At 45.7% G+C, this 144,179-nt stretch overlaps 1 long non-coding RNA gene across 1 annotated transcript; it reads left to right on the forward strand.

Annotated features, from left to right (window-relative positions):
* The first annotated feature begins 66,304 nt into the window (after positions 1-66,304).
* On the forward strand, positions 66,305-102,685 carry LOC137534169 (uncharacterized). The gene is made up of 3 exons (XR_011024322.1): positions 66,305-66,437; positions 74,314-74,396; positions 102,634-102,685. It is a non-coding gene; the product is annotated as an uncharacterized lncRNA (long non-coding RNA).
* Positions 102,686-144,179: the final 41,494 nt, after the last annotated feature.

The raw sequence follows: 144,179 nt of genomic DNA on the forward strand, positions 1-144,179 counted from the left end.
GCAGTGATGGCCTTTTTAGAGTCTCATTCCAAAGAATGAGAATGGCATTCTTACTGTCACCGAAATGTTGCACGCAGTGCACCTGTGCGACATATGCACACCGCAGGCACTGCAAGGATTTACCACAATGCTTTGCTGAATACCGGCTATCAGCAAAGAGCAGAAACGCTCCCCACCAAAAGCACACCAAGTGTAAACTGGTCCTGGAGAGAATTTGATTGGTGATTACAAATTGTTGCAACCTGCAGTGTAGAACTCAGGGGCATATTTAAAATGATTTAAATATACCTCCAAGTTCTACTTACGGCCTCCTCCTTCCCACAGCCATACCAATCCTCACCAAAAAGTTACAAAGCATAGAAGCACAAACAAAACAAAAAGGATGCAGGCCGACAATCGTAATTCTGGAAAATACCAATTGCACTACCAAAAACCAATCAATGCAATTTACATGTTCATCGTCATGCTGTTGCTATTGGCAAAATGGGCATGATACCATTTTTGAATCGTAACGTGCCTAATACAAAAGGGCTCTAATTAGTTGATCCCCCTGTCAGGTTGTTTATTATATTCTTTTTGGCAGAGTACTTTGGCTAATCCAATTGGCTAAAAGTAAATCACATTTTGGCCGATAGGATTGTAAGCAGGCCCACCATGGCAAGGTAGACTCTTAGGGCAGGCTGGGGGAAGGGAGTGAGTTAGGTATAGGGGATGGCAGTTTTGAAGAGGGATAAGGGGGATAGATGGTCATCATGGGTACCACTCTTACACCCTCAAGTGTAAAGTCTGGAAAAACTACCACCACCTGATAAATAATTGGGATCCAGTTGGTCCCCCTTAGGCCTGGTTCAACATTGGTATCGCAAAAGGCAAATCACAATTGCCTATGGAGTGCGATTGCATTTTTACCAAGCAATTGTGGCTCCATGTTGCAGTGATGGCGTTTTTAGAGTCTCATTCCAAAGAATGAGATTGGCATTCTAACTGCCACCAAAATGTTGCACGCAGTGCACCTCTGCGACATATGCACACCGCAGGCACTGCAAGGTTTTACCACAATGCTTTGCTGAATACCAGCTATCAGCAAAGAGCAGAAACGCTCACCACCAAAAGCACACAAAGTGTAAACTGGCCCTGGAGAGAATTTGATTGGTAATTACAAATTGTTGCAACCTGCAGTGTAAAACTCAGGGGCATATTTAAAATGATTTAAATATACTTCCAAGTTCTACTTATGGCCTCCTCCTTCCCACAGCCATACCAATCCTCACCAAAAAGTTACAAAGCATAGAAGCACAAACAAAACAAAAAGGATGCAGGCCGACAATCGCAATTCTGGAAAATACCAATTGCACTAGTAAAAACCAGTCAATGCAATTTACATGTTCATCGTCGTGCTGTTGCTATTGGCAAAATGGGCATGATACCATTTTTGAATCGTAACGTGCCTAATACAAAAGGTCTCTAATTAGTTGATCTCCCTCTCAAAGGTAGACTCTTAGGCCAGGTTGGGGGAAGGGAGTGAGTTAGGTATAGGGGATGGCAGTTTTGAAGAGGGATAAGGGGGATAGATGGTCATCATGGGTACCACTCTTACACCCTCAAGTGTAAAGTCTGGAAAAACTACCACCACCTGATAAATAATTGGGATCCAGTTGGTCCCCCTTAGGCCTGGTTCAACATTGGTATCGCAAAAGGCAAATCACAATCGCCTATGGAGTGTGATTGCATTTTTACCAAGCAATTGTGGCTCCATGTTGCAGTGATGGCCTTTTTAGAGTCTCATTCCAAAGAATGAGAATGGCATTCTTACTGTCACCGAAATGTTGCACGCAGTGCACCTGTGCGACATATGCACACCGCAGGCACTGCAAGGATTTACCACAATGCTTTGCTGAATACCGGCTATCAGCAAAGAGCAGAAACGCTCCCCACCAAAAGCACACCAAGTGTAAACTGGTCCTGGAGAGAATTTGATTGGTGATTACAAATTGTTGCAACCTGCAGTGTAGAACTCAGGGGCATATTTAAAATGATTTAAATATACCTCCAAGTTCTACTTATGGCCTCCTCCTTCCCACAGCCATACCAATCCTCACCAAAAAGTTACAAAGCATAGAAGCACAAACAAAACAAAAAGGATGCAGGCCGACAATCGTAATTCTGGAAAATACCAATTGCACTACCAAAAACCAATCAATGCAATTTACATGTTCATCGTCATGCTGTTGCTATTGGCAAAATGGGCACGATACCATTTTTGAATCGTAACGTGCCTAATACAAAAGGGCTCTAATTAGTTGATCCCCCTGTCAGGTTGTTTATTATATTCTTTTTGGCAGAGTACTTTGGCTAATCCAATTGGCTAAAAGTAAATCACATTTTGGCCGATAGGATTGTAAGCAGGCCCACCATGGCAAGGTAGACTCTTAGGGCAGGCTGGGGGAAGGGAGTGAGTTAGGTATAGGGGATGGCAGTTTTGAAGAGGGATAAGGGGGATAGATGGTCATCATGGGTACCACTCTTACACCCTCAAGTGTAAAGTCTGGAAAAACTACCACCACCTGATAAATAATTGGGATCCAGTTGGTCCCCCTTAGGCCTGGTTCAACATTGGGATCGCAAAAGGCAAATCACAATCGCCTATGGAGTGTGATTGCATTTTTACCAAGCAATTGTGGCTCCATGTTGCAGTGATTGCCTTTTTAGAGTCTCATTCCAAAGAATGAGAATGGCATTCTTACTGTCACCGAAATGTTGCACGCAGTGCACCTGTGCGACATATGCACACCGCAGGCACTGCAAGGATTTACCACAATGCTTTGCTGAATACCGGCTATCAGCAAAGAGCAGAAACGCTCACCACCAAAAGCACACCAAGTGTGAACTGGTCCTGGAGAGAATTTGATTGGTGCTTACAAATTGTTGCAACCTGCAGTGTAGAACTCAGGGGCATATTTAAAATGATTTAAATATACCTCCAAGTTCTACTTATGGCCTCCTCCTCCCCACAGCCATACCAATCCTCACCAAAAAGTTACAAAGCATAGAAGCACAAACAAAACAAAAAGGATGCAGGCCGACAATCGTAATTCTGGAAAATACCAATTGCACTAGCAAAAACCAGTGAATGCAATTTACATGTTCATCGTCGTACTGTTGCTATTGGCAAAATGGGCACGATACCATTTTTGAATCGTAACGTGCCTAATACAAAAGGGCTCTAATTAGTTGATCTCCCTCTCAGATGGTTTATTTTATTCTTCTTTGGCAGAGTACTTTGGCTAATCCAATTGGCTAAAAGTAAATCACATTTTGGCCAATAGGATTGTAAGCAGGCCCACCATGGCAAGGTAGACTCTTAGGCCAGGTTAGGGGAAGGGAGTGAGTGAGGTATAGGGGATGGCAGTTTTGAAGATGGATAAGGGGGATAGATGGTCATCATGGGTACCACTCTTACACCCTCAAGAGTAAAGTCTGGAAACACTACCACCACCTGATAAATAATTGGGATCCAGTTGGTCCCCTTTAGGACTGGTTCAAAATTGGGATCGCAAAAGGCAAATCACAATTGCCTATGGAGTGCATTTTTATGAAGCAAATGTGGCTCCATGTTGCAGTGATGGCGTTTTTCAAGTCTCATTCCAGAGAATGAGAATTGCATTCTAACTGCCACCGAAATGTTGCACGCAGTGCACCTGTGCGACATATGCACACCGCAGGCACTGCAAGGTTTTACCACAATGCTTTGCTGAATACCGGCTATCAGCAAAGAGCAGAAACGCTCCCCACCAAAAGCACACCAAGTGTAAACTGGCCCTGGAGAGAATTTGATCGGTGATTACAAATTGTTGCAACCTGCAGTGTAGAACTCAGGGGCATATTTAAAATGATTTAAATATACCTCCAAGTTCTACCTATGGCCTCCTCCTCCCCACAGCCATACCAATCCTCACCAAAAAGTTACAAAGCATAGAAGCACAAACAAAACAAAAAGGATGCAGGCCGACAATTGTAATTCTGGAAAATACCAATTGCAGTCGCAAAAACCAGGCAATGCAATTTACATGTTCATCGCCGTGCTGTTGCTATTGGCAAAATGGGCACGACACAATTTTTGAATCGTTAGGTGCCTAATACAAAAGGGCTCTAATTAGTTGATCTCCCTCTCAGGTGGTTTATTTTATTCTTTTTGGGCAGAGTACTTTGGCTAATCCTATTGGCTAAAAGTAAATCACATTTTGGCCAATAGGATTGTAAGCAGGCCCACCATGGCAAGGTAGACTCTTAGGCCAGGTTGGGGGAAGGGAGTGAGTTAGGTATAGGGGATGGCAGTTTTGAAGAGGGATAAGGGGGATAGATGGTCATCATGGGTACCACTCTTACACCCTCAAGTGTAAAGTCTGGAAAAACTACCACCACCTGATAAATAATTGGGATCCAGTTGGTCCCCCTTAGGCCTGGTTCAACATTGGTATCGCAAAAGGCAAATTACAATTGCCTATAGAGTGTGATTGCATTTTTACCAAGCAATTGTGGCTCCATGTTGCAGTGATTGCGTTTTTAGAGTCTCATTCCAAAGAATGAGAATGGCATTCTTACTGTCACCGAAATGTTGCACGCAGTGCACCTGTGCGACATATGCACACCGCAGGCACTGCAAGGATTTACCACAATGCTTTGCTGAATACCGTCTATCAGCAAAGAGCAGAAACGCTCCCCACCAAAAGCACACAAAGTGTAAACTGGTCCTGGAGAGAATTTGATTGGTGATTACAAATTCTTACAACCAGCAGTGTAGAACTCAGGGGCATACTTAAAATGATTTAAATATACCTCCAAGTTCTACTTATGGCCTCCTCCTTCCCACAGCCATACCAATCCTCACCAAAAAGTTACAAAGCATAGAAGCACAAACAAAACAAAAAGGATGCAGGCCGACAATCGTAATTCTGGAAAATACCAATTGCACTAGCAAAAACCAGTCAATGCAATTTACATGTTCATCGTCGTGCTGTTGCTATTGGCAAAATGGGCACGATACCATTTTTGAATCGTAACATGCCTAATACAAAAGGGCTCTAATTAGTTGATCTCCCTCTCAGATGGTTTATTTTATTCTTCTTCTCTGGCAGAGTACTTTGGCTAATCCAATTGGCTAAAATTAAATCTCATTTTGGCCAATAGGATTGTAAGCAGGCCCACCATGGCAAGGTAGACTCTTAGGCCAGGTTAGGGGAAGGGAGTGAGTGAGGTATAGGGCATGGCAGTTTTGAAGATGGATAAGGGGGATAGATGGTCATCATGGGTACCACTCTTATACCCTCAAGAGTAAAGTCTGGAAACACTATCACCACCTGATAAATACCGTATTTTTCGCCGTATAAGACGCACTTTTTCTTCCCCAAAATGTTGGGGGAAAAGTGGGTGTGTGTTATGCGGCGAAGGTACGGATTTCGGGATGCAGAGGTGCGCAGGGAAGCACTATATACATTACCTGCAGCTGCCGCCGCGCTCCTGGCTCCAATCCTGGCTCCCCGATCCTCTTCTTCCATCTACCGCTGCCCGCTGCTGCCCCGCCGAACATCGCTGGCCGGTCTTAATTAGCCGCAGGGATACGCTATCAGCACACCACGTGCCGGGGTCACGCATGCCGCCAAACGCTGGCCGGTCCTAATTAGCCGCGCAGGGATACACTATCAGCACACCACGTGCCCCGGGGTCACGCATACGCATGTGTGACCCGGCGCACGCTGATAGCGTATCCCTGCACGGATAATTAGGACTGGCCAGCGTTGTTCGGCGGCATGCGTGACCCCGGCACGTGGTGTGCTGATAGCGTATCCATGCGGCTAAGACCGGCCAGCGATGTTCGGCGGGGGCAGCAGCGGGCAGCGGTAGATGGAAAAAGAGGATCGGGGAGCCAGGAGCGCGGCGGCAGGAGCAGGTAATGTATGTGTACTCACACTACCTGCACAGGGGGACACCGGCACTGGAGGACACACGGACAACGGGGCCACAGGCACAGGGGACGCTACCACAGGGGACACTGCTACAACAGGGGGACACTGCCACAACAGGGGGACACTGGCACAACAGGGGGACACTGCCACAACAGGGGGACACTGCCACAACAGGGGGACACTGCCACAGGGGACACTGGCACAATAGGGGACACTGCCACAGGGGACACTGGCACAATAGGGGACACTGCCACAACAGGGGGACACTGCCACAACAGGGGGACGGGGGACACTGGCACAGGGGGCTGCAGGCAGAACAGGGGGACACGGCAGGCAGAACAGGGGGACACAGCAGGCACAGGGGGACACAGCAGGCAGAACAGGGGGACACAGCAGGCACAGGGGGACACAGCAGGCACAGGGGGACACAGCACATAACACTGTCCCCATATGTGGTGTAATAGTATGTAATGTAACTGGAAAGGGGGAGGTAAAAAGTCCTTAAGACACCCCTGCATCATAGACACACCTAGGTTTAGTTTTTTCTTTTTTTCCTGATTTTTGCCCTCTAAATCTGGGTGCGTCTTATATGCCGGAGCGTCTTATAAGGCGAAAAATACGGTAATTGGGATCCAGTTGGTCCCCCTTAGGACTGGTTCAAAATTGGGATCGCAAAAGGCAAATCACAATCGCCTATGGAGTTCATTTTTATGAAGCAAATGTGGCTCCATGTTGCAGTGATGGCGTTTTTCAAGTCTCATTCCAGAGAATGAGAATTGCATTCTAACTGCCACCGAAATGTTGCACGCAGTGCACCTGTGCGACATATTCACACCGCAGGCACTGCAAGGTTTTACCACAATGCTTTGCTGAATACCGGCTATCAGCAAAGAGCAGAAACGCTCCCCACCAAAAGCACACCAAGTGTGAACTGGCCCTGGAGATAATTTGATCGGTGATTACAAAATGTTGCAACCTGCAGTGTAGAACTCAGGGGCATATTTAAAATGATTTAAATATCCCTCCAAGTTCTACTTATGGCCTCCTCCTCCCCACAGCCATACCAATCCTCACCAAAAAGTTACAAAGCATAGAAGCACAAACAAAACAAAAAGGATGCAGGCCGACAATCGCAATTCTGGAAAATACCAATTGCACTAGCAAAAACCAGTCAATGCAATTTACATGTTCATCGTCATGCTGTTGCTATTGGCAAAATGGGCACGATACCATTTTTGAATCATAACGTGCCTGATACAAAAGGTCTCTAATTAGTTGATCTCCCTCTCAGATGGTTTATTATATTCTTTTTTGGCAGAGTACTTTGGCTAATCCAATTGGCTAAAAGTAAATCACATTTTGGCCAATAGGATTGTAAGCAGGCCCACCATGGCAAGGTAGACTCTTAGGGCAGGTTGGGGGAAGGGAGTGAGTTAGGTATAGGGGATGGCAGTTTTGAAGAGGGATAAGGGGGATAGATGGTCATCATGGGTACCACTCTTACACCCTCAAGTGTAAAGTCTGGAAAAACTACCACCACCTGATAAATAATTGGGATCCAGTTGGTCCCCCTTAGGCCTGGTTCAACATTGGGATCGCAAAAGGCAAATCACAATCGCCTATGGAGTGTGATTGCATTTTTACCAAGCAATTGTGGCTCCATGTTGCAGTGATTGCGTTTTTAGAGTCTCATTCCAAAGATTGAGAATGGCATTCTTACTGTCACCGAAATGTTGCACGCAGTGCACCTGTGCGACATATGCACACCGCAGACACTGCAAGGATTTACCACAATGCTTTGCTGAATACCGGCTATCAGCAAAGAGCAGAAACGCTCGCCACCAAAAGCACACCAAGTGTGAACTGGTCCTGGAGAGAATTTGATTGGTGCTTACAAATTGTTGAAACCTGCAGTGTAGAACTCAGGGGCATATTTAAAATGATTTAAATATACCTCCAAGTTCTACTTATGGCCTCCTCCTCCCCACAGCCATACCAATCCTCACCAAAAAGTTACAAAGCATAGAAGCACAAACAAAACAAAAAGGATGCAGGCCGACAATCGTACTTCTGGAAAATACCAATTGCACTAGCAAAAACCAGTCAATGCAATTTACATGTTCATCGTCGTGCTGTTGCTATTGGCAAAATGGGCACATTACCATTTTTGAATCGTAACGTGCCTAATACAAAAGGGTTTTAATTAGTTGATCTCCCTCTCAGATGGTTTATTTTATTCTTCTTTGGCAGAGTACTTTGGCTAATCCAATTGGCTAAAAGTAAATCACATTTTGGCCAATAGGATTGTAAGCAGGCCCACCATGGCAAGGTAGACTCTTAGGCCAGGTTGGGGGAAGGGAGTGAGTGAGGTATAGGGGATGGCAGTTTTGAAGATGGATAAGGGGGATAGATGGTCATCATAGGTACCACTCTTACACCCTCAAGTGTAAAGTCTGGAAAAACTACCACCACCAGATAAATAATTGGGATCCAGTTGGTCCCCCTTAGGCCTGGTTCAACATTGGGATCGCAAAAGGCAAATCACAATCGCCTATGGAGTGTGATTGCATTTTTACCAAGCAATTGTGGCTCCATGTTGCAGTGATTGCGTTTTTCGAGTCTCATTCCAAAGAATGAGATTGGCATTCTAACTGCCACCGAAATGTTGCACGCAGTGCACCTGTGCGACATATGCACACCGCAGGCACTGCAAGGTTTTACCACAATGCTTTTCTGAATACAGACTATCAGGAAAGAGCAGAAACGCTCCCCACCAAAAGCACACCAAGTGTGAACTGGCCCTTGAGAGAATTTAAATGGTGATTACAAATTGTTGCAACCTGCAGTGTAGAACTCAGGGGCATATTTAAAATGATTTAAATATACCTCCAAGTTCTACTTATGGCCTCCTCCTCCCCACAGCCATACCAATCCTCACCAAAAAGTTACAAAGGATTAGAAGCGCAAACAAAACAAAAAGGATGCAGGCCGACAATCGTAATTCTGGAAAATACCAATTGCACTAGCAAAAACCAGTCAATGCACGTTACATGTTCATCGCCGTGCTGTTCCTATTGGCAAAATGGGCATGATACAATTTTTGAATCGTAACATGCGTAATACAAAAGGGCTCTAATTAGTTGATCTCCCTCTCAGATGGTTTATTATATTCTTCTTTGGCAGAGTACTTTGGCTAATCCAATTGGCTAAAAGTAAATCACATTTTGGCCAATAGGATTGTAAGCAGGCCCACCATGGCAAGGTAGACTCTTAGGGCAGGTTGGGGGAAGGGAGTGAGTGAGGTATAGGGGATGGCAGTTTTGAAAAGGGATAAAGGGGATAGATGGTCATCATGGGTACCACTCTTACACCCTCAAGTGTAAAGTCTGGAAACACTACCACCACCTGATAAATAATTGGGATCCAGTTGGTCCCCCTTAGGCCTGGTTCAACATTGGAATCGCAAAAGGCAAATCACAATCGCCTATGGAGTGTGATTGCATTTTTACCAAGCAATTGTGGCTCCATGTTGCAGTGGTTGCGTTTTTCGAGTCTCATTCCAAAGAATGAGATTGGCATTCTAACTGCCACCAAAATGTTGCACGCAGTGCACCTCTGCGACATATGCACACCGCAGGCACTGCAAGGTTTTACCACAATGCTTTGCTGAATACCAGCTATCAGCAAAGAGCAGAAACGCTCACCACCAAAAGCACACAAAGTGTAAACTGGCCCTGGAGAGAATTTGATTGGTAATTACAAATTGTTGCAACCTGCAGTGTAAAACTCAGGGGCATATTTAAAATGATTTAAATATACTTCCAAGTTCTACTTATGGCCTCCTCCTTCCCACAGCCATACCAATCCTCACCAAAAAGTTACAAAGCATAGAAGCACAAAGTAAAAACAAAAAGGATGCAGGCCGACAATCGCAATTCTGGAAAATACCAATTGCACTAGTAAAAACCAGTCAATGCAATTTACATGTTCATCGTCGTGCTGTTGCTATTGGCAAAATGGGCATGATACCATTTTTGAATCGTAACGTGCCTAATACAAAAGGTCTCTAATTAGTTGATCTCCCTCTCAGATGGTTTATTATATTCTTTTTTGGCAGAGTACTTTGGCTAATCCAATTGGCTAAAAGTAAATCACATTTTGGCCAATTGGATTGTAAGCAGGCCCACCATGGCAAGGTAGACTCTTAGGCCAGGTTGGGGGAAGGGAGTGAGTTAGGTATAGGGGATGGCAGTTTTGAAGAGGGATAAGGGGGATAGATGGTCATCATGGGTACCACTCTTACACCCTCAAGAGAAAAGTCTGGAAAAACTACCACCACCTGATAAATAATTGGGATCCAGTTGGTCCCCCTTAGGCCTGGTTCAACATTGGGATCGCAAAAGGCAAATCACAATCGCCTATGGAGTGTGATTGCATTTTTACCAAGCAACTGTGGCTCCATGTTGCAGTGATTGCGTTTTTAGAGTCTAATTCCAAAGAATGAGAATGGCATTCTTACTGCCACCGAAATGTTGTACGCAGTGCACCTGTGCGACATATGCACACCGCAGGCACTGCAAGGATTTACCACAATGCTTTGCTGAATACCGGCTATCAGCAAAAGAGCAGAAACGCTCCCCACCAAAAGCACACCAAGTGTGAACTGGTCCTGGAGAGAATTTGATTGGTGATTACAAATTGTTGCAACCTGCAGTGCAGAACTCAGGGGCATATTTAAAATGATTTAAATATACCTCCAAGTTCTACTTATGGCCTCCTCCTCCCCACAGCCATACCAATCCTCACCAAAAAGTTACAAAGCATAGAAGCACAAACAAAACAAAAAGGATGCAGGCCGACAATCGTAATTCTGGAAAATACAAATTGCACTAGCAAAAACCAGTCAATGCAATTTACATGTTCATCGCCGTGCTGTTGCTATTGGCAAAATGGGCACGACACAATTTTTGAATCGTAACGTGCCTAATACAAAAGGGCTCTAATTAGTTGATCTCCCTCTCAGGTGGTTTATTTTATTCTTTTTTGGCAGAGTACTTTGGCTAATCCTATTGGCTAAAAGTAAATCACATTTTGGCCAATAGGATTGTAAGAAGGCCCACCATGGCAAGGTAGACTCTTAGGCCAGGTTGGGGGAAGGGAGTGAGTTAGGTATAGGGGATGGCAGTTTTGAAGAGGGATAAGGGGGATAGATGGTCATCATGGGTACCACTCTTACACCCTCAAGTGTAAAGTCTGGAAAAACTACCACCACCTGATAAATAATTGGGATCCAGTTGGTCCCCCTTAGGCCTGGTTCAACATTGGGATCGCAAAAGGCAAATCACAATCGCCTATGGAGTGTGATTGCATTTTTACCAAGCAATTGTGGCTACATGTTGCAGTGATTGCGTTTTTAGAGTCTCATTCCAAAGAATGAGAATGGCATTCTTACTGTCACCGAAATGTTGCACGCAGTGCACCTGTGCGACATATGCACACCGCAGGCACTGCAAGGATTTACCACAATGCTTTGCTGAATACCGGCTATCAGCAAAGAGCAGAAACGCTCACCACCAAAAGCACACCAAGTGTGAACTGGTCCTGGAGAGAATTTGATTGGTGCTTACAAATTGTTGAAACCTGCAGTGTAGAACTCAGGGGCATATTTAAAATGATTTAAATATACCTCCAAGTTCTACTTATGGCCTCCTCCTCCCCACAGCCATACCAATCCTCACCAAAAAGTTACAAAGCATAGAAGCACAAACAAAACAAAAAGGATGCAGGCCGACAATCGTAATTCTGGAAAATACCAATTGCACTAGCAAAAACCAGTCAATGCAATTTACATGTTCATCGTCGTGCTGTTGCTATTGGCAAAATGGGCACATTACCATTTTTGAATCGTAACGTGCCTAATACAAAAGGGTTTTAATTAGTTGATCTCCCTCTCAGATGGTTTATTTTATTCTTCTTTGGCAGAGTACTTTGGCTAATCCAATTGGCTAAAAGTAAATCACATTTTGGCCAATAGGATTGTAAGCAGGCCCACCATGGCAAGGTAGACTCTTAGGCCAGGTTGGGGGAAGGGAGTGAGTGAGGTATAGGGGATGGCAGTTTTAAAGATGGATAAGGGGGATAGATGGTCATCATAGGTACCACTCTTACACCCTCAAGTGTAAAGTCTGGAAAAACTACCACCACCAGATAAATAATTGGGATCCAGTTGGTCCCCCTTAGGCCTGGTTCAACATTGGGATCGCAAAAGGCAAATCACAATCGCCTATGGAGTGTGATTGCATTTTTACCAAGCAATTGTGGCTCCATGTTGCAGTGATTGCGTTTTTCGAGTCTCATTCCAAAGAATGAGATTGGCATTCTAACTGCCACCAAAATGTTGCACGCAGTGCACCTGTGCGACATATGCACACCGCAGGCACTGCAAGGTTTTACCACAATGCTTTTCTGAATACAGACTATCAGGAAAGAGCAGAAACGCTCCCCACCAAAAGCACACCAAGTGTGAACTGGCCCTTGAGAGAATTTGATTGGTGATTACAAATTGTTGCAACCTGCAGTGTAGAACTCAGGGGCATATTTAAAATGATTTAAATATACCTCCAAGTTCTACTTATGGCCTCCTCCTCCCCACAGCCATACCAATCCTCACCAAAAAGTTACAAAGGATTAGAAGCGCAAACAAAACAAAAAGGATGCAGGCCGACAATCGTAATTCTGGAAAATACCAATTGCACTAGCAAAAACCAGTCAATGCACGTTACATGTTCATCGCCGTGCTGTTCCTATTGGCAAAATGGGCATGATACAATTTTTGAATCGTAACATGCGTAATACAAAAGTTCTCTAATTAGTTGATCTCCCTCTCAGATGGTTTATTATATTCTTCTTTGGCAGAGTACTTTGGCTAATCCAATTGGCTAAAAGTAAATCACATTTTGGCCAATAAGATTGTAAGCAGGCCCACCATGGCAAGGTAGACTCTTAGGGCAGGTTGGGGGAAGGGAGTGAGTGAGGTATAGGGGATGGCAGTTTTGAAGAGGGATAAAGGGGATAGATGGTCATCATGGGTACCACTCTTACACCCTCAAGTGTAAAGTCTGGAAACACTACCACCACCTGATAAATAATTTGGATCCAGTTGGTCCCCCTTAGGCCTGGTTCAACATTGGAATCGCAAAAGGCAAATCACAATCGCCTATGGAGTGTGATTGCATTTTTACCAAGCAATTGTGGCTCCATGTTGCAGTGGTTGCGTTTTTCGAGTCTCATTCCAAAGAATGAGATTGGCATTCTAACTGCCACCAAAATGTTGCACGCAGTGCACCTCTGCGACATATGCACACCGCAGGCACTGCAAGGTTTTACCACAATGCTTTGCTGAATACCAGCTATCAGCAAAGAGCAGAAACGCTCACCACCAAAAGCACACAAAGTGTAAACTGGCCCTGGAGAGAATTTGATTGGTAATTACAAATTGTTGCAACCTGCAGTGTAAAACTCAGGGGCATATTTAAAATGATTTAAATATACTTCCAAGTTCTACTTATGGCCTCCTCCTTCCCACAGCCATACCAATCCTCACCAAAAAGTTACAAAGCATAGAAGCACAAACAAAACAAAAAGGATGCAGGCCGACAATCGCAATTCTGGAAAATACCAATTGCACTAGTAAAAACCAGTCAATGCAATTTACATGTTCATCGTCGTGCTGTTGCTATTGGCAAAATGGGCATGATACCATTTTTGAATCGTAACGTGCCTAATACAAAAGGTCTCTAATTAGTTGATCTCCCTCTCAGATGGTTTATTATATTCTTTTTTGGCAGAGTACTTTGGCTAATCCAATTGGCTAAAAGTAAATCACATTTTGGCCAATTGGATTGTAAGCAGGCCCACCATGGCAAGGTAGACTCTTAGGCCAGGTTGGGGGAAGGGAGTGAGTTAGGTATAGGGGATGGCAGTTTTGAAGAGGGATAAGGGGGATAGATGGTCATCATGGGTACCACTCTTACACCCTCAAGAGAAAAGTCTGGAAAAACTACCACCACCTGATAAATAATTGGGATCCAGTTGGTCCCCCTTAGGCCTGGTTCAACATTGGGATCGCAAAAGGCAAATCACAATCGCCTATGGAGTGTGATTGCATTTTTACCAAGCAACTGTGGCTCCATGTTGCAGTGATTGCGTTTTTAGAGTCTAATTCCAAAGAATGAGAATGGCATTCTTACTGCCACCGAAATGTTGTACGCAGTGCACCTGTGCGACATATGCACACCGCAGGCACTGCAAGGATTTACCACAATGCTTTGCTGAATACCGGCTATCAGCAAAAGAGCAGAAACGCTCCCCACCAAAAGCACACCAAGTGTGAACTGGTCCTGGAGAGAATTTGATTGGTGATTACAAATTGTTGCAACCTGCAGTGCAGAACTCAGGGGCATATTTAAAATGATTTAAATATACCTCCAAGTTCTACTTATGGCCTCCTCCTCCCCACAGCCATACCAATCCTCACCAAAAAGTTACAAAGCATAGAAGCACAAACAAAACAAAAAGGATCCAGGCCGACAATCGTAATTCTGGAAAATACGAATTGCACTAGCAAAAACCAGTCAATGCAATTTACATGTTCATCGCCGTGCTGTTGCTATTGGCAAAATGGGCACGACAATTTTTGAATCGTAACGTGCCTAATACAAAAGGGCTCTAATTAGTTGATCTCCCTCTCAGGTGGTTTATTTTATTCTTTTTTGGCAGAGTACTTTGGCTAATCCTATTGGCTAAAAGTAAATCACATTTTGGCCAATAGGATTGTAAGCAGGCCCACCATGGCAAGGTAAACTCTTAGGCCAGGTTGGGGGAAGGGAGTGAGTTAGGTATAGGGGATTGCAGTTTTGAAGAGGGATAAGGGGGATAGATGGTCATCATGGGTACCACTCTTACTCCCTCAAGTGTAAAGTCTGGAAAAACTACCAACACCTAATAAATAATTGGGATCCAGTTGGTCCCCCTTAGGCCTGGTTCAACATTGGGATCGCAAAAGGCAAATCACAATCGCCTATGGAGTGCATTTTTACGAAGCAAATGTGGCTCCATGTTGCACTGATTGCGTTTTTCGAGTCTCATTCCAAAGAATGAGATTGGCATTCTAACTGCCACCTGTGCGACATATGCACACCGCAGGCACTGCAAGGTTTTACCACAATGCTTTGCTGAATACCAGCTATCAGCAAAGAGCAGAAACGCTCACCACCAAAAGCACACAAAGTGTAAACTGGCCCTGGAGAGAATTTGATTTGTAATTACAAATTGTTGCAACCTGCAGTGTAAAACTCAGGGGCATATTTAAAATGATTTAAATATACTTCCAAGTTCTACTTATGGCCTCCTCCTTCCCACAGCCATACCAATCCTCACCAAAAAGTTACAAAGCATAGAAGCACAAACAAAACAAAAAGGATGCAGGCCGACAATTGTAATTCTGGAAAATACCAATTGCACTAGCAAAAACCAGTCAATGCAATTTACATGTTCATCGTCATGCTGTTGCTATTGGCAAAATGGGCACGATACCATTTTTGAATCGTAACGTGCCTAATACAAAAGGGCTCTAATTAGTTGATCTCCCTCTCAGATGGTTTATTTTATTCTTCTTTGGCACAGTACTTTGGCTAATCCAATTGGCTAAAAGTAAATCACATTTTGGCCAATAGGATTGTAAGCAGGCCCACCATGGCAAGGTAGACTCTTAGGCCAGGTTGGGGGAAGGGAGTGAGTGAGGTATAGGGGATGGCAGTTTTGAAGATGGATAAGGGGGATAGATGGTCATCATGGGTACCACTCTTACACCCTCAAGTGTAAAGTCTGGAAACACTACCACCACCTGATAAATAATTGGGATCCAGTTGGTCCCCCTTAGGCCTGGTTCAACATTGGGATCGCAAAAGGCAAATCACAATCGCCTATGGAGTGTGATTGCATTTTTACCAAGCAATTGTGGCTCCATGTTGCAGTGATTGCGTTTTTAGAGTCTCATTCCAAAGAATGAGAATGGCATTCTAACTGCCACCAAAATGTTGCACGCAGTGCACCTGTGCGACATATGCACACCGCAGGCACTGCAAGGTTTTACCACAATGCTTTGCTGAATACCGGCTATCAGCAAAGAGCAGAAACGCTCACCACCAAAAGCACACCAAGTGTGAACTGGCCCTGGAGAGAATTTGATTGGTGATTACAAATTGTTGCAACCTGCAGTGTAGAACTCAGGGGCATATTTAAAATGATTTAAATATACCTCCAAGTTCTACTTATGGCCTCCTCCTCCCCAAAGCCATACCAATCTTCACCAAAAAGTTACAAAGCATAGAAGCACAAACAAAACAAAAAGGATGCTGGCCGACAATTGTAATTCTGGAAAATACCAATTGCACTCGCAAAAACCAGGCAATGCAATTTACATGTTCATCGCCGTGCTGTTGCTATTGGCAAAATGAGCACGACACAATTTTTGAATCGTAACGTGCCTAATACAAAAGTGGTCTAATTAGTTGATCTCCCTCTCAGGTGGTTTATTTTATTCTTTTTTGGCAGAGTACTTTGGCTAATCCTATTGGCTAAAAGTAAATCACATTTTGGCCAATAGGATTGTAAGAAGGCCCACCATGGCAAGGTAGACTCTTAGGCCAGGTTGGAGGAAGGGAGTGAGTTAGGTATAGGGGATGGCAGTTTTGAAGAGGGATAAGGGGGATAGATGGTCATCATGGGTACCACTCTTACACCATCAAGAGAAAAGTCTGGAAACACTACCACCACCTGATAAATAATTGGGATCCAGTTGGTCCCCCTTAGGCCTGGTTCAACATTGGGATCGCAAAAGGCAAATCACAATCGCCTATGGAGTGTGATTGCATTTTTACCAAGCAATTGTGGCTCCATGTTGCAGTGATTGCATTTTTAGAGTCACATTCCAAAGAATGAGAATGGCATTCTAACTGCCACCAAAATGTTGCACGCAGTGCACCTGTGCTACATATACACACCGCAGGCACTGCAAGGTTTTACCACAATGCTTTGCTGAATACCGGCTATCAGCAAAGAGCAGAAACGCTCACCACCAAAAGCACACCAAGCGTGAACTGGCCCTTGAGAGAATTTGATTGGCGATTACAAATTATTACAACCAGCAGTGTAGAACTCAGGGGCATACTTAAAATGATTTAAATATACCTCCAAGTTCTACTTATGGCCTCCTCCTCCCCAAAGCCATACCAATCCTCACCAAAAAGTTACAAAGCATAGAAGCACAAACAAAACAAAAAGGATGCAGGCCGACAATCGTAATTCTGGAAAATACCAATTGCACTAGCAAAAACCAGTCAATGCACGTTACATGTTCATCGCCGTGCTGTTCCTATTGGCAAAATGGGCATGATACAATTTTTGAATCGTAACATGCGTAATACAAAAGTTCTCTAATTAGTTGATCTCCCTCTCAGATGGTTTATTATATTCTTCTTTGGCAGAGTACTTTGGCTAATCCAATTGGCTAAAAGTAAATCACATTTTGGCCAATAAGATTGTAAGCAGGCCCACCATGGCAAGGTAGACTCTTAGGGCAGGTTGGGGGAAGGGAGTGAGTGAGGTATAGGGGATGGCAGTTTTGAAGAGGGATAAAGGGGATAGATGGTCATCATGGGTACCACTCTTACACCCTCAAGTGTAAAGTCTGGAAACACTACCACCACCTGATAAATAATTTGGATCCAGTTGGTCCCCCTTAGGCCTGGTTCAACATTGGAATCGCAAAAGGCAAATCACAATCGCCTATGGAGTGTGATTGCATTTTTACCAAGCAATTGTGGCTCCATGTTGCAGTGGTTGCGTTTTTCGAGTCTCATTCCAAAGAATGAGATTGGCATTCTAACTGCCACCAAAATGTTGCACGCAGTGCACCTCTGCGACATATGCACACCGCAGGCACTGCAAGGTTTTACCACAATGCTTTGCTGAATACCAGCTATCAGCAAAGAGCAGAAACGCTCACCACCAAAAGCACACAAAGTGTAAACTGGCCCTGGAGAGAATTTGATTGGTAATTACAAATTGTTGCAACCTGCAGTGTAAAACTCAGGGGCATATTTAAAATGATTTAAATATACTTCCAAGTTCTACTTATGGCCTCCTCCTTCCCACAGCCATACCAATCCTCACCAAAAAGTTACAAAGCATAGAAGCACAAACAAAACAAAAAGGATGCAGGCCGACAATCGCAATTCTGGAAAATACCAATTGCACTAGTAAAAACCAGTCAATGCAATTTACATGTTCATCGTCGTGCTGTTGCTATTGGCAAAATGGGCATGATACCATTTTTGAATCGTAACGTGCCTAATACAAAAGGTCTCTAATTAGTTGATCTCCCTCTCAGATGGTTTATTATATTCTTTTTTGGCAGAGTACTTTGGCTAATCCAATTGGCTAAAAGTAAATCACATTTTGGCCAATTGGATTGTAAGCAGGCCCACCATGGCAAGGTAGACTCTTAGGCCAGGTTGGGGGAAGGGAGTGAGTTAGGTATAGGGGATGGCAGTTTTGAAGAGGGATAAGGGGGATAGATGGTCATCATGGGTACCACTCTTACACCCTCAAGAGAAAAGTCTGGAAAAACTACCACCACCTGATAAATAATTGGGATCCAGTTGGTCCCCCTTAGGCCTGGTTCTACATTGGGATCGCAAAAGGCAAATCACAATCGCCTATGGAGTGTGATTGCATTTTTACCAAGCAACTGTGGCTCCATGTTGCAGTGATTGCGTTTTTAGAGTCTAATTCCAAAGAATGAGAATGGCATTCTTACTGCCACCGAAATGTTGTACGCAGTGCACCTGTGCGACATATGCACACCGCAGGCACTGCAAGGATTTACCACAATGCTTTGCTGAATACCGGCTATCAGCAAAAGAGCAGAAACGCTCCCCACCAAAAGCACACCAAGTGTGAACTGGTCCTGGAGAGAATTTGATTGGTGATTACAAATTGTTGCAACCTGCAGTGCAGAACTCAGGGGCATATTTAAAATGATTTAAATATACCTCCAAGTTCTACTTATGGCCTCCTCCTCCCCACAGCCATACCAATCCTCACCAAAAAGTTACAAAGCATAGAAGCACAAACAAAACAAAAAGGATCCAGGCCGACAATCGTAATTCTGGAAAATACGAATTGCACTAGCAAAAACCAGTCAATGCAATTTACATGTTCATCGCCGTGCTGTTGCTATTGGCAAAATGGGCACGACAATTTTTGAATCGTAACGTGCCTAATACAAAAGGGCTCTAATTAGTTGATCTCCCTCTCAGGTGGTTTATTTTATTCTTTTTTGGCAGAGTACTTTGGCTAATCCTATTGGCTAAAAGTAAATCACATTTTGGCCAATAGGATTGTAAGCAGGCCCACCATGGCAAGGTAAACTCTTAGGCCAGGTTGGGGGAAGGGAGTGAGTTAGGTATAGGGGATTGCAGTTTTGAAGAGGGATAAGGGGGATAGATGGTCATCATGGGTACCACTCTTACTCCCTCAAGTGTAAAGTCTGGAAAAACTACCAACACCTAATAAATAATTGGGATCCAGTTGGTCCCCCTTAGGCCTGGTTCAACATTGGGATCGCAAAAGGCAAATCACAATCGCCTATGGAGTGCATTTTTACGAAGCAAATGTGGCTCCATGTTGCACTGATTGCGTTTTTCGAGTCTCATTCCAAAGAATGAGATTGGCATTCTAACTGCCACCTGTGCGACATATGCACACCGCAGGCACTGCAAGGTTTTACCACAATGCTTTGCTGAATACCAGCTATCAGCAAAGAGCAGAAACGCTCACCACCAAAAGCACACAAAGTGTAAACTGGCCCTGGAGAGAATTTGATTTGTAATTACAAATTGTTGCAACCTGCAGTGTAAAACTCAGGGGCATATTTAAAATGATTTAAATATACTTCCAAGTTCTACTTATGGCCTCCTCCTTCCCACAGCCATACCAATCCTCACCAAAAAGTTACAAAGCATAGAAGCACAAACAAAACAAAAAGGATGCAGGCCGACAATTGTAATTCTGGAAAATACCAATTGCACTAGCAAAAACCAGTCAATGCAATTTACATGTTCATCGTCATGCTGTTGCTATTGGCAAAATGGGCACGATACCATTTTTGAATCGTAACGTGCCTAATACAAAAGGGCTCTAATTAGTTGATCTCCCTCTCAGATGGTTTATTTTATTCTTCTTTGGCACAGTACTTTGGCTAATCCAATTGGCTAAAAGTAAATCACATTTTGGCCAATAGGATTGTAAGCAGGCCCACCATGGCAAGGTAGACTCTTAGGCCAGGTTGGGGGAAGGGAGTGAGTGAGGTATAGGGGATGGCAGTTTTGAAGATGGATAAGGGGGATAGATGGTCATCATGGGTACCACTCTTACACCCTCAAGTGTAAAGTCTGGAAACACTACCACCACCTGATAAATAATTGGGATCCAGTTGGTCCCCCTTAGGCCTGGTTCAACATTGGGATCGCAAAAGGCAAATCACAATCGCCTATGGAGTGTGATTGCATTTTTACCAAGCAATTGTGGCTCCATGTTGCAGTGATTGCGTTTTTAGAGTCTCATTCCAAAGAATGAGAATGGCATTCTAACTGCCACCAAAATGTTGCACGCAGTGCACCTGTGCGACATATGCACACCGCAGGCACTGCAAGGTTTTACCACAATGCTTTGCTGAATACCGGCTATCAGCAAAGAGCAGAAACGCTCACCACCAAAAGCACACCAAGTGTGAACTGGCCCTGGAGAGAATTTGATTGGTGATTACAAATTGTTGCAACCTGCAGTGTAGAACTCAGGGGCATATTTAAAATGATTTAAATATACCTCCAAGTTCTACTTATGGCCTCCTCCTCCCCAAAGCCATACCAATCTTCACCAAAAAGTTACAAAGCATAGAAGCACAAACAAAACAAAAAGGATGCTGGCCGACAATTGTAATTCTGGAAAATACCAATTGCACTCGCAAAAACCAGGCAATGCAATTTACATGTTCATCGCCGTGCTGTTGCTATTGGCAAAATGAGCACGACACAATTTTTGAATCGTAACGTGCCTAATACAAAAGTGGTCTAATTAGTTGATCTCCCTCTCAGGTGGTTTATTTTATTCTTTTTTGGCAGAGTACTTTGGCTAATCCTATTGGCTAAAAGTAAATCACATTTTGGCCAATAGGATTGTAAGAAGGCCCACCATGGCAAGGTAGACTCTTAGGCCAGGTTGGAGGAAGGGAGTGAGTTAGGTATAGGGGATGGCAGTTTTGAAGAGGGATAAGGGGGATAGATGGTCATCATGGGTACCACTCTTACACCATCAAGAGAAAAGTCTGGAAACACTACCACCACCTGATAAATAATTGGGATCCAGTTGGTCCCCCTTAGGCCTGGTTCAACATTGGGATCGCAAAAGGCAAATCACAATCGCCTATGGAGTGTGATTGCATTTTTACCAAGCAATTGTGGCTCCATGTTGCAGTGATTGCATTTTTAGAGTCACATTCCAAAGAATGAGAATGGCATTCTAACTGCCACCAAAATGTTGCACGCAGTGCACCTGTGCTACATATACACACCGCAGGCACTGCAAGGTTTTACCACAATGCTTTGCTGAATACCGGCTATCAGCAAAGAGCAGAAACGCTCACCACCAAAAGCACACCAAGCGTGAACTGGCCCTTGAGAGAATTTGATTGGCGATTACAAATTATTACAACCAGCAGTGTAGAACTCAGGGGCATACTTAAAATGATTTAAATATACCTCCAAGTTCTACTTATGGCCTCCTCCTCCCCAAAGCCATACCAATCCTCACCAAAAAGTTACAAAGCATAGAAGCACAAACAAAACAAAAAGGATGCAGGCCGACAATTTTAATTCTGGAAAATACCAATTGCACTCGCAAAAACCAGTCAATGCAATTTACATGTTCATCGTCATGCTGTTGCTATTGGCAAAATGGACATGATACCATTTTTGAATCATAACGTGCCTAATACAAAAGGTCTCTAATTAGTTGATCTCCCTCTCAGATGGTTTATTATATTCTTTTTTGGCAGAGTACTTTGGCTAATCCAATTGGCTAAAAGTAAATCACATTTTGGCCAATAGGATTGTAAGCAGGCCCACCATGGCAAGGTAGACTCTTAGGGCAGGTTGGGGGAAGGGAGTGAGTTAGGTATAGGGGATGGCAGTTTTGAAGAGGGATAAGGGGATAGATGGTCATCATGGGTACCACTCTTACACCCTCAAGTGTAAATTCTGGAAACACTACCACCACCTGATAAATAATTGGGATCCAGTTGGTCCCCCTTAGGCCTGGTTCTACATTGGGATCGCAAAAGGCAAATCACAATCGCCTATGGAGTGTGATTGCATTTTTACCAAGCAATTGTGGCTCCATGTTGCAGTGATTGCGTTTTTAGAGTCTCATTCCAAAGAATGAGAATGGCATTCTTACTGCCACCGAAATGTTGCACGCAGTGCACCTGTGCGACATATGCACACCGCAGGCACTGCAAGGATTTACCACAGTGCTTTGCTGAATAACGGCTATCAGCAAAGAGCAGAAACGCCCCCCACCAAAAGCACACCAAGTGTGAACTGGTCCAGGAGAGAATTTGATTGGTGATTACAAATTGTTGCAACCTGCAGTGTAGAACTCAGGGGCATATTTAAAATGATTTAAATATACCTCCAAGTTCTACTTATGGCCTCCTCCTCCCCACAGCCATACCGATCCTCACCAAAAAGTTGCAAAGCATAGAAACACAAACAAAACAAAAAGGATGCAGGCTGACAATTGTAATTCTGGAAAATACCAATTGCAGTCGCAAAAACCAGGCAATGCAATTTACATGTTCATCGCCGTGCTGTTGCTATTGGCAAAATGGGCATGATACCATTTTTGAATCGTAACGTGCCTAATACAAAAGGGCTCTAATTAGTTGATCTCCCTCTCAGGTGGTTTATTTTATTCTTTTTTGGCAGAGTACTTTGGCTAATCCTATTGGCTAAAAGTAAATCACATTTTGGCCAATAGGATTGTAAGCAGGCCCACCATGGCAAGGTAAACTCTTAGGCCAGGTTGGGGGAAGGGAGTGAGTTAGGTGTAGGGGATTGCAGTTTTGAAGAGGGATAAGGGGGATAGATGGTCATCATGGGTACCACTCTTACTCCCTCAAGTGTAAAGTCTGGAAAAACTACCACCACCTAATAAATAATTGGGATCCAGTTGGTCCCCCTTAGGCCTGGTTCAACATTGGGATCGCAAAAGGCAAATCACAATCGCCTATGGAGTGCATTTTTACGAAGCAAATGTGGCTCCATGTTGCACTGATTGCGTTTTTCGAGTCTCATTCCAAAGAATGAGATTGGCATTCTAACTGCCACCGAAATGTTGCACGCAGTGCACCTGTGCGACATATGCACACCGCAGGCACTGCAAGGTTTTACCACAATGCTTTGCTGAATACCGGCTATCAGCAAAGAGCAGAAACGCTCCCCACCAAAAGCACACCAAGTGTGAACTGGCCCTGGAGAGAATTTAAATGGTGATTACAAATTGTTGCAACCTGCAGTGTAGAACTCAGGGGGATATTTAAAATGATTTAAATATACCTCCAAGTTCTACTTATGGCCTCCTCCTCCCCACAGCCATACCAATCCTCACCAAAAAGTTACAAAGCATAGAAGCACAAACAAAACAAAAAGGATGCAGGCCGACAATTGTAATTCTGGAAAATACCAATTGCACTAGCAAAAACCAGTCAATGCAATTAACATGTTCATCGTCATGCTGTTGCTATTGGCAAAATGGGCACGATACCATTTTTGAATCGTAACGTGCCTAATACAAAAGGGCTCTAATTAGTTGATCTCCCTCTCAGATGGTTTATTTTATTCTTCTTTGGCAGAGTACTTTGGCTAATCCAATTGGCTAAAAGTAAATCACATTTTGGCCAATAGGATTGTAAGCAGGCCCACCATGGCAAGGTAGACTCTTAGGGCAGGTTGGGGGAAGGGAGTGAGTTAGGTATAGGGGATGGCAGTTTTGTAGAGGGATAAGGGGGATAGATGGTCATCATGGGTACCACTCTTACACCATCACGAGAAAAGTCTGGAAACACTACCACCACCTGATAAATAATTGGGATCCAGTTGGTCCCCCTTAGGCCTGGTTCAACATTGGGATCGCAAAAGGCAAATCACAATCGCCTATGGAGTGTGATTGCATTTTTACCAAGCAATTGTGGCTCCATGTTGCAGTGATTGCATTTTTAGAGTCACATTCCAAAGAATGAGAATGGCATTCTAACTGCCACCAAAATGTTGCACGCAGTGCACCTGTGCTACATATACACACCGCAGGCACTGCAAGGTTTTACCACAATGCTTTGCTGAATACCGGCTATCAGCAAAGAGCAGAAACGCTCACCACCAAAAGCACACCAAGCGTGAACTGGCCCTTGAGAGAATTTGATTGGCGATTACAAATTATTACAACCAGCAGTGTAGAACTCAGGGGCATACTTAAAATGATTTAAATATACCTCCAAGTTCTACTCATGGCCTCCTCCTCCCCACAGCCATACCAATCCTCACCAAAAAGTTACAAAGCATAGAAGCACAAACAAAACAAAAAGGATGCAGGCCAACAATTGTAATTCTGGAAAATACCAATTGCACTAGCAAAAACCAGTCAATGCAATTTACATGTTCATCGTCGTGCTGTTGCTATTGGCAAAATGGGCACAATACCATTTTTGAATTGTAACGTGCCTAATACAAAAGGGCTCTAATTAGTTGATCTCCCTCTCAGATGGTTTATTTTATTCTTCTTTGGCAGAGTACTTTGGCTAATCCAATTGGCTAAAAGTAAATCACATTTTGGCCAATAGGATTGTAAGCAGGCCCACCATGGCAAGGTAGACTCTTAGGCCAGGTTGGGGGAAGGGAGTGAGTGAGGTATAGGGGATGGCAGTTTTGAAGATGGATAAGGGGGATAGATGGTCATCATGGGTACCACTCTTACACCCTCAAGTGTAAAGTCTGGAAACACTACCACCACCTGATAAAAAATTGGGATCCAGTTGGTCCCCCTTAGGCCTGGTTTAACATTGGGATCCCAAAAGGCAAATCACAATCGCCTATGGAGTGCATTTTTACGAAGCAAATGTGGCTCCATGTTGCAGTGATGGCATTTTTCGAGTCTCATCCCAAAGAATGAGATTGGCATTCCAACTGCCACCGAAATGTTGCACGCAGTGCACCTGTGCGACATATGCACACCGCAGGCACTGCAAGGTTTTACCACAATGCTTTGCTGAATACCGGCTATCAGCAAAGAGCAGAAACGCTCACCACCAAAAGCACACCAAGTGTGAACTGGCCCTGGAGAGAATTTGATTGGTGATTACAAATTGTTGCAACCTGCAGTGTAGAACTCAGGGGCATATTTAAAATGATTTAAATATACCTCCAAGTTCTACTTATGGCCTCCTCCTCCCCAAAGCCATACCAATCCTCACCAAAAAGTTACAAAGCATAGAAGCACAAACAAAACAAAAAGGATGCAGGCCGACAATTGTAATTCTGGAAAATACCAATTGCACTCGCAAAAACCAGTCAATGCAATTTACATGTTCATCGTCATGCTGTTGCTATTGGCAAAATGGACATGATACCATTTTTGAATCATAACGTGCCTAATACAAAAGGGCTCTAATTAGTTGATCTCCCTCTCAGATGGTTTATTTTATTCTTCTTTGGCACAGTACTTTGGCTAATCCAATTGGCTAAAAGTAAATCACATTTTGGCCAATAGGATTGTAAGCAGGCCCACCATGGCAAGGTAGACTCTTAGGCCAGGTTGGGGGAAGGGAGTGAGTGAGGTATAGGGGATGGCAGTTTTGAAGATGGATAAGGGGGATAGATGGTCATCATGGGTACCACTCTTACACCCTCAAGTGTAAATTCTGGAAACACTACCACCACCTGATAAATAATTGGGATCCAGTTGGTCCCCCTTAGGCCTGGTTTAACATTGGGATCGCAAAAGGCAAATCACAATCGCCTATGGAGTGTGATTGCATTTTTACCAAGTAATTGTGGCTCCATGTTGCAGTGATTGCGTTTTTAGAGTCTCATTCCAAAGAATGAGAATGGCATTCTAACTGCCACCAAAATGTTGCACGCAGTGCACCTGTGCTACATATACACACCGCAGGCACTGCAAGGTTTTACCACAATGCTTTGCTGAATACCGGCTATCAGCAAAGAGCAGAAACGCTCACCACCAAAAGCACACCAAGTGTGAACTGGCCCTTGAGAGAATTTGATTGGCGATTACAAATTATTACAACCAGCAGTGTAGAACTCAGGGGCATACTTAAAATAATTTAAATATACCTCCAAGTTCTACTCATGGCCTCTTCCTCCCCACAGCCATACCAATCCTCACCAAAAAGTTACAAAGCATAGAAGCACAAACAAAACAAAAAGGATGCAGGCCAACAATTGTAATTCTGGAAAATACCAATTGCACTAGCAAAAACCAGGCAATGCAATTTACATGTTCATCGTCGTGCTGTTGCTATTGGCAAAATGGGCACAATACCATTTTTGAATTGTAACGTGCCTAATACAAAAGGGCTCTAATTAGTTGATCCCCCTCTCAGATGGTTTATTTTATTCTTCTTTGGCAGAGTACTTTGGCTAATCCAATTGGCTAAAAGTAAATCACATTTTGGCCAATAGGATTGTAAGCAGGCCCACCATGGCAAGGTAGACTCTTAGGCCAGGTTGGGGGAAGGGAGTGAGTGAGGTATAGGGGTTTGCAGTTTTGAAGATGGATAAGGGGGATAGATGGTCATCATGGGTACCACTCTTACACCCTCAAGTGTAAAGTCTGGAAACACTACCACCACCTGATAAATAATTGGGATCCAGTTGGTCCCCCTTAAGCCTGGTTCAACATTGGGATCGCAAAAGGCAAATCACAATCGCCTATGGAGTGTGATTGCATTTTTACCAAGCAATTGTGGCTCCATGTTGCAGTGATTGCGTTTTTAGAGTCTCATTCCAAAGAATGAGAATGGCATTCTAACTGCCACCAAAATGTTGCACGCAGTGCACCTGTGCGACATATGCACACCGCAGGCACTGCAAGGTTTTACCACAATGCTTTGCTGAATACCGGCTATCAGCAAAGAGCAGAAACGCTCACCACCAAAAGCACACCAAGTGTGAACTGGCCCTGGAGAGAATTTGATTGGTGATTACAAATTGTTGCAACCTGCAGTGTAGAACTCAGGGGGATATTTAAAATGATTTAAATATACCTCCAAGTTCTACTTATGGCCTCCTCCTCCGAACAGCCATACCAATCCTCACCAAAAAGTTACAAAGCATAGAAGCACAAACAAAACCAAAAGGATGCAGGCCGACAATCGTAATTCTGGAAAATACCAATTGCACTAGCAAAAACCAGTCAATGCAATTTACATGTTCATCGTCGTGCTGTTGCTATTGGCAAAATGGGCACGATACCATTTTTGAATCGTAACGTGCCTAATACAAAAGGGCTCTAATTAGTTGATCTCCCTCTCAGATGGTTTATTTTATTCTTCTTTGGCAGAGTACTTTGGCTAATCCAAATGGCTAAAAGTAAATCACATTTTGGCCAATAGGATTGTAAGCAGGCCCACCATGGCAAGGTAGACTCTTAGGCCAGGTTGTGGGGAGGGAGTGAGTGAGGTATAGGGGATGGCAGTTTTGAAGATGGATAAGGGGGATAGATGGTCATCATGGGTACCACTCTTACACCCTCAAGTGTAAAGTCTGGAAACACTACCACCACCTGATAAATAATTGGGATCCAGTTGGTCCCCCTTAGGCCTGGTTCAACATTGGGATCGCAAAAGGCAAATCACAATCGCCTATGGAGTGTGATTGCATTTTTACCAAGCAATTGTGGCTCCATGTTGCAGTGATTGCGTTTTTCGAGTCTCATTCCAAAGAATGAGATTGGCATTCTAACTGCCACCGAAATGTTGCACGCAGTGCACCTGTGCGACATATGCACACCGCAGGCACTGCAAGGTTTTACCACAATGCTTTGCTGAATACCGGCTATCAGCAAAGAGCAGAAACGCTCCCCACCAAAAGCACACCAAGTGTGAACTGGCCCTGGAGAGAATTTGATTGGTGATTACAAATTGTTGCAACCTGCAGTGTAGAACTCAGGGGGATATTTAAAATGATTTAAATATACCTCCAAGTTCTACTTATGGCCTCCTCCTCCCCACAGCCATACCAATCCTCACCAAAAAGTTACAAAGCATAGAAGCACAAACAAAACCAAAAGGATGCAGGCCGACAATCGTAATTCTGGAAAATACCAATTGCACTAGCAAAAACCAGTCAATGCAATTTACATGTTCATCGTCGTGCTGTTGCTATTGGCAAAATGGGCACGATACCATTTTTGAATCGTAACGTGCCTAATACAAAAGGGCTCTAATTAGTTGATCTCCCTCTCAGATGGTTTATTTTATTCTTCTTTGGCAGAGTACTTTGGCTAATCCAATTGGCTAAAAGTAAATCACATTTTGGCCAATAGGATTGTAAGCAGGCCCACCATGGCAAGGTAGACTCTTAGGCCAGGTTGTGGGGAGGGAGTGAGTGAGGTATAGGGGATGGCAGTTTTGAAGATGGATAAGGGGGATAGATGGTCATCATGGGTACCACTCTTACACCCTCAAGTGTAAAGTCTGGAAACACTACCACCACCTGATAAATAATTGGGATCCAGTTGGTCCCCCTTAGGCCTGGTTCAACATTGGGATCGCAAAAGGCAAATTACAATCGCCTATGGAGTGTGATTGCATTTTTACCAAGCAATTGTGGCTCCATGTTGCAGTGATTGCGTTTTTCGAGTCTCATTCCAAAGAATGAGATTGGCATTCTAACTGCCACCGAAATGTTGCACGCAGTGCACCTGTGCGACATATGCACACCGCAGGCACTGCAAGGTTTTACCACAATGCTTTGCTGAATACCGGCTATCAGCAAAGAGCAGAAACGCTCCCCACCAAAAGCACACCAAGTGTGAACTGGCCCTGGAGAGAATTTGATTGGTGATTACAAATTGTTGCAACCTGCAGTGTAGAACTCAGGGGGATATTTAAAATGATTTAAATATACCTCCAAGTTCTACTTATGGCCTCCTCCTCCCCACAGCCATACCAATCCTCACCAAAAAGTTACAAAGCATAGAAGCACAAACAAAACCAAAAGGATGCAGGCCGACAATCGTAATGCTGGAAAATACCAATTGCACTAGCAAAAACCAGTCAATGCAATTTACATGTTCATCGTCGTGCTGTTGCTATTGGCAAAATGGGCACGATACCATTTTTGAATCGTAACGTGCCTAATACAAAAGGGCTCTAATTAGTTGATCTCCCTCTCAGATGGTTTATTTTATTCTTCTTTGGCAGAGTACTTTGGCTAATCCAATTGGCTAAAAGTAAATCACATTTTGGCCAATAGGATTGTAAGCAGGCCCACCATGGCAAGGTAGACTCTTAGGCCAGGTTGGGGGAAGGGAGTGAGTGAGGTATAGGGGATGGCAGTTTTGAAGATGGATAAGGGGGATAGATGGCCATCATGGGTACCACTCTTACACCCTCAAGTGTAAAGTCTGGAAACACTACCACCACCTGATAAATAATTGGGATCCAGTTGGTCCCCCTTAGGCTTGGTTCAACATTGGGATCGCAAAAGGCAAATCTCAATCGCCTATGGAGTGTGATTGCATTTTTACCAAGCAATTGTGGCTCCATGTTGCAGTGATTGCGTTTTTAGAGTCTCATTCCAAAGAATGAGAATGGCATTCTAACTGCCACCAAAATGTTGCACGCAGTGCACCTGTGCGACATATGCACACCGCAGGCACTGCAAGGTTTTACCACAATGCTTTGCTGAATACCGGCTATCAGCAAAGAGCAGAAACGCTCACCACCAAAAGCACACCAAGTGTGAACTGGCCCTAGAGATAATTTGATTGGTGATTACAAATTGTTGCAACCTGCAGTGTAGAACTCAGGGGCATTTTTAAAATGATTTAAATATACCTCCAAGTTCTACTTATGGCCTCCTCCTCCCCACAGCCATACCAATCCTCACCAAAAAGTTACAAAGCATAGAAGCACAAACAAAACAAAAAGGATGCAGGCCGTCAATCGTAGTTCTGGAAAATTCCAATTGCAGTCGCAAAAAACAGGCAATGCAATTTACATGTTCATCGCCGTGCTGTTGCTATTGGCAAAATGGGCACGACACAATTTTTGAATCGTAACGTGCCTAATACAAAAGGGCTCTAATTAGTTGTTCTCCCTCTCAGGTGGTTTATTTTATTCTTTTTTGGCAGAGTACTTTGAAGATGGATAAGGGGGATAGATGGTAATCATGGATACCACTCTTACACCCTCAAGTAATCCTATTGGCTAAAAGTAAATCACATTTTGGCCAATAGGATTGTAAGCAGGCCCACCATGGCAAGGTAGACTCTTAGGCCAGGTTGGGGGAAGGGGGTGAGTGAGGTATAGGGGATGGCAGTTTTGAAGAGGGATAAGGGGGATAGATGGTCATCATGGGTACCACTCTTACACCCTCAAGCGTAAATTCTGGAAACACTACCACCAACTGATAAATAATTGGGATCCAGTTGGTTCCCCTTAGGCCTGGTTTAACATTGGGATCGCAAAAGGCAAATCACAATCGCCTACGGAGTGTGATTGCATTTTTACCAAGCAATTGTGGCTCCATGTTGCAGTGATTGCGTTTTTAGAGTCTCATTCCAAAGAATGAGAATGGCATTCTTACTGCCACCGAAATGTTGCACGCAGTGCACCTGTGCAACATATGCACACCGCAGGCACTGCAAGGATTTACCACAATGCTTTGCTGAATACCGGCTATCAGCAAAGAGCAGAAACGCTCCCCACCAAAAGCACTCCAAGTGTGAACTGGTCCTGGAGAGAATTTGATTGGTGATTACAAATTGTTGCAACCTGCAGTGTAAAACTCAGGGGCATATTTAAAATGATTTAAATATACTTCCAAGTTCTACTTATGGCCTCCTCCTTCCCACAGCTATACCACTCCTCACCAAAAAGTTACAAAGCATAGAAGCACAAACAAAACCAAAAGGATGCAGGCCGACAATCGTAATTCTGGAAAATACCAAATGCACTAGCAAAAACCAGTCAATGCAATTTACATGTTCATCGTCGTGCTGTTGCTATTGGCAAAATGGGCACGATACCATTTTTGAATCGTAACGTGCCTAATACAAAAGGGCTCTAATTAGTTGATCTCCCTCTCAGATGGTTAATTTTATTCTTCTTTGGCAGAGTACTTTGGCTAATCCAATTGGCTAAAAGTAAATCACATTTTGGCCAATAGGATTGTAAGCAGGCCCACCATGGCAAGGTAGACTCTTAGGCCAGGTTGGGGGAAGGGAGTGAGTGAGGTATAGGGGATGGCAGTTTTGAAGATGGATAAGGGGGATAGATGGTCATCATGGGTACCACTCTTACACCCTCAAGTGTAAAGTCTGGAAACACTACCACCACCTGATAAATAATTGGGATCCAGTTGGTCCCCCTTAGGCCTGGTTCAACATTGGGATCGCAAAAGGCAAATCACAATCGCCTATGGAGTGTGATTGCATTTTTACCAAGCAATTGTGGCTCCATGTTGCAGTGATTGCGTTTTTAGAGTCTCATTCCAAAGAATGAGAATGGCATTCTAACTGCCACCAAAATGTTGCACGCAGTGCACCTGTGCGACATATGCACACCGCAGGCACTGCAAGGTTTTACCACAATGCTTTGCTGAATACCGGCTATCAGCAAAGAGCAGAAACGCTCACCACCAAAAGCACACCAAGTGTGAACTGGCCCTGGAGAGAATTTGATTGGTGATTACAAATTGTTGCAACCTGCAGTGTAGAACTCAGGGGCATATTTAAAATGATTTAAATATACCTCCAAGTTCTACTTATGGCCTCCTCCTCCCCAAAGCCATACCAATCTTCACCAAAAAGTTACAAAGCATAGAAGCACAAACAAAACAAAAAGGATGCTGGCCGACAATTGTAATTCTGGAAAATACCAATTGCACTCGCAAAAACCAGGCAATGCAATTTACATGTTCATCGCCGTGCTGTTGCTATTGGCAAAATGAGCACGACACAATTTTTGAATCGTAACGTGCCTAATACAAAAGTGGTCTAATTAGTTGATCTCCCTCTCAGGTGGTTTATTTTATTCTTTTTTGGCAGAGTACTTTGGCTAATCCTATTGGCTAAAAGTAAATCACATTTTGGCCAATAGGATTGTAAGAAGGCCCACCATGGCAAGGTAGACTCTTAGGCCAGGTTGGAGGAAGGGAGTGAGTTAGGTATAGGGGATGGCAGTTTTGAAGAGGGATAAGGGGGATAGATGGTCATCATGGGTACCACTCTTACACCATCAAGAGAAAAGTCTGGAAACACTACCACCACCTGATAAATAATTGGGATCCAGTTGGTCCCCCTTAGGCCTGGTTCAACATTGGGATCGCAAAAGGCAAATCACAATCGCCTATGGAGTGTGATTGCATTTTTACCAAGCAATTGTGGCTCCATGTTGCAGTGATTGCATTTTTAGAGTCACATTCCAAAGAATGAGAATGGCATTCTAACTGCCACCAAAATGTTGCACGCAGTGCACCTGTGCTACATATACACACCGCAGGCACTGCAAGGTTTTACCACAATGCTTTGCTGAATACCGGCTATCAGCAAAGAGCAGAAACGCTCACCACCAAAAGCACACCAAGCGTGAACTGGCCCTTGAGAGAATTTGATTGGCGATTACAAATTATTACAACCAGCAGTGTAGAACTCAGGGGCATACTTAAAATGATTTAAATATACCTCCAAGTTCTACTTATGGCCTCCTCCTCCCCAAAGCCATACCAATCCTCACCAAAAAGTTACAAAGCATAGAAGCACAAACAAAACAAAAAGGATGCAGGCCGACAATTTTAATTCTGGAAAATACCAATTGCACTCGCAAAAACCAGTCAATGCAATTTACATGTTCATCGTCATGCTGTTGCTATTGGCAAAATGGACATGATACCATTTTTGAATCATAACGTGCCTAATACAAAAGGTCTCTAATTAGTTGATCTCCCTCTCAGATGGTTTATTATATTCTTTTTTGGCAGAGTACTTTGGCTAATCCAATTGGCTAAAAGTAAATCACATTTTGGCCAATAGGATTGTAAGCAGGCCCACCATGGCAAGGTAGACTCTTAGGGCAGGTTGGGGGAAGGGAGTGAGTTAGGTATAGGGGATGGCAGTTTTGAAGAGGGATAAGGGGATAGATGGTCATCATGGGTACCACTCTTACACCCTCAAGTGTAAATTCTGGAAACACTACCACCACCTGATAAATAATTGGGATCCAGTTGGTCCCCCTTAGGCCTGGTTCTACATTGGGATCGCAAAAGGCAAATCACAATCGCCTATGGAGTGTGATTGCATTTTTACCAAGCAATTGTGGCTCCATGTTGCAGTGATTGCGTTTTTAGAGTCTCATTCCAAAGAATGAGAATGGCATTCTTACTGCCACCGAAATGTTGCACGCAGTGCACCTGTGCGACATATGCACACCGCAGGCACTGCAAGGATTTACCACAGTGCTTTGCTGAATAACGGCTATCAGCAAAGAGCAGAAACGCCCCCCACCAAAAGCACACCAAGTGTGAACTGGTCCAGGAGAGAATTTGATTGGTGATTACAAATTGTTGCAACCTGCAGTGTAGAACTCAGGGGCATATTTAAAATGATTTAAATATACCTCCAAGTTCTACTTATGGCCTCCTCCTCCCCACAGCCATACCGATCCTCACCAAAAAGTTGCAAAGCATAGAAACACAAACAAAACAAAAAGGATGCAGGCTGACAATTGTAATTCTGGAAAATACCAATTGCAGTCGCAAAAACCAGGCAATGCAATTTACATGTTCATCGCCGTGCTGTTGCTATTGGCAAAATGGGCATGATACCATTTTTGAATCGTAACGTGCCTAATACAAAAGGGCTCTAATTAGTTGATCTCCCTCTCAGGTGGTTTATTTTATTCTTTTTTGGCAGAGTACTTTGGCTAATCCTATTGGCTAAAAGTAAATCACATTTTGGCCAATAGGATTGTAAGCAGGCCCACCATGGCAAGGTAAACTCTTAGGCCAGGTTGGGGGAAGGGAGTGAGTTAGGTGTAGGGGATTGCAGTTTTGAAGAGGGATAAGGGGGATAGATGGTCATCATGGGTACCACTCTTACTCCCTCAAGTGTAAAGTCTGGAAAAACTACCACCACCTAATAAATAATTGGGATCCAGTTGGTCCCCCTTAGGCCTGGTTCAACATTGGGATCGCAAAAGGCAAATCACAATCGCCTATGGAGTGCATTTTTACGAAGCAAATGTGGCTCCATGTTGCACTGATTGCGTTTTTCGAGTCTCATTCCAAAGAATGAGATTGGCATTCTAACTGCCACCGAAATGTTGCACGCAGTGCACCTGTGCGACATATGCACACCGCAGGCACTGCAAGGTTTTACCACAATGCTTTGCTGAATACCGGCTATCAGCAAAGAGCAGAAACGCTCCCCACCAAAAGCACACCAAGTGTGAACTGGCCCTGGAGAGAATTTAAATGGTGATTACAAATTGTTGCAACCTGCAGTGTAGAACTCAGGGGGATATTTAAAATGATTTAAATATACCTCCAAGTTCTACTTATGGCCTCCTCCTCCCCACAGCCATACCAATCCTCACCAAAAAGTTACAAAGCATAGAAGCACAAACAAAACAAAAAGGATGCAGGCCGACAATTGTAATTCTGGAAAATACCAATTGCACTAGCAAAAACCAGTCAATGCAATTAACATGTTCATCGTCATGCTGTTGCTATTGGCAAAATGGGCACGATACCATTTTTGAATCGTAACGTGCCTAATACAAAAGGGCTCTAATTAGTTGATCTCCCTCTCAGATGGTTTATTTTATTCTTCTTTGGCAGAGTACTTTGGCTAATCCAATTGGCTAAAAGTAAATCACATTTTGGCCAATAGGATTGTAAGCAGGCCCACCATGGCAAGGTAGACTCTTAGGGCAGGTTGGGGGAAGGGAGTGAGTTAGGTATAGGGGATGGCAGTTTTGTAGAGGGATAAGGGGGATAGATGGTCATCATGGGTACCACTCTTACACCATCAAGAGAAAAGTCTGGAAACACTACCACCACCTGATAAATAATTGGGATCCAGTTGGTCCCCCTTAGGCCTGGTTCAACATTGGGATCGCAAAAGGCAAATCACAATCGCCTATGGAGTGTGATTGCATTTTTACCAAGCAATTGTGGCTCCATGTTGCAGTGATTGCATTTTTAGAGTCACATTCCAAAGAATGAGAATGGCATTCTAACTGCCACCAAAATGTTGCACGCAGTGCACCTGTGCTACATATACACACCGCAGGCACTGCAAGGTTTTACCACAATGCTTTGCTGAATACCGGCTATCAGCAAAGAGCAGAAACGCTCACCACCAAAAGCACACCAAGCGTGAACTGGCCCTTGAGAGAATTTGATTGGCGATTACAAATTATTACAACCAGCAGTGTAGAACTCAGGGGCATACTTAAAATGATTTAAATATACCTCCAAGTTCTACTCATGGCCTCCTCCTCCCCACAGCCATACCAATCCTCACCAAAAAGTTACAAAGCATAGAAGCACAAACAAAACAAAAAGGATGCAGGCCAACAATTGTAATTCTGGAAAATACCAATTGCACTAGCAAAAACCAGTCAATGCAATTTACATGTTCATCGTCGTGCTGTTGCTATTGGCAAAATGGGCACAATACCATTTTTGAATTGTAACGTGCCTAATACAAAAGGGCTCTAATTAGTTGATCTCCCTCTCAGATGGTTTATTTTATTCTTCTTTGGCAGAGTACTTTGGCTAATCCAATTGGCTAAAAGTAAATCACATTTTGGCCAATAGGATTGTAAGCAGGCCCACCATGGCAAGGTAGACTCTTAGGCCAGGTTGGGGGAAGGGAGTGAGTGAGGTATAGGGGATGGCAGTTTTGAAGATGGATAAGGGGGATAGATGGTCATCATGGGTACCACTCTTACACCCTCAAGTGTAAAGTCTGGAAACACTACCACCACCTGATAAAAAATTGGGATCCAGTTGGTCCCCCTTAGGCCTGGTTTAACATTGGGATCCCAAAAGGCAAATCACAATCGCCTATGGAGTGCATTTTTACGAAGCAAATGTGGCTCCATGTTGCAGTGATGGCATTTTTCGAGTCTCATCCCAAAGAATGAGATTGGCATTCCAACTGCCACCGAAATGTTGCACGCAGTGCACCTGTGCGACATATGCACACCGCAGGCACTGCAAGGTTTTACCACAATGCTTTGCTGAATACCGGCTATCAGCAAAGAGCAGAAACGCTCACCACCAAAAGCACACCAAGTGTGAACTGGCCCTGGAGAGAATTTGATTGGTGATTACAAATTGTTGCAACCTGCAGTGTAGAACTCAGGGGCATATTTAAAATGATTTAAATATACCTCCAAGTTCTACTTATGGCCTCCTCCTCCCCAAAGCCATACCAATCCTCACCAAAAAGTTACAAAGCATAGAAGCACAAACAAAACAAAAAGGATGCAGGCCGACAATTGTAATTCTGGAAAATACCAATTGCACTCGCAAAAACCAGTCAATGCAATTTACATGTTCATCGTCATGCTGTTGCTATTGGCAAAATGGACATGATACCATTTTTGAATCATAACGTGCCTAATACAAAAGGGCTCTAATTAGTTGATCTCCCTCTCAGATGGTTTATTTTATTCTTCTTTGGCACAGTACTTTGGCTAATCCAATTGGCTAAAAGTAAATCACATTTTGGCCAATAGGATTGTAAGCAGGCCCACCATGGCAAGGTAGACTCTTAGGCCAGGTTGGGGGAAGGGAGTGAGTGAGGTATAGGGGATGGCAGTTTTGAAGATGGATAAGGGGGATAGATGGTCATCATGGGTACCACTCTTACACCCTCAAGTGTAAATTCTGGAAACACTACCACCACCTGATAAATAATTGGGATCCAGTTGGTCCCCCTTAGGCCTGGTTTAACATTGGGATCGCAAAAGGCAAATCACAATCGCCTATGGAGTGTGATTGCATTTTTACCAAGTAATTGTGGCTCCATGTTGCAGTGATTGCGTTTTTAGAGTCTCATTCCAAAGAATGAGAATGGCATTCTAACTGCCACCAAAATGTTGCACGCAGTGCACCTGTGCTACATATACACACCGCAGGCACTGCAAGGTTTTACCACAATGCTTTGCTGAATACCGGCTATCAGCAAAGAGCAGAAACGCTCACCACCAAAAGCACACCAAGTGTGAACTGGCCCTTGAGAGAATTTGATTGGCGATTACAAATTATTACAACCAGCAGTGTAGAACTCAGGGGCATACTTAAAATAATTTAAATATACCTCCAAGTTCTACTCATGGCCTCTTCCTCCCCACAGCCATACCAATCCTCACCAAAAAGTTACAAAGCATAGAAGCACAAACAAAACAAAAAGGATGCAGGCCAACAATTGTAATTCTGGAAAATACCAATTGCACTAGCAAAAACCAGGCAATGCAATTTACATGTTCATCGTCGTGCTGTTGCTATTGGCAAAATGGGCACAATACCATTTTTGAATTGTAACGTGCCTAATACAAAAGGGCTCTAATTAGTTGATCCCCCTCTCAGATGGTTTATTTTATTCTTCTTTGGCAGAGTACTTTGGCTAATCCAATTGGCTAAAAGTAAATCACATTTTGGCCAATAGGATTGTAAGCAGGCCCACCATGGCAAGGTAGACTCTTAGGCCAGGTTGGGGGAAGGGAGTGAGTGAGGTATAGGGGATGGCAGTTTTGAAGATGGATAAGGGGGATAGATGGTCATCATGGGTACCACTCTTACACCCTCAAGTGTAAAGTCTGGAAACACTACCACCACCTGATAAATAATTGGGATCCAGTTGGTCCCCCTTAAGCCTGGTTCAACATTGGGATCGCAAAAGGCAAATCACAATCGCCTATGGAGTGTGATTGCATTTTTACCAAGCAATTGTGGCTCCATGTTGCAGTGATTGCGTTTTTAGAGTCTCATTCCAAAGAATGAGAATGGCATTCTAACTGCCACCAAAATGTTGCACGCAGTGCACCTGTGCGACATATGCACACCGCAGGCACTGCAAGGTTTTACCACAATGCTTTGCTGAATACCGGCTATCAGCAAAGAGCAGAAACGCTCACCACCAAAAGCACACCAAGTGTGAACTGGCCCTGGAGAGAATTTGATTGGTGATTACAAATTGTTGCAACCTGCAGTGTAGAACTCAGGGGGATATTTAAAATGATTTAAATATACCTCCAAGTTCTACTTATGGCCTCCTCCTCCGAACAGCCATACCAATCCTCACCAAAAAGTTACAAAGCATAGAAGCACAAACAAAACCAAAAGGATGCAGGCCGACAATCGTAATTCTGGAAAATACCAATTGCACTAGCAAAAACCAGTCAATGCAATTTACATGTTCATCGTCGTGCTGTTGCTATTGGCAAAATGGGCACGATACCATTTTTGAATCGTAACGTGCCTAATACAAAAGGGCTCTAATTAGTTGATCTCCCTCTCAGATGGTTTATTTTATTCTTCTTTGGCAGAGTACTTTGGCTAATCCAAATGGCTAAAAGTAAATCACATTTTGGCCAATAGGATTGTAAGCAGGCCCACCATGGCAAGGTAGACTCTTAGGCCAGGTTGTGGGGAGGGAGTGAGTGAGGTATAGGGGATGGCAGTTTTGAAGATGGATAAGGGGGATAGATGGTCATCATGGGTACCACTCTTACACCCTCAAGTGTAAAGTCTGGAAACACTACCACCACCTGATAAATAATTGGGATCCAGTTGGTCCCCCTTAGGCCTGGTTCAACATTGGGATCGCAAAAGGCAAATCACAATCGCCTATGGAGTGTGATTGCATTTTTACCAAGCAATTGTGGCTCCATGTTGCAGTGATTGCGTTTTTCGAGTCTCATTCCAAAGAATGAGATTGGCATTCTAACTGCCACCGAAATGTTGCACGCAGTGCACCTGTGCGACATATGCACACCGCAGGCACTGCAAGGTTTTACCACAATGCTTTGCTGAATACCGGCTATCAGCAAAGAGCAGAAACGCTCCCCACCAAAAGCACACCAAGTGTGAACTGGCCCTGGAGAGAATTTGATTGGTGATTACAAATTGTTGCAACCTGCAGTGTAGAACTCAGGGGGATATTTAAAATGATTTAAATATACCTCCAAGTTCTACTTATGGCCTCCTCCTCCCCACAGCCATACCAATCCTCACCAAAAAGTTACAAAGCATAGAAGCACAAACAAAACCAAAAGGATGCAGGCCGACAATCGTAATTCTGGAAAATACCAATTGCACTAGCAAAAACCAGTCAATGCAATTTACATGTTCATCGTCGTGCTGTTGCTATTGGCAAAATGGGCACGATACCATTTTTGAATCGTAACGTGCCTAATACAAAAGGGCTCTAATTAGTTGATCTCCCTCTCAGATGGTTTATTTTATTCTTCTTTGGCAGAGTACTTTGGCTAATCCAATTGGCTAAAAGTAAATCACATTTTGGCCAATAGGATTGTAAGCAGGCCCACCATGGCAAGGTAGACTCTTAGGCCAGGTTGTGGGGAGGGAGTGAGTGAGGTATAGGGGATGGCAGTTTTGAAGATGGATAAGGGGGATAGATGGTCATCATGGGTACCACTCTTACACCCTCAAGTGTAAAGTCTGGAAACACTACCACCACCTGATAAATAATTGGGATCCAGTTGGTCCCCCTTAGGCCTGGTTCAACATTGGGATCGCAAAAGGCAAATTACAATCGCCTATGGAGTGTGATTGCATTTTTACCAAGCAATTGTGGCTCCATGTTGCAGTGATTGCGTTTTTCGAGTCTCATTCCAAAGAATGAGATTGGCATTCTAACTGCCACCGAAATGTTGCACGCAGTGCACCTGTGCGACATATGCACACCGCAGGCACTGCAAGGTTTTACCACAATGCTTTGCTGAATACCGGCTATCAGCAAAGAGCAGAAACGCTCCCCACCAAAAGCACACCAAGTGTGAACTGGCCCTGGAGAGAATTTGATTGGTGATTACAAATTGTTGCAACCTGCAGTGTAGAACTCAGGGGGATATTTAAAATGATTTAAATATACCTCCAAGTTCTACTTATGGCCTCCTCCTCCCCACAGCCATACCAATCCTCACCAAAAAGTTACAAAGCATAGAAGCACAAACAAAACCAAAAGGATGCAGGCCGACAATCGTAATGCTGGAAAATACCAATTGCACTAGCAAAAACCAGTCAATGCAATTTACATGTTCATCGTCGTGCTGTTGCTATTGGCAAAATGGGCACGATACCATTTTTGAATCGTAACGTGCCTAATACAAAAGGGCTCTAATTAGTTGATCTCCCTCTCAGATGGTTTATTTTATTCTTCTTTGGCAGAGTACTTTGGCTAATCCAATTGGCTAAAAGTAAATCACATTTTGGCCAATAGGATTGTAAGCAGGCCCACCATGGCAAGGTAGACTCTTAGGCCAGGTTGGGGGAAGGGAGTGAGTGAGGTATAGGGGATGGCAGTTTTGAAGATGGATAAGGGGGATAGATGGCCATCATGGGTACCACTCTTACACCCTCAAGTGTAAAGTCTGGAAACACTACCACCACCTGATAAATAATTGGGATCCAGTTGGTCCCCCTTAGGCTTGGTTCAACATTGGGATCGCAAAAGGCAAATCTCAATCGCCTATGGAGTGTGATTGCATTTTTACCAAGCAATTGTGGCTCCATGTTGCAGTGATTGCGTTTTTAGAGTCTCATTCCAAAGAATGAGAATGGCATTCTAACTGCCACCAAAATGTTGCACGCAGTGCACCTGTGCGACATATGCACACCGCAGGCACTGCAAGGTTTTACCACAATGCTTTGCTGAATACCGGCTATCAGCAAAGAGCAGAAACGCTCACCACCAAAAGCACACCAAGTGTGAACTGGCCCTAGAGATAATTTGATTGGTGATTACAAATTGTTGCAACCTGCAGTGTAGAACTCAGGGGCATTTTTAAAATGATTTAAATATACCTCCAAGTTCTACTTATGGCCTCCTCCTCCCCACAGCCATACCAATCCTCACCAAAAAGTTACAAAGCATAGAAGCACAAACAAAACAAAAAGGATGCAGGCCGTCAATCGTAGTTCTGGAAAATTCCAATTGCAGTCGCAAAAAACAGGCAATGCAATTTACATGTTCATCGCCGTGCTGTTGCTATTGGCAAAATGGGCACGACACAATTTTTGAATCGTAACGTGCCTAATACAAAAGGGCTCTAATTAGTTGTTCTCCCTCTCAGGTGGTTTATTTTATTCTTTTTTGGCAGAGTACTTTGAAGATGGATAAGGGGGATAGATGGTAATCATGGATACCACTCTTACACCCTCAAGTAATCCTATTGGCTAAAAGTAAATCACATTTTGGCCAATAGGATTGTAAGCAGGCCCACCATGGCAAGGTAGACTCTTAGGCCAGGTTGGGGGAAGGGGGTGAGTGAGGTATAGGGGATGGCAGTTTTGAAGAGGGATAAGGGGGATAGATGGTCATCATGGGTACCACTCTTACACCCTCAAGCGTAAATTCTGGAAACACTACCACCAACTGATAAATAATTGGGATCCAGTTGGTTCCCCTTAGGCCTGGTTTAACATTGGGATCGCAAAAGGCAAATCACAATCGCCTACGGAGTGTGATTGCATTTTTACCAAGCAATTGTGGCTCCATGTTGCAGTGATTGCGTTTTTAGAGTCTCATTCCAAAGAATGAGAATGGCATTCTTACTGCCACCGAAATGTTGCACGCAGTGCACCTGTGCAACATATGCACACCGCAGGCACTGCAAGGATTTACCACAATGCTTTGCTGAATACCGGCTATCAGCAAAGAGCAGAAACGCTCCCCACCAAAAGCACTCCAAGTGTGAACTGGTCCTGGAGAGAATTTGATTGGTGATTACAAATTGTTGCAACCTGCAGTGTAAAACTCAGGGGCATATTTAAAATGATTTAAATATACTTCCAAGTTCTACTTATGGCCTCCTCCTTCCCACAGCTATACCACTCCTCACCAAAAAGTTACAAAGCATAGAAGCACAAACAAAACCAAAAGGATGCAGGCCGACAATCGTAATTCTGGAAAATACCAAATGCACTAGCAAAAACCAGTCAATGCAATTTACATGTTCATCGTCGTGCTGTTGCTATTGGCAAAATGGGCACGATACCATTTTTGAATCGTAACGTGCCTAATACAAAAGGGCTCTAATTAGTTGATCTCCCTCTCAGATGGTTAATTTTATTCTTCTTTGGCAGAGTACTTTGGCTAATCCAATTGGCTAAAAGTAAATCACATTTTGGCCAATAGGATTGTAAGCAGGCCCACCATGGCAAGGTAGACTCTTAGGCCAGGTTGGGGGAAGGGAGTGAGTGAGGTATAGGGGATGGCAGTTTTGAAGATGGATAAGGGGGATAGATGGTCATCATGGGTACCACTCTTACACCCTCAAGTGTAAAGTCTGGAAACACTACCACCACCTGATAAATAATTGGGATCCAGTTGGTCCCCCTTAGGCTTGGTTCAACATTGGGATCGCAAACGGCAAATCACAATCGCCTATGGAGTGTGATTGCATTTTTACCAAGCAATTGTGGCTCCATGTTGCAGTGATTGCGTTTTTAGAGTCTCATTCCAAAGAATGAGAATGGCAATCTTACTGCCACCAAAATGTTGCACGCAGTGCACCTGTGCGACATATGCACACCGCAGGCACTGCAAGGTTTTACCACAATGCTTTGCTGAATACCGGCTATCAGCAAAGAGCAGAAACGCTCACCACCAAAAGCACACCAAGTGTGAACTGGCCCTAGAGATAATTTGATTGGTGATTACAAATTGTTGCAACCTGCAGTGTAGAACTCAGGGGCATATTTAAAATGATTTAAATATACCTCCAAGTTCTACTTATGGCCTCCTCCTCCCCACAGCCATACCAATCCTCACCAAAAAGTTACAAAGCATAGCAGCACAAACAAAACAAAAAGGATGCAGGCCGACAATTGTAATTCTGGAAAATACCAATTGCAGTCGCAAAAAACAGGCAATGCAATTTACATGTTCATCGCCATGCTGTTGCTATTGGCAAAATGGGCACGACACAATTTTTGAATCGTAACGTGCCTAATACAAAAGGGCTCTAATTAGTTGATCTCCCTCTCAGGTGGTTTATTTTATTCTTTTTTGGCAGAGTACTTTGAAGATGGATAAGGGGGATAGATGGTCATCATGGATACCACTCTTACACCCTCAAGTAATCCTATTGGCTAAAAGTAAATCACATTTTGGCCAATAGGATTGTAAGCAGGCCCACCATGGCAAGGTAGACTCTTAGGCCAGGTTGGGGGAAGGGAGTGAGTGAGGTATAGGGGATGGCAGTTTTGAAGATGGATAAGGGGGATAGATGGTCATCATGGGTACCACTCTTACACCCTCAAGTGTTAAGTCTGGAAACACTACCACCACCTGATAAATAATTGGGATCCAGTTGGTCCCCCTTAGGCCTGGTTCAACATTGGGATCGCAAAAGGCAAATCACAATCGCCTATGGAGTGCATTTTTACGAAGCAAATGTGGCTCCATGTTGCAGTGATGGCATTTTTCGAGTCTCATCCCAAAGAATGAGATTGGCATTCCAACTGCCACCGAAATGTTGCACGCAGTGCACCTGTGCGACATATGCACACCGCAGGCACTGCAAGGTTTTACCACAATGCTTTGCTGAATACCGGCTATCAGCAAAGAGCAGAAACGCTCCCCACCAAAAGCACACCAAGTGTGAACTGGTCCAGGAGAGAATTTGATTGGTGATTACAAATTGTTGCAACCTGCAGTGTAGAACTCAGGGGCATATTTAAAATGATTTAAATATACCTCCATGTTCTACTTATGGCCTCCTCCTCCCCACAGCCATACCAATCCTCACCAAAAAGTTACAAAGCATAGAAGCACAAACAAAACAAAAAGGATGCAGGCCGACAATCGCAATTCTGGAAAATACCAATTGCACTAGCAAAAACCAGTCAATGCAATTTACATGTTTATCGTCGTGCTGTTGCTATTGGCAAAATGGGCATGATACCATTTTTGAATCATAACGTGCCTAATACAAAAGGTCTCTAATTAGTTGATCTCCCTCTCAGATGGTTTATTATATTCTTTTTTGGCAGAGTACTTTGGCTAATCCAATTGGCTAAAAGTAAATCACATTTTGGCCAATAGGATTGTAAGCAGGCCCACCATGGCAAGGTAGACTCTTAGGGCAGGTTGGGGGAAGGGAGTGAGTGAGGTATAGGGGATGGCAGTTTTGAAGAGGGATAAGGGGGATAGATGGTCATCATGGGTACCACTCTTACACCCTCAAGAGTAAAGTCTGGAAACACTACCACCACCTGATAAATAATTGGGATCCAGTTGGTCCCCCTTAGGCCTGGTTCAACATTGGGATCGCAAAAGCCAAATCACAATCGCCTATGGAGTGTGATTGCATTTTTACCAAGCAATTGTGGCTCCATGTTGCAGTGATTGCGTTTTTAGAGTCTTATTCCAAAGAATGAGAATGGCATTCTAACTGCCACCAAAATTTTGCACGCAGTGCACCTGTGCGACATATACACACCGCAGGCACTGCAAGGTTTTACCACAATGCTTTGCTGAATACCGGCTATCAGCAAAGAGCAGAAACGCTCCCCACCAAAAGCACACCAAGTGTGAATTGGCCCTGGAGAGAATTTGATTGGTGATTACAAATTGTTGCAACCTGCAGTGTAGAACTCAGGGGCATATTTAAAATGATTTAAATATACTTCCAAGTTCTACTTATGGCCTCCTCCTCCCCACAGCCATACCGATCCTCACCAAAAAGTTGCAAAGCATAGAAACACAAACAAAACAAAAAGGATGCAGGCCGACAATTGTAATTCTGGAAAATACCAATTGCAGTCGCAAAAACCAGGCAATGCAATTTACATGTTCATCGCCGTGCTGTTGCTATTGGCAAAATGGGCATGATACCATTTTTGAATCGTAACGTGCCTAATACAAAAGGGCTCTAATTAGTTGATCTCCCTCTCAGGTGGTTTATTTTATTCTTTTTTGGCAGAGTACTTTGGCTAATCCTATTGGCTAAAAGTAAATCACATTTTGGCCAATAGGATTGTAAGCAGGCCCACCATGGCAAGGTAAACTCTTAGGCCAGGTTGGGGGAAGGGAGTGAGTTAGGTATAGGGGATGGCAGTTTTGAAGAGGGATAAGGGGGATAGATGGTCATCATGGGTACCACTCTTACTCCCTCAAGTGTAAAATCTGGAAAAACTACCACCACCTAATAAATAATTGGGATCCAGTTGGTCCCCCTTAGGCCTGGTTCAACATTGGGATCGCAAAAGGCAAATCACAATCGCCTATGGAGTGCATTTTTACGAAGCAAATGTGGCTCCATGTTGCACTGATTGCGTTTTTCGAGTCTCATTCCAAAGAATGAGATTGGCATTCTAACTGCCACCGAAATGTTGCACGCAGTGCACCTGTGCGACATATGCACACCGCAGGCACTGCAAGGTTTTACCACAATGCTTTGCTGAATACCAGCTATCAGCAAAGAGCAGAAACGCTCACCACCAAAAGCACACAAAGTGTAAACTGGCCCTGGAGAGAATTTGATTTGTAATTACAAATTGTTGCAACCTGCAGTGTAAAACTCAGGGGCATATTTAAAATGATTTAAATATACTTCCAAGTTCTACTTATGGCCTCCTCCTTCCCACAGCCATACCAATCTTCACCAAAAAGTTACAAAGCATAGAAGCACAAACAAAACAAAAAGGATGCTGGCCGACAATTGTAATTCTGGAAAATACCAATTGCACTCGCAAAAACCAGGCAATGCAATTTACATGTTCATCGCCGTGCTGTTGCTATTGGCAAAATGGGCACGATACCATTTTTGAATCGTAACGTGCCTAATACAAAAGGGCTCTAATTAGTTGATCTCCCTCTCAGGTGGTTTATTTTATTCTTTTTTGGCAGAGTACTTTGGCTAATCCTATTGGCTAAAAGTAAATCACATTTTGGCCAATAGGATTGTAAGCAGGCCCACCATGGCAAGGTAGACTCTTAGGCCAGGTTGGGGGAAGGGGGTGAGTGAGGTATAGGGGATGGCAGTTTTGAAGAGGGATAAGGGGGATAGATGGTCATCATGGGTACCACTCTTACACCCTCAAGCGTAAATTCTGGAAACACTACCACCACCTGATAAATAATTGGGATCCAGTTGGTTCCCCTTAGGCCTGGTTTAACATTGGGATCGCAAAAGGCAAATCACAATCGCCTACGGAGTGTGATTGCATTTTTACCAAGCAATTGTGGCTCCATGTTGCAGTGATTGCGTTTTTAGAGTCTCATTCCAAAGAATGAGAATGGCATTCTTACTGCCACCGAAATGTTGCACGCAGTGCACCTGTGCAACATATGCACACCGCAGGCACTGCAAGGATTTACCACAGTGCTTTGCTGAATAACGGCTATCAGCAAAGAGCAGAAACGCTCACCACCAAAAGCACACCAAGTGTGAACTGGCCCTAGAGATAATTTGATTGGTGATTACAAATTGTTGCAACCTGCAGTGTAGAACTCAGGGGCATATTTAAAATGATTTAAATATACCTCCAAGTTCTACTTATGGCCTCCTCCTCCCCACAGCCATACCAATCCTCACCAAAAAGTTACAAAGCATAGCAGCACAAACAAAACAAAAAGGATGCAGGCCGACAATTGTAATTCTGGAAAATACCAATTGCAGTCGCAAAAAACAGGCAATGCAATTTACATGTTCATCGCCATGCTGTTGCTATTGGCAAAATGGGCACGACACAATTTTTGAATCGTAACGTGCCTAATACAAAAGGGCTCTAATTAGTTGATCTCCCTCTCAGGTGGTTTATTTTATTCTTTTTTGGCAGAGTACTTTGAAGATGGATAAGGGGGATAGATGGTCATAATGGATACCACTCTTACACCCTCAAGTAATCCTATTGGCTAAAAGTAAATCACATTTTGGCCAATAGGATTGTAAGCAGGCCCACCATGGCAAGGTAGACTCTTAGGCCAGGTTGGGGGAAGGGAGTGAGTGAGGTATAGGGGATGGCAGTTTTGAAGATGGATAAGGGGGATAGATGGTCATCATGGGTACCACTCTTACACCCTCAAGTGTTAAGTCTGGAAACACTACCACCACCTGATAAATAATTGGGATCCAGTTGGTCCCCCTTAGGCCTGGTTCAACATTGGGATCGCAAAAGGCAAATCACAATCGCCTATGGAGTGCATTTTTACGAAGCAAATGTGGCTCCATGTTGCAGTGATGGCATTTTTCGAGTCTCATCCCAAAGAATGAGATTGGCATTCCAACTGCCACCGAAATGTTGCACGCAGTGCACCTGTGCGACATATGCACACCGCAGGCACTGCAAGGTTTTACCACAATGCTTTGCTGAATACCGGCTATCAGCAAAGAGCAGAAACGCTCACCACCAAAAGCACACCAAGTGTGAACTGGCCCTGGAGAGAATTTGATTGGTGATTACAAATTGTTGCAACCTGCAGTGTAGAACTCAGGGGCATATTCAAAATGATTTAAATATACCTCCAAGTTCTACTTATGGCCTCCTCCTCCCCAAAGCCATACCAATCCTCACCAAAAAGTTACAAAGCATAGAAGCACAAACAAAACAAAAAGGATACAGGCCGACAATTGTAATTCTGGAAAATACCAATTGCACTCGCAAAAACCAGTCAATGCAATTTACATGTTCATCGTCATGCTGTTGCTATTGGCAAAATGGGCATGATACCATTTTTGAATCATAACGTGCCTAATACAAAAGGGCTCTAATTAGTTGATCTCCCTCTCAGATGGTTTATTATATTCTTTTTTGGCAGAGTACTTTGGCTAATCCAATTGGCTAAAAGTAAATCACATTTTGGCCAATAGGATTGTAAGCAGGCCCACCATGGCAAGGTAGACTCTTAGGCAGGTTGGGGGAAGGGAGTGAGTGAGGTATAGGGGATGGCAGTTTTGAAGATGGATAAGGGGGATAGATGGTCATCATGGGTACCACTCTTACACCCTCAAGTGTAAAGTCTGTAAAAACTACCAACACCTGATAAATAATTGGGATCCAGCTGGTCCCCCTTAGGCCTGGTTCAACATTGGGATCGCAAAAGGCAAATCACAATCGCCTATGGAGTGTGATTGCATTTTTACCAAGCAATTGTGGCTCCATGTTGCAGTGATTGCGTTTTTAGAGTCTCATTCCAAAGAATGAGAATGGCATTCTAACTGCCACCAAAATGTTGCACGCAGTGCACCTGTGCGACATATGCACACCGCAGGCACTGCAAGGTTTTACCACAATGCTTTGCTGAATACCGGCTATCAGCAAAGAGCAGAAACGCTCACCACCAAAAGCACACCAAGTGTGAACTGGCCCTGGAGAGAATTTGATTGGTGATTACAAATTGTTGCAACCTGCAGTGTAGAACTCAGGGGCATATTTAAAATGATTTAAATATACCTCCAAGTTCTACTTATGGCCTCCTCCTCCCCACAGCCATACCAATCCTCACCAAAAAGTTACAAAGCATAGAAGCACAAACAAAACAAAAAGGATGCAGGCCGTCAATCGTAGTTCTGGAAAATTCCAATTGCAGTCGCAAAAAACAGGCAATGCAATTTACATGTTCATCGCCGTGCTGTTGCTATTGGCAAAATGGGCACGACACAATTTTTGAATCGTAACGTGCCTAATACAAAAGGGCTCTAATTAGTTGATCTCCCTCTCAGGTGGTTTATTTTATTCTTTTTTGGCAGAGTACTTTGAAGATGGATAAGGGGGATAGATGGTCATTATGGATACCACTCTTACACCCTCAAGTAATCCTATTGGCTAAAAGTAAATCACATTTTGGCCAATAGGATTGTAAGCAGGCCCACCATGGCAAGGTAGACTCTTAGGCCAGGTTGGGGGAAGGGAGTGAGTTAGGTATAGGGGATGGCAGTTTTGAAGAGGGATAAGGGGGATAGATGGTCATCATGGGTACCACTCTTACACCCTCAAGTATAAAGTCTGGAAACACTACCACCACCTGATAAATAATTTGGATCCAGTTGGTCCCCCTTAGGCCTGGTTCAACATTGGGATCGCAAAAGGTAAATCACAATCGTCTATGGAGTGTGATTGCATTTTTACCAAGCAATTGTGGCTCCATGTTGCAGTGATTGCGTTTTTAGAGTCTTATTCCAAAGAATGAGAATGGCATTCTAACTGCCACCGAAATGTTGCACGCAGTGCACCTGTGCGAGATATGCACACCGCTGGCACTGCAAGGTTTTACCACAATGCTTTGCTGAATACCGGCTATCAGCAAAGAGCAGAAACGCTCCCCACCAAAAGCACACCAAGTGTGAACTGGCCCTGGAGAGAATTTGATTGGTGATTACAAATTTTTGCAACCTGCAGTGTAGAACTCAGGGGCATATTTAAAATGATTTAAATATACTTCCAAGTTCTACTTATGGCCTCCTCCTTCCCACAGCCATACCACTCCTCACCAAAAAGTTACAAAGCATAGAAGCACAAACAAAACAAAAAGGATGCAGGCCGACAATCGCAATTCTGGAAAATACCAATTGCACTAGCAAAAACCAGTCAATGCAATTTACATGTTCATCGTCATGCTGTTGCTATTGGCAAAATGGGCACAATACCATTTTTGAATCGTAACGTGCCTAATACAAAAGGGCTCTAATTAGTTGATCTCCCTCTCAGATGGTTTATTTTATTCTTCTTTGGCAGAGTACTTTGGCTAATCCAATTGGCTAAAAGTAAATCACATTTTGGCCAATAGGATTGTAAGCAGGCCCACCATGGCAAGGTAGACTCTTAGGCCAGGTTGGGGGAAGGGAGTAAGTGAGGTATAGGGGATGGCAGTTTTGAAGATGGATAAGGGGGATAGATGGTCATCATGGGTACCACTCTTACACCCTCAAGTGTAAAGTCTGGAAACACTACCACCACCTGATAAATAATTGGGATCCAGTTGGTGCCCCTTAGGCCTGGTTCAACATTGGGATCGCAAAAGGCAAATCACAATCGCCTATGGAGTGCATTTTTACGAAGCAAATGTGGCTCCATGTTGCAGTGATGGCATTTTTCGAGTCTCATCCCAAAGAATGAGATTGGCATTCCAACTGCCACCGAAATGTTGCACGCAGTGCACCTGTGCGACATATGCACACCGCAGGCACTGCAAGGATTTACCACAATGCTTTGCTGAATACCGGCTCTCAGCAAAGAGCAGAAACGCTCCCCACCAAAAGCACACCAAGTGTGAACTGGTCCTGGAGAGAATTTGATTGGTGATTACAAATTGTTGCAACCTGCAGTGTAGAACTCAGGGGCATATTTAAAATGATTTAAATATACCTCCAAGTTCTACTTATGGACTCCTCCTCCCCACAGCCATACCAATCCTCACCAAAAAGTTACAAAGCATAGAAGTGCAAACAAAACAAAAAAAATGCAGGCCGACAATCGTAATTCTGGGAAATACCAATTGCACTAGCAAAAACCCGGCAATGTAATTTACATGTTCATCGCCGTGCTGTTGCTATTGGCAAAATGGGCAGGATACAATTTTTGAATTGAAACGTGCCTAATACAAAAGGGCCCTAATTAGTTGATCTCCCTCTAAGATAGTTTATTATATTCTTTTTTGGCAGAGTACTTTGGCTAATCCAATTGGCTAAAAGTAAATGACATTTTGGCCAATAGGATTGTAAGCCGGCCCACCATGGCAAGGTAGACTCTTAGGCCAGGTTGGGGGGAAGAGAGTGAGTGAGGTATAGGGGATGGCAGTTTTGAAGAGGGATAAGGGGGATAGGTGGTCATCATGGGTACCACTCTTACACCCTCAAGTGTAAAGTCTGGAAACACGATGACCACCTGATAAATAATTGGGATCAAGTTGGTCCCCCTTAGGCCTGGTTCAACATTGGGATTGCAAAAGGCAAATCACAATCGCCTATGGAGTGTGATTGTATTTTTACCAAGCAAATGTGGCTCCATGTTGCAGTGATTGCGTTTGTTGAGCCTCATTCCAGAGAATAATAATGGCATTCTAACTGCCACTGAAATGTTGCATGCAGTGCACCTTTGCGACATATGCACACCGCAGGCACTGCAAGAATTTACCACAGTGCTTTGCTGAATACCGACTATCAGCAAACAGCAGAAACACTCCCCACCAAAAGCACTCCAAACACCAAAAAATTACTGTGCACGGTACAAAGTAAGTAACAATATGGGGTGTACTGTAATATAGAAAAATGTATATGTTACGGCCAGTACCCGAAGTTTGGCCTCTTCGCGGTCTGGCTGGCCACTTCAGGTTCTGGCCGGCCAATGTGCGAAGTGGCCGCTGCACTGCGGCCAGTGTTAGAAATGAAACGATTCCTGAAAGATGAATGTATTTTCTGGCCGTCTCGCTGCGGCCGAATGTATGAAAAGTTAATTAATTTAATGAAATTAAGCCGGCGGCATTATAGCAAATGAAGCCGCCGACTTCCGCTCTGCGTCTCTCTCCTCCCCCCTGCCTCTCTCTCTCTCTCCTACTGGCAGCCGGGGGGGACACGCGTGTCCCCGAGAGTCGTTCGTTGCGGCAGGTAATCCTGCCGTTCTTGCAGAGCGGGTGCTGGCAGAAGCAATGTCTGCAGTCTTCCCCGCTCTGCTCCCCTGGCGCGATGAACGACTCTCAGGGACACGCGTGTCCCCCCCGGCTGCCAGTAACATAGAGAGAGAGAGGCAGGGGGGAGGAGAGAGACGCAGAGCGGAGGTCGGAGGCTTCATTTGCTACAATGCCGCCGGCTTAATTTCATTAACATTAACTAACTTTTCATACATTCGCCCGCAGCGAGACGGCCAGAAAATACATTCCTCTTTCAGGAATCATTTCCTTTTTTAACACTGGCCGCAGCGCAGCGGCCACTTCGCACATTGGCCAGCCAGAACGCGAAGTGGCCAAACTTCGGGTTCTGGCCATAACATATATACTAAATATAAACACACTGGCTCAAAATTCAGACTTGGTAGACAAAGTAATTACAGTGACAAATGTTACATGATGAATAAAATGTATAACACATTTCAAGACACAACATGTTGAGAGAGCCTTGTCCTTGTGAGTTTACTATCTATGGGAATTCGGGGGATGGGGTAGTAAACAACATGTATACCAAGATGTGATGTGTTTTTAGGTTTGCTAGTGAGGAGCACAACTTGGCCAGAGGCTAATGTGGGAGTGGCGTAAGTTGGAGTGTGTATGCTTGTTGGAAAATCTATCTATCTATCAAGTGTGATGCTACTTCAGGACCATATACTAGCACAGAGTAATAATTCATAGCAGCAATTCATAGCTGTTGCATGAAATAACTGGAGAATTGTTGCCACCCTGTCATCCTATAAATTGTAACACCAGATTACTATCAAGTGTGACCATGTTTCAGGGCAGTATACAGTCACGCTCTGTCAGTCAGTTGTAAATGGTGGTGAGAAATGACTTTTGGGTACCTCTCCCATTTGTAGAGCTGCAGGACTGTCTTACAGGATGTATTCTCTGCAGAATCCGGCACCTGGCCTCCAGTACTGCAGAGTGACCAGGATCTGCTTTCCTTTCTATCCTCTTCCCCAATGTGCATCCATACTAGAACAGCAGTGAAAAGCACCACCTGAGAGGGCGTGTGCCAGAGGCTCCCAGCATCCTCTATCTATACCCAGCTGAGTATTGGGAGGTCATCAGGTAATCCTGACCAGGGCAGTTTTTAGGCAAAAATACACCCAGGACGAGGGTATGAAAAGTGCACCCCCCCTCCACGTGAAGCCAGGTATAGGGGCCCGCAGTATAGGTTAGCAAGGTCTAGTTGCACTCAGTATAGGTAGCCAACTATAAGTCTCCCCAGTATAGGTAGCCAGGCATAAGTGCCCCAGTATCGGTAGCCAGCTGTAGGTCCCCACAGTATAGGTTAGCCAGGTAGGTGCCTCCAGTATAGGTATGCAGTATAGTTGTCCCGGCATAGGTTAGATAGGCAGGTGTCGCCGCTATAGGTTAGATAGGTAGGTGCCACCAGTACAGGTTAGCTAGGTGGATGTCTCCAATATAGGTAGCCAGAATAGTTGCCCAGAGTATAGGCTAGCTAGGTAGGTGCCCCCAGTATAGGCTAGCTAGGTAGGTGCCCGCAGTATAGGCTAGATAGGTAGGTGCCCCATGTATAGGTTAGATAGGTAGATGCCCCCAATATAGGTTAGATAGGTAGCTGCCCCCAGTAAAGGCTAGATGGGTAGGTGCCCCCAGTACAGGTTAGATAGGTAGGTGCCCCCAGTATAGGCTAGATAGGTAGGTGCCTCCAGTATAGGCTAGATAGGTAGGTGCCTCCAGTATAGGTTAGATAGGTAGGAACCCCCAGTACAGGATAGATAGGTAGTTGCCCCCTGTATAGGTTATATAGGTAGATATGACAAAAAAGTTAGTCGGGAGCCTCATTTACAACATATCAAACTTTTTTTTTATTCGAAAAACATAGTGTGAATAACCCCCCCCCCCCCCCCATTTAAAACCATCAAAATGGTTGCAGTTCCCATAGAGGATGGTAGGCCTACCGCTAGATGAATTTGGAGTGCACTCCTATTATTCAAGCATAAGCAACAGTTACCAATAGCGTATTTCTTCGGGACCCCCTTTATGTAAACTCAGGATGCTATTAATCCTTGTGATGTTCTCTATAGGTATCCGGGTCATGTGCCATATGTCATGGAAAGCATATGATGAATAGACTTCAGCCTCTTACTTTAGCTTCCCTTTTTATATGCAGAACATACCCAGCAATTTTTCTAAGCAGACCGGCACTCGCATGGACTCACCTGTCCTTTTGTATAAGCGTATTACGCTATAATGGCGGGTACTTCCGGCATGAGCAACGTCCATATGCCAGGTTCCCTTGCGTGCCACTCATCTGCCACCGTCCGTTTATGTGCACCGGCTACTTCTGCTGTTCAGGCGTTTTGAAGCAGGAACCAGGATGCTGGGAGGAGAGAGCGAGGCCGTACACCGAGATCCGTCACATGACCGCAGCCTCACGTGACGCGTTTCACCCGGCGTCGGATTTCTTCAGAAAGGTAGGTACCTGCAATATAGGTTAGATAGGTAGCTGCCCCAGTATAGGTTAGATAGATAGGTACCAGCAATATAGGTTAGATAGGTAGCTGCCCCCAGTATGGGTAAGATAGGTAGGTACTCCCAGTATAGGTTAGATAGGTAGGTGCCCCCAGTATAGGTTAGATAGATAGGTGCCCCCCAGTATAGGTTAGATAGGTAGGTGCCCCCCAGTATAGGCTAGATAGGTATGTGCCCCCCAGTATAGGCTAGATAAGTAGGTGCCCCAGCATAGGTTAGATAGGTAGGTACCCCCAGTATAGGCTAGATAGGTAGGTGCCCCCAGTATAGGTTAGATAGGTAGGTATCCCCTGTATAGGTTAGATAGGTAGGTTCACCCTGTATAGGTTAGATAGGTAGGTGCCCCCAGTATAGGTTAGAGAGGTAGGTACCAGCAATATAGGTTACATAGGTAGCTGCCCACAGTATAGGTTAGATAGGTAGGTACCCCCTGTATAGGTTAGATAGGTAGGTACCCTGTATAGGTTAGATAGGAAGGTACCCCCTGTATTGGTTAGATAGGTAGATACCCCCTGTATTAGGTAGATAGGTAGGTTCACCCTGTATAGGTTAGATAGGTAGGTGCCCCCAGTATAGGTTAGATAGGTAGGTACCTGCAATATAGGTTAGATAGGTAGCTGCCCCCAGTATAGGTTAGATAGGTAGGTACCAGCAATATAGGTTACATAGGTAGCTGCCCACAGTATAGGTTAGATAGGTAGGTACCAGCAATATAGGTTACATAGGTAGCTGCCCACAGTATAGGTTAGATAGGTAGGTACTTACAGTATAGGTTAGATAGGCATCTGCCCGCAGTATAGGTTAGAGCAACTCACCTGCCTGCGTTCCAATCGCCGGTCACTAGCCGCTGGTCTCCTCCTCTGCATAGCCGCTTATACACACTATACTTCCTGCTAAACCGGTACCCCCAAACAGGAAGTATAGTGTGTATAAGCGGCTATGCAGAGGAGGAGACCAGCGGCTAGTGACCGGCGATTGAAACTCAGGCAGGTGAGTTGCTCTCTACATTTTCAATTTCACCGTGATGTTGCGCTCAGTCCTCAAGCTCCTGTGTGGCTGCTGACTATGCACAGAGACAAGTCCCAGTGAAACAAATCCAATCAATTAGTCGCGCCAATGGTCCACACATGCCCAATTCAGATTGTGTTTTTATTTTTAAGGTCTCACAGACAAGCGGGTCTCCTCATAGTGAGTATTTCCTCAATACAGTACACCCTAGTGCCAACACACACTGCGTGAGGGTAATAGCTATCACCAAAAGGCAGGGGATCACACACCCCCCTCTCAATCCCCGCTCACCGGATGGCTTCTTTCAATAATTACACATCAAACATTTCATTCCGGCTGCACATAAAATACTCTTGTATGTTTGCATATCACAATACCCGTCCGCCGACACCGGTCACCTCTCACATACCCAGGCCGCGTCTGGTTCAGTATTCAGTTTGCGTGCGTCCTCCAAGCTCTGCCCTACGCGTTTCGTCACGATTGTGACTCACTCAGACGCGGCCTGGGCATGTGAGAGGTGACCGGTGTCGGCGGACGGGTATAGTTTTCAGATCATCAAATCATTATATTTGTGATCCATTTATATAATTTTCTATTTGGCTACTAATTACCATAGTTTCTGTGTACTGATCACAAATATGATTTGATGATCTGAAAACTACTAACACCAAGCTGGTCAATCATGAATCCACAGTTATGGTTACTAATGCGCTTAAGGGGCCCATAAACTGGTCGATTTCAGCGATCGATTCTATAGAATCGATCGATCAGAAATTGATTCTAATGCTGGGTACACACGATGAGATTTCCCGTTCGATTCCCGGATCGATTCGATTAAATCAAACATGTTCGATTGGATTTCGATCGTTTTTTCCGTCGATTTTGCATACCTATCATGAAAAAATCGATCGAAATCCAATCGAACATGTTTGATTTAATCGAATCGATCCGCAAATCGAACGGGAAATCTCATCGTGTGTACCCAGCATAACAAATTCCCCATTCGATCGATTTGCGGCCGATTTCTGCAGCAGATCGACCTAAATTTTCTGTCCTGTCAGATAGATCAAATTGATCGAAATCGGCCACAAATCGATCGAATGGGGAATTTGATAGAATCGATTTCTGATCGATGGCCCATAGAGTTGCATTGGCTCTAATGGTCCAATAATGCATTTAAGGGGCCCATACACTGGTCGATTTCAGCCATCGATCGATCGATTCTATAGAATCGATTGATCAGAAATCAATTCTATCAAATTCATCATTCGATCGATTTGCAGCCGATTTTGATCGATTTGATCTATCTTACAGGATGGAAAATCTAGGTCGATCTGCTGCTGGCAGCAGATCGATGGCCCATAGAGTTGCATTGGATTTAATGGTCCAATAATGCATTTATATCGATTTTCAATAGATTCCATTCTGAAATCTATTGGAAATCTGTTCATATTGTGTGGCACACATCAGATAGATTCCATTCAGATTGGGCTTGACAGGCATCTGCCAGAAATCTATCTGATGGTCAAATCTGCTGCAAATCTTTAAGTGTATGGCCACCTTTAGATCGATTTCCAATAGATTTCATTTTGAATTGTATTGGAAATCTGTTCCTAGTGTGTGGCACATCATATAGATTCCTGTCAGATTGGACTTGACAGGCATCTGCCAAATAGCTATCTGACGGTCAAATCTGCTGCAAATCTATAAGTGTATGGCCACCTTTACACTCAGCTCATACTCAGTGCTTAAAACTGACTGAGGCTGGATGCACACATAACAGAGCGTGAAAGGTTGCGTTCTCTGTCATGTGTGGGGTTTTTGTGTGTGTGTGTTTTAGTACGTTTGCGTTTTTTCCTTGCAGATGCGTTTTTCAAGCATTTGTGTGCGTTTCTATGCATTTGTGTTTCGCATTTAAAAAACCCATATGCGTTTTGTATGCGCTTTTCAATTGCGTTTTATGCTAATCCCTAGGAAGACAACAGGAAGCGGAAATACATCAGAAAACAATTTTTAAAAAAATAAAAACGCAAATAAAAACGCAAACATAAAAACGCATACCATTGAGTTCCCATTGACTTTCATTATATGCGTTTTTGAATATTATGCAACAAAACCTTGCATAATATGCATGTTTTAAAATGCATATGCGTTTTATATGCATTTTTTCCTGCGGCACATTGACTTCCGTTCTGCAATGTTAGCGTTTCTGCTAAGTGTGCACCTAGCCTGTATGTTCTCTATTCCATATACTTATTCTTCCTATATGCATCCTCTATGTATAACCAGCTGAGTACTGTGAGGTCATCAGGTAATCCCAGCATTCTCTATATCCAGCTGAGTATTGTGAGGTTATCAGGTAATCCCAGCATCCTCTATACCCAGCTGAGTATTGTGAGGTCATCAGGTAATTCCAGCATCCTCTATATGCAGCTGAGTATTGTGAGGTCATCAGGTAATCGTAGCATCCTCTATACTCAGCTGAGTATTGTGAGGTCATCAGGTAATTAGAGTGGGGCCGAACCTCCGATTTTAGGTTCGCGAACCGGGTTCGCGAACTTCCGCGTAAGGTTCGGTTCGCGTAAAAGTTCGTGAACCGCAATGGACTTCAATGGGGATGCGAACTTTGAAAAAACAAAAAAATTATGCTGGCCACAAAAGTGATGGAAAAGATGTTTCAAGGGGTCTAACACCTGGACCCCCAGGTGGAGGAGTGGGATACATGCCAAAAGTCCCCGGAAAAAATCTGGATTTGACGCAAAGCAGCGTTTTAAGGGCAGAAAACACATTGAATGCTAAATGACAGGCCTAAAGTGCTTTAAAACATCTTGCATGTGTATACATCAAATCAGGTAGTGTAATTAAGGTACTGCTTCACACTGACACACCAAACTCACCGTGTAACGCACCGCAAACAGCTGTTTGTGTAGTGACGGCCGTGCTGGACTGGTGCGCACCATGGCGAGAGTGCAGTGGCGGGTTCACTGAACAGGAATACAGTGGCGGGTTCACTGAACAGAACAGGTATGCAGTGGCGGGTTCACTGAACAGAACAGGTATACAGTGGCGGGTTCACAGAACAGGTATGCAGTGGCAGGTTTACTGAACAGGTATACAGTGGCGGGTTCACTGAACAGGTATGCAGTGGTGGGTTCACTGAACAGGTATGCAGTGGTGGGTTCACAGAACAGGTATGCAGTGGCAGGTTCACTGAACAGAACAGGTATACAGTGGCGGGTTTACTGAACACAACAGGTATGCAGTGGCGGGTTCACTGAACAGGTATACAGTGGCGGGTTCACTGAACAGAACAGGTATGCAGTGGCGGGTTCACTGAACAAAACAGGTATACAGTGGCGGGTTCACAGAACAGGTATGCAGTGGTGGGTTCACTGAACAGGTATACAGTGGCGGGTTCACTGAACACAACAGGTATGCAGTGGTGGGTTCACAGAACAGGTATGCAGTGGCAGGTTCACTGAACAGGTATGCAATGGTGGGTTCACTGAACAGGTATGCAGTGGTGGGTTCACTGAACAGGTATGCAGTGGTGGGTTCACAGTACAGGTATGCAGTGGTGGGTTCACAGTACAGGTATGCAGTGGCAGGTTCACTGAACAGGTATGCAGTGGTGGGTTCACTGAACAGGTATGCAGTGGTGGGTTCACAGTACAGGTATGCAGTGGTGGGTTTACAGAACAGGTATGCAGTGGCAGGTTCACTGAACAGGTATGCAGGTATCCGGTGGGCTCACTGAACAGAACAGGTATGGTGGGCTCACTGAACAGAACAGGTATGGTGGGCTCACTGAACAGAACAGGTATGCAGCCAGGAACAAGCTAAGCCTAACTAATCTTTCCCTATGAGAGACAGTCTGCAGCAGCTCGCCCTACTCTCACTAACGCAGGCACACGAGTGAGCGTAATGGCCACCGCTGCCTGCCTTTTATTAGGGGGGGGGTGGGGTGGCTCCAGGGGCTAGTGTAGCCTAATTGGATACACTGGGCCTGCTGACTGTGATGTAGAGGGTCAAAGTTGACCCTCATGGTGCATTATGGGGCGAACCGAACTTCCGCAAAAGTTCGCCTGCGGGACCCGAACGCGAACCACTGAAGTTCGCATGGAACCGTTCGCAGGCGAACCGTTCGGCCCAACTCTACAGGTAATCTCAGCATCCTCTATGCCCAGCTGAGTATTGTGAGGTCATCAAGTAATCCCAGCATCCTCTATATCCAGCTGAGTATTGTGAGGTCATCAGGTAATCCTAGCATCCTCTATACCCAGCCGAGTATTGTGAGGTCATCAGGTAATCCCAGCATCCTCTATACCCAGCTGAGTATTGTGAGGTCATCAGGTAATCCCAGCATCCTCTATGTATAACCAGCTGAGTACTGTGAGGTCATCAAGTAATCCCAGCATCCACTATACCCAGCTGAATATTGTGAGGTCATCAGGTAATCCCAGCATCCTCTATGCCCATCTGAGTATTGTGAGGTCATCAGGTAATCGTAGCATCCTTTATACCCAGCTGAGTATTGTGAGGTCATCAGGTGGGAAAAAAACAGCTGTAACTGATCAGTCAAGTTTTCATCTGGAAAGACAATTTACAGCATGTCAGGACTGTTTGCATGTAATTGATAGTATTCTGCACTGGGGATTTGATTATATTTACTTCTTTCCATATTTCACACTGATGTAATGCTTCCTGAGTGAGGTTTGTTGTCTTTTTTGTATATAATGACTTTGCTTACCTTTTCAATAAACCGTTAAAACAAAAAATACAAATATATCTATAACTCTATGAGCAAGTGCCACGTACCACGTCCGTCATGCTCCTGGCTGGCACATGTTACACCTGCTGCTGCTGCAGTGCCCTGCTCCTGCTGCCTGTGCAGCTCCCACCGCCAGGACAGGGTGCCACAGGCCACTGATACCACCTATATTTAACCCAAAACAAAATTGCAGCATCAATTTTTGGAGGTGTCTTGACTGAAAACTGTCATGTCCCAGTTGTGCGGTTGGACTTTGGAGACACAATGTGGGCTGCACGACCGCTGTCTGGAATCTAGGCCTAATGTTAATTGACAGTCATTTTTTTTTTGGGGGGGGGGGGGGGATTCGAAGTCCCCACATCATCAATTAGTGTTTCCCTTTGCAAAATAATGATGATACATGCCTCATTTACCCTCAAAACCCCTTTTAAAGATATTTAAAGGGCACTTCCGGTTTTTCTATCCAGATTACCGAATAGGCCAGATATCCGCGGATAATGCGACCGGATATCCGCGTTCACGCGGATATCTAAAAGGCCGGATTCGGATATCCGAGCCGGATCCGGATATCTAGGTATCCGGATTGGGGTCAATTCGGATTTTAAAAAGTACTATCCGAGCATTACTAATCTCAGCATCCTCTATGCCCAGCTGAGTATTGTGAGGTCATCAGGTAATCCCAGCATCCTCTAAACCCAGCTGAGTATTGTGAGGTCAGCAGGTAATCCCAGCATCCTCTATATCCATCGGAGTATTGTGAGGTCATCAGGTAATACCAGCACCTCTATGCCCATCTGAGTATTGTATGTCATCAGGTAATCCCAGCATCCTCTATACCCAGCTGAGTATTGTGAGGTCATCAGGTAATCCCAGCATCCTCTATATCCAGCTGAGTATTGTGAGGTCATCAGGTAATCCTAGCATCCTCTATACCCAGCTGAGTATTGTGAGGTCATCAGGTAATCCCAGCATCCTCTATACCCAGCTGAGTATTGTGAGGTCATCAGGTAATCCCAGCATCCTCTAAACCCAATACAGAAACAGGCCTAATACATCAATATAGTCCACTTTCAAGTCCATTAGTAACGATCTCCATCCCAATAGTACATATCCTGCTCACCAGAAACGTTGGCTGACTGGTTAAAATCAGCGTAAACAGCATGTACAAATGGTAGCTGGTGATCCCTTCAATGCTTCTCCATATGTACCTCAGGGAAACAAAGTGCTCACATAGCGTGATACTGTATACTACAGATGGACAAGTATCCCTCCACCAACACTGCTAGTCACCAGTGCCAAGCTAACAACCGCCACACACCACGTGTGTATATCTGATAAATGAAGGCTCACCGGATCCAATGGCTGACCGTATCACAGACCAGCTAACAGCGCTTTTTGGTATGCCTTCTTTGTCCCAGCACAGCCTCTCTCCTTAAAAACTCAAAACGGGCACACAATAGTGTATTACCATTTATTAAGACAAATTAAAACAAGTAGTGCACTCACAATTTTCCATAAAAATATGCGCATATCTGAACTCATATGGACGTCCTCCTGATGGTCACGCTCGCGTCTCCACACAGCAGTCCGAGGCCACGCCCAACCGGTTTCGTCAAATGACTCATCAGGGGCTGGCCATCGTAACTGCGTGAAGACGCTTTAACCACACACATATGCAAATCATTTCCTCTTTGCTGGCAAAACATTACGGTAGCTCAAAATGACGGGTGCTGCGCTATCTGATAACAGATTACGCGCAGCAACTCCCATCAACCTCATAATTAAAACTTTATTGCACATTACAAATATGTACAATCCAAAGCGATATGTTTAAAAAGGTAACCAACATAATTGCACTAAACCCATATTTTAAATTACCACCAACAGGAATCACACCTGCGCCAAATTTAACATTATAATATATTAAAGTGCCTAACTTATGACAAACCCCAAGCTCTATACCTGGGAGTTGATACATGGCTTAAAATGTTCCCCTATATATACACATCCCGCTGTGACACGTGTGTACTATACCCCCTTAGGCCCCGTTCACACTTGCGGTTGTTTGCCAAACGGACCGGATGACCTGACCGGATCCGGATCGGAACCGTACGGTTCTGATCCGGATCCGATCCGGATCCGGTCAGGTTGCATCAGGTGTCCATCAGGATGCGATCCGGATCCGTTTGGCAAAAGTACTGTTAAAAACAAAAAAAATGTTGGGGTCTGGGAGGTCAGCAGAAGGGGGACCTGTGGAATCAGGCCCTCTGCTGTTTAGCACTCACCTCCACCTGCGACATGCTGCCAACATCTCCGGATCCGGATCCAGCTGTGCTGCTCCACTCCAAAATGCTTGCCCATGTGTCCCCATCCAATATCGCCGCAACAATCCCCATAGGAAGTGGGGTAGAACATCCGGATTTCTCAGCCAGTGTGTTGTGCGCTCTCCGGTTCCCATTGGTTTGTATTGGCCGGATGGTGCAGTCCGGCTCCGCCCCGGATACGGCTGCCGGAGGAGCCGGATGAAAAAATAGCGCATGTTGGAACGGAGGCCGGAGTCCGGATCCGGCCCGGATCCGGTCCGGCTCCGGTTCGGCAGAACGGACGCATGTGAACGGACGCATAGGCTTTCATTGCTATGCCGTGCGTCCGTTCCGTCCGTTCTGCAAGCGGTGCGGCTCCGGCACGGCGATTCCGGAGGGCCACCGCAAGTGTGAACCGGGCCTTATAGACAATAATACAGTGGTCTAATTAGCACCACATAATCACCCCAATTCGTGAACTAGCAAATTCCCCCAATTTATTAATGCCATACACGTGTGACAATGCGGATGTGCAAATATACAATCTAACAGGTGTCCCCATTGTCTGATTACCACAACACGTATGACATTCTGGATAAGCAAACCACGATCTAATTACCTCTAATCAGTTGCTGCGCGTAATCTGTTATCAGATAGCGCAGCACCCGTCATTTTGAGCTACCGTAATGTTTTGCCAGCAAAGAGGAAATTATTTGCATATGTGTGTGGTTAAAGCGTCTTCACGCAGTTACGATGGCCAGCCCCTGATGAGTCATTTGACGAAACCGGTTGGGCGTGGCCTCGGACTGCTGTGTGGAGACGCGAGCGTGACCATGAGGAGGACGTCCATATGAGTTCAGATATGCGCATATTTTTATGGAAAATTGTGAGTGCACTACTTGTTTTAATTTGTCTTAATAAATGGTAATACACTATTGTGTGCCCGTTTTGAGTTTTTAAGGAGAGAGGCTGTGCTGGGACAAGGAAGGCATACCAAAAAGCGCTGTTAGCTGGTCTGTGATACGGTCAGCCATTGGATCCGGTGAGCCTTCATTTATCAGATATACACACGTGGTGTGTGGCGGTTGTTAGCTTGGCACTGGTGACTAGCAGTGTTGGTGGAGGGATACTTGTCCATCTGTAGTATACAGTATCACGCTATGTGAGCACTTTGTTTCCCTGAGGTACATACGGAGAAGCATTGAAGGGATCACCAGCTACCATTTGTACATGCTGTTTACGCTGATTTTAACCAGTCAGCCAACGTTTCTGGTGAGCAGGATATGTACTATTGGGATGGAGATCGTTACTAATGGACTTGAAAGTGGACTATATTGATGTATTAGGCCTGTTTCTGTATTAGGATTTGTGTCATAGTTTACATCTGACTGATACACAGAGCGCTTTACTTTAATTTACAAACGCTAGTAGGGTGCGAATACTCACCCAGTTGTACAGCGATCTGTGTAATCAGTGCAAAGTACTTGGCTGCCTGGATTTCAAATATATGTACTGTGTACTTTAATATTTTATATTTGCGAAAGTTTGAGAGGAGGAGCGCATATACCACCGTTCTCTTACAATCCTCTAAACCCATCTGAGTATTGTGAGGTCATCAGGTAATCCCAGCATCCTTTATATCCATCTGAGTATTGTGAGGTCATCAGGTAATCCCAGCATCCTCTATGCCCATCTGAGTATTGTGAGGTCATCAGGTAATCCCAGCATCCTCTATACCCAGATGAGTATTGTGAGGTCATCAGGTAATCCCAGCATCCTCTATACCCAGCTGAGTATTGTGAGGTCAGCAGGTAATCCTAGCATCCTCTATGCCCATCTGAGTATTGCGAGGTCATCAGGTAATCCCAGCATCCTCTATGTATAACCAGCTGAGTACTGTGAGATCATCAGATAATCCCAGCATCCCCTATACTCAGCCGAGTATTGTGAGGTCATCAGGTAATCCCAGCATCCTCTATATCCAGCTGAGTATTGTGAGGTCATCGGGTAATCGTAGCATCCTCTATACCCAGCCGAGTATTGTGAGGTCATCAGATAATCCCAGCATCCTCTATATCCAGCTGAGTATTGTGAGGTCATCGGGTAATCGTAGCATCCTCTATACCCAGCCGAGTATTGTGAGGTCATCAGGTAATCCCAGCATCCTCTATACCCAGCTGAGTATTGTGCGGTCATCAGGTAATCCCAGCATCCTCTTTGCCCATCTGAGTATTGTGAGGTCATCAGGTAATCGTAGCATCCTTTATACCCAGCTGAGTATTGTGAGGTCATCAGGTGGAAAAAAAAACAGCTGTAACTGATCAGTCAAGTTTTCATCTGGAAAGACAATTTACAGCATGTCAGGACTGTTTGCATGTAATTGATAGTATTCTGCACTGGGGATTTGATTATATTTACTTCTTTCCATATTTCACACTGATGTAATGCTTCCTGAGTGAGGTTTGTTGTCTGTTTTGTATATAATGACTTTGCTTACCTTTTCAATAAACCGTTAAAACAAAAAATACAAATATATCTATAACTCTATGAGCTTTTTTCTTTTTAGCTATTTGACAGGTATTTATAGCCATCATTTCTGATATCATTTGGCATATCTGCTTACATTACTTTTTCTCTGGCTACTATATATATATATATATATATATATATATATGTATATATATATATATATATATATATATATATATATATGTATATATATATATATATATATATATATATATATATATACACACCGCTTTCATTACCAGATTGCTGTATTGTAATCCTTATGTGACTGTATGATTGTTATTTAAATATTAAAAAAGAATAGTTACTAAAACATTCCTTCCTCCCATCACGGCATCGGAGCTACGATCAGCGGCAGAGGCGCCCCGCTCGGCTCGGCGGTCTCCAGGCGAATGCCTCGCTCCCGTAGCGGAGATTCCTTATCACACAGAGCGGACCATGTTGAGAACAGACACAGCCTCCGCGTGCCGCTGCGCCACACTTGTGCTTCTTCTCCCGCCTCTTCGCGGGGTTTTCAGGCGATCGGCGACCCTCCAACCCGGGACCACCCGCATGTCTCCATCTCCGTACTCCCCCCGGAAGACCCGAACATGAATCCCGGAGGAATGCTGCCGCTTTCATGTGGAAATCCCCCGATCCATGGACGCCCCCTGGCGGTCACAGCGCTAGCGGCGGGGAGACGGCTGTTCGGGGGCAGATTGCGGGGGTGAGAGGAGGCAGAGAGGGGAGAATGCTGCTGGGGGTGGAGGAGGGCTCTCTGGTAGACAGGTGTAATGCTATTTGGGGCCTCCAGGGGGTAGTGATGGGGAGCTATGAGCAGTTTAGTGTGATTGGAAAAGCACATAGCCTGTCACGTGACCCCAGAGCTGTCGGCACTGGAAGCTCAGATGTGGCGCTGTCACCGTAGAGGGTCACGTGCAGAGGGGAGGGGCTCTGGCACATCCCCCCTACCCCACATGCCTTTTTTTACTACAACAAAGGTATCTGCAAGAAGCTCCGCCCCCGGCCGCGATAAGCCCCGCCCCCAATCCAAGACACTTTGGAGAGGCAGCCCTGACAGGAATTTGGAAGCAGGTGAGAATATGCATCCCGGATAACAGCACCCACACTGATCTCCCCCCCCCCCCCAATCACCCACACTGACCCCCCTCCCCTCCACCCGGTAGTACCCACAGTAATTTCTTCCTCATCCACCACACACACACACACACACACACACACACACACACACACACACACACACACACACACACACACACACACACCACTGACCCCTCCCCCCCAGCACCCACAGTGATTTCTCCCTCACCCCCCCCCCCCCCCCCCCCCCCCACACACACACACACACACACACACACACACACACACACTAAGCCTCCCCCCCCAGCACCCACAGTAACTTCTCCCTCATCCACACTGACCCCTCCCCCCCCCAGCACCCACAGTAACTTCTCCCTCACCCTCCCTCCCCCCCCACACACACCCACACACTGACCTCTCCCTCCCCCAATCACCCACCACTGACCCCTCCCCCCAGCACCCACAGTAACTTCTCCCTCATCCATACACCCACACTGACCCCTTCCCCCACCAGCACCCACAGTAATTTCTCCCTCATCCAACCCCCCCCCCCCCCCCAACACCCACATTGACTTTTTCCCCAATCACCCACACTGACCCCCCCCCCTCCCCCCGGTACCCACAGCAATTTCTCCCTCATCCACCCCCCCCCCCACACACACACACACTCTGACCTCTCCCTCCCCCAATCACCCACCACTGACCCCTCCCCCCCAGCACCCACAGTAATTTCTCCCTCACCCCCCCCCCCGCACACACACTAACCCTCCTCCCCCCCCCCAGCACCCGTGGTAACTTCTCCCTCATCCACACTGACCCCTCCCCCCCAGCAACTTCCCCCCCCCACACACTGACCTCTCCCTCCCCCAATCACCCACCACTGACCCCTCCCCCCAGCACCCACAGTAACTTCTCCCTCATCCATACACCCACACTGACCCCTCACCCCACCAGCACCCACAGTAATTTCTCCCTCATCCACCCCCTCCCCCCACACACACACACTAACCTCCCCCCCCCCCCCGCCCCAGCATCCACAGTAACCTCTCCCTCATCCACACACCCACACTGACCCCTTCCCCCCAGCACCCACAGTAACTTTTCCCTCACACACCCACATTGACCTCTCCCTCCACCAATCACCCACACTAATCCCTCATCCCCCCCCCCCAGAACCCACAGTAATTTCTCCCTCATCCACCCCACACTGACCTCTCCCTCCACCAATCAACCCACGCTGATCCCTCACCCCCCCCCCCCCCGCTTACACTTACACATCACCCCCCCAGAACCCACAGTAACTTCCCCCCCTCCCCACACACACTAACCTCTCCATCACCCACACTGACCTTTCCCTCCCACCAGCACCCACACTGACTTCTCCCTCCCCCACCCCTCAAACTAACCTCTCTCACCCCCCACAATCCACACTAACCTCTCCCCTTCCCTGACAACCACACTGACCTCTCCCTTCCCCCACCACTCACACTAACCTCTCCCACCCCCCAGAACCCACACTGACCTCTCCCTTACCCGACAACCACACTGACCTCTCCCTTCCCCCACCCCCTACACTAACCTCTCCCACCCCCCAGAACCCACACTAACTTCTCCTTTCCCCAACAACCACACTGACCTGTCCCTCCCCCGACACCCACACTGACCCCCGGGTCCCCCGCCCAGCACCCATCCTGACCTCTCCCTTCTCCCAGCACCTACACCGAGTTCTCCCTCCTCCAGCACAAGTGGCATATGAATCACCATAGGAGCCATAGTGGCTGCTATGGCGGCCTTAGCCAAGGGCCCTATTCTCTTTTCCGGCGATAGAGGGGTCTGCTGCGAGCCTTTTGGAGACCCATGGCGGTCCTCCTGAAGTGTACAGCTAACAAGGGGGGGACATTTCACCCTGGGCCGGCTGCACTGATGCAATAGAAAATACAGCTGTAACACCGCGACCACTCGATTAGCTTCGCCCCCACCTCTGTACCAGTCCACCTGGCTGTCATGTCTCCTTGCTGCTTTCTGTGTTGGGTGCCAGGGATGTGATGCTCCTGTCATGCTCCTGCTATTTGCTGCTGTGGTGCTGTGCTCCGCCCCTCCGTCCTGGAACTTTCAATCTGGAAACCGTGGCGCAAGTGCCACATGTAACATTGCTGCATTTTCCCTATGGGCTAAAGTGCTGTATTTTCCCTATGGGCTAAAGTGCTGCATTTTCCATATGGTCTAATGTGCTGCATTTTAAATATTGGCTAACGTGCTGCATTTTATATATTGGCTAACGTGCTGCATTATGTATATGGCCTAACGTGCTGCATTTTATATATGGGCTAATATGCTGCATTTTATATATGGACTAACATGCTGCATTTTATATATGGGTTAATATGCTGCATTTTATATATGGGTCAATATGCTGCATTTTGTTTATGGGCTAAGATGCTGCATTTTATTTCAGGGCTAACATTGTTGCATTTTGTATATGGTCTAAAATCCTGCTTTTCCATATGCAATGTGCTGCATTTTGTATATTTTTATATGGACCAATAAGCTCCATTTTGTATACTGGCTAAGATGTTGCATTTTGTATAGTGGCTAAGATGCTGCATTTTATATCAGGGCTAATTTTATGTATGGGCTAATGTGCTGCATTTTGTATATGGGCTAACGTGCTCCATTTTGTATATGGGCTAACGTGCTCCATTTTGTATATGGGCTAACGTGCTGTGTTTTATATATGGGCTAACATGCTGTGTTTTGTATATGGGCTAATGTGCTGCATTTTATATATGGACCAATATGCTCCATTTTATATATTGGCTAAGATGCTGCATTTTGTATAGTGGCTAAGATGCTGCATTTTATATCAGGGCTAATTTTATGTATGGGCTAGTGTGCTGCGTTTTGTAAATGGGCTAACATGCTGTGTTTTGTATATGGGCTAACGTGCTGCATTTTGTATATGGGCTAATGTGCTGCGTTTTGTATATGGGCTAACGTGCTGCATTTTGTATATGGGCTAACGTGCTGCATTTTGTATATGGGCTAACGTGCTGCATTTTGTATATAGGCTAACGTCCTGCATTTTGTATATGGGCTAACCTGCTGCATTTTGTATATGGGCTAACGTGCTGTATTTTGTATATGGGCTAATGTGCTGCATTTTGTATACGGGCTAACGTCCTGTGTTTTGTTTATGAACTAACATCAGTGCAGTTTCTAGGCTAAAATGCACCCAGGGCGAGGGTGTAAAAATTGCACCCCCCCCCCCCCCCAGCAAGGTATGGGTGCCCGCAGTATAGGTTAGCCAGATCTAGTTGCACTCAGTACAGATTCCCCCAGAATAGGTACCCCAATATAGGTAGCCAGCTATAGGTCCCCCCAGTATAGGTAGCCAGGCATAGATGAGCCAGTATAGTTGCCTCCGGTATAGGTTAGCCAGGTAGGTGCCTCCAGTATAGGTAACCAGTATAGGTTAGATAGGCAGGCGTCCCCGGTATAAATTAGATAGGTAGTAGGTGCCCCCAGTACAGGTTAGCTAGGTGGGTGCCTCTAATATAGGTAGCCAGAATAGTTGCCCCCAGCATAGGTTAGATAGGTAGATGCCCCCAGTATAGGTTAGTTAGGTAGGTGCCTCCAATATAGGTAGCCAGTATAGTTGTTACCTGTATAGGCTAGCTAGGTAGGTAGGTGCCCCCAATACAGGTTGGATAAGTTAATGCTCCCACTATAGGTTAGATAGGTATCTGCCCCCCAGTATAGGTTAGATAGGTAGGTGCCCCCCTGTATAGGTTAGATTAGGTAGCTGCTTCCTCAGTATAGGTTAGATTAGGTAGCTGCCCCCCAGGTTAGATAGGTAGCTGCCCCCCAGTATAGGTTAGATAGGTAGGTGCCCCCAAGAATAGGTTAAATAGGTAGCTGCCCCCCAGTATAGGTTAGATAGGTAGGTGCGCCCCAGGATAGGTTAGATAGGTAGCTGCCCCCCAGTATAGGTTAGATAGGTAGGTGCCCCCCAGGATAGGTTAGATAGGTAGCTTACCCAATATAGGTTAGGTAGGTGCCCCCCAGCATAGGTTAGATAGGTAGCTGCCCCCCAGGATAGGTTAGATAGGTAGGTGCCCCCCAGGATAGGTTAGATAGGTAGCTGCCCCAGTATAGGTTAGGTAGGTGCCCCCCAGTATAGGTTAGATAGGTAGCTGCCCCCCAGTATAGGTTAGATAGGTAGGTGCTCCCCATGATGGAGGGGGGAGCCGCAGCCGCGGGGAGGGCAGCCCGACCTCTTCCTCCCTCTCCCCGGGCCGCCCTCCATGCGATCTCCCCTCGGACTGCAGAGTAATGCAGCAGGGAAGCGCTGTGCATAACTACTCACCTCGCTGGCTCGAAGCGCTGCTCTCTCGCCGCCAGTCTCATCTCTCCATAGACGCTGATACACACACACACTGCTTCCGGCTAAACAGGAAGCAGCGTGTATCAGCGTGTATGGAGAGATGAGACTGGACTCCCCCCCCCCTGCACGGGCCGCACGGCAGTAGAAACGGCCCTGGCTAACATGCTGCATTTTCTGTATGGGCTAATATGCTGCATTTTATATATTTATTTATTTATTGTATTTATAAAGCGCCAACATATTACGCAGCGCTGTACATTAATTTAGGTTACAGACAATATTTAGGGGTGACATACAGCAAAATGACAATACAGGAATACAAGAAAACCAGATCACACAGCACAGTATGAGTACCAGGTAATGCTTAGTCAGTCACTGGAGGAGAGCATGGAGATTAGGCAAGTTAGGTGGAGAGCATGGAGATTAGGCAATATATGGTTAAAGATGCTGCATTTTATATGTGGGCTAACATGCTTCTGTTTGTATATGGACTGCATTTTCTATATGGGCTAACGTGCTCATTTTATTTTTGGGCTAGCCAACTTATTTTCTATAGGCAAATGTGCTGCATTTTCCGTATGGGCTACCATGCTCATTTTATTTTTGGGCTAGCCAACTTATTTTCTATAGGCAAATGTGCTGCATTTTCCGTATGGGCTACCATGCTGCATTTTATAAATGGACTGCATTTTATATATGGGCTTACATGCTACTTTCTCTATATGGGCTAACATGCTGCATTTTATATATGAGCTAACATGCTGCATTTTATATAAGGGCTTACATGCTGATGACCCGTGTTGTCCGGGTATGTATTTGGCTGGTGTTGGCTCTGCCCACTTTTTCTAACCCTAACACACAATTACTCAATTGCTCAATGACCTCGTTTGTGAGCTTTGTGGTCTTTGGCATCAATAATTTGCATTGAAATGAAACTAATCTGATTGGCTGTGGCTCCACCCCTTTTCTGAATTTGAACCCCAGTCACCCAATGACCAACTGTACCACATACATGTGAAATCGGTGCTGGTAGACCGGGCCGTGTTAATTACTATTCCCCCTCCAGGCCGCCATGGATAGTGGGGGAATGAGATAATTCGGCTTCCAGCGATTGCTGAAGGCTGAATTATTGTGTTTTTTTTTTAAGCAACTTCGGCTCCGTCTTCTGAGGGAGCCGACGTTACTCACTGAGTGCGCTACAGAAGTAATCCCATTTATAGTCTATGGTGGCGCCGGCTGCGCCCAAATCTTCCTGCGCTGAAAAGGACTGCTCTGACTGTACCAGGTTTATGGCTTGTGACAGTGCAAAAATGGCAGCAATAAAATACAGGTAGTCCCGGGTTAACGAACGAGATAGGGACTGTAGGTTTGTTTTTAACCTGAATCTGTTCTTAAGTCGGAAAATTGTGCCATTTCTGTCCCCTGTACCTCCTCTTTGCCCCCCTGTGCCTCCATTGCCCCCCTCTGTGTCACCTCTGCCCTCTGTGCCTGCTTATACAAGTTTAACAGTGCAACAATCACAGTGCAAGAATGGCAGCAATTAAATATACCCTGTGAAAATCAATAGGTGAATTTTGATTGGCTTTTTGTAGGCTCCACCCACTTTTCTGAATATTAATCCCAGTCATCCAGTGACCAACTGCGCAAAGTTTTAGAACCCTGTTATAAACAGTGTAAGAATGGCTGCAGTTTACATTTTCCCAGTGAAATTTGTATTTGTCTCGGCCCACTTTTTGGTTATGGGGATAAAAAGTATCCTATATGTTATTTCAGGTAATGTACTATGTGTGTGCCAAATTTCATTCAAATTCCTTCAGCCATTTTTGCGTGATCGAGTAACAAACATCCGAACTTCCCCTTTTATAATATTAGTAGGATATGCTGCATTTTATATATGGACTGCATTTTCTGTATGGGCTAATATGCTCATTTTATGTGTGGGCTAATCTTTTTAACTTCCATATGGGCTAATGTGCTTCATTTTCTGTATGGGCTAATGCGCTGCAATTCATATACAGGCTACTGTTTCTATATGGTTTAACCTGCTTATTTTCTATATGGGCTAGCATGCTTCATTTTTATTAACCTCCTTGGCGGTATGGACGAGCTCAGCTCGTTCATGACCGCCGGAGGGCACCGCTCAGGCCCCGCTGGGCCGATTTTCATAAATTTTTTTTTAAACACGAAGCAAGCACTTTGCTTGCTGCGTGTTGTGGCCGCCCGCTGCCGATGTGCCGCTACCCGCCGCGTAAAAAAATATATATAAAAAAACCTGTTGCGCCGCCACCCTGACGCAATAAATAGAACGCCAGGGTGGTTAATGGACTGCATTTTGTTTATGGGCTAATGTGCTGCTTTTTATATATGGACTGCATTTTCTAAATGAGCTAACATGCTGCATTTTCCATATGGGCTAAAGTGCTGCATTTTCCACATGGGCTAAAGTGCTGCATTTTCCATATGGGCTAAAGTGCTGCATTTTCCATATGGGCCAATGTGATGCATTGTATATATGGGCTGCATTCGGAGCAGTGCTTTTCAGCGCTGCTAGATTTGGGCGCAGCCGGCGCCAGCATAGACTATTATAGGAATCACATCAGACAGCGCTCAGTGAGTAACGTTGGGGCCGTCAGAAGTCGCAGCCGAAGTTGCTTAAAAAACACAATAAATCGGCCTCCAGATATTGCTGGAAGCCAAATTATATCATTCCCCCACTATCCATGGCAGCCTGGAGGGGGAATAGTAATTAACACGGCCTGGACTTGTACAGAAGCAGGATCAGATATATACCACTGTATCCTGCGCCCAAGTCTACCGGCGCCGATTTCACATGTATGCACTACATTTTCTATACTGGCTAATGTGCTGCATTTTATGATATGTGAGATGGGCCCCTGTATTGGAGGAGGGGGGTTTAGAAGCTGTGCCCCCACAGCTCTGGAACCCCCTGCAGTCACTGGGGCTGCTCGCTGTGGTTACACCTCTGGTGAAAAGTGTGTCCTTTGGCCTTTGCCATAAACAAACACTTTATATTTTATATAAACATTATATGTTGGTATAGATATTGTGGGGACTGCTTGAGTGTCCTGAACGTAACTGCACAACACTTGTAAAGCATATACAGTATATTAGAATCTTGCTGCTCAAACAAATTGTTCAAGTAGTCTGAAATGTGTGTCCAGGTGCCCCCAATGTTCCTGGCATTCCCTTCAGCCATTGCTCACTTTAGGTCAGCATTGTCTGACAGTTATCTTCTATTGTTTTTCCTACACCTCCAGCTCACCCCTTTTCCCCTCCCCTTTCCGTACAACAGAACAGGCTACTCAGCAGATAGCCCGCTAGCATGTCTATACAGAGATCATTCCTAAATTACCACCTTGAACTAATGTTTTTATGTGAATGGAGTAATTCATATTTTAATGATATTAGTCAACGTTTATAACAGTATTAATAATTTAAATGTTCTGTTTCCATAACGTCCTCAAGCCCTTGTCGAATACGTTCTGGATCGGTGGGATCAAGGAGGATTGAGAAGACTCTGAACTCTCCAGAGGCTTCCCACTACTGAGGTGAGTATTCAATTATTTTTTTTCGCTTCAGGTACCCTTGAAAGAATGCACGAGGTGACATGATGACATAGACATGTGTATGTACAGCGCCAAGCATACAAATAACTATGCTGTGTTTTTTTTTCTTTCCCTGCCTGAAAGAGTTAAACATCAGGCATACAAGTGACTGGCTTGGGACTGGGTGGGACCACAGCGTAACCCTCACTGATAAGGAATTCCAGCTATAATACAGAAAATGGCTTCTGAGAGCAGAAAATAGATTAAAAAGGGTCAACAGTTCATAGATTGTAGCTCTGGCATCCTTCAATAAAGGGCTATTGAGCAGAGACAATGAAACAGTAAAAACTTAAAAAGTAGATTTAAATATAAAATAAAACTGGGGTATCTAAAAAACAACAACACATTTTTAGGAGCAGGATCAGAGCATAGGGGCCAAGGTCGCAGCAGTTGCCTGTGCGTCCGGGCCCCTGAGGGGCCTGCTTGTTCCCACCACAGTGGTGCCGCTGAGGGAGTCATCAGATACTCACTTTGCCACGATCCACGCGCTGCAGCTACAAACTTCTTCCTGTTCTTGTGTTCCATCTCACATTAAAAGTGCTCCCTAGGAGGCGCTCTTGCTGTGAGCTGGAACATAGGACAGGAAGAAGTTTGTAGGTGCAGAGCGTGGATCTTGGCAAAGTGACTATCCGATGACAGCTGAGCCACTGCTGCTGCGTCCCCCCTCCGCCTGGCTACCTATGTAGAGGCATCTAATACTGGCTACCTATAAAGAAGCGTTTCCTTCCGGGTACCACGTAACAACGCCGCCCATGCCCCCTGCATCAGCGTGTAGCTGCATACGGAGGTCCACTGTGTGTCATCCACCCAGCGCTCAGTGGAGCGCGGCTCTGAGCTGAAGCCCTGTGTTATGGACTTAGCAGCATCTTGAGACCAGATAGGAAGCGGTTGTCCAATGGATGGAATAGAGAACTTCTGCTTTACAATGGTAGCTTCGTTTGTCTCTGGGCCACAATGTCTCGTGCTTACACATGCTGCATCGCTTGCTTTTGTACACGCTTCATAGTGGCATATTCCATACTCAAGAGTGCTAACTGATTCAATAACTATGATTGAGTTGTGATCTGGACACTCTGCTGGAATAGTGTGGACATTGCCGGAATTATTGCGTTGGCAATTGTTTGAGGAATGAGAGCATCAGCTTAAAGGGAACCTAAACTAAACGGGGGGTAAAGAGTTTCACTTACCTGGGGCTATTACCAGCCCCCTGCAGCAGTCCTGTGCCCTTGGAGCCGCTCTGGAATCCTCCGGTCCCCCGCTGTCACTTAGTTTAATTTTTGACAACTCACCAGTCGGCCGGCCGCCATGCGTATTATTGGACACATTCCCTACTGCAATTAGCGCTGTTGCGGACCGCAACGTGTACAAAAATATGCATTGCCGCATTCCGCATGCGTAGATATTTTTGTACGCGTTGTGCTCCGCAACAGCGCTAATTAAAGGAAGGGAATGCGTCCAATAATATGCATGGCGGCCAGCCGACTGGTGAGTCGTCAAAAATAAAACTAAAAAACTAAGTGACAGCGGGGGACCGGAGGATTCCAGAGCGGCTCCGAGGGCACAGGACTGCTGCAGGGGGCTGGTAATAGCCCCAGGTAATTGAAACTCTTTAAAGAGACTCTGTAACATGAAAAACATCCCCTGGGGGGTACTCACCTCGGGTGGGGGAAGCCTCGGGATCCTAATGAGGCTTCCCACGCCGTCCTCTGTCCCGCAGCCCTCCGAACAGCCGGCGACTGTGCCGACTGTCAGTTCAATATTTACCTTTGCTGGCTCCAGCGGGGGCGCTGTGGCGACTTTCGGCACGGAAATAGACGGAAATACCCGATCTCCGTCGGGTCCGCTCTACTGCGCAGGCGCCGGAAACTTGCGCCAGCGCAGTAGAGCAGACCCCACGGCGATCGGGTATTTCCGCCTACTTCGGCGCCGACAGCCATCAGAGCGCCTGCGTAGGAGCCAGGAAGGTAAATATTGCGTCACCGCTGTACGGAGGGCTACAGCGAGACCCCCGAGGGACGCAGGACGGCGTGGGAAGCCTCATTAGGATCCTGAGGCTTCCCCCACCCGAGGTGAGTACCCCCCAGGGGCCGTTTTGCCGTTACAGTTCCTCTTTAACCCCCGTTCAGTTAAGGTTCCCTTTAAAGTGCCAAGCATCATTGCTTTTTCATCATGAATTGTGCTTGATGCTATTAACATTCAAATAAATATCTGGGGATTGCGACCAGAGATACCTGCTCTCTGAAATGTTGCTCATAGCTAGTAGGTGTAGTCCAGCGGACCATTTCTGGCAGGTAGTTGTAGGTGGTGTGTGAATGGCATTACAACGTTGGCCGGCCATACTGTTTTTAATATTTTGACAGATCTGTCAGATATTTTACTAGATGTTCGTCTGAGTATGCACTTTAACGTTTTCTAATGCACTAATAAAGTGACCACACAGTGGGTTTGTTGGACATACACGCTCATTAGTGTTTTATTTTTTGGGCAACATTTCAGAAGAAAATAAACGCAGTGGGCAACATTTCAGCAGAAAATAAAGCAGTGGGCAACATTTCAGCAGAAAATAAACGCAGTGGGCCACTTTTCACCCGAAAATAAATGCAATGATGGCAGCATTTCACCAGAAAATAAACAAAGTGAGGGCAGCTTTTCACCAGAAAATAAACACAGTGGGCTTGATTCACTAAGCCGTGCTAACTGTTTACCACGGGCGTGCTAAACAGTTAGCATGTGAAGTGCGGTTCGCGGACTTTTGCGCGTGCAAAGTGCCGCGATTTGCGCGACCGCGGACTTTTGCGTGCGCAAATTGTGGCAATTTGCATGCGCACAAGTCCGCGATCGCGCAAATCGCGGCACTTTGCACGCGCAAAAGTTCACGAACGGCACTTCACATGCTGTTTAGCACGCCCATGCTGCGTGTCTGCAGATGAGGCTACGCGTGCCGGGTCTAGCACGCGTGCCATAGCTGATCTATACTAAGGTACCTATTCCTGACTACCTATAAAGAGGCATCTAATCCTGACTATCTATTCTGAGGTACTTATTCCTGACTATCTATACAGAGGCATATAATCCTGGCTATGTATACTGAGGTAACTATTGCTGACTATCTATACTGAGGCATTTAATCTTGGCTATTTATACTGAGGCATCTAATCCTGGCTACCTATAAAGAGGCATCTAATCCTGACTATACAGAGGCATCTAATCCTGGCTATCTATACTGAGGTACCTATTCCTGACTATGTATACAGAGGCATCTAATGGTGCCCATACACGATACAATAAAAACGTTCGATTTTCCAGTTTATTCGATCTAAATGATCGAATTTAATGAAAGTTGAAAATATTTTTTTTTCCGATCAAGAAATTCGAACGATTATCCCGTTTTTTCGGGAAAAATGATCGGACATGCTGGAAAAATCTTTATATTCGATCTAACGGAATAATCGAACTAAATTATCTAATTGAAAAATTGTACCATGTATGGCCACCTTAATCCTGACTATCTATACTGAGGCATCCAATCCTGGCTACCTATACTGAGGTACCTATTCCTGACTATAGAGAGGCATCTAATCCTGGCTACCTATACTGAGGTACCTGTTCCTGACTATCTATACAGAGGCATCTAATCCTGGCTATCTATACTGAGGTACCTATTCCTGACTATCTATACAGAGGCATTTAATCCTGGCTATGTATACTGAGGTACCTATTCCTGGATATCTATACAGAGACATCTAATCCTGGCTATGTATACTGAGGTACCTATTTCAGACTATACAGACGTTGTATATTCCTGACTATCTATACAGAGGCATCTAATCCTGGCTACCTATACTGAAGTACCTGTTCCTGACTGTCTATACAGAGGCATCTAATCCTGGCTACCTATAAAGAGGCATCTAATCCTGGCTATCTATATTGAGGTACCTATTCCTGACTATCTAGACCAGTGGTCCTCAAACTAAGGCTTGCGGGCCGAATGTCCCAGAGGCATTTTTACCGGCCCTCCACACACAAAATGTATTACTTAAAGTTGGGATCAGCTACATCTTTAAATATTGGTGGTCCGCATATAAAATAGCAGTACTGGCACCACCTATCCACATGGAAGCCAGAAAGCAGTAATTTGCTGGTTTCTAATTAAATTCCACATCAGATGACACTGCTGTCCAATTGGACTGCAGGTTGTTACCTGGGTATGCTTTACTGTCTGGCCCGCAGACTTCTACATCATTTTATATATACTCCGGCCCCCCAGCAGTCTGAAGTATGTTGACCCGGGCCTTGACCCAAAACATTTGGGGACCCCTGATCTAGACAGAGGCATCTAATCCTGGCTATCTATACTGAGGTACCTATTACTGACTATCTATACAGAGGCATCTAATCCTGGCTACGTATACGGAGGTACCTATTCCTGAATATCTATACAGAGGAATCTAATTCTGGCTATTAGGGCTGCACGGTTTTTCGGTATTAAACCGAAACCGCAGTTCGTGTGAAGACGATCTGGTTTTTCCTCGGTTTTCACACAGCTGCCCGCTGTCTGTACGCTTGGCCCACCTACCGCTGCGCCGATTGGGCAGAAGCAGTGAATATTTATTAGTTTTAATAAGCCGGGCAGCGGGGGGCGGATCCACTCGAGCGAGCGGCACACAGCTTCACCAATTGCTGGTTAGCGATGGAATGACGCTTTGTACAGCTCCGCCTACCGCTGCCGTCATTCCATCGCTATCCAGCAATTGGTGAAGCTGTGTGCCACTCGTTCGAGTGGATCCGCCCCCCGCTGCCCGGCTCATTAACGATCATAAATATGCACTGCTTCTGCCCAATCACTGGATCTCCTCGGCGCAACGATAGGCGGATGCTGAGAATCCATCAGCAGCTCAAGTTAGATTTACCCGCGGCTACCCGCGGGTAAATCGAAATGCGGATCTGGTTTGGGTACCCGAATTGATTTAAGCTGCGGGTGCGGGTCGGGTGCGGGTAGCGAGTTGCAGGTGTGGGTAGGGTTGCGGGTAGCGGTCTGCGGGTGCGGGTCGCGGGTAGTGAAAGAAAGCTAAAAACCTTCTTTAGCTTTGGTTTGTGTATAAAAATAGGTTTTATTAACTTTACAGCTCCCCAATGTTACTTTAAACGTGCACTTTAGAAGAAAATGTAAAAAAGCGGGTAGCGGGTCGGGTAGCGGGCCTGCGGGTCGCGTGCGGGTAGCGGTTCTGCGGGTGCGGGTTGGGTTGCGGGTATCAAATTCACCAGAAAGCGGGTCGGGTGCGGGTAGCGGGTCGCGGGTCGGGTGCGGGTATGAAAAAGTGGACCCGCGCAGGCCTCTAGTTCAAGTACCCTTTTCTGGGTTGCCCCAGTAGTTAAGTAGGCATAGGTAGGTGTCCCAGTATAGATAGTTAGGCAGGGCCTGGCTGGCACAGTAATAACAATTACCAAGGTCCAGCTGCAACAGATAGGGCTGTATAATGTCAGTGTCAGTGAGCAACTCAAAAAAAAAAAACACATCAGGAGAACATTAGCTCTCAAAAGAGCTGTTGAAGGGTACTATTTTAGCAATAACAATCAGCTAGGAGCAAGCTAACAAGCCAAGAGCCTGACTAATCTTTCCCTAGGAGAAACAGTCTTCAGCAGCTCGCCCTACTCTCACTATTGCAGGCACACGAATGAGTGTAATGGCCGGCGGAGCCTGCCTTATACAGTGGGTTGCAAAAGTATTCGGCCCCCTTGAAGTTCTCCACATTTTGTCATATTACTGCCACAAACATGAATCAATTTTATTGGAATTCCACATGAAAGACCAATACAAAGTGGTGTACACATGAGAAGTGGAACGAAAATCATACATGATTCCAAACATTTTTTACAAACAAATAACTGCAAAGTGGTGTGTGCATAATCATTCTGCCCCCTTTGATCTGAGTGCAGTCAGTTGCCTATAGACATTGCCTGATGAGTGCTAATGACTAAATAGAGTGCTAATGACTAAATAGAGTGCACCTGTGTGTAATCTAATGTCAGTACAAATACAGCTGCTCTGTGAGGGCCTAAGAGGTTGTCTAAGAGAATATTGGGAGCAACAACACCGTGAAGTCCAAAGAACACACAAGACAGGTCAGGGATCAAGTTATTGAGATATTTAAAGCAGTTTTAGGCTACAAAAAGATTTCCAAAGCCTTGAACATCCCACGGAGCACTTTTCAAGCGTTCATTCAGAAATTGAAGGAGTATGGCACAACTGTAAACCTACCAAGACAAGCCCATCCACCTAAACTCACAGGCCGAACAAGGAGAGCGCTGATCAGAAATGCAGTCAAGAGGCCCATGGTGACTCTGGACGAGCTGCAGAGATCTACAGCTCAGGTGGGAGACTCTGTCCATAAAACAACTATTAGTCGTGCACTGTACAAAGTTGGCCTTTATGGAAGAGTGACAAGAATAAAGGCATTGTTAACAGAAAGCATAAGAAGTCCCGTTTGCAGTTTGCCACAAGCCATGTGGGGGACACAGCAACCATGTGGAAGAAGGTGCTCTGGTCAGATGAGACCAAAATTGAACTTTTTGGCCAAAATGCTATGTGTGGCAGAAAACTAACACTGCACATCACTCTGAACACACCATCCCCACTTTCAAATATGGTGGTGGCAGCATCATGCTCGGGGGGTGCATCTCTTCAGTAGGGACAGGGAAGCTGGTCAGAGGTGATGGGAAGATTGGTTGGAGTCAAATACAGGGCAAACTTAGAAGAAAACCTCTTGGAGACTGCAAAAGACTTGAGACTGGGGCGGAGGTTCACCTTCCAGCAGGACAATGACCCTAAACATAAAGCCAGGGCAACAATAGAATGATTTAAAACAAAACATATCTATGTGTTAGAGTGGCCCAATCAAAGTCCAGATCTAAATCCAATCAGGAATCTGTGGCAAGATCTGAAAACTGCTGTTCACAAAAGCTGTCCATCTAATCTGACTGAGCTGGAGTTGTTTTGCAAAGAAGAATGGGCAAGGATTTTAGTCTCTAGATGTGCAAAGCTGGTAGAGACATACCCTAAAAGACTGGCAGCTGTAATTGCAGCAAAAGGTGGTTCTACAAAGTATTGACTCAGGGGGCCTAATAATTACGCACACCTCACTTTGCAGTTATTTATTTGTAAAAAATGTTTGAAATTATGTATGAGTTTCGTTCCACCTCTCACGTGTACACCACTTTGTATTGGTCTTTTACGTGGAATTCCAATAAAATTGATGCAGGTTTGTGGCAGTAATGTGACAAAATGTGGAAAACTTCAAGGGGGCCGAATACTTTTGCAACCCACTGTATAAGGGGGGGGGGGGGAGTGGCTCCAGGACTGAGTGTAGCCTGATTGGCTACAATGTGCCTGCTGACTGTGATGTAGAGGGTCAAAGTTGACCTTAATGGAGCATTATGGGGTGAATCGAACTTCCGGGAAAGTTCGCCGGTGAAGGCGAACCACCCAAAGTTCGCCTGGAACCGTTTGCCGGCGAACCGTTCAGGCCATCTCTAATTGGCAATTGTTTGAGGAATGACAGCATCAGCTTAAGGTGCCAAGCATCATTGCTTTTTCATCATGAATTGTGCTTGATGCTATTAATAAATGAATATCTGGGGACTGCGACCAGGGAAACCTGCTCTCTGAGAGGTTGCTCATAGCTAGTAGGTGTAGTCCAGCGGACCATTCCTGGCAGGTTGTTGTAGGTGGTGTGTGAATGGCATTACAGCATGCACCAACCATATTGTTTTTAATATTTTGACAGATCTGTCAGATATTTTACTAGATGTTCGTCTGAGTATGCACTTTAACTTTTTCTAATGCACTAATAAAGTGACCACACAGTGGGTTTGTTGGACACGCTTATTAGTGTGTTATTTTGTCCCATTACCTTTTTCAATTACCTATACAGAGGCATCTAATCTTGACTCTCTATACTGAGGCATCTAATCCTGACTATCTATACAGAGGCAGCTAAGCCTGGCTATGTATACTGAGGTACCCATTCCTGACTACCTATAAAGAGGCATCTAATCCTGACTATCTATACAGAGGCATCTAATCCTGACTATCTATACAGAGGTATCTATTCCTGGCTATGTATACTGAGGTACCTATTCCTGACTATACAGAGGCATCTAATTCTGTCTATACTGAGGTACCTATCCCTGACTTTCTATACAGAGGCATCTAATCCTGGCTACTATAAAGAGGCATCTAATCCTGACTATACTAAGGTACCTATTCCTGACTATCTATACAAAGGCATCTAATCCTGGCTATCTATACTGAGGTACCTATTCCTGACTACCTATAAAGAGGCATCTAATCCTGACTGACTATCTATACAGAGACATCTAATCCTGGCTATCTATACTGAGGCATCTAATCCTGACTATACAGAGGCATCTAATCCTGACTATACAGAGGCATCTAATCCTGGCTATCTATACTGAGGTACCTATTCCTGACTATCTATACAGAGGCATCTAATCCTGACTATCTATACCAGCGTTCTCCCCAGAATTTTTTTCCAGCCGGTTGGAATGAAATAGTAGCCGGGTGGCATGAAAAAGCAGCCGGGTGGGGCGAGATGAAAATGCAGGGCAACTCTGCTTACAGCATAGGAGGAGATGAGGAGGTTAGCCGATGACAGCCGGGTGGTCACCAAATCTAGCCGGGTGGAGCACCCGGCTAAAAGAGCCTGGGGAGAACACTGTATACTGAGGTACCTATTCCTGACTATCTATACAGAGGCATCTAATCCTGACTATCTATACTGAGGCATCTAATCCTGACTATCTAGACAGAGGCATCTAATCCTGGCTACCTATACAGAGGCGTTTCCTGCCAGGTACCACGTTGCAACACAGTCCATGCCACCTGCATCAGCGTGTAGCTGCATACGGAGGTCCGCCGTGTGTCATCCACCCAGCGCTCAGTGGAGCTGAAGCCCTGTGTTATGGATTTATCAGTATCTTGAGACCAGATAGGAAGTGGTTGTCCAGCGCATGGGTGAGAGACTTCTGCTTTACAACGGTAGCTTTGTTTGTCTCTGGGCCGCAATGCCTTGTGTTTTTACACATGCTGCATCGCTTGCTTTTGTACACGCTTCATGGTGGCATAATCCTGACTGAGGTACCTATTCCTGGCCACCTATAAAGAGGCATCTAATCCTGACTATCTATACTGAGGTACCTATTCCTGACTATCTAGACAGAGGCATCTAATCCTGGCTATGTATACTGAGGTACCTATTCCTGACTATACAGAGGCATCTAATCCTGGCTATATATACTGAGGCATCTAATCCTGGCTACCTATAAAGAGGCATCTAATCCTGACTATCTATACTGAGGTACCTATTCCTGGCTATCTATACAGAGGTATCTAATCCTGGCTATCTACAGTATACTGAGGTACCTATTCCTGTCTATGTATACAGAGGCACCTATGGTACCTATACTGAGGTACCTATTCCTGACTATACAGAGGCATCTAATCTTGGTTAGGTATACTGAGGTACCTATTCCTAACTATCTAGACAGAGATAACAATGAAGCAACTACCTTATTATCTTCTTGTATGTAGGTAGGCATAGGTAGGAGTCCCAGTATAGGTAGGTAGGCATAGGTAGGTGTCCCAGTAGTTAGCTAGGCATAGGTAGGATTCCCAGTATAGGTAGGCATAGGTAGGTGCTCCAGTAGTTAGCTAGGCATAGGTAGGATTCCCAGCATAGGTAGGTAGGCATAGGTAGGTGCCCCAGTAGTTAGCTAGGCATAGGTAGGAGTCCCAGTATAGGTAGGTAGGTGTCCTAGTATAGGTAGAGAGGCATAGGTAGGAATCAGGAATAGTTTATTTCGCCAAGCATGACTGGGTCATGCCCGGAATTGGGTTTGGCACAGTACATTTGGCTCAGAAGAGACATCAATCGATAACATAGATAAGCAACAGGAGCATAAATTTACAGTTACACATGTCAGTAGCAGACGGTTACATTTGCATCACAATAACATTTACATTTTACTTTACATTTGCATTTCCAGTTTACATACTAGAGCAGCAGTTGGCTCTGTTTGTGACAGTTCTATATGTCGTGGGGGTGCCCTGATGGGAGTATGTGGAGGGAGTTCAGGAGGCTGACAGCTGAGGGGAAGAAGGAATTACTGTGTCTAGCCATCTTTGTGTAGATGGCCCGAAGCCTCCGTCCCAATGGCATCGGACTAAAGTAGCAGTGGCCCGGGTGAGAGGGGTCGTTAGCGATCTTCAGGGCCCTCGATCTCAGTCTTTTGTTGTGTAGGAGGGCAAGTAAGGGGAGAGGTCTCCCAATGACCCTCTCCGCCGCCCTGATGACCCTCTGAAGTGCCTGTCGCTGGCGGTTGCGCCAGCGTACCAGACCAGAATGGATGAGCAGAGGATCGACTCAATGGTAGCGGAGTAGAAATTGGTCAGAATCTCTTGGGCCATGCCAAACTTCCTCAGCTGGCGGAGGAAGTACAGTCTCTGCTGGGCTTTTCTCTGTATTGCAATGATATTGGGCCTCCAGGTGAGGTCACTGGAGATTGTGGTGCCCAGGAGGCGAGCGCAGGGTACTCTTGCCACCTCCGTACCATCGATGTGGGGGTGGGGTGGAAGCAGACCTTCTAAAGTCAACAATTAGTGCCTCAGTAGTTAGCTAGGCATAAGTAGGAGACCCAGTATAGATAGGTAGGCATACAGTGATGTGAAAAACTATTTGCCCCCTTCCTGATTTCTTATTCTTTTGCATGTTTGTCACACTTGAATGTTTCTGCTCATCAAAAAACGTTAACTATTAGTCAAAGATAACATTATTGAACACAAAATGCAGTTTTAAATGATGGTTTTTATTATTTAGTGAGAAAAAAAACTCCAAATCTACATGGCCCTTTGTGCAAAAGTGATTGCCCCCCCCCCCCCCTTGTTAAAAGATAACTTTACTGTGGTTTATCACACCTGAGTTCAATTTCTGTAGTCACCCCCAGGCCTGATTACTGCCACACCTGTTTCAATCAAGAAATCACTTAAATAGGAGCTATCTGACACAGAGAAGTAGACCAAAAGCACCTCACAAGCTAGACATGCCAAGATCCAAAGAAATTCAGGAACAAATGAGAACAAACGTAATTGAGATCTATCAGTCTTGTAAAGGTTGTAAAGCCATTTCTAAAGCTTTGGGACTCCAGCGAACCACAGTGAGAGCCATTATCCACAAATGGCAAAAACATGGAACAGTGATGAACCTTCCCAGGAGTGGCCGGCCGACCAAAATTACCCCAAGAGCGCAGAGAAAACTCATCCGAGAGGCCACAAAAGACCCCAGGACAACATCTAAAGAACTGCAGGCCTCACTTGCCTCAATTAAGGTCAGTGTTCACGACTCCACCATAAGAAAGAGACTGGGCAAAAACAGCCTGCATGGCAGATATCCAAGGCGCAAACCACTTTTAAGCAAAAAGAACATTAAGGCTCGTCTCAATTTTGCTAAAAAAACATCTCAATGATTGCCAAGACTTTTGGGAAAATACCTTGTGGACCAACAAGACAAAAGTTGAACTTTTCCCGTTACATCTGGCGTAGAAGTAACACAGCATTTCAGCAAAAGAACATCATACCAACAGTAAAATATGGTGGTGGTAGTGTGATGGTCTGGGGTTGTTTTGCTGCTTCAGGTCCTGGAAGGCTTGCTGTGATAGATGGAACCATGAATTCTACTGTCTACTAAAAAATCCTGAAGGAGAATGTCCGGCCATCTGTTCGTCAACTCAAGCTGAAGCGATCCTGGGTGCTGCAGCAGGACAATGACCCAAAACACATTAGCAAATCCACCTCTGAATGGCTGAAGAAAAACAAAATGAAGACTTTGGAGTGGCCTAGTCAAAGTCCTGACCTGAATCCTATTGAGATGTGGCATGACCTTAAAAAGGTGGTTCATGCTAGAAAACCCTCAAATAAAGCTGAATTACAACAATTCTGCAAAGATGAGTGGGCCAAAACTCCTCCAGAGCGCTGTAAAAGACTCGTTGCAAGTTATCGCAAACACTTGATTCCAGTTATTGCTGCTAAGGGTGGCCCAACCAGTTATTAGGTTCAGGGGGCAATTTCTTTTTCACACAGGGCCATGTAGGTTTTGAGGTTTTTTTTCTCACTAAATAATAAAAACCATCATTTAAAACTGCATTTTGTGTTCAATTATGTTATCTTTGACTAATAGTTAATGGTTTTTGATGAGCAGAAACATTTAAGTGTGACAAACATGCAAAAGAATAAGAAATCAGGAAGGGGGCAAATAGTTTTTCACATCACTGTAGGTAGGTGCCCCAGTAGTTAGCTAGGCATAGGTAGCAGTCCCAGTATAGGTAGGTAGGCATAGGTAGGTGACCCAGTATAGGTAGATAGCCATAGGTAGATGCCTCAGTAGTTAGCTAGGCATAGGTAGGTGCCCCAGTATAGGTAGGTAGGCATAGGTAGGTGCCCCAGTATAGGTAGGTAGGCATAGGTAGGAGTCCCAGTATAGGTAGGTAGGCATATGTAGGTGTCCCAGTATAGGTAGAAAGGCATAGGTAGGCGCCTCAGTAGTTAGCTAGGCATAGGTAGGAGACCCAGTATAAGTAGGTAGGCATAGGTAGGTGTCCCAGTATAGGTAGGTAGGCATAGGTAGGCGTCTCAGTATAGGTAAGTAGGCATAGGTAGGTCCCCTAGTATAGGTAGGTAGGTAGGCATAGGTAGGTGTCCCCGTATAGGTAAGTAGGTGCCCCAGTAGTTAAGTAGGCATAGGCAGGTGTCCCAGTATAGATAGTTAGGCAGGGCCTGGCTGGCACAGTAATAACAATTACCAAGGTCCAGCTGCAACAGATAGAGCTGTATAATGTCAGTGTCAGTGAGCAACACAAAAAAAAAACACATCAGGAGAACATTAGCTCTCAAAAGAGCTGTTGAGGGGTACTATTTTAGCAATAACAATCAGCCAGGAGCAAGCTAACAAGCCAAGAGCCTAACTAATCTTTCCCTAGGAGAAACAGTCTGAAGCAGCTCGCCCTACTCTCACTATTGCGGGCACACGAGTGAGTGTAATGGCCGGCGGAGCCGGAGCCTGCCGTATATAAGGGGGGAGTGGCTCCAGAACTGAGTGTAGCCTGATTGGCTACAATGTGCCTGCTGACTGTGATGTAGAGTGTCAAAGTTGACACTAATGGAGCATTATGGGGCGAATCGAACTTCCGGGAAAGTTCGCCGGCGAAAGCGAACCACCCAAAGTTCGCCTGGAACCGTTCGGGCCATCTCTAATTGGCAATTGTTTGAGGAATGACAGCATCAGCTTAATAACCACCCTGGCATTCTATTTAAATTGCCAGGGTGGAGGCGGCAGGGTTTTTTTGTCGTCATTTTTTTTATTTTCATGCTGCCAACTGAAAGTTGGCACCATAAAAGCCCACTAGAGGGCGCACATGGTGCTCTTCCGATCGCTTTCGGCGATCACAAGTAACAAGAAATCCCGCAGAGAGAGGGATTTCTTGTTAGGCTTACCCCGTCGCCATGGCGACGATCGGGATGACGTCATGGACGACAGCCGACGTCCTGACGTCAGACCACCCCGATCCAGCCCTTTGCGCTGCCCGAAAGTGTTCGGGCCAGGCAGCGCAGGGCTCGGGACCTCTTCCGCCGCTGCATGCAGCGGATCGCCACTGAGCAGCGGCGTTAGAAGACCACACGCACCTAGAAAAGTGCTAGCTGCGTGTGGCACAGTTTGGTGGAAATCGGCCCAACACGGCCAGAGATTTCACACTCGGCGGCAATGGACAAGCTGAGCTCGTCCATAACGCCAGGAAGGTTAGGCGCCAAGCATCATTGCTTTTTCATCATGAATTGTGCTTGATGCTATTAATAAATGAATATCTGGGGATTGCGACCAGGGATACCTGCTCTCTGAACTGTTGCTCATAGCTAGTAGGTGTAGTCCAGCGGACCATTCCTGGCAGGTTGTTGTAGGTGGTGTGTGGATGGCATTACAGCATGGGCTGGCCATATTGTTTTTAATATTTTGACAGATCTGTCAGATATTTTACTAGATATTCGTTTGAGTATGCACTTTAACTTTTTCTAATGCACTAATAAAGTGACCACACAGTGGGTTTGTTGGACATACACGCTCATTAGTGTGTTATTTTGTCCCCTTACCTTTTTCAATTACCTATACAGAGGCATCTAATACTGGCTACCTATACTGTGGTACCTATTCCTGACGATCTGGCTATATATACGGAGGTACCTATTACTGACTATCTATACAGAGGCATCTAATCCTGGCTATGTATACTGAGGTACCTATTCCTGGATATCTATACAGAGGCATCTAATTATATTGAGGTACCTATTCCTGACTATCTATAAAGAGGCATCTAATCTTGACTATCTATACAGAGGCATTTAATCCTGGCTATGTATACTGAGGTACCTATTCCTGGATATCTATACAGTGGCCTCTAATCCTGGCTATGTATACTGAGGTACCTATTCCTGACTCGGTATCAGTAGATAATGGCACACAGCGCCTATGCATAAAAATGGCGCCGCATTAAAAAGATACGCTTATCGCTATTTATCGTTAGTACTGCATAATAATGGCGCAAAGGGAAAAAAGAAGAAAAACAGCACACAGTAACGTTATTTATCAATAGTGCTGTTCATATGCCAAACAGCAGACGTTATTGTGCACAGTAACGTTATTTTTCAATAGCGCCCTACATAAGCCAAATTGCAGAAGTTATTTAACTGCAAAACAGTGAATGGATTTAATGTAACACTGTCAAGGTTAGGCACCACCAGGGGAGATTTAGGGTTAGGCACCACCATGGAGGTCTTAGGGTTAGGCACCACCAGGGGAGGCACCACCAGGGGAGTGGTTAAGGTTAGGCACCACCAGGGGAGTGGCTAAGGTTAGGCACCTCCAAGGGGGTGGTTAGGGTTAGGCACCACCAGGGCAGTGGTTAAGGTTAGGCACCACCAGGGGGGTGGTTAGGGTTAGGCACCACCGGGTGGTTAGGGTTGGGCACCACCAGGGGGTGGTTAGGCACCATCAGGGGGGTGGTTAGGGTTAGGCACCACCAGGAAGGTCTTAGGGTTAGGGATAGGTACAGAGAGGGTTCTGTGTGTTAACGCTAAATAACAATAAGGCTTTATCGTTAAATAGCGATAAGCGTCAAACGGATTAGCGGCAACACCGTGCGCCATTATTCGCAGGCGCCATTTTCAGATGGACCCTCCTGACTATCTATACAGAGGCATCTAATCCTGGCTATCTATACTCAGGTACCTATTCAGGACTGTACAGAGGCATCTAATCCTGGCTATGTAAACTGAGGTACCTATTACTGACGACCTATACAGAGGCATCTAATCCTGGCTACCTATACTGAGGTACCTGTTCCTGAGTATCTATACAGAGGCATCTAATCCTGGCTATGTATACTGAGGTACCTATTCTGGACTATACAGAGGCATCTAATCCTGGCTACCTATACTGAGGTACCGGTTCCTGACTATCTATATAGAGACATCTAATCTTGGCTATCTATACTGAGGCATCTAATCCTGGCTACCTATAAAGAGGCATCTAATCCTGACTATCTATACTGAGGTACCTATTCCTGACTATCTGGACAGAGACATCTAATCCTGGCTATGTATACTGAGGTACCTATTCCTGACTATCTATACAGAGGCATCTAATCCTGGCTACCTATACTGAGGTATTAGTTCCTGACTATCTGGACAGAGGCATCTAATCCTGGCTATGTATACTGAGGTACCTATTCCGGACAATACAGAGGCATCTAATCCTGGCTATGTATACTGAGGTACCTATTCCTGACTATCTATACAGAGGCATCTAATCCTGGCTATGTATTCTAAGGTACCTATTCCGGACTATTCAGAGGCATCTAATCCTGGCTATGTATACTGAGATACCTGTTTCTGACTATCTATACAGAGGCATCTAATCCTGGCTACCTATACTGAGGTACCTGTTCCTGACTATCTATACAGAGGCATCTAATCCTGGCTATGTATACTGAGATACCTATTCCTGACTATCTGGACAGAGGCATCTAATCCTGGCTACCTATACTGAGGTGAGTACATTTGAAATCGGCGCCGGTAGACTTGGGTGCAGAATACAGCCGGTATATGGCTGATCCTGCTTCTGCACAAGTCCGCGCCGTGTTAATTAATATTTCCCCTCCAGGCCGCCATGGATGGTAGGTAATGAAATATTTCGGCTTCCAGCTATTGCTGGAGGCTGAATTATTGTGATTGTTAAGCAACCTCGGCTCCGTCTTCTGACGGCGACGACGTTACTCACTGAGCGCCACTATAGACTGATTCCTATTGTAGTCTATGGCGACGTTGGCTGCGCCCAAATCTAGCAGCGCTGAAAAGCACTGCCCTGTACTGAGGTACCTGTTCCTGACTATCTATACAGAGGCATTTAATCCTGGCTATCTATACTGAGGTACCTATTCCTGACTATCTATACAGAGGCATCTAATCCTGGCTATCTATACCGAGGTACCTATTCCTGACGATCTATACAGAGGCATCTAATCCTGGCTACCTACACTGAGGTACCTGTTCCTTACTATACAGAGGCATCTAATCCTGGCTATGTATACTGAGGTACCTATTCCGGACTATTCAAAGTAGGGATGGGACTTCGAATCCGGCGAATCCACGAATCCATCGAATCTTAAGAAAGATTCGAGATTCGTGGATTCAAATCCCCATGCCATTTGCGCGCATTCGAATCCGACGAATGCGCACAACCCGCCGCATCATTTCGTCGCACACGTCGCTTTGTATTACCTGCGCCGCTTGTGACGTCATCGCGACCACCTCCGACCTCGCGTTCCATCCGCGCGTCACTCCCGCTCGCCACGTGATGACGTTGACGCTGCCCCTTGAAGACGTCGCTCTCGCGGAGAAGACCCGGCGTGGACGTCGCAAGAGCTGAAGGCGTGGACGGACGGGCGAAAGAAGAAGCTACAGGTCAGGTACAGTATGTCGGGGGGGTGCCCGGGGGCCCTAGAAGACCTTGCTTGCCGGTCGGGTGCGGGCCTACGTGAGGTCGGGCGGCCTACTTATTTTTTGTGGGGGAGGGGACCTATGCCTGCCTCGCTACTTATACTGGGGGGACCTATGCCTGGCTACCTATACTGGTGGGACCTATGCCTGGCTACGTACACTGGGGGGGACCTATGCCTGGCTACCTATACTGGGGGGACCTATGCCTGGCTACCTACACTGGGGGGGACCTATGCCTGGCTACCTACACTGGGGGGGACCTATGCCTGGCTACCTATACTGGGGGGACCTATGCCTGGCTACCTATACTGGTGGGACCTATGCCTGGCTACCTACACTGGGGGGGGGACCTATGCCTGGCTACCTACACTGGGGGGGACCTATGCCTGGCTACCTATACTGGGGGGACCTATGCCTGGCTACCTATACTGGTGGGACCTATGCCTGGCTACCTACACTGGGGGGGACCTATGCCTGACTACCTACACTGGGGGGGACCTATGCCTGGCTACCTATACTGGGGGGACCTATGCCTGGCTACCTACACTGGGGGGGACCTATGCCTGGCTACCTACACTGGGGGGGGACCTATGCCTGGCTACCTATACTGGGGGGACCTATGCCTGGCTACCTATACTGGTGGGACCTATGCCTGGCTACCTACACTGGGGGGGACCTATGCCTGGCTACCTACACTGAGGGGGGGGGACCTATGCCTGGCTACCTATACTGGGGGACCTATGCCTACTGGGGGGACCTATGCCTGGCTACCTACACTGGGGGGACCTATGCCTGGCTACGTACACTGGGGGGACCTATGCCTGGCTACCTATACTGGGGGGACCTATGCCTGGCTACCTATACTGGTGGGACCTATGCCTGGTTACCTACACTGGGGGGACCTATGCCTGGCTACCTATACTGGGGGGACCTATGCCTGGCTACCTATACTGGGGGGACCTATGCCTGGCTACCTATACTGGGGGGACCTATGCCTGGCTAACTATACTGGAGGGACCTATGCCTGGCTACCTGTACTGGGGGACCTATGCCTGGCTACCTATACTGGTGGGACCTATGCCTGGCTACCTACACTGGGGGGGACCTATGCCTGGCTACCTACACTGGGGGGGGACCTATGCCTGGCTACCTATACTGGGGGGACCTATGCCTACTGGGGGGACCTATGCCTGGCTACCTATACTGGGGTGACCTATGCCTGGCTACCTATACTGGGGTGACCTATGCCTGGCTACCTATACTGGGGGGACCTATGCCTGGCTACCTATACTGGGAGGACCTATGCCTGGCTACCTGTCCTGGGGGGACCTATGCCTGGCTACCTATACTGGGGGATCTATTTCTGGCCACCTATACTGGGGGGGACCTATGCCTGGCTACCTACACTGGGGGGGACCGATGCCTGGCTACCTATACTGGGGGCACCTATGCCTGGCTATCTATACTGGGGCACCTTTACCAGAAGCTACCTATACTGTCATTTTGATTATCATGTGCTTGTTCTTTGAGAAAAGGTTTGGTTGAACTCATATGAGCCTTTCCTACCCTTCTCCCTTTATGAATGCCTGCAGTCCAAGCCCCACACAAGCCAGATACTCGCTGTTGCCTGAGCCTCACACAAGCTGCCGCCTGAGCCTTACACAAGCTGCCGCCAAAGACAACGACCACCACAGACATCTTGCTACAGTAAGAAAAGTACTATACTCGCATTCTGTTTGTCTTTGAGGGGCACAATGTACTGTACCTGACTACCTATGCCTGGCTACGCTAGCTAAACTTTGGGCACCTGAACCATAAGCTACCTATACTGGGGGCACCTATGCCTGGCTATCTATACTGAGGGCACCTATGCCTGGCTACCTATACTAGGGGCACCTATGCCTGGCTACCTATACTGGGGGGGACCTATGCCTGGCTACCTGTACTGGGGGCACCTATGCCTGGCTACCTGTACTGGGGGTACCTATGCCTGGCTACCTGTACTGGGGGCACCTATGCCTGGCTACCTGTACTGGGGGCACCTATGCCTGGCTACCTGTACTGGGGGCACCTATGCCTGGCTACCTGTACTGGGGGCACCTATGCCTGGCTATCTGTACTGGGGGCACCTATGCCTGGCTACCTGTACTGGGGGCACCTATGCCTGGCTATCTATACTGGGGGCAACTATACCACGGATCGCACAATTCTTATGTGCAGAATTCGTTAGATTCGGGATTCGAAAGGTTCGAGATATTCGAGAACCTTTTCGGATTCGGATTCGAAAAAATTGTGGATTCGTCCCATCCCTAATTCAAAGGCATCTAATCCTGGCTATGTATACTGAGGTACCAATTCCTGACTATCTATACAGAGGCATCTAATCCTGGCTATGTATACTGAGATACCTATTCCTGACTACACAGAGGCATCTTATCCTGACTATGTATACTGAAGTACCTATTCCGGACTATACAGAGGCATCTAATACTGGCTATGTATACTGAGGTACCTATTCCTGACTATCTATACAGAGGCATCTAATCCTGGCTACCTATACTGAGGTACCTGTTCATGGCTATCTATACAGAGGCATCTACTCCTGGCTACCTATACTGATTTACCTGTTCCTGACTATACAGAGGCATCTAATCCTGGCTATCTACACTAAAGCTGGCCATACACTAGGCCGATTCCCCGCCGGGGGATCGAATCTGCTGTCAAATCGTTAATGTTAACGCAAAATTTCGATCTATTTCGTCCCGAAATAGATCGGTCCCGTCAATTGCTCCGTGCGGGAAATTACCGTCGATCGCCCGCGGGTAGGGAGCGCGTCGCTAGCGGCGTTTGAGTAACCGACGACTGACGCAATACAGCTGCAATACATTACCTGCTCCGCTGGTGCGACTCCACAGGTCTCCGCTGTCTTCTTCTCCGCTCTGATCTGGTCTCCGGCTGGCTTCACTGAACTTCCTGTCCCGGCAGGAACAGTAGAGGGCGCTCTACTGTTTAAACTTCTCCCAGACAGGAAGAAGTGAAGCCTGCCGGACCTGGAGACCAGACCAGAGCAGAGAAGAAGACAGCAGAGACGGGGGAGTCGCGCCGGCGGAGCAGGTAATGTATGCGGAGTGGGGGGAGCGGCGGCAGCACCATCACCACAGATTGTGAACAGTGTCAGGCTGAAATCGGTTCACAATCTGTTTGCAGTAAAGGCAGCCATACGATCCCTCTCTGATTAGATTCGATCAGAGAGGGATCTATCTGTTGGTCGAATCTGATGGCAAATCGACCAGTGTATGGCTACCTTAAGGTACCTATTCCTGACTATCTATAGAAAGGCATCTAATCCTGGCTATCTATACTGATGTACTTGTTACTGACTATCAATACAGAGGCATCTAATCCTGGCTATGTATACTGAGGTACCTATTCCTGGATATCTATACAGAGGCATCTAATCCTGGCTATGTATACTGAGGTAAAAAGATAGAAGAGACAACGGAGCGATCCTTGGTGTATTAACTTATTAATATCGGTAGACACGCAACATAGATACACTTACAGTGTGTTGGTAGAATAAGCGCTTGTCAGGCCTGCTGGCGGTCCTCTCCACGCTCCTGTGTCTGGCCGGGGCTACGGGAGCGATGTTGTCAGCGGGAGTGACGCGCGGTGGGCAGAGCCTGATGCGCTGGAGCCGTATGACGTCACGACATGTTTTTTTTTTCCAAAGCCCGGCAGTGACCTCAGTATGTGTATTATGCACATCATTTCTACCATTTGCCCGGTAGTTTTATCAAGATGAATTCTTAATTCGTAATTTTTAATTCATTTGTCTTTTAACTAATAAAGTTTTTGTTTTAAATATACTAGTATTTTAAAAAGGACACGCCAATAGATGGAGTCCTATAGCCCATTTATCTCAAGCACTCCCACTCTGGGAAGCTTAAAAGCGAGCCGTAGTTGCCGTAGCATCACCTGACGAAGGCGTGGTTACGCCGAAATGCGACGTGACATTATACGGCTCCAGCGCACCAGGCTCCGCACACCGCGTGTCACTCCCACTGACAACATCGCTCCCGTAGCCCCGGCCAGGCACAGGAGCGTGGAGAGGACTGCCAGCAGGCCTGTCAAGCGCTTATTCTACCAACATTCTGTAAGTGTATCTATGTTGCGTGTCTACCGATATTAAAAAGTTAATACACCAAGGAGCGCTCCGTTGTCTCTTCTATCTTTTCACTCAGGATTGCTGGCGCCACCCAGCTAAAGGAGCAGCACCTGCAACCCATCCCAGTATCAGGGCAGCGCAGGTTATTTTCTACCTTTGGATATGTATACTGAGGTACCTATTCCGGACTATACAGAGGCATCTAATCCTGGCTATGTATACTGAGGTACCTGTTCCTGACTATCTATACAGAGGCATCTAATCTTGGCTATCTATACTAAGGCATCTAATCCTGGCTACCTATAAAGAGGCATCTAATCCTGACTATCTATACTGAGGTACCTATTCCTGACTATCTAGACTGAGGTATCTAATCCTTGCTATCTATACTGAGGTATCTAATCCTGGCTACCTATAAAGAGGCATCTAATCCTGACTAATCTATACTGATGTACCTATTCCTGACTATCTAGACAGAGGCATCTAATCCTGGCTATCTATACTGAGGTACCTATTTTTTGACTATCTGTACAGAGGAATCTAATCCTGGCTATGTATAATGAGGTACCTATTCTGGACTATCTATACAGAGGCATCTAATCCTGGCTACCTATACTGAGATATCTGTTCCTGACTTTCTATACAGAGGCAGCTAATCCTGGCTACCTATACTGATTTACCTGTTCCTGACTATCTATACAGAGGCATGTAATCCTGGCTATCTATACTGAGGTACCTATTCCTTACTATAGAGAGGCATCTAATCCTGGCTACCTATACTGAGGTACCTGTTCCTGACTATCTATACAGAGGCATCTAATCCTGGATACCTATACAGAGGCATCTAATCCTGGCTACCTATACAGAGGCGTTTCCTTCTGGGTACCATGTGACAATGCCGTCCATGCCACCTGCATGAGCGTGTAGCTGCATGCGGAGGTCCACCGTGTGTCTTCCACCCAGCGCTCAGTGAAGCGCGGCTCTGAGCTGAAGCCCTGTGTTATGGATTTAGCAGCATCTTGAGACCAGATAGGAAGCAGTTGTCCAGCAGATGTGTGAGAGACTTCTGCTTTACAACAGTAGCTCCGTTTGTCTCTGGGCCGCAATGCAGCATGCTTACGCATGCTGCATTGCTTGCTTTTGTACACGCTTTATGGTGGCATATTCCATACTCAAGAGTTCTAACTGATTAAATAACTGCGATTGAGTTGTAATCTGGACGCTCTGCTGGAATGGTGTGGACACTGCCGGAATTATTGCGTTGGCAATTGTTTGAGGAATAAAAGTATCAGATTAAGGTGCCAAGCATTGTTGCTTTTCCATCATAAATTGTGCTTGATGCTATTAACATTCAAATGAATATCTGGGGATTGCGACCAGGGATTCCTGCTCTCTGAACTGTTGCTCATAGCTAGTAGGTGTAGTCCAGCGGACCATTCCTGGCAGGTTGTTGTAGGTGGTGTGTAAATGGCATTACAGCATGGGCTGGCCATATTGTTTTTAATATTTTGACAGATCTGTCAGATATTTTACTAGATGTTCGTCTGAGTATGCACGTTCATTTTTTTCTAATGCACTAATAAAGTGACCACACAATGGGTTTGTTGGACATACACGCTCATTAGTGTGTTATTTTGTCCCCTTACCTTTTTCAATTACCTATACAGAGGCATCTAATCCTGACTATACAGAGGCATCTAATCCTGGCTATGTGTACAGAGGTACCTATTCCTGACTACCTATAAAGAGGCATCTAATCCTGACTATCTATAAAGAGGCATCTAATTCTGACTATCTATATAGAGGCATGTAATCCTGACTATCTATACTGAGGTACCTATTCCTGGCTATCTGTACAGAAGCATCTAATCCTGGCAGGGGCGTAGGGCCTGTGGTCGCAACGGTCGCCTCGGCGACCGGGCCCGGCTCCTGAAGAGGCGGGGGAGGGGCCCGGGGGCCCATGTCCGTTTGGACTCGTCTCGGAGATCCGTGCGTGCGTTATTGGGAGGGGGGAGCTGCAGCTGTGGGGAGGGCAGCCCGACCTCTCCCTCCCTTCCTCTCCCCGGGCCCCCCCCCTCAGATGCAGAGTGAGCGGCGCACGGAAGCGCTGTAGGCAGAACTCACCTGCCTGCGTTCCAAGCGCCGCTGGTCTCCTCCCGCTCTGCATAGATGCTGTTACACACTGCTTCCGGCTAAACAGGAAGCAGTGTGTAACAACATCTAAACAGAGCGGGAGGAGACCAGCGGCGCAGGGACGGAGGTGAGTTCCGCCTACAGCGCTTCCGTGCGCCGCGCACTCTGCATCTGAGGGGGAGAGGAAGGGGAGGGAGAGGGCAGCTAGCGACCTACCTACCTAACCTTTCCTGGGGGGGGCAGCTACCTACCTAACCTATCCTGGGGGGCCAGCTACCTACCTAACCTATCCTGGGGGGGGGCAGCTACCTACCTAACCTATCCTGGGGGGCCAGCTACCTACCTAACCTATCCTGGGGGGCCAGCTACCTACCTAACCTATCCTGGGGGGCCAGCTACCTACCTAACCTATCCTGGGGGGGCCAGCTACCTACCTAACCTATCCTGGGGGGCCAGCTACCTACCTAACCTATCCTGGGGGGCCAGCTACCTACCTAACCTATCCTGGGGGGCCAGCTACCTACCTAACCTATCCTGGGGGGCCAGCTACCTACCTAACCTATCCTGGGGGGGCAGCTACCTAACCTATCCTGGGGGGGCAGCTACCTACTTAACCTATCCTGGGGGGGCAGCTACCTACCTAACCTATCCTGGGGGGGCAGCTACCTACCTAACCTATCCTGGGGGGCCAGCTACCTACCTAACCTATCCTGGGGGGCCAGCTACCTACCTAACCTATCCTGGGGGGCCAGCTACCTACCTAACCTATCCTGGGGGGCCAGCTACCTACCTAACCTATCCTGGGGGGCAGCTACCTACTCTAACCTATCCTGGGGGGCCAGCTACCTACCTAACCTATCCTGGGGGGCCAGCTACCTACCTAACCTATCCTGGGGGGCCAGCTACCTACCTAACCTATCCTGGGGGGCAGCTACCTACTCTAACCTATCCTGGGGGGCAGCTACCTACTCTAACCTATCCTGGGGGAAAGCTACCTAATCTATCCTGGGGGGCAGCTACCTAACCTATCCTGGGGGGCACCTACCTCATCTAACCTATACTGGGGGGCAGCTACCTAATCTAACCTATACTGGGGGGCACCTACCTATCTAACCTGGGGGCACTTAATTGTCTAACCTGTATTCGGGGCACCTAGCTAGCCTATACAGGTGGCAACTATACTGGCTACCTATATTGGAGGCACCTACCTAACTAACCTATACTGGGGGCACCTACCTATCTAACCTATGCTGGGGGCAACTATACTGGCTACCTATATTAGAGGCACCCACCTAGCTAACCTGTACTGGCGGCGCCTGCCTATCTAACCTATACTGGGGGCAACTATACTGGCTACCTATGCTGGAGGCACCTACCTGGCTAACCTATACCGGGGGCAACTATACTGGCGTACCTATGCCTGGCTACCTATACTGGGGGGACCTATAGCTGGCTATAGGGATTCGGATATGTGTGTGCGTCGGGTGTTGCCGGGGGAGGGGGGGCTGTTGTTGCCGTGGGGGGGGGGCCACATCCAGATTCCGCATCGGGGCCCAGAGGTTTGTAGCTACGCCACTGAATCCTGGCTATCTATACTGAGGTACCTATTCCTGACTATATAGAGGCAGCTAATCCTGGCTATGTATACTGAGGTACCCATTCCTGACTACCTATAAATGGGCATCTAATACTGACTATCTATACAGAGGTATCTATTCCTGGCTATATATACTGAGGTACCTATTGCTGACTATACAGAGGCATCTAATTCTATACTGAGGTACCTATCCCTGACTGTCTATACAGAGGCATCTAATCCTGACTATCTATACTGAGGCATCTAATCCTGGCTATCTATAAAGAGGCATCTAATCCTGACTATACTAAGGTACCTATTCTTGACTATCTATACAGAGGCATCTAATCCTGACTATCTATACTGAGGCATATAATCCTGACAGTGGCGGACACAGCCAGCAGTGGGCCCCTGTGCAAAATTGCAACTGCGGGCCCCTATGACCTGCAAGGCAAAAAATGGGTGTGGCTACAGCCTGCAAAAAATAGGTCTGGACAGAAAAATGGGCATGGCAATGACCGGATGAGGGCGGAGCTAACTGTAATTTAAAGCGAACCCGGGGTGAGGGTTTATTTCCTTTTAAACAATACTAGTTGCCTGGCGGCCCTGCTGATCTATTTGGCTGCAGTAATAAACTGAATTACACCAGCAACAAGCATGCAGCTAATCTTCTCAGTTCAGACAATATTGTCAGAAACCCCTGACCTGCTGCATGCTTGTTCAGGGTCTATGGTTGAAAGAATAAGAGGCAACTGGTATTGCTTAAAAGGAGAGAAATGTGGCAGCCTCAAGATTATTCTCACCTCAGGTTCCCTTGAAAAGTGCAATGCAAAGACAGTGGGCCCAAGTTTTGGTGACCCTTTCCCCAGAAAATTCACATAATTGTGCAGGTTTTCTCAAGAAAATACACATCATGTCGGCAGATATGCCCAGAAAATACGTGCAATCATGTCGGCAGATATGCCCTGAAAATACGTGCAATCATGTCGGCAGATTTGCGCAGAAAATACATGCAATCATGTGGCAGACCTGCACAGAACATACACCTGCTAATATAAATAAAAAAACAAAAACATTTACTCACCTGCAGCAGCAGACCTCCTGTCCCAGCCTCCATCCGGCGCGCAGCTCCCATGGGTGGTTGGGTGGATAGGTAGCCTGGTGGGTGGGTGGGTAGGTAGCCTGGTGGGTGGGTAGGTAGGTAGGCAGCCTGGTGGGTGGGTAGGTAGGTAGCCTTTAGCCGGGTGGGTAGGTAACCTGGTGGGTGGGTGGGTAGGTAGGTACCCGGGTGGGTGGCTGATTAGCTGGGTGGGTAGGTAGCCTGGTGGGTGGGTAGCCGGGTGGGTAGGTAGCCTGGTGGGTGGGTAGGTAGCCTGGTGGGTGGGTAGGTAGGTAGGTAGCCGGGTGGGTGGGTAGGTAGGTAGCCCTTAGCCGGGTGGGTAGGTAGCCTGGTGGGTTGGTGGGTGGGTAGGTACCCGGGTGGGTGGCTGGTTAGCTGGGTGGGTAGGTAGCCTGGTGGGTAGCCGGGTGGGTAGGTAGCCTGGTGGGTGGGTAGGTAGCCTGGTGGGTGGGTAGGTAGCCTGGTGGGTGGGTAGGTAGGTAGCCCTTAGCCGGGTGGGTGGGTAGCCTGGTGGGTGGGTAGGTAGGTAGCCTGGTGGGTGGGTGGGTAGGTAGCCGGGTGGCTGGGTAGCTGGGTGGGTAGGTAGCCTGGTGGGTGGGTAGGTAGCCTGGTGGGTGGGTAGGTAGCCGGGTGGGTGGGTGGTTAGGTAGCTGGGTGGGTAGGTAGCCTGGTGTATGGGTAGCCTGGTGGGTAGGTAGCCAGGTGGGTGGGTTGGTAACTAGCCCGGTAGGAGGGTAGGTAGCCTGGTGGGTGGGTGGGTAGGTAGGTAGCCTGGTGGGTGGGTAGCCGGGTGGGTAGGTAGCCTGATGGGTGGGTTGGTAACTAGCCCGGTAGGTAGGTAGCCGGGTAGGTGGGTGGTTAAAAAGTATCCTATATGTTATTTCAGGTAATGTACTATGTGTGTGCCAAATTTCATTCAAATTCCTTCAGCCATTTTTGCGTGATCGAGTAACAAACATCCGAACTTCCCCTTTTATAATATTAGTAGGATATGCTGCATTTTATATATGGACTGCATTTTCTGTATGGGCTAATATGCTCATTTTATGTGTGGCCTTATCTTTTTAACTTCTATATGGGCTAATGTGCTTCATTTTCTGTATGGGCTAATGTGCTGCAATTCATATATAGGCTGCTGTTTCTATATGGATTAACCTGCTTATTTTCTATATGGGCTAACATGCTTCATTTTATTAACCTCCTTGGCGGTATAGACGAGCTCAGCTTGTTCATGACCGCCGGAGGGCACCGCTCAGGCCCGCTGGGCCGATCTTCATAATTTTTTTTAAACACGAAGCAAGCACTTTGCTTGCTGCGTGTTGTGGCCACTCGCCGCCGCTCGCTGCTAATGCGCAGGATGCGCAGGATCAGCCATATACCTGCTGTGTCCTGCGCCCAAGTCTACCGGCGCCGATTTCACATGTATGCACTACATTTTCCATACTGGCTAATGTGCTGCATTTTATTATATGTGAGATGGGCCCCTGTATTGGAGGGGGGGGGGGGTTAGAAGCTGTGCCCCCACAGCTCTGGAGCCCCCTGCAGTCACTGGGGCTGCTCTCTGTGGTTACACCTCTGGTGAAAAGTGTGTCCTTTGGCCTTTGCCATAAACAAACACTTGGAACATTATATGTCGGTATAGATATTGTGGGGACTGCTTGAGTGTCCTGAACGTAACTGCACAACACTTATAAAGCATATACAGTATATTAGAATCTTGCTGCTCAAATAAATTGTTCAAGTAGTCTGAAGTGTGTGTCCAGGTGCCCCCAATGTTCCTGGCATTCCCTTCAGCCATTGCTCACTTTAGGTCAGCATTGTCTGACAGTTATCTTCTATTGTTTTTCCTACACCTCCAGCTCACCCCTTTTCCCCTCCCCTTTCCGTACAACAGAACAGGCTACTCAGCAGATAGCCCGCTAGCATGTCTATACAGAGATCATTCCTAAATTACCACCTTGAACTAATGTTTTTATGTGAATGGAGTAATTCATATTTTAATAATATTAATCAACGTTTATAACAGTATTAATAAATTAAATGTTCTGTTTCCATAACCTCCTCAAGCCCTTGTCGAATACGTTCTGGATCGGTGGGATCAAGGAGGATTAAGAAGACTCTGAACTCTCCAGAGGCTTCCCACTACTGAGGTAAGTATTCAATTATTATTTTTTTCGCTTCAGGTACCCTTGAAAGGATGCACGAGGTGACATGATGACATAGACATGTGTATGTACAGCGCCAAGCATACAAATTACTATGCTGTGTTCCTTTTTTTCTTTCCCTGCCTGAAAGAGTTAAACATCAGTCATGCAAGTGACTGGCTTGGGACTGGTTGGGACCACAGCGTAACCCTCGCTGATAAGGAATTCCAGCTATAATACAGAAAATTGCTTCTGAGAGCAGAAAATAGATTAAAAAGGGTCAACAGTTCATAGATTGTAGCTCTGGCATACTTCAATAAAGGGCTATTTCGCAGAGACAATGAAACAGTAAAAACTGAAAAAGTAGATTTAAATATAAAATAAAACTGGGATATTTAAAAAAACAAAAAAAAATTAGGAGGAGGATCAGGGCATAGGGGCCAAGGTCGCAGCAGTTGCCTGTGCGACCGGGCCCCTGAGGGGCCCGCTTGTTCCCACCACAGTGGTGCCGCTGAGGTAGTCATCAGATACTCACTTCGCCACGATCCACGCGCTGCAGCTACAAACTTCTTCCTGTTCTTGTGTTCCATCTCACATTAAGAGTGCTCCCTAGGGGGCGCTTTTGCTGTGAGCTGGAACATAGGAGAGGAAGAAGTTTGTAGCTGCAGAGCGTGGATCTTGGCCGAAGTGACTATCCGATGACAGCTGAGCCACTGCTGCTGCGTCCCCCCCTCCGCCTGGCTACCTATATAGAGGCATCTAATACTGGCTACCTATAAAGAAGCATCTAATCCTGGCTATACAGAGGCATCTAATCCTGACTACCTATACAGAGTCATCTAATCCTGACTATATACACAGAGGCATCTAATACTGATTATCTAAACAGAGGCATCTAATCCTGACTACCTATACAGAGGCATCTAATCCTGACTATACAGAGGCATCTAATCCTGACTACTTCTACACAGCCATCTAATACTGACTATCTATACAGAGGCATCTAATCCTGACTACCTATACAGAGGCATCTATTCCTGACTACCTATACAGAGACATCTAATCCTGACTACCTATACACAGCCATCTAATACTGACTATCTATACAGAGGCATCTAATCCTGACTTTCTATACAGAGGCATCTAATCTTCACTACCTATACAGAGGCATCTAATCCTAACTATACAGAGGCCTCTAATACTGACTACCTATACACAGCCATCTAATACTGACTACCTATACACAGCCATCTAATACTGACTATCTATACAGAGGCATCTAATCTTGACTACCTATACAGAGGCATCTAATCCTGACTATACAGAGGCATCTAATCCTGACTACCTATACAGAGCCATCTAATACTTACTATCTATACAGAGGCATCTAATCCTGACTACCTATACAGAAGCATCTAATCCTGGCTACCTATACAGAGGCATCTAATTCTGACTATACAGAAGCATCTCATCCTGGCTACCTATACAGAGGCATCTAATCCTGACTACCTATACAGAAGCATCTAATCCTGGCTACCTATACAGAGGCATCTAATCCTAGCTACCTATACAGAGCTATCTAATCCTGGCTACCTATAAAGAGGCATCTAATCCTGACTATCTATACTGAGGTTCCTATTCCTGGCTACCTATACAGAGGCATCTTATCCTGGCTACCTATACATAGGCATCTAATCCTGGATACCTTTACAGAGGCATCTAATCCTGACTATCTATACAGAAGCATCTAATCCTGACTACCTATACAGAGGCATCTAATCCTGACTACTTCTACAGAGGCATCTAATCCTGGCTACCTATACAGAAGCGTTTCCTTCCTGGTACCACATAACAATGCCCCCCATGCCACCTGCATCAGCGTGTAGCTGCATACGGAGGTCCACCGTGTGTCATCCACCCAGCGCTCAGTGGAGCGCGGCTCTGAGCTGAAGCCCTGTGTTATGGACTTAGCAGCATCTTGAGACCAGATAGGAAGTGGTTGTCCAATGGATGGAATAGAGACTTCTGCTTTACAAGAGTAACTTCGTTTGTCTCTGGGCCACAATGTCTTGTGCTTACACATGCTGCATCGCTTGCTTTTGTACACGCTTCATGGTGGCATATTCCATACTCAAGAGTGCTAACTGATTCAATAACTACGATTGAGTTGTGATCTGGACACTCTGCTGGAATTTTGTGGACACTGCCGGAATTATTGCGTTAGCAATTGTTTGAGGAATGAGAGCATCAGCTTTAAGGTGCCAAGCATTATTGCTTTTCCATCATGAATTGTGCTTGATGCTATTAACATTCAAATAAATATCTGGAGATTGTGACCAGAGATACCTGCTCTCTGAAATGTTGCTCATAGCTAGTAGGTGTAGTCCAGCGGACCATTTCTGGCAGGTAGTTGTAGGTGGTGTGTGAATGGCATTACAACGTTGGCCGTCCATACTGTTTTTAATATATTGAAAGATCTGTCAGATATTTTACAAGATGTTCGTCTGAGTATGCACGTTAACTTTTTCTAATGCACTAATAAAGTGACCACACAATGGGTTTGTTGGACATACATGCTCATTAGTGTTTTATTTTTTGGGCAACATTTCAGAAGAAAATAAACGCAGTGGGCAGCATTTCAGCAGAAAATAACACAATGTGGGCAACATTTCAGCAGAAAATAAGCACAGTGGGCAACATTTCAGCAGAAAATAAACGCAGTGGGCAACATTTCAGCAGAAAATAATGCAATGGGCCACATTTCAGCAGAAAGTAAACGCAGTGGGCCACTTTTCACCAGAAAATAAATGCAATGATGGGAGCATTTCACTAGAAAATAAACGGAATGAGTGCAGCTTTTCACCAGAAAATAAACACAGTGAGTGCAGCTTTTCACCAGAAAATAAACACAATGATGGCAGCATTTCACCAGAAAATAAACGCAATGAGGGCAGCTTTTCACCAGAAAATAAACACAGTGAGTGCAGTTTTTCACCTGAAAATAAACGCAATGATGGCAGCATTTCACCTGACAGAACTCTCCTCTCCCGGCGGCCTCTGGTGTGCAGTTCCCCGGTCGATGCTCTTGGAGCCTCCCGCGCTGACAGGCAGAGTGCAGGGCTACGGGAAGATGGAGCACAAAGCCCTGTACTGGAGACACAAATAGTCTCCAGTACAGGGCTTCGGGCGCCACCTTCCCTTAGCTGTAACGGTTGGGTGTCGCAACTCAGATGTCTGATTATTTGGTGATCTGCAGAATCACCAAAAATGCAGACGCTATACCTGATTATGTGTGATCTGCACAATCACCCATAATACCAGTATAGCAACACAAGGAGCGGAGTGTGTAGTGTTTGGTGCCACCGTAACTTTAATAGTTTTATGAGACCTCACCAGAGGGGCTGGTGAGGTACTACTGGTACACTGACCGTGTTATAGGGTTCGAGCTCCAGCAAGCTGGAGATACAATACTAAAGAGACCGAATCTCCCGAGGAGCGGGTGATTCAGAGTGTACTGCAGCTGAGTGATCACCCGAGGAGCGGGTGACTCAGACTGTACTGCAGCCTAGGAGCAGGAGATACTAACAGTACTGCACTAATGATCGCCTGAGAAGCAGGTGTTTCAGACTGTACTGCAGCCTAGGAGCAGAAAACGCAAACAGTACTGCACTAAAGAATAACTTCACCAGAGGAGCTGGTGAAGCTAGCACCTCACCAGTGGCGAGGGCCCACTGGTGAGTAGAATGGTCTGACAGGCAAGGTTTGGCAACAGAGAGGTACGTATCGCTACAGAATCGTGAGGCAGGAGAGTAATCGGTAATCAGGCAGAGGTTCAGCAACAGAGAGGTAAGTATCGGTACAGAATCGTGAGGCAGGAGAGTAATCGGTAATCAGGCAGAGGTTCAGCAACTTTAAGGCAGAAAGGCGGAAGTACAGAATCAGAAAACGAGATCAGAGTCAGAGTTTAGCCAAGAGTCATACACAGATAATCAATACAATATCAATAATTCCTAGTCTAGGTGTGAAGTCCTTGGCATCAACACCTGGGATCTAGTCTAAGGTCTGAGCGCTAACACAAGAAGTATTCACGACAGTAGACAGCGCCAGACTGAAGCCCGGAGGCTTAAGAAGCAGAGGAGACCTCACTGGCACGCCCCCCTTGCGCACAGCCAATCCTGGGCGCCGTGAGTCTCCTCTGCGATCAGCTGACCAGCAGGTCAGCTGACCGGCCTCCTCCCAGCATAAAGGTCCCGTCTGTGCACGCGCCCGCGCGAGACGGTGACCTCTTTGAGATCTGGTTGTATGCCTCCCAGGGGTCACCTATATAATCTGTCTGGGCCTGAGAAACTAGCTATGCAGGAATACATCAGAGAAAACTTGGCTAAAGGGTTCATCCGTCCCTCCCGTTCACCAGCAGGGGCAGGATTCTTTTTTGTAAAGAAAAAAGATGGAGGCCTTCGTCCTTGCATTGATTATAGAGGCCTAAATAAGATCACAGGGAAAAATCGCTACCCTTTACCTTTAATTGACAATTTGTTTACTCAGGTGACCAACGCCAATATTTTCTCAAAGCTAGATCTGAGAGGGGCATACAATCTGGTGCGTATTAGAGATGGTGATAAATGAAAGACAGCCTTTAACACGCCCGACGGGCATTACGAGTACCTAGTGATGCCCTTCGGTTTGTGTAACGCTCCGGCTGTCTTCCAGGAGTTAATTAACGAGGTATTCAGGGAGGTGTTGGGGAAGTTCGTCCTAGTCTATCTGGACGATATACTGATCTTTTCGTCCAATCTTTCTGAACACCGCAGGCATGTTAAGTTTGTGCTAGAAAAGTTAAGACAGCATTTGCTTTATGCCAAACTGGAGAAATGTCTCTTCGAAGTAACCTTGGTTGCCTTCTTGGGGTACATTATCTCCACTTCTGGCCTCTCAATGGATCCAGGGAAGGTTTCCGCTGTCCTGGAGTGGCCTCAGCCTGTTGGACTGAAGGCGCTCCAGAGATTTCTGGGCTTTGCCAACTACTACAGAAGGTTCATAAAGGGGTACTCTACCATCATCTCGCCCCTCACTAGTCTCACCAAAAAAGGGGCCGATACTCATCACTGGTCAACAGAGGCTCATGCGGCTTTTTCCACACTAAAAAAACTGTTCTGTTCCGCACCTACATTGAGACATGTCGATGTCACCTTTCCCTTTATTGTGGAGGTTGATGCTTCAGAGGTGGGGGTGGGAGCTGTATTGTCTCAGAGGTCAGGCTTACAGGGCAAACTCCACCCATGTGCCTACTTTTCTCGTAGATTTTCAACCGCAGAGAAAAACTACGACATAGGCAACCGGGAGCTTTTGGCCATCAAGTTAGCTTTTGAGGAATGGCGACACTGGCTAGAAGGTGCAGAACACACTATCATAGTTTATAGAGATCATAAGAATCTGGAGTACATAGAGGGTGCTAAGAGACTTAGCCCCCGCCAGGCCCGGGGGTCCCTGTTCTTTGCAAGATTCAGATTTGTAATTACGTATACCCCTGGTAGTAAAAACATCGAAGCCGATGCCTTATCCAGGTGTTTTGAACCTGAGACAGTACAGCCCTCAGCCCCTGAGACCATTCTACCTCAGAAGGTAGTTCTGGCAGCCACTGAGACCTGGAGGGATTGGACAGTCACTTTGAGTCCTTACCAACAGGATGTTCCAGAGGGGAAGCCTGATGGGGTCATGTTTGTACCACTGCCTTTCCGTTTACAACTCTTGCAACTGTTTCATTCCCACAAGAATGCTGGTCATCCCGGGGCCACCAGAACCCAGGATTTACTGGCCAGATGTGCGTGGTGGCCTACATTGGCAACAGATTGTAAGGCGTTTGTAAGAGAGTGTGCAGTGTGTGCAAGGAGTAAACCCTCTCGTCAGGCCCCTGTTGGCACCTTACAGCCCTTGCCAGTTCCAAGTGAACCATGGACCCATGTCTCCATGTATTTTGTGGGTGAGCTCCCTCGGTCTGAGGGCAAGACGGTCATTTGGGTGGTAGTGGACAGATTCAGTAAGATGGCTCATTTTGTCCCTTTGAAAGGACTCCCCTCGGCACAGGAATTGGCGGATCTCTTCATCCAGCACATTTTCCGGCTGCATGGCATTCCGGAGAATGTAGTGTCAGATTGAGGAGTCCAATTTGTTTCAAAGTTTTGGAAAGCCTTCTGCCATCAGTTAGACATGGATCTTGCATTTTCATCAGGCTACCACCCACAGACCAACGGCCAGACCGAGAGAGTTAACCAATCCCTGGAACAGTTCCTCAGGTGTTATGTTGCAGATGCGCAATCCGATTGGGTAAAATTTTTGCCGTTTGCGGAATTTGCGCACAACAACCTGAAAAGCTCCTCTTCCGGGGTTTTCCCCATTCCAGGTAGTGTCAGGAAGATCAACTAAGTTTGCTCCTTTGCTGGTCGCATCTACACCGTTCCCAGCTCTGGAAGACTGGCAGAGGGCTCTAAAGGAGATTTGGGGAATGGTTAAGAGGAATCTGGGGAAGGCTTTCCAAACCCAGAAAAGACAGGCAGATAAAAGACGGTCTGTAGAGTGGAAGTTCTCTCCAGGGGATTTGGTGTGGGTATCCACTCGACATTTGGCCTTGAAGCAACTGTCACCCAAATTAGGCCCTAGATTTATAGGACCATTTCCAGTGTCCAAGAAAATCAATAATGTCACTTACGCGATTGATCTCCCAGCCAGTATGAGAGGTGTGAGATCATTCCATGTGTCTCTATTGAAGCCAGCAGTACACGTGGATTCCTCCCCCCCCCCCCCCCTGTGTTGGTGGATGACCAACCAGAGTATGAAATTGAAAAGATCCTGGACTCTCGCTTAGTGCAGAATTCCGTGCAGTATCTGGTCCACTGGAAAGGATATGGCATAGAGGAAAGATCTTGGGTGCCAGATTGTCGCATGCATGCGGAGGAATTAAAATAGGAGTTTCATGACTTACATCCTGGGAAGCCTGGGGGGAAGTGTCCGGAGTCCACTCCTCAGGAAAAGGGGTACTGTAATGGATTGCGGAGACACCGCCGCGCGGTCTGACAGCGAGGCGGCTGGTTCCGCGTTCAGACCGGCGGTTTCTCCGCAGCAGCATGCATCTGGTTTGTCTGAGCCTAGTAGTGCACACAGATTACACAGATGGAGAGCTACGCGCGCGCACTAACAGGCAGGCCCTTTATGCCAGTAAGAGAGGGATCAGCTGATCAGGACGATCAGCTGATCCCAGAGCAGTAGGTGATTGGCTGAATGGGGCTGGGCGGCGCTGAGGAGCGCTCTGCTATATATACATCTTGCCTGTCAGTTGCTGGTTGTCTGCCGTTGCTAATGCTTATGTGTTAGCACTCAGACCATAGTCAGATCTCATAGTGTGTTAGAACCAGGTGGACCTGGGAATTCACACTTAGCCAGATTACTGTGGTATTACTGTGTTATACTTTAGACCAGTTCCAGGGTGTTGAGACCACGGACCTCACACCCAAGCTTAGGGATACTGTGTTATACTTTAGACCAGCTCCAGGGAGTTGAGACCACGGACCTCACACCCAAGATTAGGGATACTGTGTCATTGCTGTGTTATTCTTTAGACCAGTTCCTGGGTGTTGAGACCACGGACCTCACACTCTAGACTAGGCCTCTGCTTGATATCTGTTATGACCTATTGCTCTCTTGACCCTTCTCCTGCTCTCTGATTCGGTACCTACGCATATCTGATTACCTGTTGCCAACCCTGCCTGTCCATGGTTACCGAATCAGCCTTCTGTCTCTGTACCTTATCTGCTCGTGTGTTGCCGACCCGGCCTGGCCGACCCTTCTACCTGTGACACCCCCCGATGGGGTGTCCAGTAGCTGCAGGGACTCCCTGTCCCTCAGAGGGACCTCTCTGCAATCCAGTCAGGGACTCTATCTCATAGGAGTCCTTTGACTGCAGTAGAGTCTGACTCCCAGCAGTTCAGGGAATCACTGGCTCTCTGGTTATCTCTAACCCTGACTAGGAGATACTCGTTATACGGTCTAGGGTCACCTGCTCCTCAGGTAGTCCAGGCTCATATACTGTTGCACCAAACACTTACACTTTATCAGGTGTCCAGAGGTTAGTTATAGTTGTATTATTGGTGATTCTGCAGATCTTCTATAATCAGGTATATATCTGTATTCTTGGTGATACTGCAGGATCACCAATAATCAGATTCTCTCTGTGTGCTGACACCGATCGTTACAACTTTCCTTACACATCACAGGTCAAAATACAATCTTCTTCTCCTCACAGCCGATGCACCGGTAAAAACTGCGAGATAAAAAGGTTAAGTTACACAGAACATTTTATATATATTGAGCTACAACAGATCTTGTATAATCATCAACCACTTTACAGTACAACACCTTTGAACACCGTACCATTCAGTGAGGTATAGGGGCTTGGGTAGGGACAGGTCTACTGAGAAATTCAGCTCCTATACAGTCTCAGTCCCTTGTAGCCAACCCCAAGCTATATTGCTCAGCAAAACCTTAGGGGACTCGTGACTCTCTTTACTATGGTACTAAAGCAATTTCCACTGTTCTTTGGTTGGCAATTTGGCATCCAAAAGAATGTCCACTCTACTCAGAAGGTCTCTCAGACTTTTGCTCTTTATACTGTAATACTTAAACTATTGTATCTCTTAGGCACCACTTGTTTGGTTAGGACTTCCCAAAATAATAAACAAAATAAAGAAAGAATCAAACAATGAAACAGGGGTTAGAGAAATAAAGATAAATAAAATAAAATCACAAAATTGACCAATGCACTCAGCTATACCATCAATACCACACTCCTTCAATATAACTATTTTCTTATGCTATTTGAACTTTATGCTGAATAAGCTCTAATTTTGTTATGTTGCAAAAGTAGTAACTCCAACTTTGTTGACTCTTTATCTCTGTCAGATGTCACTCCGCTTCTCACTGTAGTTCACTTTAGTAACACAAGATGCAGTGAAACTCCCTCTCCACTCTTCTTCTTTAATGCTGACAGGTTAACAGATTTAGTTATCTCTCACTGACAGGTCCTCTTTATCTCCATGGCCCTGCTCTCTTTCTCTGTCTTAGGCCATGCACTTAGGTAACACATAAATCACACTTTGGTTCACTTCTCAAACCAGGCTTTCAGTAAACACTACAGAACACATCAACTGATGAACTATGAACTGAGCAGATTGACAGGAACAATGCCTGTGAATCAGGATTACTGCAAACGGCTGAGCTGTATTAATTCTGGGGGGCTTAATAGAGGCTGATCACTTTTCTGATGGCAAAAAGGCACTCACACTTAAAGCGGTTTAAAACCCTGACATAATATTCAATAAAAACATGTTTACCTACTTTTTATATGCCATACGGTTATCATATTTGCATTTGTGCATAAGTATTATTATTCATTTAGAAGTTAGAGGTTTCCAAAAGTACAGTTTTTTGCTTTGTGAGCTGACTTTGCATTTTATTAACCACTTGAGGACCCACCCTTTACCCCCCCTTAAGGACCAGCGTTATTTTTTGTGATCTGTGCTGGGTGGGCTCTGCAGCCCCCAGCACAGATCATGTTTCATGCAGAGCGATCAGATCGCCCCCCTTTTTTCCCCTCTATGGGGATGGTGTTCAGGGGGGTCTGATCGCTCTGGTGGGCAGGCTTGTTGCAGGGGGGGGGCACCTCAAAGCCCCCCTCCGTGGCGAAATTCCCCCCTCCCTCTCCTACCTGCTCATCCCCGGTGATCGGGGCTGCACAGGACGCTATCCGTCCTGTGCAGCCAGTGACAGGCTGTCCCCTGTCACATGGCGGCGATCCCCGGCCGCTGATTGGCCGGGGATCGCCGATCTGCCTTACGGCGCTGCTGCGCAGCAGCGCCGTACAATGTAAACAAAGCGGATTATTTCCGCTTGTGTTTACATTTAGCCTGCGAGCCGCGATCGGCGGCCCGCAGGCTATTCACGGAGCCCCCCGCCGTTAATTGACAGGAAGCAGCCCCTCGTGCAAGCGGCTGCTTCCTGATTAATTAGCCTGCAGCCGGCGTCCTGCAGCTGCCACTTTGCCGATGCACGGTATAAGCGTGCGGTCGGCAAGTGGTTAATAACTGGATTTATTTGTTGCTGTTTTGCAGGCAGACATGCTTTCAGTGTCTCTCTGTCTCCAACAGCTCCTGCACAGTCAGAGAATGTGTCACATTCCTCACTTGATACATTTAAGTAAACACAAGATAACTAGAGTTGAGCGGAAAGTTTCGTAATTTCGCATTACTATAATTACGCATGCGAAATTTGCGATTACGATGCGAAATTGCGGTAGCGTAATTGCCATTAAAATCGTAATTGAAAATACCGTAAGCGTAATTTTCAATGCGTAATTTCGCGTTTCGTTCATGCCGTAATTTCGCATTAAACCCTACCGTAATTTCGCGTTAAACCGTAACGCTCCGTATAATATAAAAAAGCTGCCGACTTTAAGGGTTAATAGCAAAGCCCCCTTAAATGCTAAGAGCCTCAAATTTGGAGAATATATTAAGGAGATCAGGAGGAATAAGAGGAAACTTTTTTTTTTCAAAAAGACCTTATAGTTTTTGAGAAAATCGATTTTTAAGTTTCAAGGGCAAAAATGTCTTTTAAATGCGGAAAATGTCAGTTTTTTTTGCACAGGTAACAATAGTGTATTATTTTCATAGATTCCCCCAAGTGGGAAGAGTTTTACTTACTTCGTTCTGAGTGTGGGAAATATAAAAAAAAAACGACGTGGGGTCCCCCCTCCCAGACCTCTTTAACCCCTTGTCCCCCATGCAGGCTGGGATAGCCAGAATGCGGAGCACCGGCCGCGTGGGGCTCCGCACCCTGACTATACCAGCCCGCATGGTCCATGGATTGGGGGGGTCTCGGAAGGGGAGGGGCAGCCAAGCTTTCCCCTCCCCCTCCGAGCCCTTGTCCAATCCAAGGACAAGGGGCTCTTCTCCACCTCCGATGGGCGGTGGAGGTGGAGGCCGCGATTTCCTGGGGGGGGGGGGTTCATGGTGGAATCTGGGAGTCCCCTTTAAAAAGGGGTCCCCCAGATGCCCACCCCCCCTACCAGGAGAAATGAGTATAGAGGTACTTGTACCCCTCACCCATTTCCTTTAAGAGTTAAAAGTAAATAAACACACAAACACTTAGAAAAAGTATTTTAATTGAACAAAAAACATAACCACGAAAAAAGTCCTTTAATATTCTTAATTAACCATTAATACTTACCTGTCCCTTTAAATAAATGATCCCTCGCAATATCCTCGGAAATGTGTTATCAGTTACAATGTAACAAAGTTATTACAATGTAACAACTTTGTTACATTGTAACTACGCCGCACCCGACGTCACTCGCCGCTCAGCCGCCGCATGGACCCGACAGAGCTCTGAGCTATATAGCTCAGAGCTCTCTAAGCATCTTTGTATTTGGGCTCCAAGGAGCCCCATTGGTCCTTAGCAGACCAATGGGGTTCCTTCTGATTTAAAGGAACCCCATTGGTCTGCTAAGGACCAATGGGGCTCCTTGGAGCCCAAATACAAAGATGCTTAGAGAGCTGTGAGCTATATAGCTCAGAGCTCTGTCGGGTCCGTGCGGCGGCTGAGCGGCGAGTGACGTTGGGTGCGGTGTAGTTACAATGTAACAAAGTTGTTACATTGTAATAACTTTGTTACATTGTAACTGATAGAACATTTCCGAGGATATTGCGAGGGATCATTTATTTAAAGGGACAGGTAAGTATTAATGGTTAATTAAGAATATTAAAGGACTTTTTTCGTGGTTATGTTTTTTGTTCAATTAAAATACTTTTTCTAAGTGTTTGTGTGTTTATTTACTTTTAACTCTTAAAGGAAATGGGTAAGGGGTACAAGTACCTCTATACTCATTTCTCCTGGGAGGGGGGGTGGGCATCTGGGGGACCCCTTTTTAAAGGGGACTCCCAGATTCCACCATGAACCCCCCCCCCCCAGGAAATCGCGGCCTCCACCTCCACCGCCCATCGGAGGTGGAGAAGAGCCCCTTGTCCTTGGATTGGACAAGGGCTCGGAGGGGGAGGGGAAAGCTTGGCTGCCCCTTCCCTTCCGAGACCCCCCAATCCATGGACCATGCGGGCTGGTATAGTCAGGGTGCGGAGCCCCACGCGGCCGGTGCTCCGCATTCTGGCTATCCCAGCCTGCATGGGGGACAAGGGGTTAAAGAGGTCTGGGAGGGGGGAACCCACGTCGTTTTTTTTTAATATTTCCCACACTCAGAACGAAGTAAGTAAAACTCTTCCCACTTGGGGGAATCTATGAAAATAATACACTATTGTTACCTGTGCAAAAAAAACTGACATTTTCCGCATTTAAAAGACATTTTTGCCCTTGAAACTTAAAAATCGATTTTCTCAAAAACTATAAGGTCTTTTTGAAAAAAAATGTTTTTCCTCTTATTCCCACTGATCCCCTTAATATACCCTGGGAATTTGGTGTTCCTAAACTTTATGCAGGCTTTGCTATTAACCGTTAAAGTCGGCGGGTTTTTAAATGTATACATTTTTACTTTGAAACTTTAACATCGATTTTCTCAAAAACTATAAGGTCTTTTTGAAAAAAATTTTTTTCCTCTTATTCCTCCTGATCTCCTTAATATATTCTCCAAATTTGAGGCTCTTAGCATTTAAGGGGGCTTTGCTATTAACCCTTAAAGTCGGCGGCTACCTAACATTGATACATGCGTCAACTTTTCCGCTTGGGAGCATGGCCATACGCATTAATTTCGTAATACCCACTGTAATGCGAAAATTACGCAAAAATTACGCTTACGCGAAATTTCGCGAAATCCTTCTTCTTTACGATTATGTACTTACGGCCATAATCGTAACTATACTAATTACGCGAAATTTCGCGAAATCGTAATTACGTCATTACGCTTATCTCTAAAGATAACATTATCTAAAGTTCGGATGTGCCTGCAATTCACTGCACTCAACTTTCAAGCTCTGTGTGTAACCCTTCGAATGCTGGTCTAGTAAAAAAAAAATGTCACGGAACATCCGTGAGAAACGCAGGCGAATCGGGAAGATTCGCGCAGTTGATTTTCTGATCGCCCCAGGTTCGATTTGCTCAGTCTTTGCAGCGATCAGAAAATGACATTTTCTTTTTTTTTAACTTGATCAAAGAGTCCCCTTCCTGGCCAGTGACCTTTTAATTAGCCAGAGGTGTGAAACTTCAAAGGTTGTCCTAGCTGATCTCACTCAGATGCTAATTGAGCACAAAGAGTCCCTTTCCTGGCCAGTGACACCAGGTGTGAAAGCTCCAGACTGCCTGGCACTGTCAGCAGCAGAGAGAAAGTGAATGCTGTATATGATTTTTAGCATGTTTAAGGAAATACCGTTCAAATGAGAAGTATGAAAGTTATCTCATTCTGCTGGTCCGGGTCTGGTGAATATTTTAATATTAAATTGAGGCCACTGACATACCCAGAACCCGAGGTATTCTGCTATTTCGTAACCGGGCATGCAAAAGCACCTAAGCTTGATGTCATATGAATTGTCTAATTCTAAAGGAACATGAATTTGTGGCCGTTAACCTCCCTGACGGTAAGCCTGACCTGTGAACGGGCTGTGATTTCTATGTGCACAGCGGTAAGCCCGTGCTCGGGTCAGGCTGTGAAGAATCTGCCGCGTGCTGTGTTTACCTGGGTCCCTCGCGCGATGAGCGCTGCCAGCGGGACCCAGGTTTCTCCCCTCTAACCTTTTTTATACGTTTTTCAGCCGCCAGGATCCCCAAGTCCCCTCTATTCTTCCGGGGACCCGGTGGCCAGTCAGTGCGCAGTGGGGGCGGGGCGTCATGACGTCATGCGACGGGGCAGGGTTAAATTTTAAAGTGGACCTGAATATGTCCAGGTCCGTAAGTAAAGGAAAGTCACCCCGTGCCTGTAAGTATGTAAATATATATATATATATATATATATATATATATATATATATATATATATATATATATATATATATATATATATATATATATATATATACACACACATACATACACTGTATGTGTATATGTATATATATATGTGTATATATATATATATATATATATATATATATATATATATATATATATATATATATACATACAGTGGGTTGCAAAAGTATTCGGCCCCCTTGAAGTTTTCCACATTTTGTCACATTACTGCCACAAACATGCATCAATTTTATTGGAATTCCACGTGAAAGACCAATACAAAGTGGTGTACATGTGAGAAGTGGATTGAAAATCATACATCATTCCAAACATTTTTTTGCAAATAAATAACTGCAAAGTGGTGTGTGCGTAATTATTCGGCCCCCTGCGTCAATACTTTGTAGAACCACCTTTTGCTGCAATTACAGCTGCCAGTCTTTTAGGGTATGTCTCTACCAGCTTTGCACATCTAGAGACTAAAATCCTTGCCCATTCTTCTTTGCAAAACAGCTCCAGCTCAGTCAGATTAGATGGACAGCATTTGTGAACAGCAGTTTTCAGATCTTGCCACAGATTCTCGATTGGATTTAGATCTGGACTTTGACTGGGCCATTCTAACGCATAGATATGTTTAGTTTTAAACCATTCCATTGTTGCCCTGGCTTTATGTTTAGGGTCATTGTCCTGCTGGAAGGTGAACCTCCGCCCCAGTCTGAAGTCTTTTGCAGTCTCCAAATGGTTTTCTTCCAAGTTTGCCCTGTATTTGGCTCCATCCATCTTCCCATCAACTCTGACCAGCTTCCTTGTCCCTGCTAAAGCATGATGCTGCCACCACCATATTCGACAGTGGGGATGGTGTGTTCAGAGTGATGTGCAGTGTTAGTTTTCCGCCACACATAGCGTTTTGCATTTTGGCCAAAAAGTTCCATTTTGGTCTCATCTGACCAGAGCACCTTTTTCCACACGGTTGCTGTGTCCCCCACATGGCTTGTGGCAAACTGCAAACGGGACTTCTTATGCTTTCTGTCAGCAATGCTTTCTTGCCACTCTTTCATAAAGGCCAACTTTGTACAGTGCATGACTAATAGTTGTCCTATGGACAGAGTCTCCCACCTGAGCTGTAGATCTCTGCAGCTTGTCCAGAGTCACCATGGGCCTCTTGACTGCATTTCTGATCAGCGCTCTCCTTGTTCGGCCTGTGAGTTTAGGTGGATGGCCTTGTCTTGGTAGGTTTACAGTTGTGCCATACTCCTTCCATTTCTGAATGATCGCTTGAACAGTGCTCCATGGGATGTTCAAGGCTTTGGAAATCTTTTTGTAGCCTAAGCCTGCTTTAAATTTCTCAATAACTTGATCCCTGACCTGCCTTGTGTGTTCTTTGGACTTCACGGTGTTGTTGCTCCCAATATTCTCTTAGACAACCTCTGAGGCCCTCACAGAGCAGCTGTATTTGTACTGACATTAGATTACACACAGGTGCACTCTATTTAGTCATTAGCACTCATCAGGCAATGTCTATAGGCAACTGACTGCACTCAGATCAAAGGGGGCCGAATAATTATGCACACACCACTTTGCAGTTATTTGTAAAAAAAAATGTTTGGAATCATGTATGATTTTCGTTCCACTTCTCACGTGTACACGTTTTCTCCCATAGGACTCAAAGTGCTTAGGCTCTCTCAGATTCAGTAATTGGTAGTAGGATGAAGTATTCACACAACAAAAGTTATATTTCTGCAAATGCCAAACTGAACAGGTAGGTTTTCAGTCTGGATTTAAACACGTCTAGGGATGGAGCTGTCCTGATCTGTTGAGGTAAGGAGTTTCAAAACGTAGGGCCAGCATGACAGAAGGCTCTGGGACCAAAAGATTCCAAGTGGACTCTGGGTATGACTAGATTATTAGAACCTGTGGATCTGAGAATGCGGGGATTGCTACATAGCTGCAGCATATCTTTCATGTATCCAGGGCCTAGATTATTCAGGGATTTAAATGTCAGTAGGCCGATCTTGAATAGTATTGGTATGCAAGCTGTTACAGGAAACCAACATCCTCCAGTGGTAGACAGGTTATGTGTATGCTAGGTGTGTATTTTATCCCACAAGTAGGGCTTGCACTCTCTTGCAGGTAGGCACTTATCTGTTTTTAAATAGCGCTGTTCATTTCTTTGCTATGTACTAATTTAATTCATTTTTGGTCAGCTGCTCCCACTTAGCAGTCTTGCTTTTGGTGTATATGCAGAGCTTCTGTTTGGGTTCAAGTTGCGTTTGCAGTTTCTGGGGGTGGGCTCAGCGCACCTCTGATTGTAGGCCATTCGAAGGCGGCCTGGTGATGCGCTGATCCACCTGTTACGCAATTTTAAATTTTCGATTTTACTTGGTAGCGCACCCAGGCTATGCATATGCATAGGTTAGAATTTAGTTAGTGTTAGGTACCCTCCCATAGGGGGATGACTTCTCTGCAGTGGGAGGGACAAGTACTTAACAAGTTGCATGCAAGCTGTTACAGGAAACCAACATCCTCCAGTGGTAGACAGGTTATGTGTATGCTAGGTGTGTATTTTATCCCACAAGTGGGGCTTGCACTCTCTTGCAGGTAGGCACTTATCTGTTTTTAAGTAGCGCTGTTCATTTCTTTGCTATGATCTTGAATAGGACCCTCCATTCTATAGGTAGCCAGTGAAGGGAGTGCAGGACTGGCGTTATTTGGCAGTGACAGGGTTGGTTGGTTAGCAGTCTGGCAGCAGTATTCTGTATCAGCTGTAGGCGGTGCAAGACCTTTTTTGGAAGGCCAGTGTAGAGAGCATTACAGTAGTCCAGTCAGGATGTGATGAAGGCATGGACTAAGGTTGGCAGATCTTCTGGGGGGATGAGGTGCTTGATTTTTGGAATGTTCTTCAGGTGAAAATAGGATTATTTAACCACAACGGATATTTGAGTTCTGAAGTTTAACTCTCCATCAATTAGAACTCCCAGGCTACGCACGTGGTCAGAGCTGCGTAGATCGGGGCCTCCTATACCCAGTGGTGAAGACTGCAAGTTAAGTTGTTTTGTTATCATGCTCTGCCCTCCAATCAGAAGGACTTCAGTTTTGTCTGCATTTAGTTTCAGCCAGTTGTCATTCATCCATTGCTGTAGTTCACGTAAGCAGGCGTTTATAGTTAGAGTTGGGTCTGTCACACCAGGCTTGAAGGAAAGATATAGTTGGGTGTCGTCTGCATAGCAGTGGTATGTCAGGCCATGTTTTTGGATTAGTTTTCCAAGCGGTAACATGTAAATTGTGAAAAGCAGGGGAGAGAAGATTAAGCCCTGGGGCACCCCATACTTAAGTGATACAGGGGTGGACAGGAAGGGCCCCATAGACACTTTTTGGGTTCTGCCACTCAAGAAGGATTGGAACCACTGAAGAACTATGCCATCAATGCCGCAGTATTCCTGTAGCCTGTTTATCAAGATGTCATGGTCAACTGTATAAAAGGCTGCAGAAAGGTCTAGCAGTATGAGGATGGAGCACTCTCCTCTGTCTCTTGCCATGAGCAGGTGGTTGCATATTTGGATGAGGGCAGTTTCAGTGCTGTGGTGTTTCCTGAAGCCAGACTGGAATGGGTCATAACTGTTGTTTTGTAGGATTTTGGCTTCTAGCTGGAGGTAAACAGCTTTTTCAATTAGCTTGCCCAGAAAGGGGAGGTTAGAGACAGGTCTGTAGCTGGTCATTGCATCTGGGTCCAGGGAGGGTTTTTTGAGGAGAGGCCTGATGATTGCTTCCTTCAGTAAAGCAGTAAATATCCCTGCTTGTAAGGAACAGTTAACAATTTTGAGGAATACCAGTATGAACAGGTCGGGGCAGTTCAACATGAACTGTGTTGGGCCAGGATCCAGGTCACAGGTAGTTAGGCGGAGGGGAAGGAGGATGCTTGATGTGACTTCTTCATCAATTTCTTTGAAGTTTGACTAAGGTGTTACGTTGTCTCTGCTAATGGTCTTCGGCGCTATATTAGGCTCAGATGCTGTAAGTTGGATTGGATGGCGGACCTTATAGCGGAGACTTTATCTGTGAGGAAATGGGCAAATTGGTCACAGCGGTCCTTTGAAGACTCGATATTACGTTTTTGACATGCCGGGTTGCAGAGTTTGTCCACTGTGCGGAACAGTTGGGCTGGTTTGTTAACTGCATTTGCAATCTCTTGTGATAGAAAGGATGATTTTTTTTCCCGTGATTACCTTTTGGTAGCTCTTCAAGTGGAGGATTAAGGCATGTTTGTCTTCTGGGGACTGAGATTTGCGCCACAGTCTCTCAAGTTTTCGGCCTTGTCTTTTCAGCTCTTTTATGGCGTTATCAAACCACTGTGCATGATGGTGTGGAGTAAGATATTTGGTGCACAGAGGAGCAATGGTCTCAAAGGTGGAGGACACACATTTGTTGTATTTAAACACCAGAGTATCAGGGTCCAAGCTGGAGTCAGTCATTTCATCAAAGCTAAGGTTATTTCGGATATGTTGAGGTGTTATATAAGTTCAGGGGTGTAAGCGCCTCCACGGTATCCCGGGGTGATGTTTCACACTACTCTCTCTCCTAAGTGATATTCCACAGGTTCTGGAGTGTGCGTGCAGCCCTCAGGTTAAGTTGCATCCAAGTAGAGACATAAACATGGGAAAAAGAAAGAAACACTATATAGGGTAATAACGTCAGGTAAATATTGTGGTCTTTACCAGACCCACATCACACTGGTGTAGCACACACAAACTGATTCCAAGTTGCGCTCACCAGATGACGTGGCTGTTCAGTCACAAACAGCAATAAGAGCCTGCCACTTATAGCCAATCAATCAAATCACTTCTTATTCCAGCTGTAGTCGTCTCCGATTCTGCTACCACCTCCGCTCTTACATATGTCAAGAAAAGAGACACAACATAGTGCAGTATTTTGTCACTTCTTTTTAGCACCTCCACCTCAGCACCCTGTGCAGAAATGCGCTCACCAGATGGGGTGGCTGCTCAGCGACAAACAGCAATCACAGCCTGAAATATATAGCCCCTGGTTTAACGGTCCTTGCCCTCAGCTGCAGTAGCTTCTGACCATGCAGGTTTCTCCAACTTGTCACTCAAAAAAAAAAAACATATGCACAACATATAGTGTAGTAACTTTGTTACAGGTGCACCTCCACCTTTACACTTCTGTGGACACAGCACTCGTGCACCCCACCAAAAGTACAGAAGTCAGATAAACTTATACGCTCACCAGATCCTCATGCTGTCTAATCACAAACAGCCAGAAAGCGTTTATAGCACAACCTCATTTCCAGTCTTCATAATATGGCTCCTTTAAAAACTAAGCAGACATTTCCATTGCGCAGTACTACTTTAATATTCAATAAAAGATACAAAATTGCACTCACATATTCCATAAAGATAAAAAGCGTAATCAGATTAAAATCCAGCGTCCTGGATGTAAAACAGCATGCTCTCCTTCGTGTGCCGACCACTAGCCCCGCCCCGCTAGTGGTCGGCACACGAAGGAGAGCATGCTGTTTTACATCCAGGACGCTGGATTTTAATCTGATTACACTTTTTATCTTTGTGGAATATGTGAGTGCAATTTTGTATCTTTTATTGAATATTAAAGTAGTACTGCGCAATGGAAATGTCTGCTTAGTTTTTAAAGGAGCCATATTATGAAGACTGGAAATGAGGTTGTGCTATAAACGCTTTCTGGCTGTTTATGATTAGACAGCATGAGGATCTGGTGAGCGTATAAGTTTATCTGACTTCTGCACTTTTGGTGGGGTGCACGAGTGCTGTGTCCACAGAAGGGTAAAGGTGGAGGTGCACCTGTAACAAAGTTACTACACTTGTGCATATGGTTTTTTTTTGAGTGACAAGTTGGAGAAACCTGCATGGTCAGAAGCTACTGCAGCTGAGGGCAAGGACCGTTAAACCAGGGGCTATATATTTCAGGCTGTGATTGCTGTTTGTCGCTGAGCAGCCACCCCATCTGGTGAGCACATTTCTGCACAGGGTGCTGAGGTGGAGGTGCTAAAAAGAAGTGACAAAATACTGCACTATGTTGTGTCTCTTTTCTTGACATATGTAAGAGCGGAGGTGGTAGCAGAATCGGAGACGACTACAGCTGGAATAAGAAGTGATTTGATCGATTGGCTATAAGTGGCAGGCTCTTATTGCTGTTTGTGACTGAACAGCCACGTCATTTGGTGAGCGCAACTTGGAATCAGTTTGTGTGTGCTACACCAGTGTGATGTGGGTCTGGTAAAGACCACAATTTTTACCTGACGTTATTACCCTATATAGTGTTTCTTTCTTTTTCCCATGTTTATGTCTCTACTTGGATGCAACTTAACCTGAGGGCTGCACGCACACTCCAGAACCTGTGGAATATCACTTAGGAGAGAGAGCAGTGTGAAACATCACCCCGGGTTACCGTGGAGGCGCTTACACCCCTGAACTTATATATTCGTGACTTCATTTGGTGTGGCGAACCGGTAGCAATTAGGTGGAAGAGTTAAAGGAGTGGGTGGAGCGCATCATCTCTGTGATCTTTTTTGATGTTGAGGTGTTAGCCCTTTTATTTTATTTGATTCTTGACCTGGTGTTTGACAGCTGGTAATGAGAGGGAGAAGTGGATAGTGTGATGGTCTGACCAGGCAACAGGATTAATTTCCACATTGGCTATTGACAGCCCAGTATGGAATATAAGGTCCAGAGTGTGACCTTTCCTGTGAGTAGCAGAGCTGATTGATTGGAAGTAACCCAGTTCATGTAAGGCACGAGGTAGTTCTATTCTAAATTGTGAAGAGGAGTCATCCACCCATGTATTGAAATCTCCAAGAACAATCCATCTGGGGTGTTCCAGTGTTAGGCTGCATAGGAGATCTACAAGTTCCTTAAGGAAGTCTGAGTATTTTTCTGGTGGGCGTTAGATCAGCAATATGTTAATATTTTCTCAGCTGAAAGTTGCACCCCAAAGCATTCAAACAAGTTGGTAGGTCCTACAGTAAGTGGTCTGATTTTCAAAGCTGATCTAAAGCAAAGTGCAACTCCTCCACCCCTGCGTTCTTTCCTGTTGCAGTATATCACGGAATAGTTTGTTGGCACGGCGGCCTCCAAAGTGAAGCCAACTGGTTCAGAAAGCCAGGTTTTAGTCAGGCAGGCCAGATCAGAAGACTCTATTAGATCATGTATGATTGCTGTTTTGTTGTTTATTGATATGACGTTGCAGAGGACAGCCTTGATGGGGCTACCCTAGGAGCTAGGGTCTGAGATTGATGACTCCAGGACAGAACAGTCTCCCGATGTGTGGCTGTCATCTCTGCTGGATTGTGCTGGAGCTATTAGGGTTGTTGCCTGGGTGTACTCTGTAGATTTTGTCACAGAGTTATTTTGGTTCTGCAGTGAAGAACGTCTTTTCCCGCGTCCTCTGGATCCTCTTTTTGTCTTTCTGAAGATTTCAACAGACTTAAATAGAAGTATTGTTGATTTGTCAATTGGATAGATATTTCTTGGTTGGTATACAGCGAGAAGTGTGTATATATATATATATATATATATATATATATATATATATATATATATATATATATATATATACACACACACACACACACACACACACACACACACACACACACACACACACACACACGTGCTTGGACATGCGCATGCATGCATGCATGTATGTACGTGTATGTATGTTTGTATGTACATGTTTGTATGTACATGTGTATATGTAGAGAGAGTTTAGCCTCATTTGTCTTTAATCCCAAGTTGTAATTTGATCTCTCCCCTGTGTCACCTGACTGCCATGGCAGAGATGGCAGAAAAGCTTATTTGAAAGCACAGGATAGTAACACTATAGCCATTTGGTTCCCAACTGCTTCTGAGCTAAGTGCTTCTGCCATACTGTTACCGATTTTTGCCCTGATTTTGACTACTTTCTGCCTGCCGCCTGCCGCCTGCATCGACCTCTGCCCTGATTTTGACTACTCTCTTATTTGTACAGTTTCAAAATTTTTAAGTGTCTTCATAAATTTAATTCACAAAATTTGTGTTCTAGTCTATTATTTAAATGCAGAATGTCTACCAGGCTTTTATTCTGTCATATTTTGGAAAATTATGACTTAAAGGACTTACGAGGTGAAAATTAACTTCTGAGAAAAACAATTATATCTATCCTACTTCGCATAAAAATGACTTTTTTAAATATCCCACAGTTTTATTTTAAATTTAAATATAGTTTTTAAGTTTTTACTGTTTCATTGTCTCTGCACAATGACACCTTCATTGAAGTATGCCAGAGCTTAGATCTATGAATTATTGACCCCTTTTATCTATTTTCTGCTCTTAAAAGCCATTTACTGACAGAAAAATGTTTTATGGCTGTAATTACTTATCAGTGAGGGTTATGCTATAGTCTGACCCAGTCCGACCCGGTCCCGACCCAGACAGAAATTGTCACTTGCATACTTGATGTTTAACTTTTTCAGGCAGAGAAAGAAAAAAAGGAACACAGCCTAGTTATTTGTGTGCTTGGCACGATACATACACATGTCTATCTCATCATGTCACATGTCACCTCGTAAGTCCTTTAAGAATTGGAGGCCAAAAATTCTAAAAAAAAAATTTCCGCTTTTGACTCATAATTACAGACACAAATGCACCGCCAGGGAGGTTAAAAAATGTAATATTTGGTGGCCACCAGGAACCCACCCAGGGGATTAACCGCACCCTGTCAAGCCCCTGGGCTGGACCTGAGACTCCGCGTACGTTAAAAAGGGGCGCTGGGAAAAAAGGGCGCAGGGTTTTAAACGATAAGCATGGATAACGTTTAAAAATATATTGTACTGTATTTCGTTTAAAATGTTTTATAAAGTTATAAATCATTAAATAATGTGCATTAAATCGGCAATTGTAAAAACGTTAATCTTTCGTTTAAATAGTGAAACGTATAATAACGTTTAAAAAAATAATTACTAAGTAACCCTCCCTGTACCTACCCCTAACCCCTAGACCCCCCTGTTGATGCCTAAACTTAAGACCCCCCCTGTTGGTGCCTAAGTAACCCTCCCTGTACCTACCCCTAACCCCTAGACCCCCCAGTTAGTGCCTAAACCTAAGACCCCCCTGTTGGTGCCTAAACCTAAGACCCCCCTGTTGGTGCCTAAACCTAAGACCCCCTGTTGGTGCCTAAACCTAAGACCCCCCTGTTGGTGCCTAAACCTAAGACCCCCTGTTGGTGCCTAAACCTAAGACCCCCCTGGTGGTGCCTAAACCTAAGACCCCCCTGTTGGCGCCTAAACCTAAGACCCCCTGTTGGTGCCTAAACCTAAGACCCCCCTGTTGGTGCCTAAACCTAAGACCCCCCTGTTGGTGCCTAAACCTAAGACCCCCTGTTGGTGCCTAAACCTAAGACCCCCCTGTTGGTGCCTAAACCTAAGACCCCCCTGTTGGTGCCTAAACCTAACATCCCCCTGTTGGTGCCTAAACCTAAGACCCCCCTGTTGGTGCCTAAACCTAAGACCCCCCTGTGATAAGCATTAATAAAGTTTCAAAAACATATTGTGCAGTTTTTTCGTTTAAAAATAATGTAAAAAAAAATTGTACTGTTTTTCGTTTAAAAATTATGTTTGAAAAAAATATTGTACTGTTTTTCGTTTAAAAATAATATTAAAAAATGTATAAATCATTAAATAATGTGTAATCATGAGAAGCAGTAATAAAACATTAAGTCTCCGGGCGCCGCTTTTAAAACGTTATTTTTCTCCGGCGCCCTTTTTTCCTATCGGGCGCCCATTAAACGATATTTATTATGGGAGTGAATGGCGGCGCCCGATTTGTCCACTAGCCTCCTGCGCCCTTTTTTACTGTTACCTGAGACTCCACCCAAAGATGGGGATCAGTCAAGAGTGTTTGCCAGGGACTCTTCCCTCAGTCCTCCAAATCCCATCTTCACGAGAGCATGCTGCTAGCCAGAGGACCATGTGGTTAGCAGCCATCTTGTCTGAACTTTGCTCTTGAACTGAAACAAAGGAACTTTACGAGTTTCCCAGAAAGGACATATTTCCATGAACTTTAAGTATCCGTTTTTCTTCCCTTTTATTTTTTATACTGTGCTATTTGTCTCTCCACTGAACGCTTGCCCTTTTCTGAACACACACTGTGGCTTGAAGCTGGCGCAAGGCCTATACTCATCTGGCCTGACAGGGTTTCTCTCCTTCCGTGCTAGCTCGGATCTTGCCTGCTATCACTTCACTTGGCCTCCGGTCACTGCCTGGCTCTTTCACTGCTGCCCTCCTCTCTCTGCTGGAGGCCTTTAGGTCGCTGCCGGGTCCCCGCTTTGCCTCATGGGGTGACTGCTGCGGACACTCTCTCTCCAGCCTCCTTTCCCTCTCCCCGCCACCTCCTAACTTCCTGAAAATCTGTGAGTAGAACTGGTATCAACCAGTTCCATCAGGCTCTGCCACGCCCCCTCTGCCTCTGCTCTGTGTCTCGCTCTGTTTACTGGGTTGCCTAGCAATCCAGTCTATGCGACTATCTGAGCGCCTGGTCTCTTCTCTGTGCATCGTTTTGATTCCATAATATTGCTGTTAAAGGCACAGTGTACACATTTCACAGAATAAAGGCAAATTACAGTATTTTTCAGAATATAAGACGCTCTGGAATATAAGACACACCTAGGTTTAGAGGGCAAAAATCAGGGGAAAAATGTATACAGTATATACTAAACCTGGTGCGTCCATGTTCCAGGAGCGTCTTGTACATGTTCTCCCCCATTGTCCTCCTGTGTCCACTATGTGTCCCTTTCTGTCCTCCTGTGTGTGTCATCCCTTCCTGCCACCCTGTGTGGTCCTCCTGCCCCATGTGTCCTCTCCTGTCCTGTGTGTGTGTCCTCCAGCCCCCCCTGTGTGGTCCTCCAGTCCCCTTGTGTCCACTCCTCTACCCCTGTGTGTGTGTGTGTGTGTGTGTCCCCTCCTGTTTCCCTTGTGTGTATTTCTGTGTCCCCCTCCACCCCTCCCCCCGTGTGGTCCTCCAATCTCTGTGCCCCCTCCTGTCCTCCTGTGTGTGTGTGTCCCTCATGTGCATGTCCATGTGTGTGCCCCCCCCCCCATTATCCTCCACCCCAGTCCACATGCTGTCCTCTGTCCATGCCCCCCTCCATGTCTCAGCTCCCCCTAAGCAACAATGACGGCAGAGCAACTCACCTTCCTATGGATTCCAGCGCTGTGTGGTCCTCCGCCTCCAGCAAGTTAGCCCTACATCTGTAAAAGAAAAGTTACCGGGTCCTCCTGCCCCATGTGTCCTCTCCTGTCCTGTGTGTGTGTCCTCCAGCCCCCCCTGTGTGGTCCTCCAGTCCCCTTGTGTCCACTCCTCTACCCCTGTGTGTGTGTGTGTCTGTGTCCCCTCCTGATTCCCTTGTGTGTATTTCTGTGTCCCCCTCCACCCCTCCCCCCGTGTGGTCCTCCAGTCTCTGTGCCCCCTCCTGTCCTCCTGTGTGTGTGTGTCCCTCATGTGCATGTCCATGTGTGTGCCCCCCCCCCCCCCCCATGGTCCTCCACCCCAGTCCCCATGCTGTCCTCTGTCCATGCCCCCCTCCATGTCTCAGTTCCCCCTAAGCAACAATGACGGCAGAGCAACTCACCTTCCTATGGATTCCAGCGCTGTGTGGTCCTCCGCCTCCAGCAAGTCAGCCCTACATCTGTAAAAGAAAAGTTACCGGCAGAGGAGCTCACCTACTCAGCGGCTGCGATCTGCGGACATCTCGCATCCCGGGCGGCTTCCCCTAGTGACGGCTCCTGCTAATGACTCATTGAGTCATGGAGAATGACTCATTGAATCATTAACAGGAGCCGTCACTAGGGGGAGCCGCGCAGCTTCCCCTAGTGACGGCTCCTGTTAATGATTCATTGAGTCATGGGAAATGACTCATTGAATCATTAACAGGCTCCTGTTAATGATTCAATGAGTCATTTCCCCTGACTCAATGAGTCATTAGCAGGAGCCGTCACTAGGGGAAGCTGCCCGGTACCGAGATGTCCGCAGATCGCAGCCGCTGAGTAGGTGAGCTTCTCTGCCGCTAACCTTTCTTTAAGAGCCCGTTTCCACTTGTGCGGTGGGAATCGCTGTAGGAAAAAATTTGCATGCGGATGCGAATTTCGCATGCGGGTGTATGCAAATTTTCATGCGAATTCGCATACGATTTTGCATGGATGACAATGTATGTGAATTTAACCATGGCAGTGCCTGTGTGCTTTTCCATTGTTTCTATGTGAAATTGTATGCCAAAACCGCATGCAAATTTCCTATTAAATACATTGTATGCGATTCGCATAGCGGTATGCAGTATGCAAATTCTGATGGCTTTGCCGTGCAGATTTTTTCTGCACCGAAAAACGCTCAGAAATCCTGACAAGTGGAAACAGTCCCATCCACTTGTATTGCCCATGCGAATTCGCATGCGGCATGCGCATGCGAATTCGCGATAGTGGAAACGGGGCCTTTACAGGTGTAGTGCTGACATGCTGGAGGTGGAGGACCACACAGCGTTGGAATCCATAGGAAGGTGAGTTGCTCTGCTGTCATCGTTGCCAAGGGGAAGCGGAGACATGCTGGGGGCAGGCGGACCACACAGGGGGACAAGGCAGGGAGTGCCCGACAATGCGACGGATAAGCGGTTCGTATCGACGGGCGGTTCTGAAGTCGAACATTCCCTGCCTTTGGAATATAAGATGCGGGAACTTTTTCTCCCTATTTTTGGAGGAGAAAAAGTGTGTCTTATATTCCGAAAAATATGGTACATTCCTACTTCACAATACCTCTTTTTAAAGGCACAGTTCACTTAACCCATTTATTTGACATTACACATGTACATTACACTCCCACATTACAATACTCTCTTCTAGAGGGTTACACCATCCTGGCTGTTGATGGTGGTAATAGTCGCAATGAAACAATGAGGGACCCTTAAAGTCTATAGGTGGCCATACCCTGGTTGATTTGCCATCAGATCGACCAACAGATAGATCCCTCTCTGATCGAATCTGATCAGAGAGGGATTGTGCGGCTGCCTCTACTGCAAACAGACTGTGAATCGATTTCAGCATGAAACTGATCAAAATCTGTGGAGCTGCCGACTCCCCCTACCCCCCCCTTCCCCCCAGAGCCAGCTATACATTACTTGATCCGGCCGGCGCGAGTCCCCCGGTTTCCGCTGTCTTCTCCGCTCTGGGCTCCGGGTTTCGGAACGGCTGGCTTCACTTCCTGTCCGGGGAAGTTTAAACAGTAGAGGGTGCTCTACTGTTTAAACCTCCTGCCGGAACCTGGAACCCAGCGGAGAAGAGACAGCGGAGACCAGGGGGCACGCGCCGGTGGAGCAGGTAATGTATAGGCCGCTAGCGTCGGTCGTCAGGCATTCAATCTTCCACACGGACAGAACCACGGGAATCGTCGGGAACTATTGATTTTGGACCAAAATCGATCGCTCGGTCAGCGTTTGCATGACGATTTCACAGCCGATTTGATCACAGTGATCGAATCGGCTGTATATCGGCGGGAAAATCGGTATGTGTATGGGCCCCTTAAGAGGAAGCGTCCTTCAATCACACTGATCACTTAAAGGAGTCATCAGGGGATATTTAAGAAAATGAGTGCTACTTACCGGGGGCTTCCTCCAGCTCCAAGCTCCCAGGACGTCCCTCGCCGCAGCTCTGCCTTCAGCCGACTGCTGCAGGTCCGTCCCGGTCCCCGGCGATGACGTCAGAGCGACCTCCAGAACTACTGCGCCTGCGCAGTCTGCTCCGGCCCACGTGGCGGTGATTGACAGTGCCGCTCGCGCAGGCACAGTACAGAGGGACCTGGAGGTCGCTCTGACGTCATCGCCGGGGACCGGGACGAACCTGTGGCGATCGGCTGAAGGCAGAGCTGCGGCGAAGGACGTCCTGGGAGCTTGGGGCTGGAGGAAGCCCCCGGTAAGTAGCACTCATTTTCTTAAATATCCCCTGATGACTCCTTTAACCACTTAACGACCAGGCTATTCTGCACTGATCTGTGCTGCGTGGGCTCTCCAGCACACAGCACAGATCAGGTTTCAGCCAGGGCGACCAGACTCCCTCCCCTTTTTTCCCCACTAGGGGGATGTCCTGCTGGGGGGGTCTGATCGCTGCCGGCTATCTGTGTTTTGCGGGGGGGGGGGGGGGGGGAGGGGCTCCTCAAAGCCCCTCTCCGCAGCGATTTCCACCCTCCCTCTCGCTGTGGGCGGCACAGGACGGTGATCCGTCCTGCGCCGCCTAGGATAGGCTTCAGCCTATCAGATGCTGGCAATCCCCGGCCAATCAGAGGCCGGGATCGCCGATCTGCTTTAAGGCGCTGCTGCGTACCAGCGCCGTATGATGTAAACAGCAGGGATTTCTTCCCCGCGTGTTTACATTTAGCCTGCGATCCGCGATCGGAGGCTCGCAGGCTGTTCACGGAGACACCCTCCATGAACTGACATGCATGGAAACACCACTTCAACCTGCCGACGCCTACCGGCGTTAGGCGGTCGTTAAGTGGTTAAGATAAAAACATGTTGAACACCACCAAAAAGGGTGATTCTGGAGCTAAAGACAAAAAAAGAAGCAGTCATTTCTGTTCAATTGTATGGGAATGTTTAACTCTGCTGAGAGAGTCAATATAGACTTAGGGCCTGTTTCCACTACACTCAGATTGGATGCAGAAAAACTGACTTCAATGAATGCCTATGGGGAAATCTGCATAAAAAAATAGCATTTAGTGTAAACAGGCCCATAGGCATTCATTGGAGTCAATTTTTCTGCATCCAGAATCTGCTTGCAGTGTAAACAGACGCTAATCAACAAATAAGGCTTACAAGTGGATTCACTATCAGGCATCAGGCAGTATCCATTTGTCTGCAGGTTTCTGTGTGTCTATTTTCAGAAGGTGATAAGGAACGATGTTTCCTGTCTGTGAACCTTGTTGCATTGTGGGAAATAGCTGTTTACAGCTGTTTCCAACTGCCAAAAAAGCATACAGCAGCTACATCACCTGCCAACAGTAAATATGTCACCATGTAATAAATGTCTGAATGTAAATCAGGGATTTAAAAGATTTTGCAATGGGCAAACACTGACTAAATCATTTATACATAATTATTGTAAAAATGAAGCACTTTTTTATTACATGATTTTCGCTGGAGTTCCTCTTTAAGTTGACCAATAAGTGAGAAGGGATCTAGAGTATAAAGAAAGATATTGTATCAAAACATTAACCCTCTTGGTGGTATGATTCTTTCTGGATTTTAGGGTCTAAAAGTGGTGCAATTTTTTGTCACCCTTTTAGACCCTAAAACCTGGGAAAAATCATGCTGCCGGGGAGATCTTCAGCAGTTTAACAATCACTCACATCCCTGGCTTCAGTGCTGCAGTTATGCCTCCATCCTCCGGGTGGCACTGCAACTCTAAAGTGAAATTGCCAGCTGTCATCATGACAACAGCCCGCAATCTCACCTGCAGGAAGCAGAGTCCCAGAGGAGAGAAAGAAGAATGGTGGCTGATGTTGGGATCCCCTGGGAGGTATGTAGAAACGCCTGCTACGTGCAATACTCTGCACACAGCCTCCAGCGGCTACCTCGAGCAGAGGTTGAGATTACCACTCTTGGCTGCGGTTTTCAGCCCCGACCCTAGCTCGGGATTACCGCCAAGGAGGTTAATAAACTTGTGAAAACCCATGGTACCATAGCTATCTGATCCCTAAATCCACTGGGAAACAAGTTGGGTTTGACTTGTCTGTTAATCTTTTGATACAAGAAAGAACTCTTTCCTTATATTGGAGTAACCAAGCAGCTCAGGGTGACCCAAACTACTAGGAATGTATAGGGGGATAAAAGGAACCAAAAAGCCCTCCTACTAAAAAAGCAAAGCTTAGTTTTCCTTATATTGGAGAGCCCTTGTCACTTATCTGTCCACACATGCCAGAGACCGGCGAGGTGTCTGGGAAGAGCATGCATCATTGTAAGAAGCTAAAAGCTATCATGTCATGAAAAATAAGAGTATTTGACCTGGGCATCAGTATATTCGATTGGCAGCAATTGAACAGGAAATCCTGATGAGGTGTCAAATCTTAATTTATTCTTAGCAGCATAATGGATGTCATTGATTGATGATATAATGGAATGGTCTGACATCCATAAAATTCTAGTACACAACCTTGTATAGTCTTGATTTTACAGAATATACATGGATTAATTATTTAAAGGACATCCGAGGTTAAAATAAACTAATGAAATAAACAATTGTATCTATCCTCTTTCTCCTAAAAATGACTTTTTAAGATATTCCACAGTTTATTTTATATTTAAATCTACTTTTTAAGTTTTTACCGTTTTATTGTTTTGCTCAATGACACATTCACTGAAGTATGCCAGAGCTAAATAATAATAAATCTATTAACCCTTTTTATCTCTTTCCTGCTCTCAGAAGCCATTTTCTGCTAGGAAAGTGTGTTATAGTTGTAATTTCTTATCAGTGAGGGTCACACTGTAGTCCTAGTTCTGACTCAGACAGGAACTGCTACTTACATACCTGATGTTTAACTCTTTCAGGTAGAGAAAGAAAAAAAGGAGCATAGCATAGTTATTTCTTTGCTAGGCACTGTAGATACACGTCTATCTCATCATGTCACATGTCACCTTGGGTATCCTTTAAGGAACACAACACATTTCTAAGATGTAACAGTAAAGTAAAAAACACTGATAGGTTTGACACATTTGAAATTAACATTATTTTATGATGTTTTGCTTTTAATTGTAACTCATTGACTAAACCTGAAATTGTATTGCCTATAGTTTCAAGACAAGGTCAATGTCCACTAGAGACACAAATCTTGCTGACTTTTTTTTCAAACTTATATCTTAGTTGGGTATCATGCTAAAGATAACAGGCTTCATAGGTGCCCTCTTGTGTTGGGAAATGTTTGCATCATAGTTCGAAAAAATCTTTAATGCATATCAAAATTGAGTCAATGCAAACAATACAAAAACATCCCACCTACACTCACTCACACTTATGCCCATCCATATTCCCAGAGAACCTCTTAGGGCTCCTTCACATTACACAATGCCCGCAAGAGTCAAGCTCCTGCAAGCGTTGTAATGTGCTTCGCAACGTCGGGATGCCGCAGCACGACGCTGATCAGCGGTGACAGTTTCAACTCTCCTGACGGGATAACGCCTACTCAGTACAACCAAGAGCTCCCAGTCGTGTCACACCGCAATGTGCCAAAACGCAACGCTAAAAGTCTATAGACCTTTATCTTACCTTTGTTATCTCAGACTTCCGACCCTGCGTCAGAATGCCTGAAATCAGCTCTGGTATGAAAGAGCCCTTAAGCTTCATCCTTCCTCCTCCCTTTTTTGTATTAAGAATGATAGCCCATTTTTCTAACTCTCTATTTCTAGTATCTATACTTTCTTAGGCTTCTAGAAAACTACAGTATACACCTCCCGTGCCCATTCTGTAATGGAGGGTAAGTTAGGCATTTTCCAATATTTTACTATTGATTTCTTTGCTACAAGCATGCCGTATTTAATTAAATTATGCAATCCAAGTCTGGATAATTGTATAGCGAGATTATAGGGGAAGAGCCTGTAGACTTCTGCCACGAATCCAAGACCTCGTATATGATCTAATAGCTGGGCAAACAAGTGGGTGAGCAATTGAGTGGCAAAGACTTTGTATATTGCCCATATGCCATGAGAACACCATGTGAGTATCTTAATAGCTCAATGTACAGAGGCGCCAACAGGAAAAAACGTACTAAATGGTTTAAAATATTCAGGTGGTGGACCAGCCGACCTAAAAACAGACTCGATGCTGTTGATTGAATCCAAAAACAATTTATTCACATACTTCGAGACAAACTGCAACGAGTTTCACAGGCAAAATCCCGCTTCTTCAGGCATTAAACAACAGGAGTATCACACTATAAATGACAGAGATACAAATAGAGACCGTATCAGAGAGCTGTATACGTATATTTGTACACATGGGAAAATTCATAACATAGTAATATATGGTGGCATGTGATATACAATTCATTGCTCAGTGTATGGGGTGATGAAGGTTATGGTGGCTGTGGATTGTTGGTATTTTAGTAGCCCGAGTGTGGAAAAGGTAGTTGGATCAGGGATAGATTAGGATGGGGGAATGGGGGGGAGAGGAAGAAGTATTAGGACTAATCTCTGATTGATGACCAGACTGTGGACGACAAGGGGTATATATGGTATAATTTAGGCTGAGGGAGGGAAGGGAAGATAAGGAAAGGAAGGCACAGACGGGTTCTTTTGTTGTATAGTTATAAACAGATTAGTATAAATATGCCAGAGGATAAGGTGTTTAGATAGATCATATAACAACGATAACATTCGGGTAAATAACACTTACCAGCTCTAGGTCCAGATTAAGCACGGCACCTCTGTGCTCGTATGCCCGCTCAGGACCTTTATATAGCTGGATATGAAGTTGTAGGATAGTCTGTGGGGCTGTGACTGGAGGGGGTGGGCGTGGTGGCTAGCTAGATTGTTCTGCCAATAGGGCTGGCGAGGGGGTGGGGACAGAGCAAGTGAGGTAGATGGACGCTGCTGAGGGGGGTGTAATTGTAATGACCAAGTGTTTTATGCCATATTGGAATATCATAGCAACCGTAACAACTGTAGGTGTTAAAGCAGCAAAGCCTGTTGTATTTCTTGATAATTTTGTACCATTGTTACAAAGTTACGAACCAAAACAGTGTCATCTTGTCAGAATTCAACTTATGCGCCATTTTTTGTTGCTGCCTCAAGAGAAAGAATGACCTGTTGGTATGTGGGGATATATAATGAATTCTGTAGTGCCCTTACTTGTTTTCACTTACTACTTACTGTCCCTCAGGTACACTTCTGCACCGCCTCTTGAGGGCTACCATAGAAGTCCTTTTTCCATCTGTCAACTCTATGTACCGTATATACTCGCATATAAGCCGACCCGCATATAAGCCGACCCCCCAACTTTTCCCTGAAAAAACAGGGAAAAATGATTGACCCCCATATAAGCCGGGGGTAGGAAATGCTGGATTGGTGCAGCCCCCCAGTGTGTCCCAATATAGCTAGTATAGTGCCCAGTATAGGTAGGTAGTGTCCAGTATAGCTAGTATAGTGCCCAGTATAGCTAGTAAAGTGCCCAGTATAGCCAGTATAGTGCCCAGTATGGGTAGGTAGTGCCTCAGTTTAGCCAGTATAGTGCCCAGTTTAGCTAGTATAGTGCCCAGTTTAGCCAGTATAGTGCCCAGTTTAGCCAGTATAGTGCCCAAGTATGGCTAGTAAAGTGCCCAGTTTAGCCAGTATAGTGCCCAGTTTAGCCAGTATAGTGCCCAGTTTAGCTAGTATAGTACCCAAGTATGGCTAGTATAGTGCCCAGTTTAGCCAGTATAGTGCCCAGTTTAGCCAGTATAGTGCCCAGTTTAGCTAGTATAGTGCCCCAGTATGGCTAGTAAAGTGCCCAGTTTAGCCAGTATAGTGCCCAGTTTAGCCAGTATAGTGCCCAGTTTAGCCAGTATAGTGCCCAGTTTAGCTAGTATAGTACCCAAGTATGGCTAGTATAGTGCCCAGTTTAGCCAGTATAGTGCCCAGTTTAGCCAGTATAGTGCCCAGTTTAGCCAGTATAGTGCCCAGTTTAGCTAGTATAGTACCCAAGTATGGCTAGTAAAGTGCCCAGTTTAGCCAGTATAGTGCCCAGTTTAGCCAGTATAGTGCCCAGTTTAGCCAGTATAGTGCCCAGCATAGGTGGGTAGTGCTCCCCCCCGCTCCCCCCGCGGCCGCCGCTGCTGCTATTACCTTGTTAGACAGCGGCCGCTTCCTAATCCGCGTTCCTCTTCTTCCTCAGAGTGCATCACAGCAGCGCGCCCGGCGCTGCTGCTGTGACGATGCAGGGGGCAGGAAAGAGCGCGGCTCCCTATAGCGGCGATCTGTATCGCCGTTACCAAGGGAACCGCTCTTTCCTGCCCCCTGCATCGTCACAGCAGCAGCGCCAGGCGCGCTGCTGTGATGCACTCTGAGGAAGAAGAGGAACGCGGATTAGGAAGCGGCCGCTGTCTAACAAGGTAATAGCAGCAGCGGCCGCGGGGGGAGCGGGGAGGGGGGGGAGCAGGCGCCGACCACCCACCACTAGACCACCAGGGAAGACTCGCATACAAGCCGACCCCCCAACTTTTGACCCCCTTTTTGGGGGTCAAAAATTCGGCTTGTATGCGAGTATATACGGTAATGCTTCTCTGGCTTAAGGCTGCTTTCATAGTGGGACGTTACAGGCGCACATTAGAGCAGCCTGTAACGCAGCCCAACTCACAGCAATGAAAAATCAATGGGCTGTTTACAGTGCCCACGTTGCGTTGGAGTATAATGCTGCACGTTCAATGAAAGTGCAGTGTGCTGTGCGTTATACTCGTATTTGCCTGCGTTCGGATGTTTGCACATGCTCAGTACTGTTTTATTTTTTTATTTGCCGCATGCGCCGTTTTCGTTCGATAGTATGCGTCAAAAAGTACGCATCACGAACGCATCAAGAGATGCATAACATGGCTCTATATAATGTCCAACTTCAATACTAACATGCGTTGCGTTAGGGGCACGTTATGCGACCTTAACGCTGCATGAAATGCAAATTAGTGTGAAAGAGCCCTAAATGAGTTGTCAGATCTTTAAAATCTGTTACGGTTTGTGATAATATGCAACATTGCTCCCTTATCTACCATTAGTACTTTTGCTTTTGAATTGTTCAACTGGTCTTCGGGTATTTTAAAAGCAAATGTTTGTTCTGCATCATCATCCACACACTTTACATTGTCTTGTGCTTTCTGTCTGCACAATGGCTCTCTGTGAGTAGGGCTCTTGCAATGATTTCACCACTGTGTCCGTCTGTTATTCATTCTGCTTGGACTTGCATCGGCTATGTGACCTTTCTGATTACAACTGTAGCAGATAAATGCATTCACAGCGTCTGCGTGGGTTTCCACCAGGCACTTCAGTTTCCTCCCGGATCCCAAAAACATACAGATAAGTTAATTGGCTTCTGCCTAAATTGGCCCTAAAGTACGATACATACACTACACAATACATACATACATACAGTAGGATGCGAAAGTTGGGGCAACCTTGTTAATCGTCATGATTTTCCTGTATAAATTGTTGGTTGTTAAGATAAAACATGTCAGTTAAATATATCATATATGAGACACACACAGTGATATTTGACAAGTGAAATTAAGTTTATTGGATTAACAGAAAGTGCGCAATAATTGTTTAACCACTTCACCCCAAAGTGGTTTTTACCCTATCGGACAAGAGCGATTTTCCCCTTTCAGTGCTCATACCTTTCATTTGCCAATAGCTTAATCACTACTAATCACAATGAAATGATCTCTATCTTGTTTTTTTCACCACCAATTAGGCTTTTTGGGGTTGATATTTGTTTTCAGTAATTACTTTATTTTCTATGTGTTTTAAAGGGAAAAACAAGGAAAAAATAAAAAAAATACACAATTTCTCCAATTTCATCCACTATAGTTTTAATATTAACACTATTACTGTACTTAAAACCCACACATTTTATATGCCTATTTGTCCTGGTTGTCACAAGATTTTAATTATGTCCCTAGTACAAAGTATGGTCACAATATATTATTTGGAAATAAAGGTGTATTTTTTCAATAAAGGTTTTTTTTTTCACTAATCTCATGTGCAAACTCGCGGGAACGCACTTGCACGCGTGGGAGCGTGCATGCGCACAGCAGCAGCAGCTCTGTTTAACTTATAAAAATGTCCTGGAGCCATTAAGAGGCTCTAGCAGGACGTTTTTATAGTCTGCTTGTCATTAAGTGGTTAAATAAAATTAACCAGGTGCATAAATGTGGGTACTGTTGTCAATTTATTGGTTCCAAAACCTTTAGAACTAATAATTGGAACTCAAATTGGCTTGGTAAGCTCAGTGACCCTTGACCTACATACACAGGTGAATCCAATTATGAGAAAGATTATTTAAGGGGGTCAATTGTAAGTTTCCCTCCTCTTATTTTATCTGCAGAGTAGCAACATGGGGGTCTGAAAACAACTCTCAAATGACCTGAAGATAAGGATTGTTCACCATCATGGTTTAGGGGAAGAATACAGAAAGCTGTCTCAGAGATTTCGGCTGTCTGTTTTCACAGTTAAGAAACAGACAGCTGACAGGTGGCGGCATGAAAAGACCTAGAGCCCGTTTTAAACGAGCTTAGGTTAACTAGTAATAATTAGAGATGGCCTGAACCTCCGATTTTCGCGAACCGCAAGACTACAATGGGGAGGCGAACTTTGAAAACTAGAAACACTTATGCTGGGCTGGCCACAAAAGTGATGGAAAAGATGTTTCAAGGGGTCTAACATCTGAGTTTTTGCATGGATGAGTGTGATAGATGGCAAAAGTACCGGGGAAAAATCTGGATTTGACGCAAAACGGCGTTTTAGGGGCAGAAATCACATTGAATGCTAAATTGCAAGCCTAAAGTGCTTAAAACATCTTGCATGTGTATACATCAATCAGGGAGTGTAATTAGAGTACTGCTTCACACTGATACACCAAACTCCCTGTGTAACGCACCACAAACAGCTGTTTGTGTTGTGATGGCTGTGCTGGACTGGTGCGCACCATGGCGAGAGTGCAAGCCGTGGCGGTTCCCCTCCCCCCCCCCCCGAACCACCAATATAGCCATCGGTCATTGCTTCATTGTGATACGCAAGCCCCTAAACCGTGAAAAGGTAATGATCACGAAGGGGAATGTGCACATGTACATGCCTTTTGTTTTGTTGTTGCAGCTGCAGTGCAGCCAGAAAAATTAGGCAGGCATGTACATGCACCAGAAAAAGTAGTATAGCGGCCACTGCTAGCAGCGGCCTTAAAAATTCAGGAATCCACCTGGAGTCCTGGACCCTGTTGGTGGTGGCGGAGAAGGCAGTCAACCGGCCTGTGTAACCTTGTGCATGTGTGTCACTGCAATGGACACTCACACCAAGGGTTAAATATGCAATTACTTTTTGTGTGAAGTGCTGCTGTAAAAGGGAGCCTGCAGGTGCCGCCAGGGGGAGCCCATGAGCAGGAAACAAGCGAGAGAAGCTGGACATGTGCAGGGGGAAATGGCAGTTTTGTTTTGGCAGTTGAAGGCTAGCGAGGTGGAGGAGCCTAGGAAGCTGTTGGGACTGAGTTGATGATGCAGCAAGAAATGAGCTTGATGTGTGATGATATGGAGGAGAGGCACAAAAAGACGGCAGCAATCTGTGAGACAGACTGAGCAAGGCACAGCCACAGACAAGGGAGCACAGCCACAGATAAGAGAGCTCAACTTAAACTAAAGCAAGGAAGAGAAAAAGAGCTGCAGACATTACAGGAGAGGAGAGCGACCACTCACAACTACAGGCCAGTAAAGAGCAGCGATACTGGAGAGATAAGCCAGAAGCGTGAGGAATAAAAAGGAAAAGACAAGGAAAGTAAAAATTACCTGTAACCAAGTGAGGTAATAGAAAACAGCAGAGACACGACAGTGACACAGACAGCGGGACAGCAATGTATACAAGAGTGAGACAGAGAAACAGGATTACAGAGAAAGAGTAAAGACGGCAGTGAAGTGTCTGGAGAGATTGTGTGACAGCAGCTGGCAGACAAGATACAGAGGAGACAGTAGTGAAGAAACGTTAAAAAGACAGCGGTGAAGAGGTGGCAGAATGCAGAGTGTTGTGTGAGGAAAATTCTTGCAAGTTAATGCTAATAAACTGTATCACATATTTGTTTCTTGAACTAGGCCTGATCCTAGCAGGCTGAAGAGATATAATAGGCCTACCTATACTCATTCTGCTGAAAGAGAAGCTTATGAATGTGTTTTGTCTCTGAACTTTTTATACTATGATTTAATACAAATATTTCTTAAAAAGAACTTGATTGGTGTCAGGAGGATTTCTTTACAGTTCAAGCATTCTGGAGGTGTTACACCTGCGGGCAGAGATGCTGTGTGTGGGGACTGACTTAGTCTTTGGGCAGGCCTGAGCGTGCTTTGCAGACCAGGCATCCCTGGTCAGATGGACCCTTGACCCAACGCTGTGTGCCAGAGATGTCACCACTTGCCTTTCAACATCACGGTACAGTTTAGGTATCACCTTTTGTGAGAAAAAATTGCAGCCTGGTATCTTCCACTGCGGTGTATGGCTTTGCTTTTGTGTGCTGCTTTTCCTCAGGTGGTCATCCCATTGCAGTTTGTGCTTCGTAATCATGTGCCTTCGTAAAGTAGTTGTCCCTACGCATGGTCTTTCCATGGCTCATTTTTCATTGGCAGAGAGTACAGATGGCATTGCTCTCATCTGAAGCAGACATACACAAACATTTCCACGCCGCTGAGCCCTGGGGTGATGGCACTTTGGTGGTAGCGGCCAACTGAGTGTTAAGTGGGGTGCCAGAATCAGAGCAGGAGGAGGAAGATATGTCACAGTTCCGTGCGGAAGCTGAGAAAGATGAGGTGTTCTGTGTTAAATAGTCAACTACGTCCTGACAATGTTGGGGGTTGATGGCACGTGCCTTCTTCTGAACACAGTACTTTGGTCGAGGGCGGCACAAAATCACGGCAGCACGAGCTCGAACAGACCTGCCAGGTGCCCTGCCTCTGCCTTTTGTTTTGTCCATATTGGGGGGAGGGGTGAAGTGAAAGGTATGCACTGACTTGACTAATACAATGTGCAGTCAGTCACACAGGTGCAGTTAACAGGTATGCACGGAGTGGTATATCACACTGTGTGTGCTCACGTAGGTAGGTGGGTGCACTGTGAACAACAGGTAGGTATATGCAGTGATGGGTATTACAATGTGCACCTGTCACACACAGACAGGTACCGGACAGGCACAGTGACACTGCGTGCGCTCACATGGGTAGGTGGGTTCACTGTGAACAACAGGTAGGTATATGCAGTGATGGGTATTATAATGTGCACCTGGCACAGTAGTAGTTATAGCACCAAGGGGCCAAAGGCCAGCTGCGACTGTCTTTTTTTTTTTTTTGTGTGGCCCACTTGCATTATATACAGCCTGTATATAATGAAAGTGGGCCACACACACACACAAAAAAAAATAGATCACAAGAACAAGATTAGCTCTCAAAAGTGCTGTTGAGGGGTGCTTTTTTAGGGATAAGAATCAGCAAGGAGCAAGCTAACAAGTCTACAACTGCCTAACTAAGCTTTCCCTATAGGTCTCTGCACAGCAGCTATCCCTTCTCTAATTACTGCAGGCACACGAGTGAGTGAAAAGCCTGACGCTGCCTGCCTTTTATAAGGGGGGAGGGCCTCCAGGAGGGAGTATAGCCTGATTGGTTACAATGTGCCTGCTGACTGTGATGTAGAGGGTCAAAGTTGACCCTAATGATGCAGTATAGGAGGCAAATCGAACTGCCATAAAGTTTGCATTCGAACCACCGACGTTCGCCAGGTGAACCGTTCGTGCCATCTCTAGTAATAATAATAATAAACTGTTAAGATTTTCAATGCTTTCCTTCAATCATCAGCTGCCCCTCTCTATAAGAGAGAGAGTTTAGTCATTCAGGAATTGAATTAACTCAGCATGAGCCTCCTCCTTATTTCTGTCTTCAACTGGATCTGTTTAATCTGAATGCTCATGTAGGATGGTCTATTTAAGCTTCATCAAGCGCAGATGGCCTTGGCCAAGGAATTTAGTCTCCCACAGCTTATTATTCTTCTCATCTCTGTCGAAAAGCAGCCTTTTGTTCCATCTTTCCTAGGTCCATAACCTGTTGCCATTTTCATTTAAGAGATGGGCTAGTGCTAGTGTGCATCACCACGTTAAACATAACTTATCTGGCTGCAAACATAGCTGATCGGCTCAATTAGACAAGACAAATAACATTCATATTGCGCTTTTCTCCTGACGTACTCAAAGTGCCAGAGCTGCAGCCACTAGGATGCGCTCTATGGGCAGTAGCAGTGTTAGGGAGTCTTTCCCAAGGTCTCCTAATGAATAGGTGCTGGCTTACTGAACAGGAAGAGATGTGATTCGAACTCAAATCTCCTGTGCCAGAGGCAGAGCCCTTAACCTGTACACTATCCAGCCACATTAAGGGCACAGCTTGTGCACATTTGCTTTCACTTGCCAGAATATGCAGGGTCTTAAAGAGGAACTCCAGTGAAAATAATGTAGTAAAAAAAGTGCTTCATTTTTTACCATAATTATGTATAAATGATTTAGTCAGTGTTTGCTCATTGTAAAATCTTTCCTCTCCCAGATTCACATTCTGACATTTATTACATGGTGACATTGTTACTGTGGGCAGGTTATTTAGCTGTTTCTAGCTGCTCTGTCTGTTACAGACAGCTAATAACAGCTATTTCCTGTCTCTGAACATTGTTACATTGTGGCAGTTTGCCAGCAGTACCGCGGTATTCAGAGCCTCTTGTGGGAGGGGTTTCAGCACAAAATCAGTCACACAGCGCCCCCTGATGGTCTGTTTGTGAAAATCATTGTCTTTCTCATGTAAAATGGGGTATCAGCTACTGATTGGGAAAAAGTTCAATTCTTGGTTGGAGTTTCTCTTTAAGCTAACTAGGGATGCTCGCTGGATTGCACGGAATTCTTAATTCCGCAATTCCGGACGGAATTAGGGCAATTCCGATTCCAGTGGTCGGAATGGAATTGCTTAACCTCTCAAATGGAATTCCGTGGAAAGTTTTTTATTTCTGCTAAATTTTCAGCGAAAATTCCTACTCCCTCCCTCCATCCTCTTGCATCATCCATCTTCTTGTAGGGAATTGCAGTATTTCAAAAGCCAGCTTACATACCATGGCTGGTAATTGAACCCAGGTCTCAGTGCGTGGTAGGTAGCTGACTTATCCGTTATACCACCAACAACACTGCATACCGAAGGCAGCCTAGCATGTACCATTATGATCAATCCAACAGAAAAAGTAGCATGCTTAAGGATTTGTAGCATGTCAAAACCCAACTCACCATGGCTGGGAATTGAACCCAGGCTGGGAATTAAACCCAGGTCTCAGTATGTGGTAGGTAACTGACTTATCCGCTATACCACCAACAACACTACATGCTAAAGCCAGCCTAGCATGTACCATTGTGATATACCTAAGAGAAAAATGAGCGCTCTCTCTCTCTCTAGGACTTGATGCCATTGAACTGAATTGAACTGGAGGAGGGGGGAGAGAGAGAGAGAGAGAGAGAGATGAATCTACCTGGCTTTCTGGGGTTCTCTTCGGACAACTGTTGAACACAAAAGGCAAGGCCATGCCTGGCTACAAATCCTTAAGCACGCTACCTTTTCTCTTGGATTGATCATAATGGTACATGCTAGGCTGCCTTTAGTATGTAGTGTTGTTGGTGGTATAGCGGATAAGTCAGTT

The sequence above is a fragment of the Hyperolius riggenbachi genome, chromosome 10 (genome assembly GCF_040937935.1).
Source record: "Hyperolius riggenbachi isolate aHypRig1 chromosome 10, aHypRig1.pri, whole genome shotgun sequence".
Classification (NCBI taxonomy): Eukaryota; Metazoa; Chordata; class Amphibia; order Anura; family Hyperoliidae; genus Hyperolius; species Hyperolius riggenbachi.